Here is a 144179-nt window from a genome sequence, read left to right on the forward strand (position 1 = left end):
CCAGTTTACCTTCTTCTTCAGGAGCTTTAAGTGAACTGACGTACGCGTGCTGCTCCAAACCTCACCTGCTCTCACTTGGCAGCAAACCTTTGCTTGCCGTGCGGGGGCCTTGACATGCAGAGCACAAGCACAACGTGCTTCCTTATGTAGATGGTGCTATCGATCGACAATCTTGGTCCGCACAGCTCTTTTGCAGAGACCGGCTAGATTGTTCTGAAAAAAAATTGTAAAGTTGGTTGGTATTAAGCCTACTTAATACTGGATCTAGGCAGAAGTTGGCAGTATGAAGGTAGCAGAGAATTTGGTGTTACTCTTTTTTTCATGGTCCTCAGTTCTCAACCCACGGTATCAGTCTTTGACAAGGAGTCGGTGCTCTGGAGATGCCCCAAGCACTTCGCAGCCATTTCCTGAAATAGTTGTTGCCTTCTGCACTGTAAATATACCAGTGGCCCTTTGTGGGATTTATCTAAGTTTTGTGACAGTAGATACCCATTATGATGGTTTGCCATCTGGTTTACAAAATTTTAGAACTAAAGTATACCCCATTCATTTGGGACCTGTCCCCTACTCTAACTACATCTCCTCTTGAACTAGTCCACTATTATTATGCCCACTTTATATCTTTGCAAGCTACTGGTGTACCTCAAGTATCACTTCTGTGAAATAATCTAGATCTTTTGTCACTCATCTGTCGTCTTTTCACCAGCATACGTCTTTTTACTGAAATATGTCACAGTCGCACCCTGCATAACAACCACAATATCTATCCATCGTGCATCTCCACTCTTTCTCCCAAAAATGTGGTAATCATGCAAAGCTCAATGCCCACATATAATCAGTCATTTATTACCGAAACCTCATAGGACAGGAACAATCTCTCAAGATCAGTCGTGTTGATAGGTCGGACAAACAAATGGAACGCACTCAGACTCACTCAAAAAATATGTCTCTCACTTTGGACTCACTCAGACTTTCTGAAATGTTTTATGAGCCCAACTCGAGAAAATTTTTTTTAAAAGGACTCACTCGGACACAAACTCATCCAAATCATCAGGGCTCACTCAAACTCAAACTCTCGGCTCAATCTTAGTCTGAGTGAGTTGACTCCTGAGTGACCCTGCCGACCTATGGTCACGCCCATTGTGCACGACTTTTACACAATGGGCGTTTACTTTTACACAATGTGACGTTTTACACTTGGTGCACTTGAGTACAACTAATGCAAGAAGTAACTGTTATGAATATTCTTTTTTTTAAAACAACAGACTGGGTGAATGTGAATGCCTAAAATTTGATAAAAAGTGCTTAACAATGTTTGAAAAATGTTTGAATATGTTATGAGTCTATGTTTCTATATTTCATGGGTTCACTTGCACTATTTGTGCAACTCTTCTCGTATGTTTGAGTAATGCTTGTAATCATTATGAACTTGTATGTGCTAAAATGCTTTTACATTTTCTATGTATACCCAACCTACTAAGATGTGGTACCATATATATAAAGAAATAAAAAGATAAATATACACAAACAATATAATGATAAATTATGTGACACTGCATTTTTTCACAAACTGTGCGATTATTCTTCGTTTAGTTCACACTTGCACTGTTATCGCGGTCTGACGTGTGAGGGTGTTCGCATCGAAAACCTATACCACTTATGAGAACAGAAAACTGTACCTTTAGACTGTTGTATCAAAATATCGTGTAAATAAGTATTGGCGGCGTACTGAACTGCAATACTGCAAGGACAGATGGCGTTGGTTCTAGTTCACTATAATGCTGGTGTTGCTTTGAGAGCTATGGTTCTACAGGTTCTTTTCTACGCTCGCATGCCAGGACAAAATTATTAGATGCAAGAAACTGAAGGCGACGACACTATCTGACAGTCATCGCGTTTTTATAAGAGAATTGTGCCAGACGACCGAACAGGGCCTCAACTGCCGAAGGTACACGCAACAACGTGGTAAGTGAAATAATTTTATTGCCTCGTAAACAAATAGACACAAATAAATAATTTATCTCAAACTATACTGCAAAAGAGCATACAAGCAATAAAATAGATCTAAGCATAAAATAGCACTGAATTATGTGCGCTAACACCTTATTTATTCATAATTTGCCTTCAGCTTACGGTTGGGTCAGCTTTTTGGAAAAACAAAATTAAAGAGAAGCACATTATTCGCCTACAACGGAATTGTTGTAGGCGAAACGAGGCCCATATGCTTGAATTTAGGTGCACGTTGAGGAACCCCAGGTGCTCGATATTCGCAGAGACCTCCACTACAGGGTCTCTCATGCGTATCGTGGTTTGTAAAACGTTAAATGCAAACCGTTTATTATTACGAAATTGATGAAACACCCAATGTGCATCAATACATACCAACTGCGACACGGTAAAGCTTATCGAGACACACCAGCATAGTCATGATTGCACTGATCGTGATTGGTTCCTTGTACATGTTGCGAAATAAGCCAATCACGATATAAAAAAAATTACTATCGAAAGTGACCGGTGTAATACTGGCTGCAGTTCTGCTGAGCAAGGAATCGAAATTTGAGCTGTTTTACATTTGCTGCAGTATATCCTGCTCCACAAGCTGACTGAAAACATGCCTTGAGCAAATAAAACTGTGCACACTAGCTGGTGATGGCACTAACCGCAAGCAAGAGGGCGGAGAGGAATCTGGGCATGCATGACGAATCGCCCCACCGCGGTGGTCTAGTGGCTAAGGTACTCGGCTGCTGACCCGCAGGTCGCGGGTTCGATTCCCGGCTGCGGCGGCTGCATTTCCGATGGAGGCGGAAATGTTGTAGGCCCGTGTACTCAGATTTGGGTGCACGTTAAAGAACCCCAGGTGGTCAAAATTTCCGGAGCCCTCCACTACGGCATCTCTCATAATCAAATGGTGGTTTTGGGACGTTAAACCCCACAAATCAATCAATCAATGCATGACGAAAGGGCCCACTTGGTAGTATGGCAAGTGTGGTCACCAATGCATTCCTCTTAGAATTGGTCACGCACTTGTATGCAGTTGTGTATTTTTCTTATAATGATAGCACATTTGTACAAAAACACAAGTTCAAAAGATACACTGCGATAACAGTTTGAAAAATACACTATGCATTTGCAGCTGATTGCCATTTGAACAGTACAGCAACTATACACAGGCAGAATTCTGCACAATAAAAAAGAGACAAAGCACTATACAGGTAGTTTACAACAACAATGAAAATATCACTTGGTTCACTTATTGCTGGTATTTCAGGGTTTCTGAACTTGTTGCTAAGTTTTTTCTTGCTTTGAAAACTTATATTGTAATGGTCAATTTATACTAGTGTTGAAACTCTGTAATGACGAAACTAGATTACGTTAATAACTTTGAAGTAAGTGTTGAATGAGAAGGTCATGATGAGGTCATAATTTGAAAAAGACAGCATGACTGATCGGCAAAGTATTAGTCGGAGAAAGCTCCCAGAGAAGCAGAAGAATGGCACCAGTTTTAACCTACACTTGCAGGAGAATTATGAATAATAATGGCATCAACTAAAGAACACCACGTGTAGTGGAAAAACTGAATAGCAGTTACAAATTGAACTCCAACACTAAGCCATGACAACAAGGTGGTGAAGGAGTTACGAATAGGCAGGGTGCTCGAAGAGTTTAGGGGCTACCCAGAAAACGAATGCAGTAACACCATCATGCAACTAAGAACACTTACTACAGCTCAATATTTAAGGAAGACTTACATGTAAGAACAGGAAGAAAGAAAGTAAATGAGGTGTTACGAAACTAATTATTTATATGTAAGGTTTTACACATCATGAAAACATGGCTTCGATTATTGGGATAGAGAAGGTGAAATCTTGAGAAAAAGTAATTTACGCTATGTAATAAATGCCTTCAGAAAGCATGGTAACAGCAAAGAGGACACGAAAAAGCCTTAGTGAACAAATAAAAAGTGAGATGGACTTGTGTTATTAGGGAACCTCAGCATGATAAAGATCATGGAAGTAGTGTGCATAGGCTAGAGAGCTCAAAGACTGCACTAAACCTGAAGAGAACATGAAAAAAAAAAAACTGGCCACCCTCTATGCAGTCCACATAAGAATAGGGATGCAGGAGCAGCATAAAGAACAAATAAGATACATAAAAAATGACTATGAAAAAAATTAGCAATACAGTCATGCAATGAAAACTTGTTGCTGGCAAGTGTGTTCTTCACGTTGAAGGAGTAGACAATGTGCTAAGCTATATAAAAATAAAAGCATGCAATGCGGACAGGTGCAAATTTTCTGACACTATTGAAGCAGTTTGGAAGTCTATAGCACTAAGGTGAAAAATAGGTAAGCTTTTTCAAACAACTGTAGACAATAATATCAGATTAAAGTATTGTCCCTCAAGAGATTAAGAATGGAAGCACCAAAGCGGGAAGAACCGAAATGCATGCAGCAAAGGGTAAGTAGGGCAATAGGCAGGGCAACTTACTTGAGTTGTAGTAGAGGTAGCGTCTAACTTTTACTAAAATCAAGTCCAAGGCTCTCATGGAAGCCCTAGTCACCTAAGTCGGTGAAACGTCAGCCCTATGAATTGAGGTGGAAGGGTTCAATGCAACGAACGTCCCTCTCCTCCACTTGAAGGAAAACACTGTACATGCCTGAGCAAACGAGGATTAGTTGTAGCTATGGAATGGATACCAAGACTTGGGATATGTTATTGTTATTGTGCATTTTGACCTCCAATCGCTACACTGACCGTGGTCAGGTGGTGTGTCAGTGAATTAAGCTTCAGATTTGCAGCAACTGTACAGGAATCGCACCTGGTTAAGTACAAATAAGCAGTTGTTTGCTCTAAATAACTGCAGTTACTGGTGTCAGTGCATGGGCTGACAGCAGCATTGTTGCAGCACAAAGCAATTGTAAAAAAAAAGCAGCACTCATACTAAGTAGGCTGAACTTTGCAAAGTGAACACTTAAGGTCGATTCTACGAAAGATAGAAAAACATGGTATACTTGACATCTCAGAGTTTTATTTTTTTCTCATATTATGCCCGTATGGCAGAATAACTTGAAATCACATTCAGTTTTCAAATAAAAACTTTTTTATACCAAGGAAAGATAGAGAACCATTGCCAGGTGACAATGGCCATTTTACAAAAAGTGGATTTTCGTGAATTCAAAATTCATGATCATGCCAACAGTAGCACAAGCTGTATATCACAAATATCTTCTTACTCAGTACAATTAGAAGTAATGAAGAAAAAGCTCACGTGATCATTTCAAATTCTGGGCAATCTAAGTATTTTTTAAAAATCTCGAAAACCTTATGTTTATAATCTTGCTTGTTTTTGGGGTGAAATTCGTTTTTGTGAACTTCATAGCTAGATCATGTTTACAGTGCTGATAGTACCTAATCAAGGTAATTTTACTCTGCATTTTATTTGCCTGGCAATTTTCAAAGGAGTGAAAAAAAACCTACTCTCAATTTTGCTAAAACTTTTTAAAACTGCGCTATCATATTCTGGAAATGCATGTTGCATTTTTTTTATCAGAACAAGCTTACAATTTTTTCAAACATAGTGTTTTCTGAACATATAATGTAAATCACATATTTTAAAAAAATAACAGTAACACACTTTTTGCTACGATTTTGCAAAATAACCGTAGAGAGGTGTTTACGACGAGTACAAAGTGCTCCTTGAAAAAGGCTTCCTCTTGAATGAAATGTATTTGAGTAGTTCGCTACTTGGCTGGCGTTCGCTACTACTCAGCTCAAAAGAAGCTCCCCAAGGCATGCCCTTCTTTTCTTCCTGTTGTTCACATAGAACAAAATTTATTTCTTGGTTACTTATAGGTCAGCTTTCCTAATGCATGTAACCTGCCTTTCTAATTGTGCCAAGAAAGAAGATATTTGCAATATATAGCTTGCATCGCTGTTAGCATACACACTTTTCGTAAAATGGCCGTCGTCAGGAACAATGCCTGGCAGTCTCCACTGCAGAATGGCCTTTCGGGGATCTCCAGTGTCAAGAAGTGTGCGAGATACTCGTACAAGGTGCGCAGCAGCACCAATTTGCGTATTGAATAAGGCTTCCAGTTTATGAACAAAAGAGAGCGCTGCCTCAGTTGGCACAGTGATATGTCCTCATGGCTTGCCCTCCATCTCCAAAGAATCGTGTATACCCGACTCTCAGAAGACAGCTCGTAGCTGCTATCCTTCATCAGTACTGTACACTTCTCACACGCATTTTTCTTTAGGAAAGTGTGTACCAAATAGCCTGACACATAACAAACTATATTTGCCTTAAGCACATCAACTGGTTCATCTCCTGACAAAAGGAATGTAATGTCTTCAAGGCTCTTAGTTGCGCTGTGCGAGAGATCTTGTTGCCCAAATCTGGACAGCGCACAATCTGATCAAAATAGCGACAGATTCCTCAGCTCACTTAGAAGAGCTGCTTTGCCCTCCTGACAATTACTGTGGTCTCAAAGTTTGAAAAGTTTGCCCATATTAACATGCTTCAGGCCAGATGCAAACAGGTAAGGGTTAGAAGTTTCAATGTACTCATGCTTCTGGTGAACAACGCGAAACATATTCTCCAAGACGTCCCAATTTAAACAGCGTGTCAACAAGAATTCAAAATTGAGTCGTTCATGGAGGTCTGACCAGAGCATAATTACAGCCTTAATCGTTACTTGTCAGCCCTTTTTAGTTCGTGGTTTGCAAGGTGCATTGAATTGCCATGACTTTATTGAGAAAAGGCCGGACCCGGGAAAATTTATATGCTCAGTTTCTTCACTGATAGAATGCCTTACCTTCCTTTCTTCGTTTAGACACAAGAGCTATATAACAAGTCGAATAGCTGGTCTATTCTTTCGACAAATTCAGCTGTTCTCGTGACTTGTGGTGGAATAACTTTCAAGTCAACAAAAGCTTCGATTGCGAAATAAACGTTGTTGCCTAAAACCTGCACAGCGAAAACACTTTTATATTCCCGAACGGGCATTTGTATACATCTTAATCAGTCAACTTTGGGACACACTTCAGCTTCAAGTGGTGGCTAGACTCGTATAAAGTTCCTATGTGTTTCCAAGATACATTTTCACAGATTTTAAGGTGATGTTTGTGCATGCTTTATCTTGTGTAACATAGCAAAAAAAATTAAAATGGCCTATCAGGACTTAGACCAAGTGTTTTTGCTACAAGACAATTGCCCCCCCCCCCCCTGATCACATAGTATTGCTTTTACAGAGAATTTGCATGAGTTTACGTTGCTGAATACCTGCTCGAGGAACAAAAGAAGGGGTCCTGAATGAAATATGCCATCCCCTGTTAGAAAGTATGCCACTAGGACCCATTTTTTGGCTTTTTCTCGTACCAGGATCAGCACAGTAGTATTCACTACACTGCCCGTCCTCTCTTTTTCATTATGAACGTACCCGTGAATAACATCTTCTGTAGGGTCGTACTGAAAATTTCTTTTCAGTGAAATTTCATTTAATACACAGCAACAAGCTCGTTCTGATTATAGGGCCAGTTTTTGGTTTGTTTATTAGATTGAGAATAGCAGGCAGCAAATCAGATTTAATGGTAACGGCAGATATCAATGTCCTCACCCTTCTCACAGTTGGAAGGCTAAAAAAATTGGAAAGACATTTATATGCCCTCAGCCTTGAAAAGTAGAGATTTAAGGCAAACTTCGTAAATAGCATGAGCCAACGCCTCCCATGTTTTTTCAGGGGTTCAAAGTGAACTTGTACATTTAGTAGCTCTAAGAAGTCCTTGCTGAGGTATTTTCCAGCTTCAGAAATGAGCTGCGCATGCGGGAGAGTACGGTTCACAGGCCTTTTTATTCTGGAGATGACTCGACGATGCCTCATGACTAGGCTGCAGTGGTGCTGTAGCTTCTGCTTTGTACATGGAGATCGCACTTACCGGACTCTGATCTTGGCCTTTTCGGTGTGCCTGGAAAATAGATGGCAAAAGCAATGTAATGCCAATGAAAAAAATTACCATATTAATTGTTGTCAATGTTCTGCCTCTGCACAGAAAGCAGAAACTTACTCTGTATGGGTGTGGTGCCCATGAATTGATGTCCTTTAGGTTCTGTGGAGGCTGTTCCAAATGACGTAGATGCCTCGGATAGCACTACGAAAAGAGAACCAATAGATCATAATTTGCATTCACTCAAGCAAAAGAAGATTCACATGAAACATTATATGAAGACAAGCAAGTATGGTATGAAACTCACGGTCCATGGAAGTAGGAGCCTTTGGGCCTGATGTATGTGGCTCAGGAGAGTCTGGTAATCCTGGAGGCACTGTATGAAGATAGGATGCAAGTCAGAATGCACACCTGCTCAAGCAGCTATAGAATAATGATAGAATCATATCTATAGTTAAGAAAGCAAGGCATGGAACTTACGAGGCGTAGGAATTCTCGAAGTGGAAGACTGGCACAGGTAAACTGATACTCCTGGAAGCACTGCAGGAAGAGAGTAAGCAGGCCATATTGTGTAACTACTCTATGCAGCAACAAAACGATCAGAGAATCTCATCTACACTTCAGCAAGAAAACCACGAAACATGCATCCTAAATTACGAGAATAACCTTTAAGCAACCGTGGCATGCACAAGCTGCTTGCAATCTACTATACACAGCAGGAACAAAAATGGCTGCGCAGGCAAAGCCCCAGCAGGGGCTTTCCAATACCGTGTCTTTTGTTGTTAGACCTATGTACAACCTGTATTCATGTCCAAATGACAGCTGCAGCTGAAAAAAATTTACATGCCGTCAAAGGGAGTTGTAGGACTGTTAACCGCCTAGTCTTACACAAAATGTGTGTCACTATGCTTTTTCAACAGAGCAAACATGTCCTGCACACGGAAGTTTCTTTAAAGGTGGACACAACTGTACTACTATCTGGCATCGTATTTCTGCCTTCAAGACATTATATCACATCACATGTGCCAACCTACTGCATAATGCGACAGCTGTCTCATCAGAATAGAATTTGAGGCCTTTATTGATACCATTACCGTTTTTTAAAGCTGTATGTCATTAGTTCTGCTGATAATAGACCTCTTTTCTCTTCACTACTGCTCAATGCCTGGCTTACAGGAAAGCATGGCTGTATTACTCATGGCCAGTATGCCTCCCACTTTTTAAACACCTGGTGCAGAATGTGAACACGACTTATTTGCATGGTTACTGTTCTTCCTCTCTTCTCAAGTTCTTCTTTTGCTTACCTTGTTCTGTGTGATTGTCTTGCATATTGATACCTAATAAAGCAATACTTTTCTAGTGAAATATGTTTGACTGTGACTCAAAGCAGTAATTTATTCATCATACTGGGTATTTAAATCCAGCGTACCGTTCTGAGGGAAAAGCATTTCTAATCTCGTTCACCACGCGGCTTGGCAGCACCTTCTGATTTCGCCGGACTAGCCACACCCATATCCATCGGACAAACTGTATGTATGCTGTGTACCTGGACCTGCTAAAAATAGAAAAGGGTGAATGAGCAAGTATTTCGTTAATTCCCTAATCTCCCAACGATAAATGTCAGCAGTAGCTATTTGCAGGTGAGATAATGACTGTTTTTATAAACAAACAATAGATAGCTTAACAATTCTTTGCAAAGTCTTTCTTGCAAATTACTACTGCAATTTCACCGAATGTATGTTTGATTGGAATTGACACCTCTGTTCAATCGTGCTTTTAGTCTGTAGCAAGCTCACGGGAAGAAGAACACTGCCAAAGGAATACGTGTATCTTGCTGCTATCACCCGTACTTTCTGACTGTTTTCTGACTGCTGCACATGAAGTGCTTTCTCCGTCTTTCACATATATAAACACCAAAGTGTTTACCTGGTGCAGTTGCTACATGTCACAGAAAACAAGAAAAGGCATGAAATGCACAACAGTAACTGAGATGCTGACTAGAGAAAATGGTTTGTAAGTAAGCACATAATGTGTCTGTCATTGTCCTGTGTCTCATGCTCTTTTTCTTTTTTTATATATAAACATATTTTTAGGGTTAAGCACTATATATATTTACCCTCTACAGTAGCAGTATAGCCTGCAATTTTTTCTATATTGTAGAAAGAGGAGCTGCTCTGAAGTTTTTTTTTTTTTTTAATGAGTGTTCGTACATGCACACCCCCTAGTTACGCAACGCTGTGCAGTCCTACAAGCAGCGATTGTTGCAGAAGAACCGGTACAAACCGTAGAAATTAACAGCTTATGCTGCACGTCGTATTTCACACATGCACAAGGCTGTTTACCTCCTTGTACGTATGTGTGTATATCGGGTGCATCGACAAGAGAAGGCCCGTCTTCCATCAGTGCATAGTAAGCCACCTGCAGGGCGTAGATGTTCAGGCATACGGGCTCAAAACCGGGGTGACTCGTTATGCATTTCGCCCACTCTGGCACATGGGCAGCAACTTTTGGTACCTCGCGGCAGCAAACAGGTTATAGCTTATTACCCATAGGCCGACATCGACCGCACCTGCACCTGCAGTAAATGTACATTTTAATTTAGCTTATACAAACTGATACGTATGTCACAGAGCCATTCAACTACACAAAAACACGATACGTGGGGCGCGCACTGCCACATGCATGTGCGCGTTTTCGGAAGTAGTTGTTTGTCCGCTCGCAACCGGCAAAGTAAATATTTATGTTGCAAGTATTGACAGCGTAAGTACACAATCAGTGCAACAGCGTATAACAATAATATTTGGGAAAGCAGATGCCGAACACCTACAGCGCGACGATGCAAAGAACAAAAATGCAATATATTGCTTCAACGCAAACCGTGGCTGTTATATAAAATGTGCTGAGTTAATATTTATAACACGATTATAACCTAACATTCTAAAACGTGAACCATCGCCACTTACCAGTTAGTATTACCACTTCGTTGGACATGCTGTTGAACCTCATTGTCGGCCTCCGGCACCGCATGGGCCTCCTCTTTTTCATTGCTGGCCAGGGGATCAAAATCAAAATGATTGTCTGGATTTTCAATCAACACGTGTGCCTCGTCCTCCTCGCTGCTTCCAAAAAAAAAAGGTCGATATCCTCATCGTAATCGGACGCGGATGCAGAGGATTCGGAATCTTGGCTACTGCAGCTCGCCATGGTGACTGTCAGTGCGTTTGTTCTGCCGGCGTTTGTTGTGTGGCATGTGTGTGTGAGAGCAGACGAAACTCGGCACGAAGTGCACCAAAGCTGTGTGTGAATACGTCACCAAGCCACCTATGCAACGACGTCACGGCCCAACTCGGCGACGCAAAAACCGAAACCGAAAATGATCCACATAAACATCGCATTATCAAACTATCTAGTGGAAATACACGAATATTGATGCGTGTATCATGCTTCTTGGAGCTGAAAGAAACGCTTACAGCAAAGAACACACATGCCACAATTTTGGTAACACCATCCCTCTAAACATTTCAATCCTCTTTTAGACTGCAGCACTTCTTTGAGCACCTCCCACATGCAGCACCTCCCACACGCATACGTCAAATAACTCACGGCCCTCAGTCCCCAGCAGCTGCGAAGCAACTGACCACGGCGGCGGTCAGATCTGCAACGCAGGAGAGGGTGCTAAGAATCTCTGGATCCGGACAGGCCGCCATTGGAACCTGAACTTGGCAACATTTAACGCTAGAACCTTATCTAGTGAGGGAAGTCTAGCTGTACTATTCGAGGAGCTAGAGGGTGTCAAATGGGATATAATAGCGCTCAGTGAAGTTAAGAGGACAGATGAGGCCTATACGGTGCTACAGAATGGGCACGTCCTTTGCTATTGGGGCTTGGCTGACAGAAGAGAACTGAGAGTGGGGTTCCTAATACACAGAAACATACCTGGCAAAATAGAGGAATACTATAGCATTAATGAAAGGGTGGTAGGTAATGTAATTAAACTGAATAAAAGATACAAGATGAAGGTGGTACAGGCTTACGCGCCTACATCCAGCCATGATGACGCTTCAGTTGAGAGCTTCTATGAAGACGTGGAATCGGCAATGAGTAAAGTAAAAGCAAGGTATACTATACTGATGGCAGACTTTAATGCAGAGGTAGGGAAGAAGCAGGCTGGAGACAAGGCAGTAGGAGACCATGGCATCGGTACTAGAAACGCCAGAGGAGAGCTACTGGTAGTATTCGCAGAACGCAATAATTTACGGATTTTGAATACCTTGTACCGAAAACGAAAAAACCGCAAGTGGACATGGAGGAGCCGTAATGGCGAAAGTAAGAACGAAATAGACTTTATAATGAGTGCACACCCAGGAATCGTGCAGGATGTGGAAGTCGTTGGCAAGGTACGATGCAGTGACCATAGAATGGTACGGTCTCGAATTTGCCTAGACTTGAAGAAGGAACGACAGAAACTGATACGCAAGAAGCCAATCAATGAGCTAGCACTGAGAGGGAGAGTACAGGAATTCAGAGTGTCGCTGCAGAACAGGTACTCGGCTCTTAGTGAGGAAACCAACCTTAGCGTAAATACAATGAATGATAATCTGACGAGTATTATTACGGAGTGTGCAGTGGAAGTTGGAGGAAGGGTAGTTAAGCAGGACACTGGCAAGCTTTCCCAGGAAACGAAGAACCTAATTAAGAAGCGTCAAATCATGAACGTGTCAAGCACAACAGACAAAATAGAACTGACAGAGCTTTCGAAGTTGATTAATAGACGTAAGGTATGCGATGTAAGAAGGTATAACATGGAGAGAATTGAACACGCTCTGAAAAACGGAGGAAGTGTCAAAGCAGTGAAAAGGAAACTTGGGATAGGCAAAAGTCGGATGTATGCAATAAGTGACAAAGAAGGCAAAATAACTACCAATATGGATAGGATAGTTAAAATAGCGGAGGGGTTTTACGGATCTGTACAGTAGCCGAGACAACCACGACCTTAATACTATAAGAACTAGCAGTAACCCAGATGACACCCCACCAGTATTGATAGAAGAAGTCAGAAAAGCTTTGGAGAGCATACAGAGACGCAAAGCTGCTGGTGAGGATCAAGTAACATCAGATCTGCTGAAAGATGGAGGACAGATTGTGTTAGAAATACTAGCCACCCTGTTTACGAGGTGTCTCCTGACAGGAAGAGTACCAGAGTCTTGGAAGAACGCTAACATCATCTTAATACATAAGAAAGGAGATGACGAGGACTTGAAGAATTACAGGCCGATCAGCTTGCTCTCTGTAGTATACAAGCTATTTACAAAGGTAATTGCTAACAGAGTAAAGAAAACATTAGAATTCAATCAACCAAAGGAAGAAGCAGGATTTCGAACAGGCTACTCAACAATTGACCACATTCATACTATCAATCAGGTAATAGAGAAATGCTCAGAGCATAACCAACCACTATACATAGCCTTCATAGATTACGAGAAGGCGTTTGATTCAGTAGAAATATCAGCTGTCATGCAGACACTGCGGAATCAGGGCGTAGATGAAGTATATATAAACATTCTGGAAGAAATCAACAGGGGATCAACTGCTACCATAGTACTTCATAGCGAAAGCAACAGAATACCAATCAAGACGGGTGTAAGGCAGGGGGACACAATCTCCCCAATGCTATTTACCGCGTGTTTACAGGATGTTTTCAGAAGCCTAGAATGGGAACAGTTAGGGATAAGAGTTAATGGAGAATACCTTAGTAACCTGCGCTTCACCGATGACATTGCATTGCTGAGTAACTCAGGGGACGAATTGCAACTCATGATTACAGAGTTAGACAAGTAGAGCAGAAAGGTAGGTCTTAAAATGAATCTGCAGAAAACGAAAGTAATGTACAACAACCTCGGAAAAGAGCAGCGCGTCGGGATAGGTAATAGTGCACTTCAATTTCTACTTAGGGCAGGTAATAACCGCAGAGCCCAACCACGAGATTGAAGTAACTAGAAGAATAAGGTTGGGGTGGAGCACATTCGGCAAGCACTCTCATATTATGGCAGGTAGATTGCCACTATCCCTCAAGAGGAAGGTATATAACAGCTGTATCTTGCCGGTACTTAGCTACGGAGCAGAAACCTGGAGACTTACAAAGAGGGTTCAGCTTAAATTGAGGACGACGCAGCGAGCAATGGAAAGAAAAATGATAGGTGTAACTTTAAGAGACAAGAAGAGAGAAGAGTGGATTAGGGGACAAACGGGTTAAGGATATCATAGTTGAAATGAAAAAGAGGAAATGGACATGGGCCGGGGATGTAGCGCGTAGACAGGATAACCGCTGGTCATTAAGGGTAACTAGCTCGATTCCCAGAGAAGGAAAGCGGTTAGGGGAAGACAGAAGGTTAGGTGGGCAGATGAGATTAAGAAGTTTGCGGGTATAAATTGGCAGCAGCAAGCACAGGACCGGGTTAACTGGCAGAACATGGGAGAGGCCTTTGTCCTGCAGTGGGCGTAGTCAGGCTGATGATGTTGATCATGATGACTTCTTTGAGGATTCCTGTTTATGAGAAATTCATACGTTTCCTTTGTTCCTCTGTTGCAAGAATATGTGCACTATCAGTACGTAAACGAGCTTTTCCTATGTCTAAATTACTACAAACGGCGTACTTTAGCTTTTCTTTTGAACATTGAATCATTTTTACTGTTCTCGCATTAATGCCAACCAATATTTTGGGGGATTCATGAGTTTAAGGGGTTAGCCAAACGAGCTTTATGGTGCAGATTCAGAAAGGGTCATTCCGATGTTGTTTCTTGTGGAAGGTAATACGCTACATACATTGGGGCGCAATCCTAAAATTAAGTATCTACCAATCGAATAGATGTATAGCATTAGAGCAGTGGACTGCGAGCGTATAATACTCCTAATGAAAACAATACTTTTAAAAGTATTCTTTTCATGAGAGTTAAAACAATTTTGGTAAGTATAATAAGAATTCACAGACAATTAGACCAAGAAAAGTATAGGAGATATCATTAGAAGTAATTGTAGATGTGAAAAAAAAAGGATGAAAGGATAACCAGTCGTGGGCAGGGACCCAACCTGCGACCTTCAAATAATGCGTTCGAAGTTCTACCAACTGAGCTACCATGGCGGCCATCGCCTCATCCACTTTGTTGGGCATGTATGTGCGTTGAATGTGGGAGTATCAGTCACATTTAACACACGTCAGTCACGCTCCCACGTTAAATGCCTATAGTACATACCGTGCGTAGGGACGTTTTTCAGACCAGCTTCAAGACCTGGCCGGCATGGCTCTGCAGTGGAATACTTGCCGGTTATTCTCAACGCTCTTGTATATGAATTAGTAAATATGTTCTAGCTGTTACTAGGAGGATATAAATTGTTGAATATAAAAAGGGTTTGATGATATGCGCGATGTGATTTCACGTTTCTTCCATCTTGACCACTAGACATATTCGTTAACTACTCCTGCCCTCCCATACTAATTTTTATCTACGATAATTGAAGGTGGCAATCGCAAGAGCACCCAGATATTCGCAACATAGATAGAAAGAAACGCTCAAAGTGTTTCAGTTTCTAAAATAATGCTTTGAATAGGAGAAAATAGTAGAGCACTTTTTGAACAGGCCACGTTCACCAAGGCTGTAGATGGCGCTGCATGTCCTTTTATTGAAGGTCAATGTGTTGCTTCTGCGAGGTGGCCACGATCTGCCCGGCTTACCCTTCACCTTACTAAAGGGACATATCATTTTTCCCCCTCTTTAGGCACCGTACGTGCACCCAGAGAAAACGCTAAATCTGTTCTTGCGATCTCAAAAGGGGTCAGACACTTGAACATATTCTTAGTCTTCTGCAGGATCTTCTTTTACAATATGTAATCCTGTGTTGCATCGTGTTCGGGGAGAAGGGGGCGCTGGTGAGGCTTGGGTGGGGAGTAAGTGCTCCTTTTACAACCACCCACCGCTGCCCGAAAACATAGTCAATGCGAACAGAGGAGGTCCAACTCCTGCGAAAGGGAGCTCTTCCTGCTTTTATTCATGATGTTAACTACGATGCCGCTATGCTCATTTCCATGTTTCAGTGCAACGTACAGTGTTGGTCGTCAATGCTTTTTGTCTGCGTGCCAGGAACAGCTTTCTCCAGACGCTCACAACACGCAACTATTCTCTGCTGTCGTGCGACCACGTGCATTCGCTTTATACGCGTGAGTAACTATGTAAATTTCGAGGACAGTTTGTGGAAGCAAGATATTCACCCTCAATATAGGGAAATGCGGCGAGTTCTGCAGCCTTGGTGGACGTGGCCTGTTCAAAAAAATTGCCCGCAGCTTCCCTCGGGGGAACACTGAGGAGGATGCGGAGCATATAATTAATTCACGGGGTGTTAAAGTGCGACCTACTTGGGTCGATGGCTAAATTGGTTAACGTGGTTGTGAAATGGGGTGTTAAATTGCGACTTACTTGGGTCGATGGCTAAATTGGTTAACGTGGTTGTAGGAGGGGGTGTTAAATGAGTGAACACGTACACACGTATGCGAAAGGGCGGCGCTGGTCGAAGGGACGTCGATCATTGTGTTTGTAGATTCGTTGGAATTCATTTCACCGCGACCTTGGACATCGACGCGCCGTACAAACCAACCGACGAGCGGCAACTGAGCGAGCGAGCGCCGACCTTGAGTATATATACAGCTCGACGGCGCATGCACTGTCAGCTGTTGAATGTTCTTGAAGCGCGACGCCACATGCGCGTCCACTGGAGAATCAGGAGAATTGTAGATGTCGAACGCGGTGTGTAGAGGAGGAAGGGTGCACAGATGGTGGAGGAGTTAAGCAGGCGCGGTGTGTAGAGGAGGAAGGGATGCACAGATGGTGGAAGAGTGGGCGACGGCGTGATGGCGCATGCGCGCGCGTCAGCTGTCGAATGTTCGAGAAGCGGTGCGGACGGCGCGGACGGCGCACTACAAGGCGCGAGTATAAGATGCTTCCGCATCTAAAAGCCTTCCGCTATTCTCTCCTAGTCCTGTAGTCCCTATCGAATGCGAAGCATTTCTTAGCGAACAGCAAGCGCTTTGAGCATTTCTATTTAACTAGCGAACATCTAGGTGCTCTCGTGATTGCGAACTTGTGCGCTTTCGCGTAAGCTATTGGGAAATATAGTATGCATGCATCTACAACTTACATACACGTGTTTAGGATGTCGGAATGATAAGTAATTCGCTGTCATGGCTATTGAATTAAACAAAGGAGGGAAAGAAACGAAGTGTGTCATCCTCTGGTAAATCTGCTCAATTAAACAACAACAAAGGGCGCCTGGGGTGCTCTGAAAATTGATGGGACCGGCCTGTTGAGCCTATCTCCGCCGAGGCGCCACTCCTTGAAGGTAACATAAAGGGGTGGTGACACATATGCAGAGATGTGGATGGGAGGAGGTGTTAAGCTAATAAGATATTTTGATATTAAAGTCGATTTTCCTATATAGTCAGGTATAACTAGAGACTGGTATTTTAGTTGCGAAAAAATAATGTTTGAGGTGACTATAATAGGCCCTAAACACTTCCATTTAGGCATATATAGGGGTCAAAAGCTATGGTTTGGCCAGAAATATGCACAATTTTCAATTACTTCCGTTAGCATGCTCAGGACAAATATTCAAGGCAAATTATGTGCTTTAGGAAAGCTAAATGTATTTTTGCCATGTAAAGAATGAACAAAAAGCATTAACATTTGAACATATTTAGGTGGTGATTTGACAGTGCGGGAAAACGGTATGAAAATTTTGACAAACTGACATCATCTTTAGGTTTTCCGGATTGACTTGTGCTTGCTTTATATTAGTAATTGCTTTTATGTGAAAAAAAAAAACATTCGACGACCACTGAAGTTAGTAAAGCGTAATTGTGGCCTAGCACTTTAAAGGCTTTAATTGCATCCAGAATATTTGAATCAGCCCCACTTGAAACTTTAGACACTTGCTTTAGCACATACTATGCCGGATTCTTTCCTAGACAGATTTAAGCTTTGAGAGAACCCTGCCAGCAACGGGTTTATTGGGGTCAAGGCAAACCTTTTCTGGATGTCTGAAAAAACTGGGAATCCGCAAGCTTCCCTTAAAGCGTTGAACACAATAGCAATAACCCGACCCTTGTGTGTACTTCAAGCACTCAGTGCATAATTTTGATTGTACGATGTTATTCGAGAAGTTTAAATTCTGGATTACCATACATTGGAAGCTCTAAAGTTGAAAGTGGATTGTGTATGTGAAGCTGTCGCATATGGCTGTATTATGTGTAATGGGTGCATGAGAGGTTCACAGACGCAGATATAATAATAGCAAAATGAATGTGTGCGCCTGTAGAATGACCACAAAATACATGTTGTTTGCACAAGTTCAGGGGTTAGTTAAATAAATTGGCAGTTGCGTAAGCAATGTTGAGAGCTTTATGTCTATGCGTGCTTCAGAGCAGAATCAAATACAATATATTATTGGCCTCCCCTGTTTCCAATATATTATTTGTTCTCCCCTGTTTTCCACATGGAACGTTTCTCGATCTACGGAGTGGCGCTTTGATCCGCCATGGTCCATTGCCTGACAAGAACACTTCACAGCTTCTTTTTCTTCCGCATTGCTCGGCAGACTTCCGAGAGCTGCCGTTATGAGGTACATAGATGCCAACGAAACTTACGTGTATGTTGCAGGCGGCAGCGCGAGCCTTGCTTAGTTCTGGCAGATTGGAGGCGTTCTAGCTACGCTGTACTCTAGCCTCCCAAACGCAACCGTCGAGCTGCACCACTCTCAAATCTAGCAACGGGGACCTTCAAGAGGCACCGGGTAAACTAGCGTTGGCCCCTTTCCGCTTTATTATAGTACATTCTAGCTAAGTTTGCTACTCAGTCTTGCTCACTTAACTGCCATGCTGCAATACTCTTGAACCAAGCGACGGAAATCTTTCAGGGTAACCCACAAGCGCTATTAATGCTAGACTCGCTTTGCCACACTGGGGTACAAGCGCCGCTCACGCAAAAGCGCGTGTTTAGTGCAACGCTATTGGAGCGTTGGCAAACGTCCCAACCGTCAGAGCGCATCGGATGAGTCCAGATATACGTAGGCCGTGGTAGTGCGTCGACTTATGGTCTGTTTTCGCCTGCATGACACAGCGTATGTGCGTGTCGACCCTATGTTGAAGCATAATCGCACCTTACCAACTTCTAATAACCTGGACGAAAAAAAAAAAGAAACTAGCGTGCTATGCACGTGTTTTTGTTAATTTGGCCACACTAAGCACATCTTGTTTTCCTTCATATGAACAGGTCATTTAAACAAAACATTTACTCATCGAATGTGAAAAAGCATTTTTAGGTGCTGAAAAGCTGATATAAGCACGCACCTCACAAAATAGGCACTTATAACCACAATAAATATGTGATCAAAATGTTTTTTATGCCATAGTTGTTGTTTATATGTTAAATAGGCTCCAAACGGACACCAAGAAAAAGTAGGCGTTTTGCCTAAAGTTTCGGTCCTTAGTTATAATATTGTTAGGTACCAAAACATTTAGTACTGCCGTTTTTGCGTCAACACGGTTGGGAGCGGCCGTGCAGCCGTTCCGATATTTTGGGTGAGCACATTACCTTACTATGGCCTCTTAGTACAGAAGGAAATTGAAATTAGCTTTAAAAGCACATTGTAACTAATTTTTCAGTGTGAACCCATTCATATATCAGTGCATTTTCTAGGGCTTTCTTTCTCTGTCTGTTTGCACAACCACTGCATTTACTCTTTACGTCTTATTGTTAATAACATTACAAGTTCGGATATATATGAACTTAAAAATCCACTTCTTCATTTCACAAAATAGTTCGAACATGGCCGTACCCTTTTTACACACGAGTTTCATGTGTGCTTCTCGCCGTTCACAGCACATTTCACATGAAACGTACTGGTTTATCACGCGAAGCAACAGTAGACTTGTTCACACGAAGAGAATGCGCATGGGTTCGTTTACTCTATACCGCTTGCCGACTGTGAAGCTTTGTATGTAGGAAAGGCAAACAACTTCCCCAAGATGCTGCGACAACAACAACAACAAAAAAAAACGACATCCTCAAGCTCAAGTGACGAAGGAGTACAGTCGCAGAGCAAAGTGTGGTGAGGAACCACCTCTTCGAATCTGACAAGTCCCATGTTGTCGACTTACAGGACCATTACAATGTATAACCAGTTGTATTATATTTATGTGCAGTCTTACCCCATTCAAGCAGCAGCTCTTAACTATAATAAGTTAACTTGAACGGCTCTTCCTAATTGACTGAGTCAACTGATAACTCAATTAGCAGAGTATTACCTATTTCGTCCAAGGTTTCAATGCTTTCTACATTCAACAAAGATATCTCACAAAGTCAGTCCTCTACTTGGCGCTTTTCGTGTCAGATATCTCGAAAATCTCAAAACATGAGCCATCAGTAGTTGACTTCCATTAAGAACATTTTTACGCGAAGTCATGACTCGCATGACATGTTCCTTTACCTTCGTTCAAATCAAAATGGCAGGTCGGATTAGGACCCTCCCTTTTTCGAAACTGCTGCATCTGTTTAACTGAGATGACATATGTACACTACAGCACTGATGCGTGATAGTAATGCTTCAGTTTGGTAAATACGACGAGACGCCGGCAAAACATTGTGAGCTAGCTCGGACTCATTCATCTAATATACATCGCCCTTACGGCTCACTTGGATTCACACTCACCAAAGTTTTCCTCAACCAGAGTCACTTGCACACAGACTCACCTAAATGTATCTCCATGGTACTCACTCGGACTCAGACTCAGATAACTTTTTCTCACCTGGACTCAGGGCTTAATCTGAGTCTGGCTGAGTCTGAGTGAGTTGACTGATGAGTGAGTTTGCCAACCTGTGGCTACACGCAGATATAAAAGCAAGTAGGTTTTCTTAGCATGATTATCGCCAATGGGTGATTGCACAAAAGATCGACACGGATCGAACAACGTATATTTTAAACTTGATTTAGTATTTATTATTTTATGCACATATCACCCAGCAGCCCGTAAAGGAAGCGTGTTTTCTTTTTAGGTGGACGATTTACAAGGCAGAAAATATCAAACATATTCAACACCAAGAGACCAATTTCATTGCCTGTCATTCTCAAGATTTCACGACGATGTAACACAAAAGTATTACCATCACAAAGATATCATTTCGTGTATAAAGTGTATGCGCAACAAAGGGTAGAGGAAGATAGTAAAGTGAAGAAAAATTGCTTTTGGAAAATGTCTAAATATGCAACACTTTACTATATTTGCAACATAATAGTTGACGCAAAGTGGCTTATCAAGTTCATTATAGAAACAAATTTTGCTTCTTTATCTTTGCAAAGCAGCTGCCTTTAACTCCTGAGTGAGGGAAGCTGATCTTCAACACTCTCACATACACTCTCTAAATTTTTTGCAGTAATTACACCGGCTAAAGTGCACAAAAAAATGCTTATGCACAGAGATTTCGTTCTGTAACCAGCACATCAAAGGATTTCTTCACTTCTACAAAATTGCTCATAAATAGGTGCAAGCATCCAGTGAGTTCAATCATGCTTTCATTGCAGATAGCGACGGTGATAAGCTCTAAGATTGTGAATAATGGCTCGTTAAAAGAAATGGCTCCACCGTGAACCACATAGCCGGAAGCCACCGCATGCAACTTTATGCAGTCCACTTTAAGTCACTGTAACATTCTAAGGTCCGGCAGAATTGTGTAAATAATTCCCTTCAAATGGTCATTTTGGGTATAATACTTGTTTAGTTAACAAGCTTATTGTGAAACATGAATTTGACATCTAAGCAATTATTACTGTGGTTTCCTGCAGAAGAGGCACATTGACTATATTTTATGGTTGCGAAGCAACGGCAGCGGTAACATGTTACTTTTTTTTTTTTTGCTGACAGTCACGTGTTACTCTTTTTTTTTGTAAGTTACATAGCGTGGTAACGCATTTTCTTTTGCTGATGTATTGATTAATCTTCCTAGTTGCTTTTTTCCCCGGAAACACTTACTACAGAGCTTTGGGTAGATTTTTACAACTGTTGAAAACTATTTCACTCGACCTATTATTGTGATCTCGCAGTACCTTCAACTTTCTTACCCCTGACAAACCTAAACAACGAAATTTTAATGCTCAAGCAATGCAAACATAAAGATTTCTAAGAAATGTTTTTCCTGAGCAAAGTATGTTCTATTGCCTAGCACAGTTGGTGACCTGTCGCATCCGCCGAATGTGAAAATAATCTGCCTGTTCTACATGTTTTTATTGAATGAACTGTATGGAGATAGAGCAGAAGCATCATTACCTGAAGCTTTTTAAAAGGCACTTCGCACCTCATCCATCGCTTGCATAATCATATAGACCCACGCTTTTTTTTAAGAAGCTCTAACAATGATGAGTCACATTCATTTTCTTCAACTTGTATTCTGGTTACAAATGTCACAGCCCAGCCCTCAACATTTAGGGCAAGGCTAGCAAGAACTTTTTCCGTATCAATGGCTTGTAAGTCTTGCCGCTTCACGGCGACCCAATGTGAAGCCACTAGATACACTACATTGCCCATTTTATTACCACCCCCAACATTACTCCTTGTCAACTTGTCATGCATCACCATTACATAACACATCTTCACTACTTTCATCTGAAGGCTACAGTGACTTTACTCCCTAATGCCGCAAACAACCTACATCATAGTTTTAAAATAATTGCTCTTTTCATGCCCGCTTTCAATGTTAAAACACCCTACGGTCTTTGTATAATGAAACCGTACTGAAAATAATGAACGCTATCATTATGACAATAATACGCGTGACATTGCATATTTTCCCAATAATTTTCACGCTATTTATAGTCCGTTGGTTTTGGCATAGAATAATTTGAAAGATCTCCTTAAATTCAGTTCACAGCCAGATTTCTAAGGAAAGAACACCTTTCTAAACATATAGCTCATTTGTAGTTCAGAGTTTGTACGGAAAAAAGAGCTTCCAGCTTGCCTAAAGAATTGTTTCAGAAGTCAATACTGAATGTTGTAAGCATTCATATCTCCCTTCACTGCCATCCATGATGTTCAGACATAATGTAACAAAGGCCCAAAGCTCATGTTGAATTTCAGCGTTATTTGTACTGTAATTGAATAATGCTAGTTGCAAGTTTCGCTTATAATAAGTGGATTTAGGCTCTTTTCCCGCATTGCTTGTAGAATTGCCCAGTTATTGTCAAACTTTTTTTACCATAGTTGACATTGCAAAAATGAGCACAGAAATCAAACCTACATTTGAAGAGTCAAAAACTATAATTGGAAGCTCTTATACAGTACACACATGCTTTCATGCAGTTATGTATACTTTTGCGATGCAAAATAATTAATGTCATTTTTTGCAAGAATATCGTATTTGAGTGGCATATTTATAGCAGTTGAAACTAGTTTGAAGAATGAGAACTTTTACTAGACTTCTGTTTTGTTTTTCCAAATTTCTTTCCTTTTTCTCCTTTGTTTTGTTTTTTATCGTACTTGACACTTAGGTCACTCCCAGATGGGTTCACCTTTTCTTGTCATAGAAACACTACCCAAAAGCTTTCTTTGCTCGTCCGCCTCATGCTTTGTTAGCACGACCACCGGAGGTTGTGATAAGTGCAACTTTGCCGGCCAGATGCAACGGCAGACCGTTTTTGATATTTTTGCAATTTGCGGATAGACAGAGGTGCTGATCTTTCAGAGAAACATACCCAAGTGCAGCAAAGCAGCCTGTGTGGTACCGACAAAAGTCCTTCAAACGTGGAAATAGGGTGAACATGCCCTGCAGCAGAGCGCGCTCGAACAAAAGGAGCTGCTCAAACTATTAGGCCAGCTTAAAGTAAAAAAAAATAATAAAGCTGAAAACTCCTGACTCCTTCTATGTATGTACACATATAGTTTTTGCTTCTTTCGTCATTGTGTACGCCCTCTCCCCGTTTCAAACCCGCGTTTAATACCCCCCCCCCCCTCCCCTTCCAAACTGCAGCGAAACCAGCGACACCCCGGGGACGCGCGAACGCATTTCACACAGCGCCACAGTAGATTTCAGGAGAAACTGGCGGCAGTGCCCTTGGCGGGCGCCCGATCTGTCGATGCCGGGAGGGCCATGGTGGCGCAGCGCAGTAATAGGGAAGACAGCCCACTGCTTTCTTCAAGTACACTGTACTAGAAACCTCACTAACGGCGCCCATGTGATGCATAACGCATGGGTCAGTAGATCCACTCCGCGGGTATTTTAAACCGGAACGCGCCGCGGTTGATTTTTTTCCGTTCCCTATAGGTGATCACTTGAACTTCAGGGTCTCCTCAAGAATTTCTTCAGTAGACAGGGGATACCATTGTGGCGTCGCAGTGGTCAAGAACGTATTGCCGGGGTCAGAGAACATTTGCTGGTCACGCACAATAGCCGTACTTGGACCCGGTGAGGACCATTGTTCGTCCCCCCTCTCGCTCTGTTCTCGGGCTGCTCTCTAGGTGGTTTAGGTTCCTTACGCCAGAAATGGTTTTCTTTTTTCGGAGGGGGACACACGCAAAGTACCCACATAGTTTTACTTACCGCCCATGGTTCTCCAATTTGAAAACAATGCGTTAAAGCGTTAACGAAGCTCTAGCGCACGATGATAGTTATAGCAATATAACAGAACGATGCCAGAGACAAGAAGGAGACGAAGAACACGAGCGCCTTCTTGTCTCTTTTCATCGTTTTGTTCTCGCGCTATCGTCATGTCATACCAACTAGCCCAAGCTGCCACATATGAGCGCACATAGTCTCAGGTGCTGCTATGCTGTGGGGCGCTAGCTTCTTATGCTATTTAGGCGGGTGTTTAACACTAACGCAACATAACTCTGAATTTACGACGCTAGCGTTAGTTATATCATGTGTGAGGCTATTTATGATATAATTTCGGCATTACCAGACCCAAAAGTACAACTTACTGTAAAAAAACTCACAAAACAAGAAACTTTTTGCTGTCAGGGGTCTTTTAACTAAACTGAGCCCAACTTCTTCGTCATTATCTTTACTAGCTCTTTCGCTTGCCTTAATATGAGTTTGTGTGGTAAATGTACCTACAAATCACGCCTTATAATGATTGTTTAAGCAATTTTTTGAGTTACAGGTGCACTTTGTGTTCCACCGAGAGACAGATTGATATATGTGGGGCTTAAAGTCGAAAAATCGCCATATAATTATGAGAGACGCCGTAGTTAACGTGCGCCCAAATCTGAGCACACGGGCTAACAGCATTTTTGCCTCCATCGAAAATGCATCCGCTCTAGTCGGGATTCGATGCGGCGACATGCGGATGAGCAACCGAGTATTTTATCTGCTCGACCACAAAGGCTAGCACGTAAGCACAAAGAATGTGAAGAAGGTGATTTCATTTTTCGCTCACCTCGCAGATCCCCGTCACACACGTTACGCCTATACGCATGCTCCCAAATCTGTAAGGAAGAATTTCCGTAAAACTGTCTGCTTTCCTCATTGTGAGACAGGCATTTGTGACATTCAGCACGCTAAGTTTAATACAACAATATATATTAAACAAAACGCCTTATATGTATCAGGAAGTGCGATAATTGCTGGCGACGTCAGCACGCCTGGAGCAAAAAAAATCATCTCGTGATGATATCACCAAATCACGTCATCGTAGCATGATGGTTCCCCAAATTGACACGACACGAAGCGCTCGTGTCCTTCGTGCCCTTCTTGTCTCTGTGTCGTCGTTTTGTTCTCGCGCTATCCCCAAATCGGTCATGACGTCACTGTCACGTCGCGTGGGGGCGTCATCACAAGACAACAAATCTTAGTCCAAGGTGGACCACTCTACGGAGGAGGCAGTACAAACCAAGGTAAAAGTGAACAGAAATATTTCAGGTACAGAAATATTTCAGAAGGGTTGCCTAAAAAGTGGAGTAGTTTTTTTTTATTATGTATGGTGCCGAACAAAATGAGCACCAAGTGAGATGTGAAAATGAGTTATGGATGAAGTGGTGTCATTTATTGACAACTTGTAAAACAGACTTGCTGTTCCCACAAATATCCGATGAAGGTTCACTCGCACCAGTTAAAGGGCTGCAGTGAGTGCCGTATGTGAGCCCTATTCGGAGTCGTCGAAACGCGTCTTTTTTTTTTTGCATATCGTTAAAGGAGAGAGATATTTTTGTTATGTGACGCTGTCTGTAAAAAAATATTGATTGCGAGGTCCCATTAGCACTAATTACCGCGGAGCAGTGCTGTCATATCCTCGTATGACGCAGTAATTTCGTCAGGCTGATTTTCGGGCGGTTAAATCTGCAAGAGCATCCACTTTCACACCGCAAACTGTTATGAGATCACAACTCTGGTCACGCGCAGTTGCATGTTGTCCGCCGCCGCCACCGCCGGTGTCCGTAACCAGATCGCGCGAAATTAGAAGAAAAAAAACCTCGCACCAATGGCACACAGGAGCTTGAACCTGGGTCCGCGGGGCGCGAGCACAATAATCTACCACTGAGTTACACCGATGCTTGTAACTGGTTGTCAAACTTGCCTTAGGCAGGCATCACCTAGCACTAATGCCACAGTGGGGTTCAAACCCGGGTCCACTGGGTGCCAGCCCAGTATTCTACCACTGAGTTACTCCGGTGCTTATGATTTGTTGTCAAACTTGCCTTATGCAGGCTTGATGTCGGGAAAGCAATCGCGGTAATACGACTTGTAAAGCGTTTTAGAACTGCGAAAGAACAACCAGTCGTCGCACAATGCGATTAGCGTAACTAGTGGACCGTCTAATGCTACAACGCATTACAAAAGCTTGTTCTTGTTTCGCTTTAAACTGTAGCGCATGCCCACTTCAGCCATATTTCCTCATCGTCGTGAGCCACTGCATGGACAATTGGCACAAAATTCCCAGCAAATGTTGTGCGGATACCACGCGTCTCAGAAGAATGACAAAAATAGCATAGCGAATGGCGTCCTACTACCCAAAAGTTTATAATTAAGTGGGTACCAAGCAAGTTTGCTTGCAGTAGTTACCCAATGAATGTTATGAACAGGCTCTGAAAGGCCGCTCTTCTAGCTTTCGCTGTGACGGTGCAGCGCCTATACCGGGCAGGACTGGCGGTTTTTTGTTTCTATGTCCAATATGACGCATGACAACTATATATTTGATAGGCCGCGCGTCATTACTCCCCAAAATTAATAAGGATTTGGTTTTTATGCGGTTCGTCGGTGCGCAAAAAGCAAAGTATATATATATATATATATATATATATATATATATATATATATATATATATATATATATATATATATATATACGATACTGGCGGAATCGGTAAACTGTGCTGACGCCTCAATCTTCTGACTGACATTGTGTTTCATGACAGTTAACATTGCATATGACTCTGCCCAAAAAATGCTATAGTATGTGTATCGATCCTTTGCGATGTGGACGAAATCAGGCGTAATGGCAGGTGCAGATGCAGAGTATCTGACTTTCAATGCGACTGTGCAAATTGTTCACAGCATCAATATTTCTAATGAAGCGATGTAGAAAGCTGTTAACTTCTAGGCAGTGTTAACGTTCATTTATTTATGGCACAATTACATGTCGCATGTTATGGCTATCTTGCCCTAGTGTGGGCCGACTACAAAAAAGGAGGACTTCTTATAAGATATTTATGCCTCAACAGCTGCCGCGGTACAGGTTAGAATAGACAGGTTTTAAAGAGACTGTTGATTTAGATTAAGGTATAATTGTCAAGGACGATCTTCTCAAATGGGTGTGTTAAGAGTGAAAATGACCTGAAGATATGCAGTAGGCTGCACTATTGACGTTATCTGTCCATCGGAGTTTGCCTCAACGTAGAGGATGCTCATCAAATTGCCGCTGAAGGCGCTAGTAGCAGGACGAATACATAGTTTATATGACGGGTGGAGCATCTTAATTACTGTTTTTAAAGCTACCTTTACGTACTATTGGCTCAGAGTCCTGTCGGCTTTTCAGAAGGCAGATAAATAGAAACCTGAGCGACTTAATTATGTCGGTTCCCAATAATGAATGCGACACTTTCGGAAAATTTATTGTTTTGCAGCAGTTCAACTTGAGTACCTCGTTGTTAGGAGTAGAACAAAATCTACTTCGAAAATTATATGAAGAAATTCTTCTTCATTACAAGGAGGAAAAAACAGTGTACAAAGAAAGTGTTGCTGTAAAATGTGTGCCCACCTACTCAAGCTTTCATCGTAAGCGAACGTGCCCAGGTGTTTCTTTCAGAGCAGTAAAGACAAAAGTGAGCACTGCTTCAATATAGCAATGCGGAAAACATTTATTTTGGAGTAGAGTGGGGTGAGAACGGCGAGATTCTTGCTTAGCAATACCACCACTCAGCTGCCGCATCAGTCTGGCCAAGAAGAAAGCGGCAAGCGATTTTCTGGTGTTTGACTAGAGCTCGCACTTACAGCGAGAACCATGGAACGATAAAGGCAAGCATTTCAAAGCTGTAACGTCAAAAAAAAAAAAGCAGATCCCACGTACATTAGGAATCAATAATATGCGAAGCACGAATAAGGGATGTTGTAATGTCACCTTAATCAACACAACGTTACGAGGCGGACGCAAATTATGCCGTGCAAGAGTTCCATGTCATGATTATTATGTTTGAACGTGTCATGTACCTTCGTCGTCTATTCGCCGTCACGTGATACCAAATTTGGTATATGTTCAGCTAGCAAAATGGCAGCTAGCGCGCTATAAGCGTAGCATAAAGTCCTGTTTTACATGACATGCATATCATGATTATCATGTGTACACGTGTCATTTACCTTCGTTCTCCATTCACGTCATCATCATGATCATCATCATCAGCCTGACTACGTCCACTGCAGGACAAAGGCCTCTCCCATGTTCCGCCAGTTAACCCGGTGCTTGCTGCTGCCAATTTATACCCGCAAACTTCTTAATCATCTGCCCACCTAACCTTCTGTCTCCCCCTAACCCACTTGCCTTCTCTGGGAATTCAGTTAGTTACCCTTAACGACCAGTGGTTATCCTGTCTACGCGCTACATGCCCAGCCCATGTCCATTTCTTCTTCTTGGTTTCAGCCATGATATCCTTAACCCCCGTTTGTTCCCTAATCAACTCTGCTCTTTTCTTGTCTCTTGTTATTAATGGAGGACTACCCGGTCTCTTGTAGTAGCGTGGTGTAACCGGGTGGAGGAAACGAACGCTGACAAGAAGAGGATACGAAAACAAACAGGTTTATGACATTATTTACACATATTTACAGCAAAGAGAGGTTGGCGGTTTTACAAACCACGAGCGTGGTGGTTGAACCGTTACACAGTTCAGAGCGACGTCCAGCACTCTGCAGCGTCGTTTTAAGCCCTCTCGGGCTCCTCCTCTCCGAGTGAAACGCCAATCACACACAACAGGTGAGGGGGACGAGCATGCACGGTTCACGTGAACGTCCAATATTGAGTTGTGAACACTGCACCGCAAGGTGGCGCCAGCAGGGCTCTTCCTCGTCGTGTGTGTGCCGCTAGTCGAGAGTTCCCACGATCCTGACAGCATACATCAAAGGGTCCGCCGATTTTTTCACTTAATTAGCGGCGCGATTTGCGGCAGCCGCCACGATCTCTTCCAAGGAAGATGCTGTCTTTGTTGTCCTCTCTGGAACTGTTTACGATGTCGTGGCGACACGACGTCTCATCCTCCGGCTAGCAGGGACAATGCCTGGCGGGCATAGGCAGTCGGCCGGTCGGCTACTTGATTGAGGATTAAGGGCCAAACCACATAAGCGCGAAAATGCACGCGACAGCGACGAGCGACGCTATGAGCGACAAAACAGGGCGTTCGCGCGACGTGTCGCGTGCTCGTTTTCGCGCGATCGCTCGGTTCTCCCGATTTGGAAACCGTCGCTCATCGCCCGGAAGTGCTGGGCTCAAGCAGCCAATAGCCAAAAACCGGAAAAGACAAAGACTACGTAGGTGCACGTGACCCTGCCCAAGTCACGTATGCACAACAAGAAATAACGCAATGTTTATTACGCATGTGCATATAAAAAGTGCTGCAAGGCAATAATAAACACTTTCCGTTTCATTACACAACAATATATCTTATTTTTAAATTGCATACCGCTCGCTACGCAGTTTTCTTGGTGCGAGTAGACGGCCTCATGCCAGCAACAGTGGAATTCGCTCGCCGAAGCCGTCGCGTGAATGAGGTTTGCCTGCCCTAGCGACAGATCGCGCGAAGACGATCTACGTCGCGTCGCTCGTCGCTGTCGCGTGCATTTTCGCGCTTATGTGGTTTGGCCTTAAAAGAGCGCCGCTCCCCCGTCAGCTCTGGCGCCGGTCACGCCAGCTTCCCCGTCGCCCGATGAGTCGTCGATGGCATCAGTCACCGCTTCTGCTCGAAGAGACGACAAAGGGGTCCGCATTTGAAAGACGGGAACTCGCCTTTACTTGCCGCATTGTCAGGGTAATTGTTCAAATCTTCGACAGCGTCTGGCAGACTGGGCGCCGAAGGGATTGAGAGACGAATCTCCAGGCCAAACCTAACACTCTTAAGGTTACACCTACCATTTTTCTTTCCATTGCTCGCTGCGTCGTCCTCAATTTAAGCTGAAACCTCTTTGTAAGTCTCCAGGTTTCTGCTCCGTCTGAGCTAAGTACCGGCAAGATACAGCTGTTATATACCCTTCTTTTGAGGGATAGTGGCAATCTACCTGTCATAATTTGAGAGTGCTTGCCAAATGTCCTCCACCCCATTCTTAGACTTTATAATGAGTGCACACCCAGGCATCGTGCAGGATGTGGAAGTGGTTGGCAAGGCACGATGCAGTGACCATAGAATGGTATGGTCTCGAATTTGCCTAGACTTGAGAAAGGAACGACAGAAACTGATACGCAAGAAGCCAATCAATGAGCTAGCACTGAGAGGGAAAATTCAGGAATTCAGAGTCTCGCTTCAGAACAGGTACTCGGCTCTTAGTAAGGAAACCAACCTTAGCATAGATACAATGAATGATAATCTGACGAGTATCATTACTGAGTGTGCAGTGAAAGTTGGAGGAAGGGTAGTTAGACAGGACACTGGCAAGCTTTCCCAGAAAACGAAGAATATCATTAAGAAGCATCAAATCATGAAAGTCTCAAGTACAACAGACAAAATAGAACTGCCAGAGCTTTCGAAGTTGATTAATAGGCGTAAAGTATCCGACGTAAGTAGGTATAACATGGAGAGAATTGAACACGCTGTGAAAAACGGAGGAAGCGTCAAAGCAGTGAAGAGGAAACTTGGGATAGGCAAAAGTCGGATGTATGCACTAAGGGACAAAGAAGGAAAGATAACTACCAATATGGTTAGGATAGTTAAAATAGCGGAGGAGTTTTACAGAGATCTGTACAGTAGCCGAGACAACCACGACCTTAATACTATAAGAACTAGCAGTAACCCAGATGACACCCCACCAGTAATGATAGAAGTCAGAAAAGCTTTGGAGAGCATGCAAAGAGGAAAAGCTGCTGGTGAGAATCAGGTAACATCAGATCTGCTGAAAGATGGAGGACAGATTGTGTTAGAAAAACTAGCCACCCTGTTTACGAGGTGTCTCCTGGCGGGAAGAGTACCAGAGTCTTGGAAGAACGCTAACATCATCTTAATACATATTTATTTGCAATTTTATTTATTTGCAATACCCTCAGGGCCAAACGGCATTACAGAGGGGAGTGGTTGAGAAAGAAAAGACAAAAATTTTTGCAAAATGCAGCGACGAATCTTACATCGAGCAGAAGATCTTAATTATACAGGTTAGCTAACAGATTTTATGGCAAACGAAAACGCGGGAATGATGAGAATTACATCAAGATAGGAAAAACGACAAGAAAATAAATACTGTACAGGAACAACACAGCATCGGGTAATACAATACTTTGTTGGCTGTAATTACACATAACTAGCTAAGACACTTTTGAAATGAAGGTGATTTACAATGGTTGCCGCTGATGCGGGAAGCCGGTTCCAGTCCTCAGAGGTGCAAGGTATGAAAGACTGAGAAAAGGCGCGAGTCCTGCAGGAAGGCAACCCGACCTTATGGGAATGATCCAGCCGGGGTGAGATATAACTAGGAGGCAAGATAAGACCGTCCCGCAGCGATGTGTGATGAAACAGCTTGTGAAACAAGTGGAGACGAAACATTTTACGACGGGATGAAAGTGAAGGTAAGTTGAGGCTAGATTTCATGGCTGTTATGCTAGCTGTCTTGTTGTAATTAGAAAGTATAAAACGAATTGAGTTATTCTGTACCATTTCAAGAAAGTGTATTAGGTTGGCATGACTAGGATCCCATACTGCAGCGGAATATTCGAGTTTAGGTCGTATTAGTGTAGTGTAAAAAAGAAGTTTCAAGGAAGAAGGGGCCGTTTAAAAGTTGCGGCGGAGGTAACCTAACATTCGGTTAGCATTTTTAAAGACGTAATTACAGTGAACAGTCCAGGTCAGATCAGTTGTTATATGCACCCCAAGGTATTTATAGTTTATCACGGATTGAAGAGGGGTGTTATCATGGTAATAGTTTGGAAGTTGATGGTTCGCTCTCGAAACACGTAAAAATTGGCATTTCTTATTGTTTAGTTCCATGAGCCATGTTTTACACCAAAGAGAAATGGAGTTAAGATCATGTTGAAGAGAGGTAATATCGCCATCACAAGTTATCTCTCGGAATATTACGCAGTCATCCGCAAATAAATGAATATTGGAGGTAATACAGGACGGTAAATCATTAATGTATATAAGGAAGAGCAGTGGGCCCAGTACGGAGCCTTGTGGTACGCCGGAATTAACGGCACTTGGTTCAGAGCTTACATTATTAACTGAAACAAATTGAGAACGATTTTTTAGAAAACATTCGAGCCATGTTAGAAGCCTGAGATCTATATTAAGTTCGTTTATTTGTGCAACAGCAAGTTGTGACAGACTTTATCAAAAGCTTTGGAGAAATCTATGAATATGCAGTCGGCAGTGCTAGTTTGGTCGAGAATAATGTTTAATTTATGTGTAAAGGTCACAAGCTGGGTTTCGCACGAGAATGTTTTCCTAAAGCCATGTTGGTGACGCGTAAAAAACGAGTTAGACTCAAGGAAGGTAAGAAAGGAGATGACAAGGACTTGAATAATTACAGGCCAATTAGCTTGCTCTCTGTAGTATACAAGCTATATACAAAAGTAATTGCGAACAGAGTAAAGAAAACATTAGAATTCAATCAACCAAAGGAACAAGCAGGATTTCGACCAGGCTACTCAACAATCGACCACATTCATACTATCAATCAGGGAATAGAGAAATGCTCAGAATATAACCACCCACTATACATAGCCTTCATAGATTACGAGAAGGCGTTTGATTCAGTAGAAATATCAGCCGTCATGCAGACACTGCGGAATCAGGGCGTCGATGAAGTATATATAAACATCCTGGAAGAAATCTACAGGCGATCAACTGCTACCATAGTGCTCCATAAAGAAAGCAACAGAATACCAATCAAGAAGGGTGTAAGGCAGGGGGACACAATCTCCCCAATGCTATTTACCGCGTGCTTACAGGAGGTTTTCAGAAGCCTATAGAATGAGAACAGTTAGGGATAAGAGTTAATGGAGAGTACCTTAGTAACCTGCGCTTCACCGATGACATTGCATTGCTGAGTAACTCAGGGGACGAATTGCAACTCATGATTACAGAGTTAGACAAGGAGAGCAGAAAGGTAGGTCTTAAAATGAATCTGCAGAAAACGAAAGTAATGTACAACAACCTCGGAAAAGAGCAGCGCTTCGGGATAGGTAATAGTGCGCTTCAAGTTGTAAAAGACTATGTCTACTTAGGGCAGGTAATAACCGCGGAGCCGAACCACGAGATTGAAGTAACTAGAAGAATAAGAATGGGGTGGAGCACATTTGGCAAGCACTCCCATTCACGTCACGTAATACCAAATTTGGTATATGTGAAGCCAGCGAAACGGCTGAGAGCGCATCATGACCGTGGTGTGTTGTCATGTTTTATATGACATGCTTACCAAGATAATCGTGTTTGGGCGTGTCATTTACCTTCGTCGTCCATTCACGCCTCGTAACGCCATATTGGGTATATGTGAAGCTAGCGAAACTACCGCGAGAGCACTATGAGCGTGACGTGTAGTCATGACTTACATGATATGCATGCCATGATTTCTACGTCAGGGCCTCCTATATTATCCGTGCAGTCATGTCATACCATACTAGTTTTGCAACATGTCATGTGAACGAAACCACTGTAAGAGCAGAAAGATTATGTAACGTAAATATTGACATGAAACGTAATATTGACGTGACTGTATGACATGATCGTCATACAGTCACGTAATGCCATACCAATTTTGGTATCGATAGCATTATCGAAACGGCCAGAAAATCTAAATGTCGTAGGCGGATAGATAGATAGATAGATAGATAGATAGATAGATAGATAGATAGATAGATAGATAGATAGATAGATAGATAGATAGATAGATAGATAGATAGATAGATAGATAGATAGATAGATAGATAGATAGATAGATAGATAGATAGATAGATAGATAGATAGATAGATAGATAGATAGATAGATAGATAGATAGATAGATAGATAGATAGATAGATAGATAGATACACTCAAAGTCGCCGAAGTTCGCTAAAAAATGCTTGGCATTTGAAAGAGTTACCTTTCATGAAATCGCAAGCCAGGAACCTGCCCACGTGTCATGCTCACAGATAGACGTACACACAAAAAAAAATCTGTGGGAATCCTTCTCTCTAAGGCTCACCTTACCCACGGAGCAAAAGAATTCATGGTCCCCGTCTTTATTTCTTCCCGTATTCAATGAGGCATAAAAAATGTAGTGCGTCTCCAATAAAGGAGCCGAAAACCAACCCAAGTTCTGACGCCAAACATATTTGTAAGGAAGATGTTCGCTGTAAATCTAATTTACTCCTTTTTTTCAATGTTTCCTTAACACGCAACGTTCTCCTTACTAGTGTGTATGTTGGTCGTAGTCTGTTCGGTTCCGTTAAACGTGGCTTGTTCAGATGCCGATAGACAGACCATGAGATTTATTGCTGTCCAGAGCGCAGACTCGGTTGTTGTTGTGAGACTGATCAAAAAAAAAAAAAGAGAAACGTTATTTACTCAATATTTTCATATCTTGAAAAGATGAACAAAAGGAATAAATATTTGTGCTCAGATGTATTAACGAGAGAACATCAGATGAAGACATCACTTAGATAGCCTTTCTGACGTCCTTCAAGTACAAAGTGCTTGCTAGATTACAGGAGTCACTATACGGTTCAACTTCCATAAACAGTTAGGAGTATATACGCGCAACTTCATAAACGCTTGCCTAAAATGTTCTGTTACTTACCTTTAGAATAACGGGCTCATTCCCCTCGCGTGGCTTTCTCAGTCATATCTACACAGAGATCGATTCAAATTGTCCGAACTGCAATTAAAGTTAGTGTTTCTTAGAGCACGTGCTTTGGCAGTGTCCCGCGCTACCTAACAGAAGCTGACTGGGAACAAGCCCTCCGCAGCTCATCGCTCCATGCACAACTCCAGGCAATTCAGAATGGCTCAAAAAAGAACGGAACATCACGATGTCCCAGCCCCTATTTTCATACTGCCAGCGGTTTCCTCAGGTCACCGATAACGGTTCGCGCGAAAACTTCTAAGGATGAAATAAAGTTATTTGTCTGTCTGTCCGTCCGTCCGGCTGTCTGTCTGCTGACCGTGTTCTAGTAAATAGTCTCTGAAAATGTGGCGCTCATGACACTTTTTTTGCAGAAAGCTTGTATTACGTAGGATTTACTTATTTTTGATGTTGATATCTTAAGGGTAGGAAATCACCCAACTTCACCTAGCGAATGCAACCCAGCAACAATTTTAAGTCCTACAGCCTGTGTGTGTGTGTGTGTGTGTGTGTGTGTGTGTGTGTGTGTGTGTGTGTGTGTGTGTGTGTGTGTGTGTGTGTGTGTGTGTGTGTGTGTGTGTGTGTGTGTGTGTGTGCGTGTGTGTGTGTGTGTGCGTGTGTGTGTTTAACGAGCGAGGTTTTTATAATAATATATACTCGAATATAATCCCATGCAATACTTCCAAACCAAAAGAAAACAGAGGCATGACTTTTATTGAAATTGCAGGCGTCATATTAGTTTATTCAGTCATACATTGCCTGGTATGAACTGCAAGAGACTCTACAGCCGATTTGATTGTTAAAACAACGTCGTAAGAAATGCTACAGCCCATAAGCAGCGTGGCAATTTCGGCTAATGTTTGTATATACAAGATTCAGTAACCTGTCTGTAAAATTGAGCTCGTCGTAGTTGCCCTATTGTGTGCCTACCTTCAGAGACAATAATTTGAAAACTCAGCAGCACTTACTTGTATCCAAGTGCACGCTTTTTCACTCCCGTGGAATATTGAGCAATGTAATTGTTGCCAGTGTAATTCTCTTAAGTGTCCTTTTTCTGCTTTACGCACCACGATAACGCGATCCTGGCGCGTTTCTTGAAAAGAAAAGATTGCGATTTCGGCAGGTGTAGGGATGCTTTTATACCGGACGTTATTGGACAGTGTTTTGCGATAACTAAGTGGTAATTTGTTCAACATGTAATTATCCCCATGAATCAGCATGTAGTAGCTTTTTACGTGCGAAAGAGCAAGAATAATGAGCCTAATGCATAATGAGCAATAAGATTGTGTGCAAATTCCTAAATTTTGTTTTCTCTTAGCTGTGTTCGTTTTATTGCTCACCTCAAGGTCATCACTAACATTTACAACTTAATGTCCTTGACTGAACCTCGAGCTAATGTGCCCGAATGGTCTTGTAGGTCTTGAATTTCTATTCATTATAACCCGGTTACAACTTTTTTAGTCTGGAAGAATCATTGCATTTCTACTGGCAACGATGCCCCGCCGCGGTGGTCTAGTGGCTAAGGTACTCGGCTGCTGACCCGCAGGTCGCGGGCTCGAATCCCGGTTGCGGCGGCTGCATTTCCGATGGAGGCGGAAATGTTGTAGGCCCGTGTGCTCAGATTTGGGTGCACGTTAAAGAACCCCAGGTGGTCGAAATTTCCGGAGCCCTCCACTACGGCGTCTCTCCTAATCATATGGTGGTTTTGGGACGTTAAACCCCACATATCAATCAATCTACTGGCAACGATGAATTAACTTTAGTGAAATTCCTCGAAGTGTGTTTTGCTAGATAGTTATTTTCCTTCCCACCATTTTCCGAGGTCATATTGCCATCAGTTTTCCTTCTATTACGTGAGATATGTATTTATTTTCAACGTGACTTTTTTATCTAATTAATAACGGCCATCATAGGTTTTGCTACTATCAAACTAAAATCATCGGCCTATTGTTATCCGCATTGGCGAGTCCAGTTTATGGTGGTAAAATACATGGTGCACAAGTGATGAATTAGCACTCATTTTACTTAATCATTGACTCTTCTCAGTGTGGTTGAATTATTCAGCCAAGAAAAACAAAAAGAAAGGAAGAAAGAAAAAAGAAAGTAACGAAAAAGAGGGGAAAAAAGACACAGAAAGAAACAGAAGTGGAGAAAGGGATCGAAAAAGATTCGACGAAAGAAATAAGGGCGATGAAAAAAAAAAAGACAGCGAGCATAGCAAGCACAGCATAGCCAATCCCTCGTCTATTTTATCATTTCCATCCAGATGCGCCCGATCAAGCCATTCACCGCCCTCTCCTCTAGCCCTTAACGGCTCTCCCCCATCGCCTGGCATCCGCGTGTGCTTCGCGGTCATTGGGGAGAGAACCCCTCATGCAGCGCCTCACGACGGAAATCTTATGACGTAAATTTTAGTCAGTTTTATACAAATCCGAGGGGCGGCGCCTTGCATTCCTCGTGTTCACAATAACGGCAGGCACACTGGCTCTGTAAAAGATACAGTGTTTTGCGGTCGTGGTTTTGACATAGCGTGCGGGCAACCAATCGTGAAGCGTCACTGCAACGCTACTGCATTAGCTGCGCTGTGATGCAGCGGTGGCATTCCTTCGAGCCACAAAGATGAAGCACGAAAGAACAGATTGGACAGACGTATGATATTGGAGTGGGAAACGCATCGCATCTACGAGGAAAAGCGCTCGGAAGCACGTGTGTCGCAAGCGGCGCTACCCATTATGTTGCGTCGCATCACTACCCCTCCCTGAATCGAGGCGGACTGATGGCTCCCGTTGACAAGCGCGCGTTTGCACTGGTATTGAAAGCAACAAAGGAGGCGTTGGTATATGGCATTTGATTGGAAAAAGAGAAGTTGGGAGGGAGGTAAAAAACCAGCCATGCCAGGGCCAGCTACGCGCGAACCAGCTCTGCTGTGACACAGCGTTCTCAATTTCGGGCAAACTGCGTTATTAGAAGCTTGCACCTTTTGCTGGGGGGTTCTCTCTCGTCGTTGCGCTGGTGTGTAACAGTATGCTAGCGATCATTGCTCTCGCTGGAGGCGCAGACGTGCTCCTCGTTTCAAAAGCGCTCACTAGATGGCGCGCCACCACTCAAGCGACGCTCACTCGCCTGAGCCATAGCCTCCTCTATAACTTTATATATAGGAGGCTATGCTATATAACTTTATTTATAGGAGGCTAAAGTTATATAGGAGGCTATGTCTGAGCACTACGGGAGAGGCCCCATACTGGCTCCACGCAGCGGGCGAGAACCACGATTGGCTGCGCGCCGCTCTGAGGATCGAGCAAGGAGGAGATGCGCGTTCGAAATGCTGGTGGAGGAAGTGGGGTGAACGCCATGGTCACCGTCGCTCCAGGCGTCGAGCGCTGCGCATATAGCTGGTACAGCCCACTATCACATGGCGACGTACAAGACGATGGATGCGTAGGCGAATAGCTGTTCAAAACAGCGGATGATATACTTTTGGGCTGCCATGAAAGCGTGTGGCGTGGCTCTTCAAAAAAAAAAAAAAAAAACATTGTGTATATAACGTGCTTATACAATCACACCACAACGAGTCTCCTGTCACATTTTTCTATGATAACGATTGACAGAGCATTCACGGATTTAACATTTGCGGGAAGTTCCTTCATCATCATTCACTTTTTGGATACGCGTTTTTTTTTTAATTTCCATTTATTACCGCAGGGCTCAGTGGAGGCCCCGGCATTGCTTCCCTTTGCGACCCCTTCAACCTCGCCTGTGCCAATAATTCCGCGGTCACAATGAACTAGGCGAAACGCATGAACGGATGTTTAGGAGCACCGTTGTAAAACGTCGGCGTTATATCCATACAGAATGATAAAGTAGAGCGCTTCTGTGTGAGCTCAAGCTCAAACCACACGAACTGGCGAATGTAGCGGCGGTGCTTTCATGGACGACGGCAATCTTCCTCAAAATTACCATGAGGACAACGAAAGCTGCTCGTGAGGCTCGCTTCGTTCACTGATCTCAACAGAAATTCGACAACATAATGTGAAACCACTTTTGTACACCCTTAATAATTAAGAATTCAGCAGTGGCTTAACGCTTGCAGTAGAAAAATCAAGACTACTTCGCACTAGTACCAATCCTGTATAAAAATACAATTGATCCGATTTACCGATCGTCAGGCGGCGGTACACACTAAAAGCGCGGCACAGGTGGCATGGTGTGTTGACCTAGAACTCGCGCGCAGAGTAGATTCCTCCAGTTTCACAAGGTTCAAAGATGAATCGTCGAGGAGACCTTGTCACCGAAAGTCGGTGGATCGAAAGGAAAGAACACTCGAAAGGCACTCCGGTTCCTCCGGCAATCCGTTCCTTTTGAGGTGCATTCCGGCGACTCCAACAACACACAGGAGACCGGTCTTTCTAGGCAGCCCAGACAGCCAAACAGCCCTTTCCAGGAAATTCTTCAGCCGAGCGGGTCCTGACTCCTGAGGGCTTGAGGCGAGTGGACGGACTTAAAGCATTCACTGCGCTGTCGCTCACTGTACTCTCAGGAAGCGCGCCAATGTCAAATATCTTTCCACGCGTCTAACCGGGGCCAAGACACGGGGGCCGATCACAACAGCTACTATGCCTCCGCCTTATGGTAACGTATTTTGCGTACTTTTTAATGCATCTCGTGACACCAGCTTTATGGGGGCGTAAATTATAAGCTAAAAAACGATCAAGATGCATTTTCTGCATCAAGTAATTACAAGAATGGAATTTAACTGCATGGTCATTCCCGGATTGTGAATGAGCTAAGTATTTCATTCCAAGGAAATAATAAGTATGGAATTTCAGCAAGCCATGAATCAGATAAATGGAACTGCTACACAATGGATGTGCCCATTCGGCCACACTGTCATATATGGGTTCCTTCTGTGACCTCATTCGTCGTCCCCTGTGCCAATGATTCCGCGGTAACAACGGACGAAACGAAACACACGAACACAAGCTATAGGGAGCGGCGTTGTATAACGTCGGCGGGAATCGCGCGCTGGATTTCGTGCCGACTGGTTGAGCCCCGCGATCTCCAACGACAGCGCAGATCTGGCCACCTGGTTCACCCTACGCCATCTCCTAATTCCGACAAGAGCTCTCGCTCAGTGGTGCCCCGACCTCGCACTCCTGCGACCGCGTCCACCTTTCCAATCTTGTTCTTATTTGCGTATGTGGTCTCTCTGTCCCTCCACCCCTCTCTATCTCTATACCTTTATTTCTCCCTATCATTTTAATCCCTCCTTACCCCCATCCCCCGTGAGCTACTGTTGAGGTGTGCTCCCTCAGGGAGACAGTTACGGGCTTACTTTTATCTTCTTTTCACTCATTTAAAAATCACCCCCCCCCCTACTATAACGTCGGCGCTTTATGCTAGCCATACAGAAGCATAAATTGTAACTATCCTGTGTGAGCAAAAACTCAAACCACATGAACTGGCGAATGTAGCAGCGGTGTTTTCACGGACGACGGCAATCCTCCTCAAATTCGCCACGAGGACAACGAAAGCTGCTCATGAGGTTCACTTCGTTCACTGATCTACACAGTTATTTCACATCACATGAAATCACTTTTGTATTCGCCCTAATTCAGGATTAGGCAGTGGCTTGTAAATTAACGCTCGCAGTACAAAAATGAAGGTTGCTTTGCACTAGTATACCAATCCTGTATACAAATGTCATTGATGTGATGAACCCTCAGAAAAAGACATTCAGTCACAAATATCATGATGCGGCTATTTGGTAACGAACAATCAGTTAACCTTTAGCGAAACCACGACGTGCCCACAAGAAGCCTGTGTCGAGTGAAGAAAAAGAAGTGCTGAAGCGACGACGCGAGGTAGAGACTTAAGTGAAATAAAAGGAAGAATAGAACGGCGAAGATGAAGTGCGGCAAAATATTTGTACTTTAGTTATCATTTCCCGTGGATAAGTGATTTGAAAACGGTTATGATACCTCGGAATGCAATTTTCATATCTCGGATAACCCTCCAGAGTAGGTATATGAGCCATATATGAAGGAACATTGTCATCATCATCGTGGCATAGCTGCTATCGGGTCACATGGTGTACTGGATAGTCGAATGAAAACTGGCCTCGTGGTGTTCTGAAGGCGTGGTGGGCTGCGATTGGTCCACGTGTGCGGAGTATGTCATATAAGAAAGCAGCGGACCAGAAGCGAGACAGCGTAGCCTTCCACAGGCCATCGTGAGCCTTACCTGGCGGTACCTCCGACTCGACGGCTTGCGCGAGGTCACAGCTCCCGGAGAAAAGGGAACCATTCGTCGATCGAGTTCTACGGTGGCTCTGCTTCTGGCGACAGCGGAGACGAGGCCCCCGTGGGATGGACAGCTGGGTCAACAGCCAGGCAACGCCGACAGGCGACCGCCAGCTTCATCGCCACCGTTGGCGTCTCGCCCTGCGAGGGAGACCTCGACCATCTCTGCTAGCCAGTACAAGGCCCGCCACAACTTCCTGGCCGAGGCAACGTCAGCTGGTGGTGAGCGCTTTGAATTTTTCGTTATTCTCTTGATTCATTGGACGTGTAGCTCACAGCCCGCCACGGTGGTCTATTGGTTATGGTGCTCGACTGCTGATCCGCCGGTCGCGGGATCGAATATAGCGGCCGTGGCGGCCGCAACTGCGATGGAAGCGAAAATGCTCGAGACTCGTGTACTTCGGTTTAAGTGCACGTTAACTAGCCTCAGGAGGTTTAAACTTTTGTAACCATCGACTACGTTCCCTCTCATAATCATATCATGGTTTTGAAACCGCATCAATTATTATATTATTTCCAGCTCATATAATTTTGTATTGGTTTACGCAGTGATAATGTGAGTTTTTTTTTTTTCGGTCGCTGTCTTCCTTGCTTTCTTCTGCTAATGGTTTATTCGCACATGCCCCTACAAACCTGTATTTAGTCTCACGACAATCGGTTTGTGGTTGAACGACACCAAGTCATCTAATCAGTCGAGCCCATAACTGCACCAAGTTTTACCTACATCTTTACGTATAGCTTGTACTTGCGATTCGTGCATCTCTTGAGCATACGTTGTATTTAAGGGAAGTTTAACCTTTCCAGAATGCGTCTAGCAAAGGAACTGACGAAAGAGCGCAGCTTGTGTGGGTCATATATACTCACCTACTACAAGTTCTAACCGGTTTTGGCCGCGGGTGTTTACAAAAATATGACCTTTAGCAGTGTGTGGATATCTGTGGGGGCGACCTCACGTCAAGTATTAAGAATCATGTATGGATCAACAATTAGTGTAACATTTTTTACTATCTCTCTTTCTCTTTGGTTTTTCTGCACGCATTACAGTAATCAACAAGCAAAGTCGTTCCAGTAGAGTATAATGAATTCTGCTTTCTTTATGGACCAACATATTTAATATTTTCTTTACTGTCACACCTACAACACTGCACATAAATATTTCATGTTACTTAAACCAAGCAAGTGTTATGCCTGAAAGAATGCATGTCTCTGCTTAATCTGTTATCAAAGGTAAATCCACGTAATTGCGAATGTAATCAGATTTGCATTTTTTTTCGAAATTACTAGCTTTTTGGTGTTTTGTTTGTTTCTTTTCATGTCCTACTACCTGTATTTTCGTGGATGTCTTCTTTTGTGTAAATGTTGTCTCGTTATATTATGAGATTCTCGACTTCGCCCATATTTCACACTGGTTCTCTCATTTTTTATTGTTCTGTGGTTTTCACCCTTGCCGACCTCAACTTTAGAGACCCCAAAGTGACCATGCTGATCAGCCTGCTCATGGACGACGACACCCTGTTCGAGCTTGCCTTTGGCACGTTGCTGTGCACCGTCGTTGGCTCAAAAATGTGGCCAGGATTTGCCCATTGCCTGGCCAAGACCAGAGGGACTTTGCGCAACCTGACACTCCAGTCGGCCGGTTTCTACAGCCCACCGGACTGCAAAATGATTGTGTTTCAGGAGCTGGATGTGGTCCCCTCATCAAGGCTTTGTCGTGGAACTTGAAATGATGCATCTACACCCAGTAGTTTCATTACGATTATCTTTCATCTTGAATTTTTTATTTGACATTTTCGTTTATACTGTTTGTATTTTAAACCACGTTTTAATTCGTGTATTTTGTATCCAAGACCAAAGGACCCGTGAAAATTTGGCAGCCTGAAAGAAGGAGACTCGGTCATAATAGACTTTGAAGACATTCCGCCACAGTTTACAGTCTCATACAAGCTGTACGGGTGCAACTGGAAGACTGTGATGCGGCGCTGCACAGGAGAACGCCCGATCTGTGCCAGGGTCTGGTTCGAAGAAAGTGAAAAATTGAGATACAAAATCAAGATCACGAATTTTTTGTTCGATATTTCCATTTGTATAATTAGTATTTTTGTGCTTTTTTATTCAATGTATAATAAAGAGCAATGCTTCGAAGAAGAGCCATGATTATTACATTTTCGCTAGTCAGCGAGACTGGTGTACCTTCTTCAGGAGCCTTAAATGAGTCGATGTGCGCGTGCTGCTCCAAACATCACCTGCTCTCACTTTGCAGCGAATCATTGCTTGCCGCGCGGGGGCCCTGACAGGCAGAACACAAGCTTGTCTTGCTTTCTGGGGTAGATGGTGCCATCATTCGACAACCTTGGTTCGCAATGCTCTTTTGCAGAGGCCGGCTAGATTGCTCCGATAAATAAAATTTATGCGCTAAGTTGATTGGTATTAAACCTATTTATAGCTGGATCTAGGCAGAAGTTGGCTGTATCAAGGTAGTAGCAAGTTTGGTGTTACTCTTTTCCTTGTGGTCCTCGGTTCTCAACCTATGGTATCAGTCTTTGATAAGGAGTCTGTGCTCTGGAGATAACCCAAGAGCTTTACAGCCTTTTCTGGGAATAACTGTTGGCTTCTGCATTGTAAGTGTTTAGGAATTTACCCAATTTTTGTGACAGATAGCGGTTTGATACCCTTCATGATGGGTTAACTGGCGGAACATGGCAGAGGCCTTTGTCCTGCAGTGAACGGAGTCAGACTGATGATGATGATGATGTGCCATTTTTTTACAAAATTTTAATACATAGTGAACTAAAATATATCGCATCCATTTGGTACCTGTTCTCTACTGTAACTACCTCCGCTCTTGAGCTAGTCCAACATTATTCTGCCCGCTTTATCCTTGCAAGCTACCGGTGTACCTTAAGTATCACTTCTATGATAGATTCTAGACGTTTTGTCGCTTGTCTGTTGCCGTCTTTTCTCCCGCATATGTCTTCTTCACAAAATGTCCCAATCGCACCCTGCATAACGACCATAATATCCCTCCATTGTAGGTCTCCATTCTTTCTCCCAGAAAGGTGGGAATCATGCAATGCTCAATGCACACATATCAGCCATTTATTACCCAAACCTCACAGGACAGGAACAATTCTTATAGATCAGTCGCGTTGATAGGTCGGGCAAACAAATAAAACGCATTTCGACTCACTGAAGAGATACTGAAAAGGTCTCTCAATTTGGACTAACTCAGACTCTCTCAAATATTTTGTGAGCCCAACTCACAAAAACTTTCTTCCAAAGGACTCACTTGGACACAAACTCACCCAAATATTACTCACCAGGGCAGACTCAAACTCAAACTTTCCGCTCGATCTTATTCTGAGCGAGTCCGAGTGAGTTGACTCGTGAGTGAGCTAGCCGACCTAGGGTCACGCCCGTTGTGCAGGACTCTCATTTTCATAACGTTTTACACTTGGTGCACTTGAATACAACTAATGCAAGAAGTAACTGTTATGAATATTCTTTTTTTTTTTCAAAACAATAACAGGCTGGGTGAATGTTAATGCCAAAAATCCGATAAAAAGTTCTTAACAATGTTTTGAAAATGTTTGAAATGTTATTAGTCTGTTCCAATATTTCATATGTTTACTTGCACTATTCGAGCAATTCTTCACGTATTTTTGAGTAATGCTTGTAATCAATATAAACTTGTATGAGCTAAAGTGCTTGTACATTTCCTACGTATACCACCCTAATAAGATGTGGTACCATATTGCTGCACCTATAAATGAATAAATGGATGAATATACAACAATATAAATAATAACAATGACAAATGATGTGATAAAGCATTTTTTTGCAAACTGTCTGATTCTTCTGTGTTTAATTGACACTTGCACTGTTATTTGTTTAATTATGAAATTATGATAATTTCGCAAAGTATTGAATTTTTGTTTGTTTAGTTACGACTTAGCTACTATTTTTTAGTTAACATTGCACATACATAATAACGTTTGCATTGCATTTTTTTAATCTACTGCACGCCTACCCTTTCTGAGGTCATGGTGAGTAGAGAGAAGCGTGCTCTGACGTGTTAGGGTGCACGCATCAAAAACCTATACCACTTTAGAGAACAGAAAACTGTACCTTTGGACCGTTGTATCAAAATAATATGTAAATTAGTAATGGCGGCGTACTGAACTGCAATACGCAAGGACAGATGGCATTGGTTCTAGTGCACTATAGCTCTGGAATTGCTTGGAGAGGTATGGTTCTACAGGTTTTTTTCTACGCTCGCACGCCAGCACAAACTTATTAGATGCAAGAAACTGGAGGCGACGACACTATCTGACAGTCATCGCATTTTTATAAGGGAATTGTGCCATACGAATGAACAGGGCCTCAAATAACGAAGGCACACGCAACAACGTGGTAGGTGAAATCATTTTATTGTCCTCGTAAGACAAACAATTTCTCTCAAACTAAACTTCAAAAGAGCATACAAGCGATAAAATAGATCTAAGCATAAAATAACACTCCAATATGCGCGCTAACAGCTTGCTGAATAATAATTTTCCTTCAGCTTACTGTTGAGTCAGCTTGCTGAAAAAAAATTAAAAAGAAGTGAATCATTCGCCTGCAATAGAATTGTTGGTGAAATGAAGCCTATGTGCTTAGATCTAGGTGCACGCTGAGAAACCACAGGTGCTCGATATTTTCTGAGCCCTCCACTACAGGGTTTCTCATGCATATCATAGTTTTGAAACGTTAATTGCAAACCATTTATTATAACGAAAATGACGAAACACCCAATGTGTGTCAATACAACCAGACTGACACACGGTAAAGCTAATGAGAAATACCAGCATAGTCATGATTGTATTCACCCCAATTGGTTCCTTATGCATGTTGTGAAAGAATCCAACGGCGATATTAAAAAAAAATTACAATCGAAACTGACCAGTGTAACACTGGCTGCAGTTTTGGTGAGCAACGAATCGAAATTCGAGCTCTTTTACACTTGCTGCAGCATATCCTGCTCAGCAAGCTGACTGAAAACGTGCCTTGAGCAAATAAAACTGAGCACACTATCTTAGCACCATCTGGAACACAGCAGAGGGTGCTAAGAATCTCTGGATTTGGACAGGCCGCCATTGGAACCTGAACTTGGCCACGCTAGAATCTTATCTAGTGAGGGAAGTCTAGCTGTACTATTTGAGGAGCTAGAGGGTGTTAAATGGGATATAATAGGGCTCAGTGAGGTTAGGAGGACAGATGAGGCCTATACGGTGCTACGAAATGAACACGTCCTTTGCTATAGGGGCTTGGCTGATAGAAGAAAACTGGGAGTGGGGTTCCTAATTCACAGAAACATAGCTGGCAACATAGAGGAATACTATACCATTAACAAAACGATGGTAGGTATCGTAATTAAACTGAAAAAAAGATACAATATGAAGGTGGTACAGGCTTACACACCTACATCTAGCCATGATGACGCTTCAGTTGAAAGCTTCTATGAAGACGTGGAATCGGCAATGAGTAAGGTAAAAACACAGTATACCATAGTGATGGGCGACTTTAATGCAAAGGTAGGGAAGAAGGAGGCTGGAGACCAGGCAGTAGGTGATTATGGCATCGGTACTAGAAACACCAGAGGAGAGCTACTAGTAGAATTCGCAGAACGCAATAATTTACGGATTTTGAATACCTTCTATCGAAAACGAGGAAACTGCAAGTGGACATGGAGGAGCCCTAGTGGCGAAAATAAGAATGAAATAGACTTTATAATGAGTGCACACCCAGGCATCGTGCAGGATGTGGAAGTAGTTGGCAAGGTACGATGCAGTGACCATAGAATGGTACGGTCTCGCATTCGCCTAGACTTGAGAAAGGAACGACAGAAACTGATACACAAGAAGCCAATCAATGAGCTAGCACTGAGAGGGAAAGTACAGGAAATCAGAGTCTCCCTTCAGAACAGGTACTCGGCTCTTAGTGAGGAAACCAACCTTAGCATAGATACAATGAATGATAACCTGACGAGTATCATTACTGAGTGTGCAGTGAAAGTTGGAGGAAGGGTAGTTAGACAGGACACTGGCAAGCTTTCCCAGAAAACGAAGAATCTCATTAAGAAGCATCAAATCATGAAAGTCTCAAGTACAACAGACAAAATAGAACTGCCAGAGCTTTCGAAGTTGATTAATAGGCGTAAAGTATCCGACGTAAGTAGGTATAACATGGAGAGAATTGAACACGCTCTGAAAAACGGAGGAAGCGTCAAAGCAGTGAAGAGGAAACTTGGGATAGGCAAAAGTCGGATGTATGCACTAAGGGACAAAGAAGGCAAAATAACTACCAATATGGATAAGACAGTTAAAATAGCGGAGGAGTTTTACAGAGATTTGTACAGTAGCCGGGACAACCATGACCTTAATACTATAGGAACTAGCAGTAACCTAGATGACACCCCACCAGTAATGATAGAAGTCAGAAAATCTTTGGAGAGCATGCAAAGAGGCAAAGTTGCTGGTGAGGCTCAGGTAACATCTGATCTGCTGAAAGATGGAGGAGAGATTGCATTGGAAAAATTAGCCACCCTATTTACGAGGTGTCTCCTGACGGGAAGAGTACCAGAGTCTTGGACGAACGCAAACATCATCCTAATACTTAAGAAAAAAGATGACAAGAACTTGAAGAAGTACAGGCCGATCAGCTTGCTCTCTGTAGTATACAAGCTATTTACAAAAGTAATTGCTAACAGAGTAAAGAAAACATTAGAATTCAATCAACCAAAGGAATAAGCAGGATTTCGAACAGGCTACTCAACAATCGACCACATTCATACTATCAATCAAGTAATAGAGAAATGCTCAGAATATAACCAACCACTATACATAGCCTTCATAGATTACGAGAAAGCTTTTGATTCAGTAGAAATATCAGCCATCATGCAGACACTGCGGAATCAGGACGTCGATGAAGTATATATTGTTCGTCCTGATCCTGAAAAAAATCGCAGCTGTAGAACAGCTCCTTATGCCGACCGATAAAAAGGCTGTCAGACGCTTTCTCGGCCTCTGTGCAAATTATCGACGTTTTATCGCAGACTTCACACACATATCATCGCCGTTAACTGGCCTCACGAGAGAAGATGTCACCTTTGAGTGGAATAACGAAAAGGAAGCTGCTTTTAACGATCTTCGCCAGCGACTACAAACACCTCCAGTCCTTGCCCACTTTGACGAGAGAGCCCCTACGATGCTTCACACCAATGCTAGCAATGTTGGTCTAGGAGCTGTGCTTGTGCAGCAGCAAGAGGGCAAAGGAAGGGTAATCGCTTACGCAAGCAGAACGTTAACACGCGCTGAGGCTAATTATTCCATGACTGAGAAGGAATGTCTCGCCGTGGTATGGGCGGTTACCAAATTTTGTTCGTATTTATATGGCCGCCCCTTCAAAGTAATTAGCAACCACCACTCACTGTGTTGGTTAGCAAATCTTAAAGACCCTACCGGCCGATTAGCGTGGTGGAGTCTCAGGCTGCAGGAATTCGACATGGCAGTCGTACATAAGTCAGGGAAGCGACATATGGACGCCAACTGTTTTTCCCTTTCACCCATTGAGTCGGCAACCCTACCCGAAGAGGAGAAAACATCCTTTCTCTGTGTCCTCCACACCAACACCATTGCCAAGCAACATCGTGATGACGCTGAGTTGCTTGGCCTAATTAGCTACTTGGATGGCAGATCTCGGAAGGCGCCAAGAGTTGTCGCAAAAGTGTTGTCGTCAATTTGTTTACGGGGCGGAGTACTCTACAAAAGAAATTTTTCGTCAACAGGATCTGCCTATCTACTCGTCATTCCAGCAGCCCTGCGCACTGAAGTACTAAAAGCATGCCACAACGAGGTTACCTCTGGCCACTTGGGTTACACGAGAACGTTGGCCAGGGTACAGCTAAGGTATCACTGGCCAAGACTAACCACAGCCGTGAAGAACCACGTTCATACCTGTCTTGACTGCCAGCGACGCAAGTCACTACCAACTCAACCAGCTGGCGTCCTGCAACCCTTAAAGGTCCCAATGACTCTATTCCACCAGATTGACATGGACATTTTGGGCCCACTCCCTACTTCTACTGCAGGCAACTGATGGGTTATCGTCGCAACGGATTATCTGCCCTGTTATGCCGAGACAAAGGCTATTCAGAGAGGTACAGATGCGGAGGTGGCAAAATTTCTTATCCAGAATATTGTACTGAGGCATGGTGCACCAACCGTTGAAATCACAGACAGAGGAACTGCATTTATGGCAGCTCTTTTGCACCATGTCTTGATGCTGAGCGGAACAATGTATCGCAAGGCCACCGCCTACTACCCGCAAATGACCGGGCTGACAGAGCGTCTAATCAAAACCATTGAAGACATGCTTTCGATGTACATAGACGTTGAACACAAAAATTGGGATCAAATCTTGCCATACATAACATTTGCATACAACACAGCCAAGCAAGAAATGACCCGCATGACACCGTTCAGCCTCGTTCATGGACGGGAAGTATGGACCATGTTAGATGCAATGTTACCGCACGAAGGCGACGACATCGTCCCAAATGCTGACATGTTTACTGAATGCGCGGAAGAAGCTAGGCAACTTGCACGTTTACGGATCAGCTAGAAGCAAGAGTACGATGCAGGCCGCTACAATGCTCACCGCAGAACAGTCGTCTACCAAACTGGTGACAAAGTATGGGTTTGGACGCCGGTACGGAAACGAAGACTTTCCAAAAAGCTCTTAAAAAGATACTTTAGACCATACCTAGTGCTGCGAAGACTGAGTGATGTCACTTACAAAGTTGTTCCTGATAGTTCGTATTGTACCAGGCGTCGCCAGCACCATCCTGAACTCGTTCACATAGTCCGCATGAAGCCTTATGTCAGAGAGTGATTGCGTGAGATTTTACTCTAGAAAAAAAAACTGCATTACAGACTTCACATCGGGCTTTGAGCAAATAGAACTGTCACACTAGCTGGTGATGGCAGTGACTGCAACTAACAGGGCCAAGAGGAATCTGGGCATGCATGCCGAAGGGGCCCGCTTGGCAGTACGGCAAGTGCCTGGTCACGAATTAATTCCCGTTAGAATTGATCCTGCACTTGTATGCAGTTGTGCATTTTTCTTACAATGATAGCGCATTTGTACAAAAGCACAAGTTCAAAAGATACACTGCGATAACAGATTGAAAAATAGAATATGCATCTACAGCTGATTGTCATTTGAACAATACAGCAACAATACTCATGCAGATTTCTGTACTATAAGAAAAAACAGAACACAAAGCACTGTACAGCTAGTTGACAACAACAATGAAAATATCACTTGGTTCACTTATTTTTGGCATTCCAGGGTTCCTGAGCTTGTTGCTAAGTTGTTTCTTGCTTTGAGAACTTATAATGCAATGGTGAAGTTAAACTAGTGTTGAAACTCTCAAATGACGAAACTAGATTAGGGTAATAACTTTGAAGTAAGTGTTGAATGGGAGGGTCTTAATGAGGTTAGAATTAGGGAAAGATGGCCTGACTGATGGGCAAAGTCCGTCAGGGAAATCTCCCAGATAAGCAGAAAAGTAGCTCAGAGTTCTAAGCTACACATGCAGGAAGCTTATGAATATGAATGGTGTCAACGAAACAACACCATGTGTAGTGGAAAAACTGAGTAGCAGTTAAAAATTGAACTCCAACACTAAGCCATGACAACAAAGAGGTGAAAGAGTTATACGAATAGGCATGGTGCTTGAAGGGTTTAAGAGCTACTCAGAAAATGAATGCAGTATCATCATCATGCAACTAAGAACATTTACTACAGCTCAATATTCATGGAAGGCTTAAATGCAAGAATAGAAAGAAAGGAAGTAAATGAAGCATTATGAAACTAATGATTGCTATGTGGGGTTTAATACATTATGAAACTATGGCTTCGAGTGTTGGGATAGAAAACGTGATATCTTGAGGAAAAGTAATTTACACTATGTAATGAACGCCTTCAGAAAGCATGGTAACAGTAAAAAGGACACGAAAAAGCCTTAGTGAACAAATAAAAAGTGAGTTGGACTCGTGTTATGAGGGAACACCGGGATGATAAAGGCCATGGAAGCAGTGTGCACAGTCCAGAGAGCTCAAAGACTGCACTAAACTTGAAGAGAACATGAAAAAAAAAAAAAAAAACGGGCTACCCTCGATGCAGTCCACATAAGAATAGGGATGCAGGAGTGGCATAAAGAACAAAAAATAGGATACATTAAAATATGACCATGAAAAAAATTAGCGAAACAGTCATGCGATGAAAACTTGTTGCTGCCAAGTGTGTTCATCACATTGAAGGAGTAGACAATGTGCTAAGCTATATAAAGATAAAAGCACACAATGCGGACAGGTGCAAATTTTCTGACACCATTGAAGCAGTTTGGAAGTCTATAGCACTAAGGTGAAAAATAGGTAAGCTTTTTCAAACAACTGTAGACAATAATATCAGATTAAAGTATTGTCCCTCAAGAGATTAAGAATGGAAGCACCAAAGTGGGATGAACCAAAATGCATGAAGCAAAGGGTAAGTAGGGCAATAAGCAGGGAAACTTACTTGAGTTGTAGTAGAGGTGGCATCTAACTTTTACTAAAATCAAGTCCAAGGCTCTCATGGAAGCCCTAGTCACCTAAGTCAATGCAACGTCAGCCCTATGCATTGAGGTGGAAGGGTTCAATGCAACGAACGTCCCTCTCCTCCACTTGAAGGGGAACACTGTACATGCCTGAGCAAACAAGGATTAGTTGCAGCTATGGAATGGATACCAAGACATGGGATATGTTATTATTATTGTGCATTTTGACCTCCAATCGCTACACTGACCATGGTCAGGTGGTGTGTCAGTGAAATAAGCTTCAGATTTGCAGCAACTGTGTAGGAATCGCACCTGGTTAAGTACAAATAAGCAGTTGTTTGCTCTAAATAACTGCAGTTACTGGTGTCAGTGCATGGGCTGACAGCAGCATTGTTGCAGCACAAAGCAATTGTAAAAAAAAGCAGCACCCATACCAAGTAGGCTGAACGTTGCAAAGTGAACACTTAAGGTCGATTCTACGGAAGATAGAAAAACATGGTATACTTGACATCTCAGAGTTTTATTTTTTTCTCTTATTATGCCCGTAAGACAGAATAAGTCAAAATCACATTTAGTTTTCAAATAAAAACTTTTTTATACCAAGGAAAGATGGAGAACCATTGCCGGGTGACAATGGCCATTTTACGAAAAGTACATTTTCATGTATTCAAAATTCGTGATCATGCCAACAGTAAGGCAAGCTGTATATCACAAATATCTTCCTACTTAGTACAATTAGAAGTAATGAAGAAAAAGCTCACATGATCATTTCAAATTCTGGGCAATATAAGTATTTTTTAAAAATCTCGAAAACCTTATGTTTATAATCTTGCTTGTTTTTGGGGTGAAATATGTTTTTGTGAACTTCATAGCTAGATCATGTTTACAGTGCTCATAGTACCTAATCAAGGTAATTTTACTCTGCATTTTCGTTTGCCTGGCGTTTTTCAAAGGAGTGAAAAAAAACCTACTCTCAATTTTGCTCAAACTTTTTAAAACTGCGCTATCATACTCTGGAAAAGCATGTTGCATAATTTTGATCAAAACAAAGTTACAAATTTTCAAATGTCAGGTTTTCAGAACGTATGATGTAAATCACATCTTTTTTTTAAAACAAATAACAGTAACGAATTTTTTTTGCTCCGATTTTGCAAAATAACCGTAGAAAGGTATTTATGACAAGTACAAAGTGTTTATTAAAAAAGCTACCTCTAGAATGAAATGCATTTGAGTAGTTCGCGACTTGGCTGGCCTTCCCTACCACTCAGCCCAAAGAAAGTGCCTCCAGAAATGTCCTCCTTTTCTTCCTGTTGTTCAGAGAGAACAAAATTTGTATCTTGGATAATAATCAGTCAGCTTTGCTTATGCGTGCTACCTGCCTTTCTAATAGTGCTAAAAAAGAAGATATTTGCAATATATAGCTTGCATTGCTGTTAACATACGCACTTTTCGTAAAATGGTCGTCGTCAGCCAGCGATGCTTCTCGATTTTTTTCCTTTGTTGGCAAAACTATTTGTTTGAAAACAGAATGGGATTTCGAGCAGTTCGATCAAACGGGCATAATATAAAGAAATACACCAGGAAAATTTAAGATATTAACCATACCACAGTTTTTGATCATTCATGGAATCGACCTTAATTAACTGTGAGTGCATTTATCGATTTCCTGATTGTACGATGCATTGATTATTGTCAAATGTCGAGGTGGCATACGCCTCCTTTTTATGCATTGTTGCAATTGAGGATCTGATTTCACCGAAACATGCTTAGTAAATCCACCACAGTCAGCACAGCAAGTATTAGTCATAAAGCACAATTTAAATGACTAGGGACGAGTGCTCCTTTGGAAAGTATAACTCTACTTGGAAAATGAAAAATTCTTTTCACCATTAAACTATGCACTTTGGGTAACTACTCGTCCTTCCAAAATACAACCTGCCTTTTTGATGGTCACACGACACATGCAGTAATCCCCTTAGAAAGAAAAAATGGGATACATTTTGGTGTGCTCACCCGAACGCCTTCAGATTTTGTAAGCTTTTCATTCTGGCGATCTTGATAGTCTTAGATCATCACACAACACTCCAGCCTCCTACTATAACCTAATAAAATGACAGGGATACAACTCTCTAAAAAGGTCGACTATGCATCAAGCCTATACTGTAATGAACAAGAATGCATTAGAAGCTCACAAAAACAAGGGACAACCCGCTGTGAAGGTAGTGCACCTTTCAACACCGACAGCAAGTGAAACAACATTGTGTGATACTGTAGGTGCATTATATATTGGGAATACTGAGGCACATAAGAACCCGAACGAAATGCCAGCATGACGGAAGATTATATAGCCAAAGAAAAAACCTGCCCAATCTGAAACACAATGAAGCCACCTACTTCAAACACACTAGAATTGGGCAGGACATTTCAGTTTCCCACCAAAGGCTGTCACACTAGTTTTTGAAGTTTTCTTTTCGCAGCTGACTTCAATGCCTTAGCTTTGCTTACCTCCCTCTTCTTGAATTTCAGAAACTAGAGTATCCTGATTCGTTCATATATTCGCAGGAACAATGCATGGTAGTCTCCACTGCAGAATGGCCCTTCGTGGATCTCCAGTGTCGAGAAGTGTGCGAGATACTCCTATGGGGTGTGTAACAGCACCGATTTGCACATTGAATAAGGCTACCAGTTTATGAACAAAAGAGAGCGCTGCCTCAGTTGGCACAGCGATATGTCCTCGTGGCTTGCTCTTTAAGTCCTCAGCATCATGTCTACCCGACTCTCTGAAGACAGCTCTTCGCTGCTATCCTTCAGCAGTACTGTACACTTCTCACAGGCCTTTTTCTTTAAGAAAGTGTGCACCAAATAGCCTGACACATAACAAACTATATTTGCCTCAAGCACATCAACTGGTTGATCTCCAGACAAAAGGGCTGTAATGTCTTTAAGGCTCTGAGTTGCCCTCTACAAGAGATCTTGTTGCACAAATCTGGATAGCGCACAATTTGATAGAGATAGCCACAGATTCCTCAGCTCACTTAGAAGAGCTGTTTTGCCTTTCTGACAATTACTGTGGCTTGAAAGTTTGAAAAGTTTGCCCACTAGCTGAAATCTAGAACAGCCTTCACGGCTATGTTCGCTTCAAGGTGTTTACATAGGTTCTAGTCAAAAAGTGGTGCCAGAGGTAAATGTAAATCTTGTTGTTTACAAGTGAATATTAAAAAGCAGCCACACGATGTAACAGCTCGTGCACTAGCTTCTAATTCTAATAATTTGCTAAACTAGAAAGGCTGACTGAATATTTGGCACAGTTTAGTTATTGTAGCAGCAAAAGGCACTACAGCACACGAGCCCGGCCATACAGATGACCACATTGCACCATTGCCTTTCTGAAAGCATGAGCCTGGCAATAATCAAATGTAGGGCTGTGAAAATAGCAAAATTTAAAGTGTGAACAGAATTCAAATATTGCGGTGCGAGTTTCAGAAAAGCGAAATTTCAGAAAAAGAAAATGTTGCGAGATGATTCCTTAGCATATTCTTATAAAATATAGCAGCATGTAAGCGTTTCTTCTCGCTAGGTTGATGAATTCTGGCAATGCGGTATTTAACTGTTCGTTTATTGAGAATGAAGTATTGCCCTGGCAGAATCGTGTTTAATACATGATTTGATACAACCAAAGTGTTGTAGACAACAATTCACGTGTGAAAGCAAAGATGCTATTTCCTCAGCCTCTCCACCTTTTTCAACTTCTGTGGAAGCGTGATTGATGTGGCAGACAAGGTAGTGCATCCTTCACTTTAGGAGGTCCAAATCTACTTTATAGGAGTCAACATACAAGAACACGTGAAACTTTGGATGCTAAAAAACTTTGGCATCTTATTTTTCGGTCTTCCTGCCTGAATTTCCGGTAGAAAATGGCAATAATAGAGTCCCCACCTCTGGCACTTCCATTATTTTCGTGTTGGAACCAGCGGTTTTTTTTTAGCTAATACACTTGCAACTGTAGCGGAGCCTGAAAGGCAGCTTTGCTGCAACACAAAGATTAACGAGGTGAAGCACACTGAAGATATGAAGGGGTCGCTTCTAATAGGACGTTCACTGCATTTGTCTTCGGGAAGCTCGAATATAAAATTCCAGTGCGAATGAAATCGAAAACACTATTCAAACAATGCTCGAAATTTCGAATACTTGTATGCGCCAAATCAAAAGCATAAGCATAGCCAGAGGAAATTTTCAATTTAACCCATAAAAAAGTAATGAATATAAGAACAAGACCACTCACTATTGATGTTTATGCACTGAATAGCACCACGACTTCAAAGGGATACTGAACAAAATTGAGAAAACTGACAAAACTTCAAAAATAAACTCTGAAGATGCTACTGTTTTGGTAAACAGAGTTTTTTCCCGTATTTTTGAACAGTTGATTGTATTTTTGATAGATTGTGAGCGCGCGACGGCTGCTCACGAGCATGAGCGGTCACGTCACACTCACCGAGGCACATGCAGGATGCAGGTGTTCTTGTCCTCTCTTCCTTTTCTCCAGCTGTCCTTTCACTCTACTCTTTCCCTTCCACAAAGCGCTGGCGCTTAGCCCCAGCCGGAAGCATTGTTCGCACACGTTTCTGTTCATACCGATTCTAGGAAACGAAGTGGAAGATTAGCGACTCGAGAGACACGGGCGATAGATGGCATTGTTGGCTTGCCAGTTTCTGGCGAGTTCGACGTCACCCAACATCACATCCTCTAGTTGGTGGCGCTGCCGCTACAAAGGACACTTTGTGAAAAACACATGAAATTTATTATTTTCCGGTAATTTATGCTTGGAATAAAGGTGGTCTATATCGATTTCAGGATCCATTCTATCAATTTGGCTGAAAATATTGGCGGCAAAAAATTTGTTCATTATCCCTTTAACGAACCTCCATACTGCCTTTTGTACTTTTTCATTATATTTCAAGTATATGTGCACATCGAGTTCCCTATGCAGTTGCTGCAGGATACTCAAATTTTTGTCAGGGGAGGGGGTGGGGTTGACTATACTTTGACTAGGTTCATAGGTGTGTTTCTATTTGTGCATATACAAATGAAAGATTGAAAAATTGAGGGGAGGATGGGCAAAGACTTACGTCCCACTTTTTTTCTGTCGAAGAACGTTTAACATCAGCTAAAACAATTAGCAGAATGGTAACAGGCTGCCACCTCCCCTAAGTACATTTAAGCTCTATAAAAGTTACTTTACCATGGTTTTAAAAAGTAGAAATCAGGCCGTTATGTCTGAACTCTGTACAATTTTTATGAAAGCCACAGAATTTTCGTTCTATTCATAAAAGAGAAAACTGTCAATCACAAAGCCAATTCTTGTTAACTGCTAACTTTGTAGAAACGAAAGTTCACCAACGAGTCAGCATTGTTTTATGTAGATTTTCACAGTAATTTAACTAAAAAATAATTGAAATCAGTCTGCAGAATTGCCACATTTCTCGCTAAATCTAATTGTGCATAATGGTACATGGCAATCATTTTCTAGATAACTTTTGCCCCATCTGAACTTAGGGAGTGTTTTCAGGGACAGCATCAGCACTCTACCATTTCTACAGCTGAAGTGAACATATCGAAATAGACAAAGAATCATTTGTGTGTGTGGTGAAGCAAGCTTTACATGGACAGACCACACCCCTGTGAAGGCTTTTGAAGCGAATCTGCAGCTGCAAAATAAGGTACCCACATTGTTCTTCTGCACATGAGCGCAAGTGCTTCTTTGCATCACTTCTTACGCTCGTTCCCTGGCAAATGCTCGGTAATGTGGTATCACATGATGTTACCTTCACGGGCCATTGTGAATTATATGTATATTCCGCAGTCAGTATTTTACAGGAACTTGTAAAAAAAGTAAGTATAGGCAAATATACGAAAGATCACTTGGAATTGTATATGTTGTGAGCATTCCGAGATGACCTATACAATGCGTCACTGCAATGTGCAGGGCTGCTGGAAAGCCTAGAAATATATAGTAGCCTAGAAACTTACCACTTCTATGCACGGGTAATGTTAATGTGACCGCGTACTGGACAGTGAGCTGTAAGAGCATTGCTCATATATATACTTTCGCTATAACTAGTAGAAAATAGTTGCCTTGCATAACTGCTCTTCTGCACCACTTTTTCCTGAATTCATTCGCAATTCTTGAGGTGGTCTTCTTTTTTTTTTAGGTGAGTTATCTTTTCCCCCCCAACTGAAATAGCTCTTGTCTGAACGTGAACAAGAAAGACAAAAAGGAAGAAAACTCGTTCGTGATTGCTATCCTGACCAATCTATACCCAAAAAGCAGTAAAAAGAGGGTATAGGAAAAAGGGATGAGAGAAGAGCACTTCCTTTTCTCTGTTATGCAGAAGTTGCGACATTACCTTAGCCTAGCTAAGTGTATGTGCCCACGTGTACGGCCACTAATAGTATGCATGCGCATTCTAAGTTACTGGGAGAGGGGAAGAACTGAAGCCTCACCTCTCACTGAGACTTTACCGGTTTCGTGTAAAATTTTTGGCTAGAGGACCACATGTACGAGTGAAACTGCAGTGTACCTTGCAGAAGAAGTTGCTTCTGTAAATCATTCGGCACAACAGCTGAGGAACTTGGGTGGTAGAGATTGTGCACAACTCCACTTCGTCTCCTCTCACCCACGATTTGCATAATATTCTGTATTAATTTTTTTCATTTCTTTTTTTTTACATTTCAACACGAAGAAGCACTGTTAGAAGCAAGCCTGCTAGACTGAAAAATAGTTGTGGGGCAGGAGTACCCAAAACCTCACACGACCGTTTGGGTTGGAGGGAAGGGGCAGTGCGGTGGCACAAGGCCATGCAACTCCCTCTAGATTAGCTAGGTGACGATGTCGCCGGAGCTGACATAAGTACAAGGCTGGGTTGAAAACTTTTGTAGAACTCTGAGACAAAGCGCCACTGGCCTTCCCATCGCCTTACATCTCAAAACGACCTCCTGTTCGTTTTTTCTTTTTTTTATGAAAAAAAAGCGCGAGCTGTATGACAGTCAGCAAAGCGAGCAGCAGTCGTCAAATTCTCTCCACGGCCGAGCTAGATCACACCTGCAAGCGCTTCTTAGAGCCTCCTCACGATATCTGCTTTACACTTGGACGGGTGCTGGCAATGAAGCCGAGCACGCCCCTGTATCTTTCGAAAGCAACACGTCCTGAGCACGAAGTCAAGTCATATGTGCTCACATGAAGGATCAGGGTTTCTGTTGATTGTGGGACGAAGTCCAACAGTGAATAAATGTTGTTGATTAAGGCACCACTTTGAGTGACGAATGCAGGCGTTCCATCAATGAGCAGATCAAAATACTGGTGAAGATACATGGTTTGAGAATCGCCCAATAAAACAGTAGATACTGGACACCACCCACTCAACGGGATAAATGCCTCGATTTACACATACGAGCTGTACAGGATGATATACTTCATGCAAACAAAACACGCTTGCCCTTCCAACAGAATGCGACCTTTAAAGAGGCTCAGGCTATCAAAGCATTGGCTAGCCTCAATGATATAGTAATTAAGCCGGCAGATAAAGATGGTGCAGTAGTAGTAATGAATCCTGACAGTTATATTGATGAAGCCCAGAGACAACTTTATGACACCACATACTACAGGCATCTAAATGGCGACCCAACAGCAAAATTCAAACGTATTGTCAGTGACGTTATTGCAGATCTTGTAAAGGAAAACAATATCGCTCATTCTGTATTACGTACGCTGATTCCACTAAGCCCGTTGGCAGGTAGGTTCTAAACACTACTCAAAATTCACAAAGAAAACAATCCCGGTAGACAAATATTTTCTGGTATAGGTACGATGACAGAAAACTGGTCACGCTATGTTGATACCCTCATTTCTTTCATTCCGGTTTCACTTCCCTCCTATATTGAAGACACAAATCACTTTTTAAATGATATCGTTGATTTAGACATACCTGATGCACCCTTTTTTGTGATACTTGACGTTTGTTTTTTGTACACCAATATTCGCCATTGTGATAATATCCGTGCTGTTGTACAAGCGAATAATGAGTCTGACCTCGACAAAACGATTGACTCCTCTACACTAGCTACGCTTCTCAAATTAATTCTTGAACTAAACAATTTCGAGTTCAACGGACAACACTTCGTTCAAGTTAGCGGCACTTCCGTGGGCACAAGAATAGACTCAAATCACGCAATCTTAATGGGCCTTCTAGAACGCGATTTTCTTGCTAGCCGCAATTTGAACCCTTTTTATTACAAGTGTTTTATCGATGAAATTTTTTAATATGGCATCATGATGAATCCCAGCTTCTTTCTTTTATCGGCGATTATAATAATGCCCACCTGAACATATCATTCTCGCACTCGTACTCAGACACCAGTGTCTACTTTCTTGACATCACAGTGACACTGTGCAATCGAAAATTGACAACCAAGCTATATAGGAAACCAACCGATAGACACCAGTATCTACATTTCCATAGTAGTCATATGAAACACTGCAAAACCAGTATTCAAAATAGTCAGGCCATTCGATATAAACGCATCTGCTCCGATGACAATGAATTCGTTCGCAACTGCGAAGACCTGCGAAGTGCACTTACGAGGCAAGGATACCCGACTGGAATCATAGACAACACCCTCAAGAAGGCTGACAGCATCGATACTAAAGAGTTGCTCACAAACGACGAACGATCTGCGAATGCTTCACGTAACAGTGTTAACCTCATTTACGCACTCAGCTTCGATTCCTAATGTGGCCAATATTCTAAAAACACACCACAACATCTTACAACAAAATGATTGCTTAAAAGACATTTTTACGGAATCATCGAAGGTAGTTTACCGCAGATCACGCAACCTGCATTATACATTAACATCATCAAAATACCTAATAGGTCCAACTACAGTGGTTGCCACCCTTGCAATAAGCCCCACTGCAAGGTTTGCCCGCACCTGTCAAGTGCCCACACCGCAACTAGCACCGCCTCAAACTTTTCCTTAAAAATTAACGGAGACTTCACTTGCGACATCGCTAATGTTATCTACATGCTTGAGTGCTCCACTTGCCGAATGCAATACATAGAGCATACTGAAACATCATTCCGTTTACGTTTCAACAACTACAGAGCCTATGCTTCTAACTTTCCTCATCTTCCACTGTCAAAACATGTCCTGATGCCAGGGCACTCTTTTGAAAATATCAAGTCCACAATATTACAATCTGGGTATAAAACTCGTCATGACCGAGAAGTTTGCGAGTCTTATCCCATTAACAAGTTCAATACTCTGCACTCAGGCATCAACGAAAGCACCAGACGCATTACTTTACTCTCTATGTAGCATTGTCCATCACAAGAATACGTTAAATGCCCCAAAAACCATGTCGACGTTTCTTTTTTCATTTATTTGATTATTTTCTGTGTGCATCCATATATTGTATATGTTCATGCAGTAGTTTGGCCTCAAACTTCACACTTCAGTTACTAGCTAAATTTCGTTTACTGTTCCTCTGGTATATTACAGTGTGCGTGAGTTGCGCTGATGATATTCACTCAGCTTAAAAAGTGCTTTATTACATTAAATATTCGCCCTATGCCAGCTACGCACTCATATCTTGAGTTTTTGACAACGATATTGTTGCTCAGTATTCGTATAAAGTTAAGCTGACAATGTTGTTTGGGACTGCGGTCGTACTCCCTAATCACCATTCTGATCCATTGTACGATTTCACCAGCCCTTAAAAAAGGGGCATATGCTTGTGTACTTTTTATTCTCTGAAATATACATATATAAATATATATATATATATATATATATATATGTATATATATAAAAAGCACAAGCGAGTACACGTACGAAAGAGCAATACTTTTATGTCTTCTTACGTTTCGATGTCAGTAGCGGTGCTGGTGGGGAGTGCTCGAGTGATGGCATACCTAGTCGCGTAGTCTATAACAACGGCGACCCACTTGTTGCCCGATTTCGACTCAGGAAAAGGACTGAGAAGATCTATACCGACACGGTAAAAAGGTTCGGTTGGGATGGAGATCGGTTGAAGAAGTCCAGCCGGGGGCGCAGTAGGTCGCTTCCTACGTTGGCATTTATCGCAGGAGGACTTGTAACGGCGAACCGACCGGGCGAGACCGCGCCAAAAGAAGCGGCGACGCACGCGGTCGTACGTCCGAGATACACCCAGATGACCAGCAGTTGGTTCATCGTGAAGGCAGCACGGTTGAACGCAAATTTTTCGGCACGACGAGATGGAGCTCAGGGCCATCTGGCTGGAGGCTACGACGGTACAGCGTGCCATTCAGGAGGACGTACATGTGAAGTGACGCGTCGTTTAGAGCAGAATCGAGACAGTCAATAAGTTGTCGCAGAGAAGCATCACGACGTTGTTCATCACCAATCTGAAGAAACTGGGACATTGACATGATGCTGAGGCTAGGCTCGATGTCTGGTTCGTCGGGCTGATCAACAGGGTAGCGGGATAAGCAATCGGCGTCAAGATGGAGACGTCCAGACTTATAAGCAACCGAGTAGGAATACTCCTGTAGGCGTAATGCCCAACGACCAAGTCGGCCAGTGGGGTCTTTCAGAGAAGAAAGCCAACACAGCGCGTGATGATCTGTGATGACACGGAAAGGACGGCCATACAAGTAAGGACAGAATTTAGAAACCGCCCAAACAAATGCGAGACATTCCCGTTCTGTTATAGAATAATTGCGTTCAGACTTAGAAAGCAGACGGCTTGCGTACGCGATTACACGGTCGTTGCCCTGCTGAATTTGCGCCAAAACTGCACCCATTCCATGACCACTCGCGTCTGTTCGCACTTCTGTAGGAGCATCGGAGTTGAAATGTGCAAGAATAGGAGGTGTCGTTAGAGCGGTGATTAGCTGAGAGAAGGCGTCAGCTTGAGGAGAGCCCCAAGAAAATGGGACGTCTTGTTTGAGAAGGTCGGTGAGTGGCCGTGCGAGTGCCGCAAAGTTTTTCACGAACCAGCGAAAGTAGGAGGAGAGGCCCACAAAACTGTGAAGATCATGGACAGAACGTGCGACTGGGAAGTTTGTTACAGCGCGTACTTTCACCGGGTCTGGCCGTACGCCGGCAGCGTCAACAAGGTGACCCAATATGGTAATCTGACGAAGACCGAAGTGGCACTTGGAGGAATTGAGCTGCAGGCCGGCCCGTCGAAATATGGATAGAATGGTCGAAAGGCGTTCAAGGTGGGTTGCAAAGGTAGGTGAGAAAATGATCACGTCGTCCAGGTAACATAAACATGTCGACCATTTAAATCCTTGTAGGAGCGTGTCCATCATTCTCTCGAAGGTCGCTGGAGCGTTGCAGAGCCCGATTGGCATGACCTTGAATTGGTTATGACCGTCAGGGGTAACGAAGGCGGTCTTTTTTCGGTCCATGTCATCTACAGCAATTTGCCAGTAGCCAGATCGGAGGTCGAGAGATGAAAAGAAGGTGGCGCCATGGAGGCAATCAAGGGCATCGTTAATGCGTGGTAGAGGATACACGTCTTTTTTGGTAATTTTGTTAAGGTGACGATAATCAACGCAGAAACGCCATGAGCCGTTTCTCTTTTTTATTTATACCACGGTAGATGCCCAAGGGCTCGTTGATGGTTCGATTACGTTTTTCGTAAGCATTTTGGCCAATTCTTTCTGAATCACTTCTCGCTCGGACGCTGACACGTGGTACGGCCGACGGTGAATGGGCGCAGAGTCACCAGTGTTGATTCGGTGAGTGACAATTTTAGTCTGGCCCAAGGGACGATTGTTGGTGTCGAAAATGTCACTGTATAAGGCCAAAACTTGGCAGAGAGCGACAGCCTGGTGAGGCGACAGCTCCGATCCAATCATGTTTCGAAAAATACCATCATCTGAGCTGGGTGACCGTGAGACTGCGCTTAGATCAAGAGCAGATACAGCGACAACACTGACATTGTCCTCTGTTATGGCAATTAGCTGGGCTAGAGACATCTGGCAGGGCAACACTTGAGGGGTGAAACCAAAGTTAAGGAGTGGAAGTAACACACAGTTATCCGCTATGGTCGCGATGATATAGGGCACAGTAACACTGCGCGTCAGCCGAACGTCAGTAATTGGCATAACGATATAATCACCGTCAGGAACGGGAGCGGTCGATGACAAAGACACGTACGTGACGGCTTGAGGTGGCAGGCGAACGAAAGTGGTTGGGCTCAAGCGGCTGGTGGGCTTTGCAGAGTAGTCGGCAAAGATTGGTAGATAAAGGCTGAGGGTACCAGACGAACAATCAATTAAGGCCGAGTGTGCCGAAAGGAAATCAAGGCCAAGTATGAGGTCATGAGGGCAGCAGGCTAGCACGGCAAAAAGGACCACGGCGTGACGACCGGCAATGCTGACACGAGCAATGCACATTACGATTACTGGTACAGTACTGCCATCGGCAACACGTATTGCCTGTGTCGTAGATGGCATCATAATCTTTTGTAAGCGGCAGCGTAGAGAAGCGCTCATAATAGACAGGTGCGCACCTGTGTCAATGAGGGTGGTCACAGGAACATGGTCGACTTGTACTTCAAGCAGGCTATGGTGTGTGGGAAGCGTCAGTAGAGGGTTTTCGGCCGTCATTGGTATTGCAGCTTCATCTCTATAAGCTGCAATATCTAGTTTTTCTGCTGCGGTCGTCCAGAGAAGCTTGGCGAAGAAAAGCGCCGAGGTGGCGGAGAGCGGGATTGGCGACGTAGTGGCGACGGGGAGCGAGAGCTGCGGTGACCGGACGAAGGGGCGTCAGGGTAGCGGCGACCGGGCAAAGGGGCGTCAGTGGAAGGCTCGTAAGATGACGGCGAATAAAAATTGAAGGGTACGGCGACTGAACGTCGAAGGGTCGTCGGATGCATGAGCGCCAAGGTAGAGAAAGTCTGACGTGGTTGGTTTGACCAACGGCGGCGGCAATAGCGAGAAACATGCCCAGGCTGGTGGCAGGAAAAACAAATAGGCTGGACGTCGGGTGTTCGCCATTCCAAAGGGTTACAGAAGGGCATTGTTGGAGGTGAACAGCGAGCGTGTCCACGAGAGTAGGACGGGACTTCAGGGCAAGGCAAGGGACATGCTGATGGAAGGCTGAGGTTCGCAAACTCCTGCCTCACCACAGCTTGTATTAACGCCACTGACGGCTGTTGTTGGTCAGAGGCGAGCGTTGCGAAAACAGGTGGCTGAAGAGGAGCCGGACAGGCAGCTTCGATTTCCCGACGAACAATGCGTGTGACGTTGTCATACGTGGGGCACTGGCGGGCGGCTTCACACGATGAGGTAGCGGCCGTGTTGGGCAGCCGGGTGAATCGCTGAGTAATACGGCGGGTCTTGGCTTCTTTGAACCGCCGACACTCTTTAATGATGGCGTCGACGGTGGCAACGTTGTTGTAAACTAGAAGATTAAATGCGTCGACTGCTATGCCTTTTAGCACATGGGCCACTTTCTCAGACTCACTCATGTGCTCGACAATCTGGCGGCATAAGGCGATGACGTCGTGAATGTACGTGACGTACGACTCCGTCAACGTCTGTGCACGAGCCGCCAGTTGATTCCGCGCTGCGATCTGCCGCCCAACGGTGTCGCCAAAAAGGTCGCGGATCTTCTCTTTAAAGGAGTCCCAGCTCGTAATCTTCGCTTCGTGCGTCTCGAACCAGACTCGCGGTGGGCCATCGAGGTAAAAAAGCACATTGGCAAGCATAAGAGTCGGGTCCCACCTATAGCATGCGCTGACCCATTCGTACCGGTTAATCCATTTGTCGACATCAACGGCATCCTGACCGGAAAATACACCGGGATCACGAGCAGGAGGTAGAATGACATATGTAGAAGTCACGGTAGGGGCAGGTGGCGAAGACGATGGTTGTTCAACCTGTGACATGGTTCGACCTATGATGATGCGGCCGTTGTGATGCTTCGTGATGAAGACAGGGAAGTACCCCGCACCTCCACCACAAAGATGTTACGTAAAAAATGACACGAGGCGTGTCTATTTAAAATCTAGATTCAAGCTGATGAGTATGGCGTCGACAAAGATGGAAGACAGCTCGCACAACCGACAGACCACTTTCTCGTTGTCGTCTTCTGATCGTTGATACAACAGCTACGTAGATATATGATGAAGAATTTCGTCGATTAGCACACGAGCAGTACAGAGAGCGGAACGGCGAGTCATTGTTCCCTTGGGTGTAGCCAGTGTTGGTCCATCATAAGGCTTCGTGATTTTTTGAAGACGAGCGCACAAATCAGCACGAATAACAAAAAATGCAGCCCCAGTGTCCACCAAAGCATCAACGTCCACTTCCTCAACTGTTACTGCAATCATATTGTAAGGGCGCGCTGGAGGAATTGGAGTTCTGTGTTGGAATACAGTTTGTCCTCCAAAAACTGCATCGCTTAATTTTCCGGACGCCGATCAGAAGCGAGAAAAGCAGGCTAAAGAGAAGAGGAGCGACGGTAAGGCGACGGTGAACGGCATCGGGTTGATTGATTACTACTGCCCGGTGCTGGTGGAGATGGATACCTGATGCTGGCGGAGATGGAGACTGACACGGCGGTGAAGAATAACAGCGGCACTGGTGTAAGGCTCCTGCGGTACAGTCCCGTTCGCGTATGTCGTACCCTCGATGCTCGTCTTGCTGGCGCTTACGGCAAAAGCATGAAATGTGATCACGATAGCCACAATAATAGCACATAGAGCGAGTCAATCGATAAGAAGGGTAGTAGCTTGCGCTAACTGCACTGGGAGAGAGAGCAGTGAGAAGGACAGATGACAGCTCAGGTGGTGGTGATGGAAAGCTCGTGGGAAAGCTTGTGGGAGGTGCGGCAGCAACCGCCGCGTACGTTTGTGGCGGGGAAGTCGAGCTGACGGTGCCTGATGGCGCGGCGGCGGCATGTGGGAACGATGGGAGAGTACGAGCGACAGTGGGCTGCAGGTGGGCCATGTGGGTCATGAACGTGAGCTCCTCTCTGATGACATCCCGCAATGACGTTGAAGAAGACTGACTGGGACACACTGAAGGTGGGACACACTGAAGGTGGGACACACTGAAGGACACACCGAAGGATTGAGTCTAAATCTTCGCGTATAATCACCCTTATCGTGTCTCGTAGGTTTGAATCTGCCGTAATACGGACCGCGTCACTGTGCGGTTGCAAGTGCATAAACTCAAGTTCTTCAAGGCGCTGACAGGTTGTCGCAATGTCAGCAACGATAGCTGGATTTTGGATTATAAGGGCATTGAATGCGATAGGTGCAATCGCCTTAAGAAGCTGGCGTACCTTGTCTGACTTTGTCATTGATGTGTCAACCCGGCGGCAAAGTGAAAGAACATCCTCGATGTAGAATGTATACAACTCCCCGATGTGCTGTTTCCGAGTCACGAGAGCTTTCTTTGCGAGAGCCAAAGGAACAGCCGGTGTGCCAAAGACAAGGCGAAGCTGATCTTTGAAGGCTGACCAGAAGGGATTGTCGATGTCAATAAAGTGGTTGAGGAACCACGTATTCGCGACACCCGTGAAGTAGAATGAGACGTGAGCGAGTTTGTAGGTGTTATCTCACTGGTTAGCAGCGCCGACACATTCGAAATCGTCCAGCCATTCCTCCCCATCTTCCCCATGCATACCAGCGAAGGGATGGGGCTCACGCTGGAGGCTGTTGACGTGAAAAGGCGCGGCATGCGGAGGTGGAGTGGGAACGGCTGCAGCACTGACCTCATGTTGGTGCGACATATTACCGGACACCTGGCCCAAGCGGCGACCTGAACGTAGCTCCAGGAGGTAGAGTGGTCAAGAGGATGACGGGTGATCTAACAGCATGCTCCACCACGTATGAAGTCTTGGTTTGGATGACCTTTATTAGGCCCAAGGAACTGGCAGCCGACAGCTACGATGAATGAACCAAGATGATGATGTTACGCGACCGCGATTAGGATGCATGAGCAACACATGATAATGATGATAATATACAGGGGAAGAGGATGAGTATACTAAATGCCCACAATGTGTGTGTATATATATATATATATATATATATATATATATATATATATATATATTATTGCCAAGTCTAAAGTTAACATTGTCAAAAAGTTTTCATTATCTCGAGACATGGGCAGACTTTTGCAATATAGTAGTAATGTCGATGGAAGATGCAGCATCTGATACATTCAAGAAGTTATCATCCCTTTGTTTTCAATCGACAACAAAATAATGCTTCGGACAGAGACAAAAGAGTTGCTGTTAAGTATAATGAAGTGAATATTTAAATCAAAAGTGTGCAACAGCTAATTTTGACCAATGCAGGGGATAAGTTTTCTTCCGGAAGGAGAATTCCGTAATGTATGGCATACATATCACAGGTCCTCATTGATTTTGGACATCGGTCACTATTTTTTGATAAGGCGTTGATTCATGCTTATAAGTGAACAGGTCGGCTCTTGAGAACTAACTTTGCAAACGATAACATTTCACTCCTTGTTTAGACTGCAGTCCTTCTTCGAGGTCTCCCGTTTATGAGAAATTCCCATGTTTCCGTTGTTGTTCTGTTGCAAGAATATGTGCACTATCAGTACGTAAACAAGGGTTTCCTGCGTTTCGAATACTACGAAACATGCACTTTACTTTTTCTTCTGCACATTGAATCCTTTTTACTGTCCTCGCATTATAGCCAACCAATATTTTGGGGCAATTTATGAGTTTAAGGGGTCAGCCAAACGAGCTTTATGGTGCAGATTCAGAAAGGGTCATTCCTATGTTGTTTCCTGTGGGAGTTATTACAATATATTCATGGGGGCACAATACTAAAATTAAATACCTACCAATCGATTAGGTGTATAGCACTAGACCAGTGGACTACGAGCGTATAATACTGCTGTTCAAAACAATACTTTTACAAGTGTTGCTTTAATGAGAATCAAAACAATGAATGGTAAGGTATTAATCAGAATTCATAGACAATTATACCAAAAAAAGTATAGGGATATCATTAAAAGTAATAGTAGATGTGAAGAAATAAAATTGGATGAAAGGATAACCAGCTATGGACAGGAACCCAACCTGCGACTTTCAAATAATGCGTTCGATGTTCTACCAACTGAGCTACCACGGCGGCCACTCCCCCATCTACTTTATTGGGCATGTATGTGCATTAAACGTGGAAGCGTCAGCCACATTTAACACACATCAGTCAAACTTCTACGTTTATAGCACATAGTGCATAAAGTGCATAGGGTCGTTTTTCAAACCAGTTTCAAGACCTGACATAGCTTTGCGGTGGAATACTTGCTGGTTATTCTCAACTCCCTTGTACATAAACTAGTAATTATATTCTCACTGTTACTAGGAGGATATAAATTGTTGAATATAAAAAGTGTTTGATGATGTGTGCGACGTGATTTCACGTTATTCCTGTCTTGACCAGCTAGACATATTCGTCAACTACTCCTGCCCTCCCACACTAATTTTTATCTACAATAAGTGAAGAAGGCAATCGCAAGAGCACCCAGACGTTTGCAACATAGATAGATAGAAACGCTCAAAGTGTTTGCAGTTACCTAAAAAATGCTCTGACTAGGAGAGAATAGAAGAGGACTTTTTGAACAGGCCACATCCACCAAGGCTGTAGATGGCGCCGCATTTCCCCTTATTGAAGGTCAATGTGTTGCTTCTGCAAGGTGGCCACGACCTGCCCGGCTTACCCTTCACCTTACTGACGGGACATATCTTATTTATTTCTTTTTCTTTTTTCCCCCTGTATAGACCCCGTTTGTGTGCCCAGAGAAAATGCTAAATCTGTTCTTGCAATCTCTAAATGGGTCAGACACTTGAACACATTCTTAGTCTTCTGCAGGATCTTCTTTTACAATATGTAATCCCGTGTAGCATCGTTTTGTGGGAGAGGTAGGCGCTGGTGCGGCTTGGGTGGGGAGTAAGTGCTCCTTTTACAACCACCCTCTGCTGCCCGAAAACATAGTCCATGCGAACAGAGGAGGTCCAACTCCTGCGAAAGGGAGCTCTCCCTTCTTTTATTCATGATGTTAACTACGATGCCGCTACGCTCATTTTCATGCTTTAGTGCAACGAACAGGGTTGGTCGTCCGTAATTTTTGTCTGCATGACAGGAACACCTCTCTCCAGATGCATACGCGACGCAAGTATTCTCTGCCGTCATGCGACGACGTGCGTTTGTTTTAAACGGGTGGGTAACTATTTAAACTTTGAGGCTCTTTGTGGAAGCAAGATAATCACCTTCAATAAATGAAAATGCAGAGCCATCTGCAGCCTTGGTGGACGTGGCCTGTTCGAAAAACCCTCCGCTGTTCCCTCCTAGTCCTGTAATCTCTATTGAATGTGAAGCATTTCTTAGCGAACAACAAGCGCTTTGAGAATTTCTATTTATTTAGCGAACATCTGGATGCTCTCATGATCGCCAACTTGTGGGCTTTCGCATAACCTATTGGGAAATATAGTACGTATCCATCTACAACTTACATACAAGCGTTTAGGATGTCAGAATGATATCCAATTCGCTGTTACGGCTATTGAATTAAACAAAGTAGAAAAAAAGCGAAGTGTGTCATCTGCTGCTAAATTTGCTCAATTAAACAACAACAACAAAGGACGTCTAACATGGTCTGAAAAACGATGGGACTGGCCTGTTGAGCCTATCCCCACCGAGGCACCACTCCTTGAAGTTAACATAAAGGGGTGGTGACACATATCCAGAGACGAAGAAGGGAGGAAGTGTTAAGCTAATAAGATATTTTGATATTAAAGTCGTTTTTCTGATATAGTAAATTATAATTAGAGACCGGTACTTTAGGCATAAAAAAATGTTTCAGGTGACTAGAATAGTCCCTAAACACTGCCAATAATGCATAATTAGGCACAATTTATATTTACATCAGTTAGCTTGCTCAGGACAAATATTCAACTTCTAACAAACACAGCAGGCAAATTCTGTGCTTTAGGAAAGCTGAATTTAGTTTTTCTATGAAAAGAATGAAAAAAAAAGATAATCATTTGAACATATTTAGGTGGTAATTTGACATTGCGGAAAAATGGTATTAATTGGCTTGAATTGTGCTTGCTTTTAGTCAGTATTTGTTTTTTATGCAAAAAAGAACACTGGATGGCCACTGAAGTTAGTGAAGTGTACTTGTGGCCTAGCACTTTAAAGGCTCTAATTCAATCCAGAATATTTGAATCAGCCCGACTTGAAACTTTAGACACTTGCTTTAGCACATACTATGCGGGATTCTTTCCTAGACAGATTTAAGCTTTGAGAAAACCCTGCCAGCAACGGGTTTATTGGGGTCAAGGCAAACCTTTCCTGGATGTCCGAAAAAACTGGGAATACGCAAGCTTCCCTGAAAGCGTTGAACACAATAGCAATATCCCGGCCCTTGTGTGTACTTCAAGCACTCAGTGCATAATTTTGATTGCACGATGTTATTCGAGAAGTTTAAATTGTGGATTACCATACATTGGAAGCTATAAAGTTGAAAGTGGATTGTGCAGTGAAGCTGTCGCATATGGCTGTATTATATGTATTGGGTGCATGAGAAGTACACAGACGCAGATATAATAATAGCAAAATGAATGTGTGTGCCTGTAGAATGACCACAAAATACATGTTGTTTGCACGAGTTCAGGGGTTAGTTAAATCAATTGGCAGTTGCGTAAGCAATGTTGAGAGCTTTATGTCTATGCGTGCTTCAGAGTAGAATCAAACACAATATGTTATTGGCCTTTCCAATTTGTTCTCCCCTGTTTTCCACATGGAACGTTTCTCGATATACGGAGTGGCGCTTTGATCCGCCATGGTCCATTGCCTGACAAGAACACTTCACAGCTTTTTTTTATTCCGCATTGCTCGACAGACTTCCGACAGCTGCCGTTATAAGGTACATAAATGCCAACGAAACTTACGTGTATGCTGCAGGCGGCAGTCAGAGCCTTGCTTAGTTTCGGCAGATTCGACACGTTCTAGCTACACTGTACTCTGGCCTCCCAAACGCAACCATCGAGCTGCACCACTTTTGAACCTAGCGATGGGGACCTTCCAGGGAAACGGGGTACACTAGCATTGGCCTCTCCTCGCTTCGTTACAGTAAACTCTGGCTAGTTTGCTTCTCTAGTCTAGCTCACGCAACGGCCAATCTGCACTACTCTCGAACAAAGCGATGAAAGTCTTACAGGAAGGCTCAATAGCACTATAGATGCTAAACTCGCTTTGCCACACTGGGGTACAAGCCCCGCTCACGTAAAGGCGTGTTTACAGCGCAACCTTATTAGAGCGTTGGCAAACGTCACACGCGTTGGAGCACATTGGCCGAAAAAAAAAAAAAAACTAGCACGCTATGCACGTGTTGTCAATAATATGGCCACACTAAGCGCTCTTGTTTTCCTCCATATAAACAGGTAATTTAAGCAAAACCATTACTCGACAAACGTGAAAAGGCATTTTTAGGCGCTGAAAAGCTGATATAGACACGAACCTCAGAATAGGCACTTCTAACCACAAACAATATGTGATCAAAATGTTTCTCATTCATTAGTTGCTGTTTGTATATTAAATAGGCTCCAAACTGACACCTGGAAAAAATAGGCATTTAGCTTAAAGTTTCGGTCTTTAGTTATAATAACATCAGGTACCAAAATATCTAATACCACCTACTGCTTTTGTATCACTATAGTGGGGAGCGGCTGTGCAGCCATCGCGATATTTTGGGTGAGCACATAACCTTGTTGTGGCATCTTAGTACAGTAGGCAACAGAAATTAGCTTTAAAAGCACATTGTAACTAATTTTTCAGGGTGAACCAATGGATATATCATTGCATTTTCTAGGGCTTTCTTTCTCTGCCTGTTTGCACAACCACTGCATTTACTCTTTACGTCTATTGTTAATAACATTACAAGTTCTGATATATATGAACTTAAAAATCCACTTTTTCATTTAATAAAATTATTCGAACATGGCCGTACCCTTGCTATACCCGAGTTTCATGTGTGCTTCTCATCGTTCACAACACATTTCACATGAAACGTGTTGGCTTATCATGCGAAGCAACAGTAGACTTGTTCACACGAAGAGAATGCGCATGGGCTGGTTTACTCTATACCACTTGCCGACTGTGAAGCTTTGTATGTAGGAAAGGCAAACAACTTCCCCAAGAGGCTGCGACAACAACAAAAAAAAACGACATGCGCATGCTCAAGTGATAAAGATGTACAGTCGCTGAGCACAGTGTGGTGAGAAACCACCACTTCGAATCTGACAAGTTCTATGTTGTCGACTTATAGGACCGTTACCATCTATAGGCAGTTTTATTATTTTTATGTGCAGCCTTACCCCATTCAAGCAGTAACTCGTAATATAATAGGTTAACTTCAATGGCCTGCCTGATTGAGTGAGTCAACTCATGAGTCTATTAGCGGACTATCAGCTGTTTTGTCCAAGGCATCAATGCTTTTTACATTTAACAAAGATATCTCACAAAGTCAGTCCTTTACTTGGCGCTTTTCATGTCATATATCTCGAAACATGAGCCATCAGCAGTTGACTTCCATTAAGGACATTTTTATGATATGTTATGACTCGCATGACACGTTTCTTTACCTTCATTCAAATCAAAATGGCAGGTAGGATTAGGACCCTCCCTTTTTCAAAACTGCTGCATCTGTTTAACTGAGATGGCATATGTACACTACAGCACTGATGCGTGATAGTAATGCTTCAGTTTGGTAAATACGACGAGACGCCGGCAAAACATTGTGAGCTCACTCAGACTCATTCATCTAATATACATCGCCCTTATGGCTCACTTGGACTCACACTCACCAAACTTTTCTTCAGCCAGACTCACTTGCACGCAGACCTACTGAAATTTATCTCCATGGTACTCACTCGGACTAAGACTCAGCAATATATTACTCACCTGGACTCACGGCTCAATCTGAGTCTGGCTGAGTTAGCCAACCTGTGGCTAAACTTAGATATAAAAGCAAGTAGGTCTTCTTAGCATGATTATCGCCAATGGGTGATTACACAAAAGATCGACACGAATCGAGCAATGTATATTTTAAACTTGATTGAGTATTTAACATTTTATGCACATATCACCCAGCAGCCCCTAAAAGAACCGTGTTTTTTATTTCGGTGGACGATTTACAAGGCAGAAAACATCAAACATATTCAACACCAAGAGACCAATTTCATTGCCTGTCATTCTCAAGATTTCACGACAATGTAACACAAATGTATTACCATCACAAAGATAGCATTTTGTGTATGAAGTGTATGCGCAACAAGGGGTAAAACAACTATATGAAGTGAAAAAAAAAGTCTTTTGGAAAATGTCTAAATATGCGACACTTTATTATACTTGCAACGTAAGAGTTGGCGCAAAGTGGATAAGGCTTATCAACTTCATTTAAAAACAAATTTTGCTTTTTTCTCTTTGCAATGGCAGCTGTGTTTAACTCCTGAGCGAGGGAAGCTGATCTTGAACACCCTCACATAAACGCTCTAAATTTTATTGCAGTAATTATATCGGCTAAAGTACACAAAAAATGCTTATGCACAGACATTTTGTTTTGTAACTAGCGCATAAAAGGACTTTTTTACTATTATAAAATTGCCCATAAATAAGTGCAAGCATTCTGTGAGTTCAGTCATGCTTTCATTGCAGATACCGAGGATGATAGAACCTAAGATTGTGAATAATGGCCCGTTGAGAAAAATGGCTCCACCGTGAACCAAACAGCCGGATGTCACTACATATAACTTTATACAGGCCACTTTAAGTCACAGTAACATTCTAAGGTCCTGCTTAATTGTGTAAATAATTCCCTTCAAATGATCATTTTGGGTATAATACTTGTTTAGCTAACAAGCTTATAGTGAAACATGAATTTGACATCTAAGCAATCATTACTGTGGTTTCTTGCAGCAGAGACACATTGACTATATTTCATGGTTGCGAAGCAACGGCAGCGGCAACACGTTACTTTTTTTTTCGCTGACGGTGATGGTGAATTTTAATGCACAATCAATGCAAACGCAAAGATTTCTAAGAAATTCCGAGCAAAGTATGTTTCATCGCTTAGCACAATTGTTGCACCTGTCGAATCAGTGGGATGTGGAAATAATCTGCCTGTTCTACATGTTTTTATTGGATGAACATTATGAAGATAGAGCAGAAACATCATTACCTGAAGCTTCTTAAAAGACACTTCACACCTCATCCATTGCTTGCGTAATCATATAGACCCACACTTTCTTTTTAAGAATCTCCAACAATGATAACTCACATTCATTTTCTTGAACTTCAATTCTGTTCTATTCTATTCTGGTGACATATGTCACAGCCCAGCCCTCAACATTTAAGGCAAGGCTAGCAAGAACTTTTACAGTATCAGTGGCTTGTCAGTCTTGCTACTGCAAGGCGACCCAATGTGAAGCCCAATGTGAATACACTACATTGCCCATTTTATTACTGCCCCCCGACATTACTTCTTTTCAACTTCTCACGTATCACGCTTTACATAATGTAGCATCCCGCAGGCTGCGCAAAGGCGTGCCGAGGAACAGAGCTTACACCGGTCAGCAAGAGAGCGGAACGTCACTTTATTGTCAAAGCCAGGCTCGCTTATATTTAGCATGAACGTAAGAGAGGAAGGGAAACGAGGGAGAGGAGCGGCGATAGCTGCCCCCGCAATAGAATGAAAGATGCGCACGTAATCGTGCACGCCGCGCAATGGTGACGTCGGCGCAGAATATGCAGCACTTCTTTCTTCTTAAAAGTGGAAGCGCTCCACTGGTCGGCGTATTTTCGTAGAACGCTTCAGGATTTCTTGGGGGGCTTCTTGCAGTGTTATCCGTGGGGGTTGATCTGGTCATAGGCTGAGGTGGGGAGGCGACGCCGGAGACTCGTATCGGAGAGTTTGCGCACCGAGGTGTGTTGGTCGCCGGATCACCTTCTCTTGCTGTCGTTGGCGGGCTGGATGCCAGGCGTTGCTCGATCACACCGTCAGGCTGCTGCTGGTGCTCCACTGAACTGAGGCGTTGCAAGCGGACTTAATCAACGTGTCGCTGGGCCAGTCCTCCCAAAGCTTCCACGGTAGTCATCCTTGATCCGGACGTAGTCTTGACTCGTCCCGGTATCCGCTTGTCACCGCTACCATAATTCTGAACGTAGACACTGGTCTCGGGTAGCAAGTCCAGCCGTCTTGACCCGGCGATGGCTCTGCAAGTGTAGAAGGCAAACACGAATCCAGCAGGGACCAGATTTGGTAACCGAGAAGGATTTTATGCTGGTGGCTCCCCATTTTTCTGTGGAGTTCTCCAATAGTTGCACAAGAGTAGCACTAGATTGTCCTCCATTTTTCCCCTTTTCTTTTTTCGAAGCCCCTCCTTTATCGTTCGCACTACTCTTTCGGCCGCCACATTTGACTGGGGGTGGTTAGGGGGCGCACCTTAGATGTACTATGTTGTTGTTCTTTACAAATGTCTCGAATTCCTGGCTGGTAAATTGCGGACCATTATCAGAAACTATGGTTTGTGGGACACCAAACCTGCTGAAAATAGCGCCCAGGCAGTTAACCGTGGTTTCACTGGTTGTGTGCACCAGCGATATGGCTTCGATTCATTTTGTATGCGTGTGGACTACCACCAGAATCATTTTTCCTGCGATCAGACCCGCAAAATCTACGTGAACACGAGACCACTTCTCATTCGTCGCTGGCCAGGTGACTGGTGGGGCTGCTGTAGGCATTGGTAGGTTCTGGATGCAGCTTTGACACGAAGCCGATATTTGCACGATATCTCTATCCAGTCCTGGCCATCAAAACAGTGAACGTGCAACAGCTTTCATCGCCGATGGCCCCTGGTGCGTGTCAAGCAGTAGATGCAACACTCGGGTACGAACCTCTTCCGGTACCACAACACGGTTTCCCCAGTAGAGTAGCTCATAAGCCACTGGCAACTCCAACTTCCGGTCGAAGTATGGCAGGACCAAATGGTGGAAGAAGTTTTTCGTTTGAGGCCACCCGTTCAGTGTACAATGTTTAACCTCGGACAGGACAGGGTCAGTGGCAGTCAAAACATTCAGCTCACGTGAGTCAGTGGCAGTCAAAAATCAGTGGCAGTCAAAACCTTCGGCTCAAGGCGTCGGAGTTGAACATCTGCATGCCTGGAGTGTACTGAAGCTTGTATTGGTAGGCCCCGAGGCAAAGTGCCCACCGTTGGATTCGGGCGGCTGCCATCGTTGGTGTCTGGCAGTCCGGTCTCAGCAGGCCCAGAAGTGGTTGGTGGTCGGTCACCAGCGTGAACTCTCGCCCTAGAAGATAGTCACGAAATTTTGCTACTCCAAAAATGAGCACCAGCGTCTGTCGTTCTAGTTGAGAATAGTTGATGGATTGATTGATATGTGGGGTTTAACGTCCCAAAACCACCATATGATTATGAGAGACGCCGTAGTAGAGGGCTCCGGAAATTTCGACCACCTGGGGTTCTTTAACGTGCACCCAAATCTGAGCACACGGGCCTATAACATTTCCGCCTCCATCAGAAATGCAGCCGCCGCAGCCGAGATTCGAACACGCGACCTGCGGGTCAGCAGCCGAGTACCTTAGCCAATAGACCACCGACGCAGAACTAGTCGAGAATAGTTCCGCTCTGCTTGTGTCAATGTTCTGGAATGAAACCCAATGGGTTTATAAACATTGCATACTGTGTGGAACAGAGCTGCTCCGACACCGTGGGGGGATGCGTCACATTCGAACTTCAAGTCTTTGTTTGGATTGAAAAGCACTAGCACTTGTGCATCTTTGAACCTTCACTTCGCAGCTGTAAAAGCAGCTTCGTGCTGTTCCTTCCAGTTCCAGCGTGCATTTTTTTCTAGCAGCTGATATAAAGGGAAAAGCGTAGTTGACATGCTAGGCAGGAACTTCGCGTAAAACGTCTGCATACCAAGAAAGGAGCGCAGCTCGGTAACATTGCAGGGACTTGGTGCCTCAACAATAACGTCCACATTCTTTTCTGTTGGGTGAAGATCATCTCTACGTCACAGACGTTCTGTGCGGTTCGCACTTATCAAATCTGAGCTTTATTCCCCATTTGCTGAAGCGCTGCAGAACGTCTCTTAGTCGCTTGCCATTATCATTTTTTTTTTCTCCGACACAAGTACATTACCTAGATAAGCTTGCATGCCCGGCAGACCTGTCAATACCTCAAGCATCTTTCTTTGAAAGATTGCCGGTTCGGATGCTATTCCGAACGGCAGCCTATTAAAGCAAAAGAGGTCACCGTGCATGTTAATGACAACACTCCTACTGAAACCAGCCGGTCCAGCTCTTGCATTACCTTATCGCGCAAAGCGTAGGGAAGGGGCCGTGCCTTACAGAATTTTGGAATGGCGCCTTCTTTTAGGTGCAGATTGGCGGGGGTTCCCTCGATGAGGCCAAGGTCAGCAGAAAAGACGTCCTGGTAGTCCTCGAAGATGCTGTCGTCGTCTTTTCTTCCGGAAGGACGTCCCGTGCTGCTACCTGATATATTGGAGCTCCTGCGTTGTCGAGTAAACGAAGCAAATCACGGCCGCACAGTCCAACACAGTCAGCAAACAGTCCACAGACACCCCTTCGTAGCTGACGCGTAACTGAAGTTCTCCGGGGACAAGTAGGCTGCCTACGTAGCAAAAAAAGCTTCATACCGGAGGCTCTCACACTTGGCCACTGCCTGCGGTGCTTCTCATAAAGTTCGTGAAAAATGATGCAAATTGTTGACCCGGTGTCTACCTCCATTGGCAATTCAATGCCCCCCCCCAATGTGAATACTCGCGGAATTGGATGTTCCAGAACGTTTTTTCTTTTAGACGCTAGTGTCCAGATATGGGCTGTTTCCATTTCCTCGTTAGATGACCCTTCTGAGACCATCAAAGTGTTGGTTGGCCCCATTCTAGAATCATTATTGCACGACTTTGGCACTTTCGTGCAAGGTGCCCTTTACATTTACACAGATGACACAGTCACCTGGCCCTGGAAAAGTCCTTCTCGTGTTTTCCACTACCGCATCTGCCACAGCTTTCAACATTCGGCTGCTATTGCTATAACTTCTTCTTCTTCAAGTGTTAAGTCCTTTTTTTGGAACAGCTGTTTCTGCAACGCACTATTACGTACGCCCCAAAAAATGCGGTCCCGTAGCATCCAGTCCAGCGCGCCTCCGAAGTTGCAGTTATAAGCTATCCGCCGAATTATTACGAAAAAGGTATGCATAGGCTCCCCTTCAGCTTGGCACCCGTTGAAAAATTTGTAGCTTTCCGAAATTTCGTTCCTTTTTGGGCCATAATACTCGCTGAGCGTGGCCACTGCTTTTTCGTAGGTCAAGAAATTTGGCGCACGCAAGCTACTTTCTTTGCGAAAGTCTCTACCACGTGCGTGCTCAATGCCACCACAAGTAATCCTCTCTTTGTTGCTGAATTCTCAACGGCGTTCACTTCGAAGAAAGCTTCCACCTTGATAAGGTACGGTTTCCACTTTTCTTTGCTTTCGTCGAAATCTGATAGCTTGAGATGGGCCATGTCGTCCCCCGGCATGCTGCGGTCTTCAGGTTCCTTCTTCGCGACTAACACGTCGCCAATCCTCGTCCCCACTGTAGCATCCCGCAGGCCGCGCAAAGGCGCGCCAAAGAACAAAGCTTACGCCGGTCAACAAGAGAGCGAAACGTCGCTTTATTGTCAAAGCCAGGCTCGCTTATATTTAGTATGAACGTAAGAGAGGAAGAGAAACGAGGGAGACGAGCGGCGATAGCTGCGCCGCGAAAGAACGAAAGATGCGCACGTAATCGTGCGCGCCGCGCAATGGTGACGTCAGCGCAGAATATGCAGCACATAACACATCTTCACTACTTTCATCTGAAGGCTACAGTGATTTTACTCCCCAATGCAGCAAACAACCTCTGTCATAGTTTCAAAATTATTGCTCTTTTCATGCCCACTTTCCATGTTATAGCACTCTACGGTCTATGTATAATTAAACCCTACTGAAGATAATGAATGCTGTCAATGTGACATAAATATGCGTGACATTACATATTTTTACAGTAATTCTCACCCTATTTGTAATCTGCTGTTTTTGACGCAAAATAGTTAGAAAGATCTCATTAAGTTCAGTTCACAGCCAGCTTTCTAAAGCAAAGCACACCTTTCTAAAGATGCAGCCTGTTTGCAGTTCAAACAGAGTTCGTTACGGAAAAAAGAGCATCTAGTTTGTCTAAAAAATTGTTTCAGAAGGCATAACTCAATGATGTAAAAATTCATGACTCCCTTCACTGCCATTCATGATGTTCAGACATAATGCGACAAAGGCACAAAGCTCATGTTGAATTTCAGCGTTATTTGTACTGTAATTGAATAATGCCGGTTATAAGTTTCGCTTATATTAAGTATATTTAGGCTCTTTTCCCACATTGCTCAAGAATGGTCCAGTTGATTGTCAAACTTTTTTAGACATAGTTGACATTGCACAGTGGAGCACTGAAATGAAACCTACTATAGAAGAGTCAAAAACTATAATCGGAAACTGTTATACAGTGCACACATGCTTTCATGCAGTTATGTGTACTTTTGTGATGCAAAATAATTAATGTCAATTTTTGTAAGAATATCATATTTGAATGGCATTTTTATAATAGTTGAAACTATTTTGAAGAATGAGAACTTTTACTAGACTTCTGTTTTGTTAGGGCTTCTCTCAAAAGTTCTGCTGCTTTCTTTTTGGGGGGGGGGAGATTCTTATTTGTTCAACAGGTGGCTTATGGCAACTCTGAAAAACACAGCAGGCTGCTAACAGTGACCAGTACCCATAACAAGATACGAGATGCCTGGTAAACCATTGACAAGTACATTATCACGGGCATGACAATAGGGGTGACCTGTTGTAGTAGACGTTCAGATGTTTCACTGTGCTTGCAGAGTGCACTTTCAAGAGCCATTACCCCATCGTTGCAGGACACACCTGAAACCGTGAAAGTTATGTCTTCATTTAGAGGAGTGATGTTAAGCATAAATATAGCGAATGAGTAAACTGCAATTAATGGTACACACACAAAAACACACATGCATGTACACACACAAAAACATGCTGTCAAAGTGTGCCTATTAAATCCTTTTAGCGAACAAAGTTGCTCTTTTTTGGAACCTTTGCCATATACCGAGTGCCTCGCCCATTGTGTTGAGACGTATTCACATGGAATATGAACCTCACTCTCTGACGAGTAGGCCAGGAGGCTGCGGAAGATTGACACTGAAAGAAGAGAAAACGGCAGCTTTGCTTTAAACGCCGGTTGCCTTATTGCACTCAACGAAGTGAACACTCGTACATCTTTTACATCGGTGTTGCATTAAATGCAAAATCGTTTGAACCGACAAGCTTTCCTCTTATGTCTCATATAAAACAATTGTAATATATATAGCCAATACTATATAACCACTACGTCTACAATACTTCGCTCTGGTATTACATTTATGTATGCAGAACCTTGGCTGTGTATCAGCCCACCATTATTATTGCAGTTATCTGGTTCTTAAAGGGTCCCTGAAACGGTTTTTTCACAATACGTTTTTGATTAAACCACTACTGGAGTGAATCATTGCCACCATAATTCAATCGAAACACCCATTATTAACGTAGCTACGAGTAATGAATAGGTACTCTCCTCCTCTGCAACACCTTTCACCGTTAACTTTTCCTTCAAGCACTTGGGGCTAAGCTCTACCTTCACAGGGCCTGTGTCGCGATGTGACGCGAGAGAACGCATGCGTGATGCTGTGTCTTTTACTTCCAGTAAGTCAAAGCCAGAGGAGAGCCACCGGCAGTCAGGCGCTTGACTGCGGCTGGGCCAGCTGGGCTGATCATCTGTTTGTGTGCTCAATGCGGGCAGCCTGTGTTTTGTTTCACGGCGCTTTGAACCACTGTTCACCATGAACCCCGGACTTAAACAGCGTTTGTGCCCAATGAGCGGTGAAATGGTTTTCGAACAATACAGGGACACACTGTTGCGCGATTCAGAGCTTCGTGCCGAAGATGACAGCGGTGATCCGCCGCCACCTGACCCACCACACTTCCATGACGACGTCAACGATCACGGATTAGTGTAAAGATGATTTAAGTAGCCCTTTCTATTTGATACTTGTTCGTCCTCGCGTTCGAGTTTGCTGTGTCGCGCGTGTAACTTGTAAGTTGTGCTGCATAATCACAAGCAAAGAAACAATTTCGTCATTGTCTTCATGTCGCGGTGTTTGTGCGATATCCACGATAACGATAACTTAGGCCAGTTTTCGTGAGTGCAGGTACAACTTTTGGGTTTGTAAAACAATGCCAATGGCCCTTGAAGAAGTCTGCTGTCGCAAGATACCAGAAGTTGTTCGCGAAAGTCCGGACTGCTGCATAACTCGGCAAGAAGAGTTCCGAAGAGTGTGCCTGAACTCCGCGGTGTTGCATGCTGAAGAACGACGTCATGGTTGAAGGAAAAGTGCACAGGGAATATTGTATCAAACAAAAAAAAAACATTTTGAAGTTGCAGTTCAAGCAACGTCGTCTTAAGCCTTCTTCCAGGAAATATCTCTTTCTCGCGAACTGCTTCTTCACGCGATGGATTAGGCAGAGGTTTAGGCTACGCAACACAGTTGTATTACCTGCACGCATAGTCATCGTCATCCGGAAGCAGTTTTCGTCAGCCGACTATGTGGGCTTCCGATATACTTCTGTGGGCACGTGAAAGGTTTTATATCTCAACTTGAAATTAAAGTACAAGCTGCCTGTGCTTTCTTCAACTACACATCAATGATATCCACGCATAAATGATTTCGGCATTGATGTCTTTTTAGGTTGACCTGTTTTGCACAGGTTTGTTTTTTCCAATAGAATTGTTATGCAATCTCTCGCTCCAAAATAGTTGTGCTTCATGCATGATTTTTAAGAGAATAATATGTGGGGCTTGCTTATCGCATCGCTTATGATGATAATCGCAGACTATTTCATTAGTCGACATTTAAAAAGTAGGTGCACAATTGCCAAACAGAAGCACCTACCAAACAGAAGGTTCACCCAAACAAGAAACGAGGGGCATTTCTCAAATACTCCCATCTAGTCAATCTGTCAAACTTGTGATGCCATCTCAAGTAGATCTAGCTCTGTTTGGGCTGCCTCCCATAGCACACAGACGCGAAAATAACATGTAGCTCTCTCGGTTGATTCACACAGTGGCTTCTTGTGTGCTGCTAGCCGTAGCACACATGTAAAAATAACATTTCACGGCACTTCACAAAAAGCAATCATGGCTATATCGTTGCCCAACTGCCAGGAAGGCAGTTTCTTCAGTCATATGTGGCTTTCTCGCTCGATTCACCCAGTGGCCCTGCGTGCTGCCAGCCGTATGACACACACACTAAAATAACATTTGACAGCACTTTCCACAAATAAGTCATGGTTGCATGGTTGCCCAACTGCCTTGAAGGTTTGTTTCATCGCACTTGTGTCACAAGACTTCAGCTGTGTCGTCGCTATGGTTGCATTCTCTCTGCTTCATGTCCTTTTGACGTTGCCCTATTCGCCAATGTGAGAAGCTTGCAGCTGTGTCGTCTCTACGGTTGCATTTTCTCTGTTTCACTGAGCTTTCAACGTTGCTTCAATCCAGTGTACCTCTCTTGCTCGATTCATACAGTGGCTGTCTGTGTGCTGCCAGCCAGAGCACACACACGTGAAAATAAATTTGATACCCGTTTGACGGTTAGCTTTTAATGCTGTGCTAAGTTTTCGTGACTACCTGCCACAGTGGTCTAGTTGTCATGGTACTGAACTCATAACCCGAAGGACGTTGTATCAAATCTCAGCCATGGTGGCTCCATTTTTAGTGGAGGCAAAAATGGTTGACACCTTGTACTTAGATTTAGGTGCATATTGAAAAACATGTGACCGAAATTCTTGGCACCCTTTACTATAGCGTGCCTAATTATTATTGGGTCTAGGTTTTGGGGCATTGAACACTAAACCATCATCGAAATAAATGCATGTCAGTGCTTCGAGGTCGATGGTGTTGGAAAGCGTGTGCACCTCTAAGCAATGAGCTCCTCCTTAGATGGCCATTCATAGGCGAGGAATGTATGCCATGGCTTTGCTGTCTCATTGCTTGTAAAGCTCTCGTTCTATGATTAGAGTTCACGGAGGAGGTCCATGGCATGTGAGTCAGAGTAAGTATCATACCAAGACACATTACAAGATAGACGTAATTACAATATTTACTTGATAGTAGGTCACGGGAGCGGCCGCGTCAGCAGCACGTGTAAGTGAGTTCTGCACATATCTGCCTATAACTTTAGCAATTTTGGTTCTAGGAGGGTCAGAGTGGTGTCTATTTGTTCGTGAAGATACAAGGAGTTGAACCGCTACAAATACTGCTATTACAAACGAAAATTTTAAATTTTAGGAGCGGAAAACAGTGTGAATCCGTGAAAACAACAACAGTCAGACCACGTGTTTTTTACGATCGCTTGTAGCTTCGTTAATATTCTACCGGGAAACTTCTTACTTATAAAGTTGAAAGTCCTTAGGGTAGACCTGACGCTACTGAAGTTTGATCAGCCTAGGTTTAATGGTTCCAGAGTTATTCCGCAATCAAAATTAAGCCTAATCACTAAAAAGATTAAATTGGTAATATCACCTCGCAAACGCATTTAAATTTTGTCTGCTTAATATAATAATAAACTGCACCCCATAGGCTACCAGGAGGCCCAATTCCGTACACTCTAGGCCCTTAAATAAGGTGGTAATCAGCAAAAAGCTCATTTCATTAAAACAAATTTTCAAAAGGAGCTATAAACGCCACCGAAAGATAGCTAATATTGCCACGTGCATAGCTGCATTTAGCGGCGAAATAGCGACGACAACGAAGAACGCGGATTTGCTCGAGAGGCGCAGCGCAGCAGAGTAAAGAAGACGACAATCTTAGCGGCCTTTTCTGAGAGCGTCTCTACAAGTCCCACTGTCCGTGTTTTTAAATAAACCCCCTGTCATTTATAACCCGCGACACTGGTGGAGGAGCTGGGCACTACTATCTCATGATCAGCACCCCTGTGAGAAGCCCCGAGTCCAGCCCTACGAGACAGCCACGCGTGGAGACGCCTGTGCACCGCTCAAGCCGTCGCCTTCAAGGTCTTGAACCAGAATTTGCCTTTTAAAGGGAGCAACACTTCCGACAACCACCCCTACGCAAGAAAACGCAAGGAGTCGTGCACAGGTGACGGTCCAGAATATGTGCATTCCTGAACCATTTCATGGCCGACCGAACGAAGATGCGCAAGATTGGCTTGAGCAGTTCGAACGGGTAGCTAAATCGAACTACTGGAGTCTCGATGGAAAGCTCTTCCACGTATACTTCACCCTTGAAGACGGCGCAAAGAAGTGGTTTATAAACTGGGAGGCAACATTGACGACATGGGAGCAGTTTTGTCGTCGGTTTCTTGACACCTTCGGTAACGCGGACCGACGCGAAAACGCACGACGCCTTCTTGAAGGACGCACCCAACAGCTGCATGAAAGCGTCGCCATGTTTGCCGAGGATATGGTGCGCTTGTGCCACCGCGCGGACCCCAACATGCTCGAGGCTCGAAAGCTAACCCATCCCATGAGGGGCATCAAAGAGCAGCTATTTGTTGGTCTTGTGCGCAATCCGCCGACAACAGTGGACGAGTTCACCAGGGAGGCCACCGCAATAGAGCGTGCGCTACAGCAACGGTACCGACAGTCTGATCGCCCGGCCACCGGCGCAGCTGCAGGCGCCGCCGCACTTACCGCAAACGACGAGTTTGCTCTACGCCACCTGATTAGACAGATCGTGCATGAGGAGATCGCGAAGGAGAAGGCAAAATACACATTGCAGTCACAGGCGCCTCCGCAGCAGGAGTCCACGGTAGCCTCCGTCGCTGAAATCGTTCGCCATGAACTTCGACAAGCGTTTGCCTCTCCTCAGCAATATTCCGCTCCACCGCACCGTCCAAGCTCGTGTACCTATGCAGACGCTGTGCGTCGTCCATTGGCTCCAGAAGTGTCGTACCAGCCGAACGGATACAGCTATGCAGATGCTGTTCGTCGACACACGCCCATGCCAGCGCCGCAGTACCTCGAACCGTATCCTGTGGCAGCCTGGGCTCAGCAGGATTCTGTCAGGCGACCCTATATGCGGAAGACCGACATATGGCACACTGCGGATCGTCGACCACTCTGCTACAACTGTGGAGAGCCAGGGCACATTTGCCGTTTTTGCCCACATCGTTGAGCTGAATACCGCGGTGGTGCACCTACAGCTACGCGCCGACAGTTCGACGAAAGCCGTGCCCCCATCGACGACGACCAGGCTGGCAGGCGGGAAGGCTCTTCTACCTTCCGGACGCGGTCACCATCACCGGCTCGCTTTGGTTCACCAAGCCGCTGTAGTTTTGCTGACGCCGTCAGAGGCCGGTCTCCCAGCCCATGGTGGGGAAACTGAAAGCAGCGACCTCTTGGGGGAAGGTTGCAAGCCGTCGAATTGCCGAAAAACCCCCACTGCTGCCGAAACACGTGAGAGACGACGATGAAGACTTCGCCGAAAAAACTGTGACTGCCGACCTCGCTGTGAAGATTGACGGCGTTGAAGTGACGGCCTTAGTCGATACGGGTGCAGACTTCTCCATAATGAGTGAGCGATTGGCAGACGAACTCAAGAAAGTCAGGATGGAATGGACGGGCCCTTATATCCGAAGTGCTGGAGGCCAGATAATGACTCCCACGGGAAAATGTACAGCAAGACTCACTATCGAGAATGTGGCTTTTGTAGCCACATTTCTGATCCTACCGCAGTGCTGCAAACCTATGATTCTGGAAATGGATTTCTTAAGAGAGTACGGTGCTGTGGTCAACATACGCGACGGTGTGATCACATTCGCCGCTGACAAGTCTGTGACCACTGATCCAGACCAAGAACCCAGGGTGTTACGTGTGGTCGACGACGACGTCTGCGTGCCACCACTGTCATGTAGTCTTGTTTCTGTGTGTTGCGCCGTGCACTGTAATGAAGATGCCATAGTCGAACGCATCACTGACCTTCTTTTTCACCAAGGCATCGCCATCGCTCGCGGTATCGTCAGCTTAGTGGATGGGCGCACAGACGTGCTTCTGACCAACTTCACGAATGAGCGCCGGCACATCGGTAAAGGCACGGCTGTGGCGTACCTCGAAGAGCTCGACTACTCTCACGACTGTCTTCTAATGCAAGGGAAAGCCACAGCTCAATCACCTCCACAAACACCACCAGTTGATATCGGTCCGAGTCTAACACCGACTGAAAGATGCCGTCTTATGGAGCTGCTTGACCAGTTCAAGAACTGCTTCTCATCGACATCACGAGTGGGTCGAACGCCTCTGACTAAGCATTGTATAATTCTGGAAGACACAGCAAGACCGATCCGACAGAACCCATATCGCGTCGCTCAGAAAGAACGTGAGGTAATCCAGCAGCAAGTCAAGAAGATGCTAGAGGATGACGTTATCCAACCATCAAAAAGTCCTTGGGCATCGCCAGTGGTACTCGTGAAAACGAAAGATGGCAGCTTGCGTTTCTGCATCGATTATCGTAAGCTGAACCATGTTACAAAAAAAGACGTTTATCCATTACCACGGATCGATGACTCTTTGGACAGGCTACGGCATGCGCGCTACTTCTCGTCAATGGACCTTAAAAGTGGATACTGGCAAATAGAAGTAGATGAGCGAGACCGAGAAAAGACCGCCTTCGTGACGCCAGACGGGCTTTATGAATTCAAAGTCCTCCCTTTCGGTCTATGCTCAGCCCCAGCCACGTTTCAGAGACTAATGGATACCATTCTGTCCGGCCTGAAATGGAAAACATGCCTTGTGTACCTCGACGACGTGATCGTTTTTTCGGCCACGTTTGAAGAGCATCTAAAGCGGCTACTGTCAGTCCTTCAAGCCATACGGTTCGCTGCACTCACACTCAAACCGGAAAAATGCCACTTTGGCTTCGAAGAACTCCAGTTCCTGGAACACGTGATCAGTCGCGAAGGTGTGAAGCCTGACCCAGATAAAACAGCAGCCGTCGCAAAGTTTGCAAGGCCTGTTGATAAGAAAGCGGTCAGGCGTTTTCTGGGTCTCTGCGCCTATTACCGGCGATTTATAGCAGGCTTTGCACACATCGCCTCTCTGCTCACCCGCCTTACAAGGGAAGACATCGCATTTGTATGGGGTGAAGAGCAAGAAGCTTCATTCAACGAGCTGCGACAGCGTCTACAAACTCCACCTGTCCTCGCTCACTTCGACGAGAATGCACCAACAGCCATCCATACAGACGCCAGCAATGTGGGCCTAGGTGCTGTTCTTGTTCAATGCCAAGATGGTGTGGAGAGAGTGGTTGCCTACGCTAGCAGAGCATTGACACGCGCCGAGTCCAACTACTCAACAACGGAGAAGGAGTGTCTGGCCGTCGTTTGGGCAGGTGCGAAGTTCCACCCGTACTTATATGGCCGCGCTTTCCAAGTCGTAAGCGACCATCACTCTCTTTGTTGGTTGACCAACATGAAAGACCCATCTGGACATTTAGCACGATGGAGCTTACGGCTCCAAGAGTACGACATGGCCGTAGTTTACAAGTCCGGAAGGCAACACTTAGACGCCGACTGTTTGTCAAGGTCACCGATTGAATCACCGGCTATAGAGGATGATGATTTCCCAGGTTTTTTAGGAGTTGTTGATGCAGCTATCATTTCTCGGCAACAACAAGATGATCGGGAGCTCAACTCGCTTATAGAATTCTTGAACGGACGAGCCGCCAATGCACCAAGAGTGTTTTCGAAGAACTTATCGTCATTCTGTTTACGGGACAGAATTCTGTACAAAAATAACTTTTCATCAACAGGTAGAACCTATCTGCTGGTAGTTCCTGGAGCTCTCCGCAGCGAAATTTTACAAGCCTGCCATGACGAAGCCACTGCGGGCCACCTCGGTTTCACAAGAACACTGACACGCATCAAAGAAAAATATTACTGGCCAAGAATCGCAGCAGAGGTTGAACATTACGTCCGAACATGCATTGACTGTCAGCGGCGCAAGGTATCACCTGTCAAACCCGCTGGGCTATTACATCCTGTGCCCGTGCCAGAAACCCCGTTTTCTCAAATCGGAATGGATCTGCTGGGCCCATTCCCAACATCGGACAGCGGCAACAAATGGGTTATAGTGGCGACAGACTACCTCAACCGATACGCAGAGACCAAGGCAATCGCGAGTGGCACTGCAGCTGAAGCGGCCCAGTTCTTCATTGAGAACATTGTTCTGAGACATGGTGCTCCAGATGTCGTCATAACAGACAAAGGCACCGCGTTTACAGCCGAGCTTTTGCGCACTGTGCTTACGCTCAGTGGCACAGCGCATAGGAAGACGACAACTTACCACCCACAAACTAATGGGCTTACAGAAAGACTTATCAAGACAATCGCTGACATGCTTTGCATGTACGTTGACGTAGAACACAAGAATTGGAACCGAATATTGCCGTACATCACATTCGCGTATAATACGGCGCGCCAGGAAACAACAAAAATGACGCCGTTCGCACTAATTCATGGCAGAGAAGTTACGACAATGCTTGACGCCATGCTGCCTTACGATTGCAATGATTCAGAGACAGACGCCGCAGACTTCACTGAGCGCGCCGAAGAAGCAAGGGAGCTTGCCCGTGTCAGAATAATGAACCAGCAGCAACTTGACGCCCAATGGTACAACCTTCGCCATCGATTCGTCATTTATCAACCAGGAGATAGAGTCTGGGTTTGGTTTCCTGTACGACGACGAGGCCTCTCAGAGAAACTTCTACGCCGATACTTCGGACCCTACAAGGTTCTGCGTCGTCTTAGCGACGTGACGTACGAAGTCGTGCCCGACGCCTTCTCCTGTTCAAAACGTCGCCAGCATCTGCCTGAGACAGTGCACGTGGTCCGCATGAAACTTTACCACTCTGAGTGATGTAAACACTCAATGGCCGCAGCTCTACCTGTTGAGCGTCGGGACGACGCTCACTTTGGCGGGAGGGTAATGCCACGTGCATAGCTGCATTCAGCGGTGAAATAGCGACGACAACGAAGAACCCGGATTTGCTCGAGAGGCGCAGCGCAGCAGAGTGAAGAAGACGACAATCTTAGCGGCCTTTTCTGAGAGCGTCTCTACAAGTCCCAGTGTCCAGGTTTTTAAATAAACTCCCTGTCATTCATAACCCGCGACAATATCTTCTTTTAGAACACAACAGTCCGCTTTCTTCCGTGTAAAAATAATTTTGATAGCTTAAGGTAACCGGAAGATACAGAGTTAGAAAGAATATAACGAAAACCGCTAATAAACGTGAGGCGCTCGCGTCTTCCCTCGCTCAGAGGAGGAGGGTGGCTCACTGCTCGGGAGAAAGGTACGCCCGTCAGATCAAAGTCTTGAACCACGTGTTTTTTCCCTTACGATCGCTTTTAACTTTGCTAATAACCTACCGGGAAACTTCTAACTCATACAGTGCAAAGCCCTAACTGTAGACCTGTCGCCGCTCAGGTTTTATCAGGACAGGAGTAATAGTACCGGGACTATTTCGAGACCAAATTTAATTCTAATCACTAAAAAAGATTAATTTGGTAACATCGCCTCACAAACTAATTTAAATTTTGTCCACTTAATATATCAATAAACAGCACCCCATAGGCTAATCGGAGGCCCAACTCCGTACGCTCTAGACCCTTAATTAAGGGGGTAATCAGTAGAAATCTCATTTCATTAAAACATTTTTATAAAAACAACCACAAACTTGACTGATACACCGCTGAAACCTACATTTAGAACATAACAATCCGGGTGTGGCGATGGCATAGTGGTTAGAGAATCTGCCTCGCATGCAAGAGGTCCGTGGTTCAAATCCCGGTGCCGCGCAGTTCCCAACCGGGGAAAAAAAAAAAATCCGCGTGTTGATGGAACTGCATTAAGAGGCCTGAGGTGCGGCCTCACCGGTAACCAACGCCGGGAAAGCACTCCCTCACCAGAGAAGGATTGGCCACCCTGGTGCAGTATCTGGCCACTACCTCCCACATGCATACGTCAAATAACTCACGGCCCTCAGTTCCGAGCAGGTGCGAAGCAACTGACCACGGCGGCGGTAAGAGCTGCAACGCAGCAGAGGGTGCTAAGAATCTCTGGACTACAGGCCGCCTTTAGAACCTAAACTTGGCAACGTTTAACGCTAGAACCTTATCTAGTGAGGGAAGTCTAGCTGTACTATTCGAGGAGCTAGAGGGTGTTAAATGGGACATAATAGGGCTCAGTGAGGTTAGGAGGACAGATGAGGCCTATACGGTGCTACATAATGGGCATGTCTCTTGCTATCGGGGCTTGGCTGACAGAAGAGAACTGGGAGTGGGGTTTCTAATTCACAGAAACATAGCTGGCAACATAGAGGAATACTATAGCATTAATGAAAGAGTGGTAGGTATTGTAATTAAACTGAATAAAAGATACAAGATGAAGGTAGTACAGGCTTACGCGTCTACATCCAGCCATGATGACGCTTCAGTTGAAAGCTTCTATGAAGACGTGGAAACGGCAATGAGTAAGGTAAAAACACAGTATACTATAAGTGATGGGCGACTTTAATGCAAAGGTAGGGAAGAAGCAGGCTGGAGACCAGGCGGTAGGAGATTATGGCATCGGCACTAGAAACGCCAGAAGAGAGCCACTAGTAGAATTCGCAGAACGCAATAATTTGCGGATTTTGAATACTTTCTACCGAAAAGGAGAAAACCGCAATTGGACATGGAGGAGACCTAATGGCGAAAATAAGAACGAAATAGACTTTATAATGACTGCACACCCAGGAATCGTGCAGGATGTGGAAGTGGTTGGCAAGGTACGATGCAGTGACCATAGAATGGTACGGTCTCGAATTCGCTTGGACTTGAAGAAGGAACGACAGAAACTGATACGCAAGAAGCTAATCAATGAGCTATCACTGAGAGGGAAAGTACAGGAATTCAGAGTGTTCCTGCAGAACAGGTACTCGGCTCTTAGTGAGAAAACCAACCTTAGCATAGATACAATGAATGATAATCTAACGAGTATCATCAGGGAGTGTGCAGTGGAAGTTGGAGGCAGGGTAGTTAGACAGGACACTGGCAAGCTTTCCCAGTAAACGAAGAACCTAATTAAGAAGCGTCTAAGCATGAAAGTGTCAGCTACAACAGACAAAAAAGAACTCGCAGAGCTTTCAAAGTTGATTAATAGGCGTAAAGTATGCGATGTAAGAAGGTATAACATGGACAGAATTGAACACGCTCTGAAAAACGGAGGAAGCGTCAAAGCAGTGAAAAGGAAACTTGGGATAGGCAAAAGTCGGATGTATGCAATAAGGGACAAAGAAGGCAAAATAACTACCAATATGGATAGGATAGTTAAAATAGCGGAGGAGTTTTACAGAGATCTGTACAGTAGCCGAGACAACCACGACCTTAATAATATAAGAACTAGCAGTAACCCAGATGACACCCCGCCAGTAATGATAGAAGAAGTCAGAAAAGCTTTGGAGAGCATGCAAAGAGGCAAAGCTGCTGGTGAGGATCAGGTAACATCAGATCTGCTGAAATATGGAGGACAGATTGTGTTAGAAAAACCTGCCACCCTGTTTACGAGGTGTCTCCTGACAGGAAGGGTACCAGAGTCTTGGAAGAACGCTAACATCATCTTATTACATAAGAAAGGAGATGACAAGGACTTGAAGAATTACAGGCCGATCAGCTTGCTCTCAGTAGTATACAAGCTATTTACAAAGGTAATTGCTAACAGAGTAAAGAAAACATTAGAATTCAATCAACCAAAGGAACAAGCCGGATTTCGAACAGGCTACTCAACAATTGACCACGTTCATACTATCAATCAGGTAATAGAGAAATGCTCAGAGTATAGCCAACCACTATACATAGCCTTCATAGATTACGAGAAGGCGTTTGATTCAGTAGAAATATCAGCCGTCATGCAGACACTGTGGAATCAGGGCGTAGATGAAGTATATATAAATATTCTGGAAGAAATCTACAGGGGATCAACTGCTACCATAGTGCTTCATAAAGAAAGCAAGAGAATACCAATCAAGAAGGGTGTAAGGCAGGGGGACACAATCTCCCCAATGCTATTTACTGCGTGCTTACAGGAGGTTTTCAGAAGCCTAGAATCGAAACAGTTAGGGATAAGAGTTAATAGAGAATACCTTAGTAATCTGCGCTTCGCCGATGACATTGCATTGCTGAGTAACTCAGAGGACGAATTGCAACTCATCATTACGGAGTTAGACAGAGGAACAGAAAGGTGAATCTTAAAATTAATCTGCAGCAAACGAAAGTAATGTACAACAACCTCGAAAAGGAGCAGCGCTTCGAGATAGGTAATAGTGCACTTGAAGTTGTAAAAGACTATGTCTACTTAGGGCAGGTAATAACCGCAGAGACTAACCACGAGATTGAAGTAACTAGAAGAATAAGAATGGGGTGGAGTAGATTCGGCAAGCACTCTCAAATTATGACAGGTAGATTGCCACTATCCCTCAAGAGGAAGGTATATAACAACTGTATCTTGCCGGTACTTAGCTATGGAGCAGAAACCTGGAGACTTACAAAGAGGGTTCAGCTTAAATTGAGGATGACGCAGCGAGCAATGGAAAGAAAGATGGTAGGTGTAACCTTAAGAGACAAGAAGAGAGCAGAGTGGATTAGGGGACAAACGGGGGTTAAGGATATCATAGTTGAAATAAAGAAAAGGAAATGGACATGGGCCGAGCATGTAGCGCGTAGACAGGATAACCGCTGGTCATTAAGGGTAACTAACTGGATTCCCAGAGAAGGGAAGCGGGTTAGGGGGAGACAGATGGTTAGGTGGGCAGACGAGATTAAGAAGTTTGCGGGCATAAATTGGCAGCAGCAAGCACAGGACCGGGTTAACTGGCGGAACATGGGAGAGGCCTTTGTCCTGCAGTGGACGTAGTCAGGCTGATGATGATGATGAGGTCAACCTACCTTATGAACTATATAAATTTACATTTTGGGAGGGGAAGGGGGGGGGGGATAAGTTTGTGTGACTATAAAAAAGTGGTGCATCTGGTGACGACCACTAACATGAGAAGCACATGTGCTGTGGCATGGTTGCAACCTTGTATTTCCCTTTAGGCTCTGCTTTTAGCACATATTTATTGCACGCTTGTTCAGAAGATGTTTTTCTTTTAACTCTTACCTTGCCGTTGCTTGACATCTGAAGCACCACAGTTTGTTAGAAGCACATCTGTTCAATTAACACCCAACACTCCTTACCAAATGTGCACCCCTTTTTAAAGTGTTATTACTAGCTGCACTAGCTGAAAGCTCCTCTGCAGTGGCGACATTACAGAAAGTAGAGGGTCACCTTCAAGCCTCCTTATACGAAATTACGGAAATATAGCTAATACAGAAACCAACGAAGATATAGAGTATGTTAATTGTGCTCTTTTATTGGTATTGTAGTAGTAACTGTGACATAAGTGTTAAATAAAACAAAAAGACAACTTTGTACCTGCAGTAGCCAAACATACAACCCTCACATTACATTCCCAAACATTTAATCTATTAACACTACAATGCCAGGTATCAGATTTTCATGTACAGTACAGGGACTTGCTTTTAATGTCATAACATAACAGAGCTCAGATGACAGAAATTTTGGTGTCAGCTCCGTTTGTTATAATTAACTGTAAAATAGAAAAGTTTTTATGAGAGCATTGTCTCTACTTAAAGTATTTGGGGACACTTGCACTGCTTATAATGTCAAAACATGTATGAGCAGCCATAGCGGTGATGGGGGCTAGTTGTTTCGAGTCACTTGTGTTCATATTCGTAGAAAAAAGAAAAAATCTGATGCAGACATAAGGAACACATACGTAGGACTAGTGCTCGTAGTGTGTATCAGTTGTCTTTGTGCTTGTTTTTTTTTTCTTTTCACTACAAATATGAATTAAATACAAATGTTTCAGCATATGTTCGGTACAAATTTTTCAAAAGTTGCACTAGTCTTAGGGTTTCTTATAAGCTAGTATGTTATTGCTGGTTGTCTTCAATATTGTAATTAGATCATGCATGCAAGAGGAAACTTGCAAGTGCATCTACCATGATTACAAGTTAAAAAGCCAGTTGTTAAGATGTTACTCATGTGTAAATATCAGCCTTCTTAGGCAATTTATCAGAATGGGGGGAATTACTGTACATGTGCCACACTAACTTCATAAACAGTGTACATGCTTACCTTTACCAACGTTCCAAACATCATACCAGTGTGGCATGTTTGGCTTGTGCTTGCGGCAGTATACTTGACACTAGGATGTCGATCTGGGAAAAATTATGCCTAATAAGTCCCTTGGAACTGCTGTCATGGGCACACACAGTGCTTTCTACAAGAGTGATAAAACTCCCATCCCCCCCCCTTGAATCCAACATTTCTTCTTGAAACAGTAAATTAAGGATTGCACATAAAAACATACTTTTATTAACTTGATGTTTCTTAGATTCACTTTGCAAAAACATATGGTACTTGTTGCATTTCACATGAAGATATACTTTTATTACCTTGATGTTTCTTAGATTCACTAGCAAATTTCGCAAAAACATATGGTACTTGTTGCCAACGAGCGTATGTGGATGCCTAGATTCTCCACAGCAGTCAGGCACTTAGCAAGTCCTTGCTTTTCCATGAAGACATTGTAGGGGACTTTGGGTGACTCTGAGCAAAATTGTAGCAAGAGGTCTGTTGTTTGATGTTACGTGGGGTTTAACGTCCCAAAACCACCATACGATTATGAGAGACACAGTAGTGGAGGTCTCCGGAGATTTCGACCACCTGGGGTTCTTTAACGTGCACCCAAATCTTAGCACACGGGCCTACAACATTTCCGCCTCCATCGGAAATGCAGCCGCCGCAGCCGGGATTCGATCCCGCGACCTGCGGGTCAGCAGCCGAGTACCTAAGCCACAAGACCACCGCGGCGGGGTGAGGTCTCTTGTTTGCACTTGAAAAGTAAATAGTAGCACTGCAAGTTTACCTCTCCGACTTGAACCAGCTCAGTGTGTAAAATGCAGCCATTCTGCATGACAAGCACACTGAACTTAAGATACTTGGTGCTGTAGCCAGGAGAGTCACATCCCCCATCACCTGCCAGGTCACTTAGCAAGTCACCAAGTGCATCTACCATGGCTGCTAGTTTTTTGAGGAAGAGTTGGAAAAACAGGTGGCACAATGCACAGGTTCTTTTAGTATTCCACGGTATAATCAGGGGGCAGAAATTCCCTGTACCTCCCATGTATGTGATCTCGACGGCGGAAGCGCCACTTTTACAACTGGCAGTTGCCGGGCATCTTACTAGAAGTAAATCACGAACAGAAAATTTCTTTCATGACGCCACTGGGGAGGTTCCTAAATAGAAGGAAAGGACAAAAAATTGAGAGCAGGAGGCTTGCCGCGGAAGCTCTCCTTTCCCACTTCGCATGCATGCGGAATGCGCTCGTGCCTTCTTGCAGGTCCGCTGGCCGGTTGGGCAATGCGTCCATAAAATTTTGGTAATCTTTTTTTAAAATTTTATTTGTGTTTCGGAAAAGGAAAAAGTTAAGCTGACTGATTTTGCAGTAAGATGAAACTCAATCGACACGAATGAAATGCTTTTTTTATTGCAAGTTTTGTATAAAAAAACAGGTACATACACATAGTGTGAAAGTGTAAATCTCTAAATACAGCTTCAATTTACAACTGACATATCAACATAATGAGCAAACGTTGAAACCAATATCCGAACCAATGTTAAAATTATCAAGTATTGCGGATAGGACATCTATTTGACTCAATCACGTTTGTTATGACGATAGACATAGAAATTGAGTACCAAACTAGACTGAAGTTCAGAGGCACAAAGAGGCTTGAAGTGATCAGAAGTTCTTCGAGAAAGAACGTCGCTGGAAACAGTGGTTCGGCAAGTTTACTTGTCCTCATAAGAAAAACAGCGTTGCCTTGACAAAGAAAAGTTCACTTGTCAAAACGTTGCCTCCATCCACATTCTCTGTAATAATATTTAGAAGCATTTAGTCCTTGACGTGTGTTCGAGTGGCACTATTAGAAGTAAGGACTCACAGAATTTGAAACCACGGCTACAAGAACTTCATAAACAGGAAGTAGCCTATAATTATTTGACATCTTTTTAACTAGTTGCCAAAAGTAAAAGTAGCTAAAACTATGTAGCCGAGTTGGCCTTTCAATAAACCCATTTTTTCTACAGGAGCTTGACAGCTGTCTTCACTAATTAGTCAAGCGACACTGCACTTCTCTCAGTCCAGTTAGGCTTGCGGAGAACTGGATTTGCTGATATGTACTCATGCAAAATCAATACCTGCTGCAATAATTGGTCCAGGTTCTTGTGCTCACCCGTTGCTTTTAGGAAACGCTGAAAAACCTCCGTGGAACTAGAAATCACCGGATTTGCACACCGCAAAGCCGCAAAAAACATGTGTTGCCCGATTAAGCCATCTTCGATGAATGCATGGTTTACTCGTTCGGCGTAGCTCACTGTGGTCCATTCTCTGCCCGCCACAACTTGCCGTCTTTATCTTTCTCGTAGTTGACTAGGCAGCCGACCGAGATAACTGAGCACTACGAACGCAAATCAATTTTTTTAAATACTTCACCTGACTTTAAATTCTCTAAATAAGCCATAAGAAAAAAAAACATATAAACGAAAGAGAAGCTCTTTATGGGGCGTAGAATTTCTTTGTTTATAAAAACTTGTGATGGCCAACAAATGCAAATACAGTCGAGCCCACATATAACGGCCACACTTAAATGGAACTTTGCTTAAAACGAACAATATCCGCGTGACCGTGAAAATATACATTGGGTCAATGGCACAAAATCGCACTTACATTGAATCTCTCCGAGCGGCGCTGATCAGTTACAGCGAACGGAGTCAGCGGTCTGCCAACTTCCTGGGAAACCAATTTATTTATTTATACTTATACCTACAGCGCCCTCTGGGAGCATTGTTGTAGGGGGTTTACAATTTCAAAGTACATTTAAATCAGTGGGGACAAGTTGAATTGCACGGCACTCAAAAAATAAAAACAAATCAAAAATACCTAAATCACAGCATACAATATCATTGTGTGACCACATACTCCTTTAAAAGGGAAGGAAACACTGTGGAAAGGGCGGTCACAATGTTTTTTGAAAGACTGTTCCATTCGTGAATAGCTTTCGAAAAAAAAGTACTTGCATACGTTCATGTTCGGCACATATATTCACACACTTTCAAAGGATGGTCCCGTCGTGATGAGATGTATGTTGGTGGTCTGATTATTTGTTTTTATCGATCCCAGTTTTGTCGTTTATCAGGTTGTACAAAAGACATAGCCTGATATATTTACGCCTTGAGGAGAGTAACGGGCAACCAAGTGAACTAACAATTTCGCTAGACCTTCTGGTGAAGTCGTAATCACCCGTCACAAACCGGGCGGCACGTTTCTGAATGCGCTCCAATACATCAATATTTAACTTTGTGGCCGGGTCCCAGGCAGAGCAAGCATATTCTAAAATCGGGTATACATTTGACACGTAAAGAACTTGTTTAAGAACAGAGGGAGCGGTTCTGAAATTGCGGCGTAGGAAGTTCAGCACGCGACTGTCTTTAACTGATACCATGCGAACATGATCATTTCATGATAGTGTGCTGTTGATGACAACGCCAAGATACTTGTATTCATTTACCATAGATAATGGCATCCTTTCCATGAAGTAATTTGTGATAAAAGGCTGCTTTTTTCTTGGTAAATCTAACGACACAGCACTTTGACACGTTAAGCTGCATTTTCGACGAACTGCACCATGCTATTACTGAGTCAAGGTCTTTCTGCAGTTGTTCAGAATCTTGAGTGCACTTAATTTATCGATATATGCAGCAGTCATCTGCGTACAACTTCGCTTGACTGTCCACGCATTCAGCAAGATCATTGATATAAATCAAAAAGAGAAGCGGCCCCAGGACGGAGCCTTGTGGCACTCCTGAAATGACATCTACATGTGACGACGACGCGCTATCGATGATGGTGCATTGTTTCCTGCATGAGAGATAAGCTTGTAGCCATGCCAGCATGTTAGCAGATATATTGAGACACGATAATTTCAGTAAAAGGAGCGAGTGTGTAACAGTGTCAAAAGCCTTGCTAAAGTCTAAAAATATGCAATCAATTTGGCTACCGGAATTTAACGTTGCGGCGATGTCAAGTGTAAATTCTACGAGTTGCGTATCGCAGGAAAACCCTTTCCGGAAACCGTGCTGTGTTGGACAGAAAAAAATGTTAGTCTGAAGATGCTTTGCCAAGTTCGAGTATATAATATGCTCAAGTGTCTCACAGGACACACACGTTAACGAAATGGGCCGATAGTTGCAAGTACTTGACTTGTCACCACTCTTGAAAATAGGAATTACATTTGCTCGTTTCCAGTCATCAGGTAATGCATCCTGCAATAACGAATTTCTGAATACAGCTGTAAGAAATGGGCTAATTGAAAGGGCACAGTTCTTTAAAATGAAGTTTGAGATTTGATGTGGCCCTGATGCCAAGTTTGCACTAAGGTTTTTTAAAAGAGATGCAACACCTTGTTCTGAAATTTCAAACTCCACCATTTCCGATAACGTTACTCTGTTGCACATTGTAGTTTGAACCACTGAGGAAACCGAAAACACAGACTGAAAGTACCGGTTAAAGCATTCAGCTTTACTTGTACTGTCCGACAAGTATTTAGTACCATCGTTTATATCAGGAATACCACCAGGAACCTTTGTCTTTCTTTTAACATATTTCCAGACGAGTTTTGGGTAAGTTTTCACCTTAATACTCAGATCACTCAAGTATGCTCTCTCTGCTTTCCTACGATCTTTGGTTATCTTCTTACCCAGTAGTTTCATCTGTTTCTATGTTTCAAGGTCTGACGTGTTACAATAATTGCGATAGAGAGGATGTCTTCTGTTTATGAGCACTCGGAGTTCCTTATTTAGCCATGGTTTATCATTTCGTTGTTTGACTGATATGACTCGCGATGGTACAAAAGTTTGAGTTAGAGAAAACAGTTTTGTTTTTAGCTCATTCCACAAGCCATTCACGTCAGAACACGAGCATAGTTCTTGAAACTCAAGTAAATAAGCATCTAGTTTTGTTGAAATAGAAGCGTAGTCTCCTTTTTCATATAAAAACACCTTTCTGGGCCCCGAAGCTCGTTGTTGAGCTACACCTAAACACATTTTAACAAGGACAACTTCGTGATCACTAATACCTGGTACTGTAACAGAGGAAGCAAGCGTTTGATCATTGCAAAAAAACAGGTCTAATACGTTGGCACTAATACTGCCCACCCTCGTGGGGGCTGTCACAATCTGATATAACTGATGGGCATTCACAATTTCTTGAATAGCTTTATGTAGCAGTGACTCACTGTGAATTATCGGTTTGAATGAGGACCATGCAACATCTGGTAGGTTAAAATCACCGGCAACCATTATGTATGTTGTATTTAGGGTTGACAAAATATTGCTTAAAGTAAATAAAGACTCCGGTGCTGTATTACTACGAGCCTGTAGGAGGAACCAACAGCCACAGTTGAGCCACCACTCAGCATAACCTTACACCACACAGATTCACACAAGTCACTAACACCATGAATACGAACGCTACTGATACTGTTATGGATCATTAGAAATACAGCACCTCCATGAGCAGTGCGGTCCCTTCGGTATACTGCATAGGTCGACGGAAAGAATTCATTATCTGCGATGGTGGTATCGAGCCAAGATTCCGTGCCAAAAACTATGTGTGGTTTAGTCACGTCTAATAACGAAAGAAATTCTGTTCTTTTATTTTTCAAACTGCGATCGTTAAGTACGATGCACGTTCATTTTTTCTCAATTCTTTTGTCAGTAAAACGACATTTCGAGGTGATTGCTATCTACGAATAGGCACAACTCTATCTTCAGCACTGTTATACAGAAATATTTGGTCATTCATGAATAACTTATTGATTGATTTGTGGGGTTTAACGTCCCAAAACCACTATATGATTATGAGAGACGCCGTAGTGGAGGGCTCCGGAAATTTAGACCACCTGGGGTTCTTTAACGTGCACCCAAATCTGAGCACACGGGCCTACAACATTTCCGCCTCCATCGAAAATGATGAATAACTTATTGAAACGAAGCTTAAGGGGAAATGCGAGTCGAAAAATCGCGTTTTTAGCGAAATTTCTCGTATTTCTGATTTTTATTGCATTGTAATCTTCAAACCTTTTTCTTTCTTCTGTGAAAATTTCAAAACTAAATTCCAACCACAAAATGCAAAAAAAATGTGTATGAAGGCATCGCGGTGGCTCAAAATTTCGTGAATTTGCGCTGATATTGGCCATCTTTGACTGTGCGCTGCTCCCGGTCGCAGTGCCGCCAGCCATTGCGATTGGTTGGGAAAGTTGCGTCCGGCCTTCTTCTTACAGCTCCGACGACCGCCAGTTTCGTACGTGGGCAAAAAAAAGATGAAAAAATGAGGCCTTTTTATCACGTGGTTTGAGCGGTTTGAAACGCGCGGCACCCTAAGCCGCATCGCCATTGGCTACCGAGTCATTGTCAGCGGTGTTGGTGGCGGCCATCGGCATTTGGTCCGTCTGCTTTTCTGCGCGTCTACGCATATTTCCGCGATGACAAGCCCGAAAAAGTGCAACATGAGACCGCAGAAGTTTCGAACGAAGCACAAGTTCAAGGGAAGGCGGCGTAAAGCGCCCCGAACGACGGCGACGAACGAGATTGCGCCTGCGTGTGCTAGGCCTGACGGCGGCATCGACGAGTGCACGAGCGACAGTGGCTGCGATGAAGGGATTGACGCTGCGCTTTCTTTCGTCAGTGCTTCGGAAAAGAAGCTCGGCTTCTTCGAAAAAGACGAAAGACAGCGCGATGAGGTTTGTGCAACGACAGTTTTGTGCGACACCCTCTTGCTGACGGCACTTGTGGCAGGTGCGGCATGCCCTGCTTGCGGTATTCAAAAACTTGCCGTTCGGGAGCCGGCAGAAAAGCGCAAGGAACTTTCGTCTCTCTTCGAACTTCATTGCAAAAACAGCGAATGCTCAGCGACTGTTTTTCGTGCTCCTATACGTCACTGCGAGTTACGGCGGACGGCAGCAGCCGAGTGAGCCAACGGTACGACAGTGGGAGCTCCCGAGATAGTTTCGCTGTAAATGTGAAGGCGGTGGTGGCTGCACGCGCTGTCGGCATTGGGCATGAGCAATTGTCGAGATTTCGCTCCATTATTGGACTCCCAAAGTCAGTGCACCACCGAGGATTTTTTTCGATAGCAAGAAAGGTGCACACCGCTGCCATGGCAGCTGTGAGTGAAAACTTGCGCTGATCTAGAGAGTTGACGAAAGAAGTACAGGTGAAACTGATGTGGCTGTTATGTTCGACGGCACTTGGCAGAAGAGGGGCCACAAAAGCCACAACGGGATCAGCGCAGTTATCTCCTTAGATACTGGCCTCTGCTTAGACTTCGAGGTCATATCAAATTACTGCCTGACATGCAGTAGGCACAAGGATATGGGCCCAGACGAGGAAGTGTGGCAGGCATTCCATGGCCCAGTCTGTGAAAAAAATGCAGACTGTTCCTCCCATGCCATGGAAACGGAGGCTGCAATGCGCATTTGGCAGAGAACATTGACTTATGACACCCCACTGCATTTCATGACATTCTTGAGTGACGGTGACAGCAAAGCATATAGTGCAGTTGCAGAGTCAAAAGTCTATGGTGCTGTCAATATAGAAAAAGAAGACTGCACTAATCATGTGGCCAAGAGACTTGGCACCGCGCTACGGAAGCTGTATGTGTCATTACCACGAGGGCAGAAAATGAAAGAGCCAGCCATTCAGAAGCTCCAAACATACTATCAGATTGCCATAACAAGCAACAGGGGGAGTGTACGGGATATGTACACTGCAGTATGGGCTTCGTACTTCCACTTATGCTCTATTGACAATCCTGGCATCCACAAGTTTTGCCCTGCAGGAACAGAGTCGTGGTGCAAACATCATGGCGCTGAAGCACTTGGTGAACCTGCACCACGCCACACACCTCTCCTGACAAAAGCACAGGGATTGGCTGTTTTGCCCATTTATAAGCGGCTAACGGATGAGAAGCTCCTTGCTCGATGCATCAAAGGGAAAATCCAGAACGCATCGGAATCCCTGAACAGCAAAATTTGGCTACTTTGCCCCAAGACTAAGTTTGTCTCCCGAACGGTTGTCGAGACTGCCTCAGCTATGGCAATCCTGTGGTTCAACAAGGGTCATGCTACTTTCGAGCACATCCTGGAAGAGCTCAACATACTGCCATCTAGAGATCTAGTTACTTTCAGTGATTCCCGCGATGCGAGGCGCATCAAGAGATAGTCCGAGCGTCTGACAGCAGAAGCAAGGGCCCACCGTCGTCGTGGAGTGAAAAGAGCATGGCTAGAAGAAAGTGCTCGCAAGGACCGTGAGGGCACAACCTACGTTGCAGGACAGTTCTAGTAACTTGCAGTGCTTTTCAAAGTTCTGTTGAACATTATGGCCAAAGATTATGCATTTCTAACAACTCTGTGATAAAAAAAAAAAGGTTTCAAACTTTCAAATGCGTTTTTCTCCTTTTGCAGTTTTGTGTGATCTGTGCTTCTTATACACGCTAGTTCGTATACTTAGAATTGGCATACCTCTATGAAATTTTGCACATAGCATGATGAAGGCCCATAGAGTGCAAGTATCTATTCAGATTGTCAAACTGCTTGATTATGTTTTTCAAAAATTACATAACATTGAAAGCCCTTGGCAACTAGAGCCATAGTAAATTTTTCTATTTTATTATTGTATTTCACCTTTTTACACACAAAATTTATATAGTTTTTTGCACTCTACAGTTCCAGAGGATCATAGTCAGCTATATCTGCATGCTTTATCTCAAACTTTTATAGGTCACAATTGTTGCATAACAATGGCCATATTTTGCAGTATCTGACCTGCAGAAAGAAAACCAAGCAATCTACATGAAAATAAATGACATATTTGAAAAGAGGAGAAAAAACTCTATTAGCATGCCAATTTGTGTAAAATTCAGACTCTTATTAAGGAAAATCGTTTTTCGAGTAGCATGTCCCCTTAATTATGGCGGATGAAGATGCCGACACTGCGGAACTGTGCACGGATTGGGGCATTGTTAATGAAGTACGTGGCGAGATCCATTTGGAGAAATTGTATTGCAAGAACGACCAAACTTTAAAGCCAGTGCCTCATGCAGCTTATGTTACGGGCCTCGGTGAACGAGCACAGTGCTGTTTTAAATGAACTCGAGACCGCCCTTATCGCTTCTGCTCTTCAAAACACGTGCATCACAGACTTTTTGGGGCAAAAAAAGTTTGTGTTGTCACTCGCAACTTTTTTAAAAGCTGTGTTTCATTTACTACGAACTTTGAGATACAGCGAACGAATGCCGCATCACGCTCAGGTTCGTTATAAGCGAGCTCGACTGTATTCACATCAACCTCACTCCTTCAACCGGATCTTAGTGTGCCCACCAACCGCTACGAGCGTGCATGTTCTTTGAAACTGAAAGTAGCGCCGAGTTTTCAGGGCCTTGTATAATAGCAATGATGTTTCATGCCGACATGCCCACGAGTATTCCACCACTGCTACATTTTTACCACTGTACAAGTTCATCAACTCAAACTCGGTTCTATCATGAGTATTCGTATTACACAATAAGATAAATAAGGAGGTATGCTAAAACTGTTTGCAAAACTATGATTTTTCCAGATAATTGATTTCTACATTTATATATTAGCATGCAAAAATATCAAGCTTCTCTTTCACATTGCAACCATAAAACCAGATGGGCTAGTTTTATACAGAATGATTTCAAGTTCTGAATTGAGATAACAATGACAAAAATGTACAGAAGGAAGCAAATGCTTTGCAATGTGTAAATCTATGGCAAAATTATGTTTAAAAAATAAGATTCACTTGTAATGCAAGAGAAGTATAAGCATTTGTGTTCATGCTGCCTAATATGTCTACAAGTCTTACTATAGTTATATTTAGATGTTGATCAATAAGTGCACCTGTTTTACTGCTGGGAGCAATTAGGCCCTCTGGTAGTTGTAGAAGGCGCACTCCATGATGACTTGAGCACCAAGGCATCAGATGGTTGCAGCCACCACGCAACCCTAGAAGAGCACGCCAGCGGCCAGGAGGAAGTTGCTGGCTCCAGCGCCGCTCCCTCGAACAAGCGGCTGGCTTCTCCACCGGGAGCTTTTCCAGTTGCTTGCACACCCCCTCTACAACGACCAGAGTTCCCATGACGCTGAAGTTCAGGTTGCCAACTGCTTGGCCACATATGGAGCAGTTAGTGAGCAGTACATGAAGGAAGCTCTCTAACACAATGAACTTTCGTTCCCTGGGAAGAGGCTCTTCCATTGTTAGAACTCCAGATCTGTTGTCTTGATAGATACTGCACATGAATGACCCCTCAAAATATGTTAGTGCTAGTGTGTTACTCAGTATTGCACAATGAACAAGTCACATGGCTTGGTTGAAAGAAGAAAGTGAAAATTTTTAGGCTTAATTTTTCTTTGATAGACATGATATTTATGAGAACTAACTTATCATAATGCCATAAAAAAGTACTAGACTAATTATAGTCTAGTATAGAGAAGAAATTAAGGTGGACGAAAAAATTGCTTGCCAGGAGCTGAAACTGAGCCTGCGACCGTCCCATACCACGCCCGATGCTCTACCAAATAAGCTAACACGACAGCTATTCGCTCATCCTTTTTATCCAGTATATATGTGCATTCACAAGTGGCAGCAGGAGTCAGCACAACTAGCAACCATGACGGCGAGTGTGAAACACTTTTTCTGCCTGTTGGTGTCGCATAGCACGTGGTGGGGCTGATTGACGCACTCTCATTTAAGTGCACATATGTCCCCCAAAAAGCGGACGAGGGAATGGCCGCCATGATCGCTCAGTTAGTAGAGTATGTGTTATTCGAAGTTCACAACTTCACTCCCAGCTCACGGAAAGCAATCGTTTCATACACCTTTATTTTTTCACATTTACATTACATTTACAACTAATAACATCTATACTCTCTTTGGCACTATTGTTGGTTAGTTCTCATTAATACCGCTTGATTAGATTAGTGTAAGTGACAGACAATGATGCCAAAAAGTATAGGAGATGTTATTAAAGTAATTGTAATGTAACTGTGAAGAAAAGTGGACAAAAAGATAACTTGCCATCGGCAGGGACCAAACATGCGACCTTTGATTAACGCGTCCGACACTCTACCAACTGAACTACCATGTCGGCCATCCTCCCCGTCTACTTTATGGGATAAGTATGTGCATTTAAATGTGGTAGTGTCAGTCAGCGCTGCCTGTTGCCATTGCAGTGAGTGTGGGACACTCATTTTTTGCCTATAGGCATCATACAACAGGTGATGTTCTTACGGCTGGCAGCTGACTAATATTCTTTGGCATACTACACAATGGCATTAGGTCTGTCAGAATGAGACCCTCGCGATGAATGAAAAAAATAAGGGTAAACTTAAGGGCTTGTTTTCTTTGTTAGACAATAATAATGAGAACTGACTGACAATTATGCCAAGGAACGTATTGGGGATGTTATTAAAGTAATTATAATATAATTGAGAAGAGGTTTGAGTCGCAATCATTATGTTGCCTGTAGCATGTGTTGTATTGCTTAGCATGTGGGAGCATTGCACAGTGTGACAGAAAGTATATTAAAAAAAGCCAGACCCACCAATGCAAGGCTTCCTTTGACCCCTATCTTCTCAATACGAGATAGCCTCCTATTTCTTTTTTTTTAGATTGACTCGAATAAAGTGAGACTTTCCAGTGTCCTTGAACCACATGGTCTGCCCTTCTTGCATTTCACCTTGCAACAAATCTAAAGATCAGTGCTAACTCCAGGCAACCTTCCAGAGGAGTTGCCGAGGTCAATAAGTAAAGTGAGCACTAGAATATCAAATAGGTGTCAGCATCCACTCATCTGAAGCCATTACTTCACCTCCAAAGATACTACTACCATCACTCATCTGAAGCCATTACTTCACCTCCAAAGATACTACTACAATTTTTTATTGCTTATGGTCTCGATTACCTTAATTTCTCTAAACACTTCTTAGTGTTTATTGAATATAGGTGCACTGGAGGAAATTTAGGTAGCCGATAAAGGTAATGTTGTTGTAGTGAAAGATTCAAGTATATTGCTGACAAATAGCTACAGCTTAATCATGCACTAGTGACAGTTGCATTCTAAATAGGATCAGGAGCAAAAGCACTGCTAGAAAGCTTGTAGCTTTTAGCAGTCATGTTGCAAGGTGAATACCTCAATTTACGGTGCTTATTATTACATTGTGCTGTAGCAGAAATGCTAATGCAGCTTCAGTTGACCATCGCAAGAACCCTTTAGGTGCATCTCTTCGTAACCAAGAAAACGTAATTGGTGCACTCCATTTTAATAATAGCCGGAAACGCAGCAGAAGTATGCTATGACAAAACAGTCACTCCATGAGCTAAGTCTAGCATTGTTTGTAAGTCTTATATAAAGTAACTGGCAATGTCTTATACAAAATAAATTGATGTATTAACACACAAATAATGTGTAAATAGTCTCACATGAAATCATTTTACTGTTTCTTTGTGTCCACTGTGATACTGATTTTGGTAGGTGGCAGTCGGTTGTAGATGCTGTGCAGAATGTAGTTGTACACGTGTCAGTGTACCCCTTCTTATTTGGCGAACATCTGAAAACACGTGCTTGTAATAAGAGAAAGTGTTCATGAACGACCCTGTGCTTTTATGTGAAATAGGTCTTACTGCTTTCGGCAGGGCTGCCCCGCCTCGGTGGTCTAGCAACTAAGGTACTCGGCTGCTGACCCGCAGGTCGCGGGTTTGAATCCCGGCTGCGGCAGCTGCATTTCCAATGGAGGCAGAAATGTTGTAGGCCCGTGTGCTCAGATTTGGGTGCACGTTAAAGAACCCCAGGTGGTCGAAATTTTCGGAGCCCTCCACCACAGCGTCTCTCATAATCATATGGTGGTTTTGGGACGTTAAACACCATATATCAATCAATCAATTGGCAGGGCTGTGTTCTAGCCAGGCATAGGTATCAGCATAATTGCTGTACTAGTCTTACCGCTTGACCTAAGCGTACTCACAGCAGGGGAACGTGGTCTCCTGTGCTCTTTGTTACCTCGTTAGAGGTTGTGGCAACATCTAAAAACACTGCTGTATTATAGAGTATCATGAATTGCAACTGTGTACCAACATTCTTCGTTGCTGTTGTCATAGAAATCCTCTTTTCTAGCTAATGTTAATAAAGAGGCTTTCTAAATGCTGCTTATATAGTTGAACTCCTACATAAGATACACTCATATACGAGACAAAGCGGCATAAGAGAAAACAGTGTGCCTACTTTGAAATAAGGGTGATGAGAAAATCCACATGATTCTTCAATTGCTCCCCAGTGCATGTCTCTTATACAGGTCCTCAATGAGGCCCATGGCCAGAATTAAGGGTGCGCTAGGGACCTGCCCTATCCTCCTCGAAATTAGGATGGAGGGGGTGTGTTCTACCGAACATGAATAATGAAAATACGGGTTTTTAAAGGCCCTCAACAAGTGGGCCACTACTGAAAAATTTCTAGCCAACAGCCTCTGCATTCAATTGTACAAGTTCTTCTTGACATCATTATAAAATCTGCAGGTTGCCCGGTAATGCATGAAAGTGTCTCCGCAGGCGTTTCACAGGAATACAACTGCCTCTTCACATTCGTATAGTTTTAAAACAGACAGGTGGGGAAAATGAGCATGCACTGCAGAATGGACCAATTGAGTTCTAGCTAATATACGTGAACTGTCATGAACTACTCTAGAGCGAATTAGCTCAGGCTGACCTCTCTGTCTTCTAATAAATTGGCACTACTACTCTGAGGTGAAAAGTTTCAGGGAACTAAGGGGTTTAACTTCCTTTGTTGCAAACTTGAAAGGGCAGACACGACCCCAGAGAATAACAGTCTCAAGTGGTGGTTTCAGTATGCGAAGTAGTTGGTGACAACACGCCTATCACAAGTTAAAGATCACTGAATTGCTAAGCATCTGACATTGTTAAAAAGTTAAACCTTATTGTTATTCCACCAAAGACTAATGCTTGAATACCTGCAGAAACTCTCGCTGAATGAGGGCAAGTATGTGACGTCAACTTCAGCAGCTGGCTTTTTTTCCTCAGCAGGAAAAGATCTGTTCATTTGGACAGATGTTTCAGCAGCTGGCTTTTCTTTAGTGGGAGAAGATTCATCCATTCGTACAGGTGTTGAGCAGCCGAGAGGCCTGAAACCTGCTAAAAGCTGTGGCACTGAAGCAACATCCGCTGAAGCTGCTACTACTGCTCATGTGATGAAGCACCGCACTGTGCCTGCACTGCAGATTCTGTGGTGAAGGCAGCTGCTGTCTGTGTATTGGCCGAAACGAGCCCCTTCAGGGTCATGTTCACCTGCATAGCTGAGATGGTTATGAAACACTCAAATAAACAAAACTTCTTTGATTGGTGTCATGCCCAATTGTTCATCATCATGCATTATTTCCTGCTAGTTTTCTTTATTTAGGAGCTTAGGTGTGAATCCTGTAACTGAACAGCTACTGTATATTTTATGCCTCATACGTGCATTTTTCAATCTTCAGGTCAACTTACCAACAGACCGGCATTCCACTGTCTTTCGAGTTGCTGCTGTACTCATGGTTGCCTTGCGCACAGTTTTTTGTGTGGTTGTCTGGATATGGGGTGGTGAGAATTAACATATTATGTTACATCTGTGGAAAACATATTATGATACAGCTGCGGAAATCGAGCTGCCTTACCTGGCATCAGCTAGTTGCACAGTGTGTAGCTGCATAAGAAATGTGTCACTCAGTTATTTTCCATAACATGCAGCAATGATATGCAACACATATACATTCCACTTTTGTGCAGTGCCAATGTACAGAAACAGAGCAGGACTAACCTGGCTAGCAGAACGTTCCAAGACTGTGCCACACTCTCCGACACTTTTCTGGAGCAGTGTGTGATGCTGAAAAAAGCAGCAATTTCTTTTACCACAAACACAATGGATGACAATGGTTTTAAGTGTTGTCTTTGCATTTCCATTCACACATTTTATGTGCAATAATTCCGTATACATAGCATAAATTGTTTTATGTGTGTGTACTAAAAACATGCTGCAAAAAAATCTTGTATAGTACTCACAGAGGCTGGAGAGTTTATTGTATTGGTATTAAAACTATCTTCGGCTTTTTCGTTGTTGTTTTTTCACATCTCATATGGAATAAGCACATTAACTCTGCATGAAGTTTTACTAATTAGCAGTTCTTTTTTTTTTTTGATGAGCTGCCAAGTTCTTGCTAGATGTGAAGCCATGGTTTCGTTGCACTGCTGTGATTTGGTGATCATGCATTATGACGTAAACAAATGGAGTATTGCAGTTATACAATTAATTTAATAATTAATAGACACTGTGGGGCAAATATTTCTCGGCTTCTTCGTTTTCCCGCATGATATGCCACAACGTAAAGCTGCATGCTTGTAATTTTCCCTGTAAGCAGCCATAATCTTTTTGAATGAATTTCCCCAAGCACAGTCGACGAATTAAACCACTCATCAATCGGCACGCTTTATCTTGCAAGGCTGCCTTTACACATACACAAAAGTGCATTCACACCGGCAAATGAACAAATAAAGCATATGCGCTACAGTTGAAGCATAAGCTTCAACGCACTTCGCACGCCGGCACTGCGAGACGATTTTCTAGCACGCCATGCTATTGCTATTCGGCATGAATACAACACGAGCAAACGGGCCGTAGCCTATCAACGCCGTCGAACACGTGTTGCACTATTGCGGGGCTTTCTCTGAGCTCATCATGTATAACATGCATGCCGTAAATTTGAACCTGCATTTTACCACTGGCCCTACGCCTTATACAATAGTGCAAAGAGGCAGCCAGTCATTTTATAATCGGTTCTGCAAATCCCGAACCGGCGAAAGTTTTTCAGCGTGTATATAATTATTGCGAAGCGGACCACATTACATTGAAGAGACACAGTCGTTATAGTAATAATTAACGAGGTTACGTAGAATTTTCGGGTTGCACACGTGCGAACCGCGTTTTCGGTGCGTGTCGCACGATCCCGATCGACCGTGAACTTACCTTTTCACCAGGAGGGAATAAAGACGACAGTGCGTAGGATTTGAGCGGATGCCTCTTCACAACGCCGAACAAGCACGGAATCGCGTTCGTAGTCTTCCAGCTTAAAGTGGCGACTGCATACTCGTAAATCCCGCCGCTGATCTGATACGCGCAATCCGATGCGCTGCAGCCACTCGGTGCGCCGGCTGCCTTTCCCAGGCGCACGGTGTCGCATCGTCACTTGTCGCTAATCAACGGACTTGCAGCTCACAACGAGGCCAGGGTGATTCATGAAGTCACCAGTGTATAGGTGTTCTGTGGTGTTACAACAACCGCGTGACGCTCACTCGTTGCGCAGCTCACGTCAACATGGAGCGTGTGGGTGGTGGTGGTAGTGGTTACAATGAAGAGGAAAAAGGCACCTAATTTCTGTCTGCCTTCAGGCGACACGGCGCAGTGCCTTATAGGGGTGGGGGGAAGGAGGGATAAAAAGAATAGAAGGAAAGTAGAAGCAGAAGAAGACAGCCAACGAGAGGAAAAAGAAGGAGATAGGAAAGTGGGGATCCGGTCGAAGCAGTCCAAGGGCGGGGTGCCACAATGCGAGAGCTACACGGCATCAGGAGACCGCGGAGGGCGAACCAGTCGGCGGGAGCTACGCTGAAGTCGGAGATCGCGAGGGCACAACCGTCCAGCTTGAAATCCTGCGAGCGAATCTGGAGCGTGTGGGATCGTCACCCCCGGAAGCTTTTCGCGGGGGTGACGGTGGGATCCAAGCAGACAACGTTCGCCGTGTGCCGGAAGTCCCAAAGCTTAATTGTAAAGTGCAATCGTCTTCTCCTTGTTTGCAAAAAAAATTTTAAGCAAACAAATTGTAAGGTGTTTTACAAATTACGAATTTTGTTCTCTGTTCATTAGAAAAAAAATACCTGTGCTGCATGTTCCAAAACTACGACCTACTGTACTTCTGACCTGCCCAGCTAGCGGCGGTCTACGGAGCTGCCTGCGCCGGGTCGGATTTTCAACTTCGCCGCCTAGGGGGGCTCGAGTTACCCAGCAAGCTTGAAGCAGTCATGAGGCAAGCGAGCGCAAAACTCAAAACTACAGCTGATAGACGAAACCTCGTGATAATTTCAGGCGGTTTAAACAATGTCTTAAATGAAGATACAGCAGGACTAGCAGCGACACTGGCGAAAGGTGTCGATGACATGCGCGCCACTTCTCATAAGGTACAGGTAGTGATATGCACGATACCGGAGGTACCGGTGCGTGATAGCAACCTGCAAAGAGCGGTTGTCAACGCAAACCAAGAGATATGGCGGATGAGTCGAGAGAAAGCCTTTGAGGTGGTAGAAATAAACAGAGAGGTGCATAGGTGGGGTAATTTTCAACGAGACAGAATTAACTTCAATGGCCGGCTAGATCATGAGGTGGGTTGGCTACTTTCAGGACGCGCAGTAACTTTTTTGGGGGGCGAGCGAGCCCTTCGGGGTGCAGGATAGCTAGTAACGAGGAAAACAACCAGAGAGACTCTTTGACAGGTGGTATGGACACATACGATTTCAAAGTGGCACCAATATGTAAGATAGGTAGAGTCCGGGGCATAAATAGACGTAGCCACGAGCGCCGAGCCATTTCAGACATAGGGTATATTAACATGCAGGGTGGTAGGAACAGGCTGAAGTGGGAAGAGATAGAAGAACAGCTAAGGGAAGAGAGGCCGATGGTATAAGGTTTTGTAGAAACACATCTCAGGGACATGGAACAACCTCCGAACAATCCGGACTACGCGTGGGAATATTGTAATAGAAGGCAGCAGAAAGGGGGATGGTATTGGGGCATTCATTCATAAAAGTAAAGACTGGCAAAGGGTCAAGCAGGAGTGCAAGGAACATTTATGGCTAAAAGGGAAAGTGGTAGGTCAAATGACACTCCTTGGTTTCGTGTACTTGTGGGCGGGAGCAAAGGCCAGAGAGGCAAACCAGGCAATGGTGGAGTGTATATCAAAGGACATTGAGGAATTAGGAGGAGAGTGAGAGATAATTATACTAGGAGACATGAATGCGCACATAGAAGATATAGATGGGTATACCGACCCGACAGGCAAAATGATCATGGATATGTGTGAAAGGCTTGATTTGATCATTTGCAACAGTACCGAGAAGTGTGAAGGGCAAATAACATGGGAGGTAGGAAGGTTGCAGTCGACGATAGATTATGCACTGATGTCACATAGGATGTATGATAAGCTCAGGGGAATGCACATAGATGAAGGTGGCTCCAGAAGTCTGGGTAGTGATCACACACGTATCAAGCTAAGTTTTAGAAGAGCAGTGAAAGTGGGAAGGAGACCAGATGAGCAACTACAGAAAAATTTTTATCCAGAAAGGCAAATTGAAATAGCCACTAAACAAATTGAGAAAGTAATCACGGAGGATAATAAGACACTGTGGACATACACGAATATAATTAGACTCTTTGAGCTGGAGCTTGCTAAGACGCGTGACAAGTCACCCCGGAAAAGAAGACACAAACCCAAAAGTTGGTGGGATGAGGAAGTTAAGAGAGCCATAGCAAAACGTCAGGAAGCCTCTGGAACAAAGACATGCTAAGCAGCGGGGTGAACCGACAGATGTTGAAAGAAAATGGGAAAACTTTCTAAGCTGTAGAAGGGATGCATCCTTTCTTATCAATGAAAAGATTAGAAGAAAGGGAGCTTAGTGGGTGGCAGAAGTACATAAAAAGATAAAAAGGCAGCTGCGAAATTTCGGAACCATCTAAACTCCCTAAGAAATGAGACGAGCCTAGAGCAGAGTTTTCTAACTACAGCCCAAGGTGCTAGACTAGAAGGGGACTAAGCTATTGAATATATAAGAACAAGGGTGACAGAAAAATTTCAACAAAGTACTTTATGCACCACAATAGACAAGGACGAATCAAGTGGTGCAACTGATGGCTCCATTTTCACAACGAGAATGGGAAAGGGCTGAGAAAAGGGTTCCTAGTAGTACATCAACAGGCCCAGATGGCATTCCAATCAGGCTGATAAAGACATTAGATCCGAAGTCTGAGCAGGCTTTGAGAGAGGCAGTGAGCAAAATAATAATCGATGGTGAAGTTACCGATACATGGAAACTTAGCAGGATGAGCATGATCTATGAAGGAAAGGTGGACAAAGCTGGCATAAACAACTACCGTCCTATAACAGTGACATCAGTGGTCTACAGGCTGGCGATGCAGATTATAAAGGAAAGACTGAGGGCATGGATAGAGGATGAGGGGGTGCTGAGGGAACTGCAGAATGGGTTTCGGAAACACAGGAGGTTGGAAGACAATGTTCTCACTGGCGCAGTGCATCGAAATAGCAGAAAAGGAACACAGGCCCCTGTGGCTAGCATTTTTGGATATCAAGGGAGCGTACGATAGCGTGGTTCAAGAGGAAATGTGGGGAATACTGGACACACTAGGCGTGGAACATGTAGTCACTAATCTTTTAAAGGGTATCTATAAAGGTAACAAGGTAGTTATAAAGTGGGAAAAACAGGTATCCAAGCCTGCAGAGGTAAAACGGGGGCTTAGGCAGGGGTGCCCCCTGTCACCATTATTATTCATGATGTACCTACAAGGATTAGAGGCAAAATTAGAGTGAAGTGGACTGGGCTTCAACCTCTCTTTAGTCAAACAAGGAAAACTTATTGATCAGGCACTACCAGCATTAATGTACGCAGATGATATAGTGCTAATGGCCAACAACAAGGACGATTTGCCGAGATTGATGGACATCTGCGGTAATGGTGGAGATTGGTTAGATTTTAGATTCAGTAAGAAAAAATCAGCAGTCATGATTTTCAATGACAACGATGGTAGTGAGCTTAGAATACAGGAGGTCACGCTAGACATAACAGATAAATACAAATATCTGGGCGTATGGATAAGCAAAGGGACCGAGTACCTGAGGGAACACGAAATATACGTGACGACTAAAGGTAACGGGAATGCAGCTGTGATGAGAAATAGGGCACTGTGGAATAACAATAGGTATGATGTTGTGAGAGGAATATGGAAAGGGGTCATGGTTCTTGGGCTGACGTTTGGCAATGCGGTCTTGTGCATGAGATCAGAAGTTCAAGCAAGATTAGAAATAAGCAACGTGGAATAGGTAGGCTTGCTTTAGGAGCTCACGGGAATACACCAAATCAGGGAGTAAAGGTGATATGGGATGGACATCATTTGAGGGCAGGGAAGCTAGCAGCAAGATAAAATTTGAGAAGCGATTGAGAGAAATGGGGGAGGAGCGTTGGGCTAGGAAGGTTTTCAGCTACTTGTACATGAAGAATGTCGATAAAAAATGGAGGAAGCGAACTAGGAAGTTGACTGATAAATACTTAGAAAACAGCAGGTGGCCAAACCAAAAAGAACTATCGGTTAAGAACAAAGTGAAGGAAACGGAGACTGACATGTGGAGAATGGGCATGATTAAGAAGTCCGCACTAGAGATCTATCGAACTTTTAAGGAGGAAATTGCCAAGGAAAGGATCTATAATAATACTCGGGGTAGTTCTCTACTGTTTAAGGCCAGGACGGGAGTTCTGCGAACCAAGACATATCGGGCCAAATACGAAGGGGTAGACACAGTATGCAGTGCGTGTGGAGAGGAAGAAGAAACTGCCGAACACTTGATCAAGTTCTGTAAAGGGCTTCACCCTATAGTTCAGGATGATGGCATAGAGTTTTTCAAAGCACTGGGGTTTAGGGACCGGGAGGGCAAAATAGACTTTAAGCGGGTAGACTTAACTAGAAGGAGGTTATCTGATTGGTGGTTAAAGTCAAGGCACAAGTGAAAATTAAACTCTTCACTGCAAAGTACGAATCCTCAAACTCACTTTTTAAGGAAAAAAACTAAATATAGTTTTCGGTTCATTATATTACGGCTTGGTGGCGCTAGCCACCGCCCAATCTAAAGGGTTTAGCCATATCCATTCATCCATCCATCCATCCTGAATTACCCCTGTTTGGCAGGGGTAATTCGTGCTGTCATCCCCAGCGCAATTCCGGCAGCATTTTGCCCCCCAAAAGAAGCGTTTTCATGATATATGTGTAAATGGGGCTATCGTAACTAACAAAGAAACTATCGCAGAATCATTTAACACGTTTTTTTTTTGTTCAGTGTTTACTGATGACGGTGAGAGAAGGCCATGTTCAAAAAAGCTTCATGATATCCCACCAATAAGTGACCTTGCAATATATGAGGAAGGAATCTTGTCTCTGCTTCTTAACATAGATCCCCAAAAGACGCCTGGTATTGATAGCATACCTAACGCGTTCCTTGTGAGGTATGCTGAATGGTGCTCGAAGTTTTTGTGCATCATTTTTCAGAAGCCACTGTTACAGCGCACGCTTCCAGATGGCTAAAAATTCGAAAAAAATTATCTCTGTACCCAAATAGATTCTAGATAGGCAAGGCCAGATTGACATGATTTTCCTAGACTTCGAAGAATCATTTGATCGCGTGTCGCATCAAAAACTTCTCGCGAAACTTAAACCTATACTAAAGAACCGTACATTAAGTCATAGGTTGAGGCCTACCTTTCTTATCGAAATCAAATAGTTTCTATAGATAACGTCCAGTCTGATTCACGACCGGTGAAATCGGGAATCCCTCAGGGCTCAGTGCTTGGGCCACTTCTTTGTTTTAATTTTTATAGATGACATTGCCAATGATACCCCGGTTTCTATCAAGTTATTTGCAGATGATTGCATTTTTTATCAGAAAATACATAGTGCAAACGACCAGGTTCTTTTAAACGCAGCGTTAACAAAAATATCTTCTTGGTGTGCAGTGTTGCAAATGAAGATTAATGAAAAGAAAACGGTAGCTATGACCGGTACGCGCAAGCGGCTTCCTTTGAAACACTCATATTCGATCAATGGTGAAAAACTATCGTTTGTTAAAACCTATAAATATTTGGGGGTTGTATTAAGTGCAGATTTTAAGTGGAATGAGCATGTTGCCTACATTGAAAAGAAAGCTTTACCGAAACTAGCATTTCTAAGACGTTCCTTGCGCAAATCTACCCCGAAATTGAAATTATTGCGTATAAAACTTTTATTCGTCCGATCCTGGAGTACTCATCTGTGGTTTGGGACCCTCATAGCCAAATAAATATTAAAACACTTGAAATGATTCAAAGAAAATAAATCCGGTTTGTGTATAATCGCTACAGTGCTCTTACGTCACCCAGTGAACTGTTAAAAAAGCTGACCTGGATACATTGCAGGCAAGACGGCAACACGATCAATTGAAGTACATGTTTCTACTTTACCCTGACAAGCTACGCATAGAAAAGCACGCGTGCATAAAAATGAATCACCACCGATCAACTCGTTCCAAGCATAAAAAAAAACTGAAGGAATATTCCTGTAAAACAAAATCCTTTGAAAAAATTTTTCCGCGCACTGTCACTAATTGGAATGCTCTTTCGGCCAATCTAGTGATCTGCGAAACCGTTCACTCGTTCATGGGAAATCTTAAAACACCAGCAACCCACTTGACTTTGATCTTTCTTTGCGCTTCGCCCTTTATTATTCCACCGTGCGTCCTGAACAGGCTTCCATTTAAGTTGCACTTTCTATCACTTTTTTCCTATCAATGCGTTGTATTTTTGAAATGTTGCTGATTCTTGAAGCGTTATATGATGTTTCTTTTTTAGTTGTGTATGAACAGATATTTGTTGTCATAGGTTTTTTTTACGTTTTCTTCTTTCTGTACGTGTACGCGTAAACCACTACAATTGTGTAAGTACTGGCGTTTTACTTTGATGCACCAGTTCTTGATGGTGTAGCTCTGCGTGACGTGTTTCCTTTTCTGTTGTATCTTCATATCTGTTTCCTTTTTTGTATCACCTACCCCTGCCTAAGGCCTCATGTGTGAGGCTGGCAGTACTTCTGAAATAAATAAACCTGGAGACTTACAAAGAGGGTTCAGCTCAAATTGAGGACGAAGCAGTGAGCGATAGAAAGGAAAATGATAGGTGTAACTTTAAGAGACAAGAAGAAAGCAGAGTGGACCAGGGAGCGATTCGGGGTAAAGGACATCATAGTTAAAATGAAGAAGAGGAGATGTACATGGGACGGGCATGTAGCCCATTGGAAGAACAGCTGGTCATTAAAAGTAACTGACTGGATTCCCAGAGAACTTGAGAATGTATCTCGTCGCCGAGCCAACTTAAAGCACTCGTAGCCGAGATTTTTGCCAAAAATTCTCACAAAATTTTAAGCCGCGAGAAACACCACATGTTTTTTCGTGTGCAGACATTGTATATTGTAAAAGTGCCCAGCAATGATATCGTGATAGCAGTAGCGCTTAGTTTTTAAACCATGTCAGCACGAATCGACGACATGATTGTCTAAAGAGTCCGAGGACGGGACACAACTTGTCGAAGGAGTCGAAGGACGAGGCACCATTCAGCGAGAGCTTAACAGCGTCCGGACATGGAGGTTGAGCTGGTCGGCCAGAGCTGGGCTCTCGTCGGAGAGCGCGGGGGCGCAACCGGTGGGCGTAGAATCCAGCGAGTGAGCAGAGACAGACAGCCACAACGCCTTGCAGGAAAGGGGAAAGGCGCGCACCGATCGTCAGGCGGAAGTACACACAAAAAGCACGGCACAGCTGGCACGGGGTGTTGACCTTGAACTAGCGCGCAGAGTAGATTGCTCCGGTTTGACAAGGTTCAAGGATGACTCGTCGAGGCGGCCTTGTCACCGGAAAGTTCATGGTGCGAAGGGAAAGAACACTCGAAAGGCACTCCGGTTACTCCGTCACTCCGTGCCTTGTCAGGTGCATTCCGACGACTCCAACAGTGTACAAGAGAACGATCTTTCTAGGCAGCCCAGACCGCAAAACATGCCTTTCCAGGTAATGCGTCGGCCGAGCGGGTCCAGAAGGCTCGAGGTGAGCCGACGGACCTAAAGCATTCGCTGCGCTGTCGCTTACTGGACCCTCATGAAGCCCGCCAAAGTTAAATGTCCTTCCTCGCGTCAAAGTGGGGCCAAGAAACGGGGGCCGTTCACAAAAGCTATATCCTTTGGCCTTATGAGAACGTATTTTGCGTACATTTCAATGCAACTCGTGACACGAGCTTTATGGGTGCGTAAATTATAAGCTAAAAAAACCATCAAGATGCATTTACTGCTGCGAGTAATTACAAGAATGGATTAGAACTGCATGGTCATTCCCGTACGTAAATGAGCTAAGTATTTCATACCCAGGAAATAAGAGGAATTGAATTTCAGCAAGCCCTAAATCAGCGAAATGGAATATCAACATAATAGAAGGAAACCATATAGGACATTGTTGCCCATACGGCAACAATGTCCTATATGGTTTCCTTCTGTGACCCCATTCGTCCTCCCCTGTGCCAATGATCCCGTGGTAACAACGAACGAAACGAAACGCATGAACACAAGGAGAGGCACTGTATAATGTCGGCGGGACTCGCTCATTGGATTTCGTGCCAACCGGCAGTGCCCCCGCGATCTCCGAGGACAGCGCAGCTCTGGCCGACTGGTTCGCCCTACGCCATCTCCTGACGCGAAAGAGAGCTCTCGCTGAGTGGTGCCTCGTCCTCGCACTCCTGCGACCGCGTCCACCTTTCCTATCTTGTTCTTATTTGCGTATGTGGTCTCTCTGTCCCTCCGCCCCTCTCTATCTCTATACCTTTATTTCTCTTTATCATTTTAATCCCTCATGACCCCCATCCCTCGTGAGCTACTGATGAGGTGTCCTCCCCCGGAGAGACAGTTACGGGCTCACTTTTATCTTCTTTTCACTCATTTAAAAATCACCCCCCCCCCCTACTATAACGTCGGCGCTTTATGCTAGCCATACAGAAGCATAAATTGTAACTATCCTGTGTGAGCAAAAACTCAAACCACATGAACTGGCGAATGTAGCAGCGGTGTTTTCACGGACGACGGCAATCCTCCTCAAATTCGCCACGAGGACAACGAAAGCTGCTCATGAGGTTCACTTCGTTCACTGATATATACTGTAATTTAACATCACACGAAACCACTTTTGTACTCGTCAAAATTCAGAATTAAGCAGTGGCTTGTATATTAACGCTTGCAGTACAAAAATGAAGGCTGCTTTGCTCTAGTAATAACATTGATGTGATGTACCCACAGAAAAAAGCAATAAGTCACAGATATCATGAGGCCACTATTTGGTAACGAACAATCAAAGTTAGCTTTAGCGAAACCGCGACGTGCCCACGAGGAGCCTGTGCCAAGTGAAAAAAAAAAGAAGTGCTGAAGCGACGACGTGAGGTAGAGACTTAAGTGAAATAAAAAAAAAAGAATAGAACGGCGAAGATGAAGTGCGGCAAAATATTTGTACTTTAATTATCATTTTCCTTGGATAAGTGATTTGAAAACTTTGTTATGATACCTCGGAATGATATTTTCATACCTCGGCTAACCCTCCAGAGTAGGTATATGAGCCATATATGAAGGAACATTGTCATCATCATCGTGGCATAGCTGCTATCGGGTCACATGGTGTACTGGATAGTCGAATGAAAACTGGCCTCGTGGTGTTCTGAAGGCGTGGTGGGCTGCGATTGGACCACGTGTGCGGAGTATGCCATATAAGAAATCAGCGGACCAGAAGCGAGACAGCGTAGCCTTACACAGGCTTGCCTGGCGGTACCCCCGACTCGACGGCTTGCGCGAGGTCACAGCTCCCGGAGAAGAGGGAACCATTCGTCGATCCAGTTCTACGGTGGCTTCCGGCGGCAGCGGAGACGAGGCCCCCGCGGGATGGACAGCTGGGACAACGGCCAGCCAACGCCGATAGGCGACCGCCAGCTTCATCGCCGCCGTTGGCGTCTCGCCCTGCGAGGGAGACCTCGACCATCTCTGCTAGCCAGTACAAGGCCTGCCACAACTTCCTGGTCGAGGCAACGTCTGCTGGTGGTGAGAGCGTTGAATTTTTCTTTATTCTCTTGACTCATTGGACGTGCAGCTCACAGCCCCCCACGGTGGTCTATTGGTTATGGTGCTATTGCTGACCCGCCGGTCGCGGGATCGAGTACCGCGGCCGTGGTTGCCGCAACCATGATGGAGGCGAAAATGCTCGAGACTCGTGTACTTCGGTTAATGTGCACCTTAAACAGCCTCACAAGGTTTAATTTTCCGTAATAATCGACTACATCCCCTCTCAGAATCATATCGTGATTTTGAAATCCCATCAGTTATATTACTACTTAATTGCAGCTCATAGAAGTTTGTATTGGTTTACGTGGTGATAATGTGCGTATTTTCTCGGTCGCTCTCTTCCTTGCTTTCTTCTTCTGATTGTTTATTCGTGCAGGCCCCTAGAAACCTGTATTTATACACTCGACGTTTGGACGCCGCGTATATGGTTGAACGAGACCATGCAAAACTAATCAGTCGAGCCCATAACTGCACCAAGTTTTGCCTAAATCTTTACGTATCGCTTGTACTTGCGATTCGTGCATCTCGTGAGCATGCGTCGTATTTGAGGGAAGAATAACGTTTCCAGAATGCGCATAGCAAAGAGCTGCCCCAACGAAAGTGAGCAGGTAATTTGGGTCATATTTACTCACCTACTACAAGTTCTCACCAGTGTTGATTGCGAGCGTTTACAATATGACCTTTAGCAGTGTGTAAATTTTTGTGGGGAAGACGTTACGTCAAGTATTATGAATAACGTATGGATCAACAATTAGTGTAACATTATTTGCTATCTATCTTTCTCTTTGAATTTGTGCTCGCATTAGTGTAATCTACAAGCAAAGCCATTCGAGTAGAGTTTAACGAATCCCACTTTATTTATGGACCAATGTATTTATTATGTCACAGCTACAACACTTAGCACAGACATTTCATGCTACTTAAACAAAGCTAGTGTTATGCATGAACGGCTCCATGTATCTGCCTAACCTGTTGCCAAAGCTAAATCCAGGTATTTGCGGATGTTATCAGAATTGCGTTTTTTTCGAAATTACTAGCTTTTTGGTGTTTTGTTTGTTTGTTTTCACATCCTACTACCCATTTTTGAGGGTGTCTTTATTTGCGTATAATATGTGTCTTTATATTAAAAGATTCGACTTCACCCATATATCACACTGGTTCTCTTATTCTTTTATTATTGTTCTGTGGTTTCAACCCTTGCCGACCTGAACTTTAGAGAACCCAAAGTGACCATGCTGATCAGCCTGCTCATGGACGACGACACCCTGACCAAGCTCGCCATTGGCACATCGCTGTGCACCATCGCTGGCTCAGACGTCACCAGGAATTTCCTCTTACCTGGCCAATACCAAGGGCATTTTGCGCAGCCTGACACTCGGGTTGGCCGGTTTCTACAGCGCACTGGACTGTGAAATGATTGTGTTTCAGAAACTGAACGTGGTCCCCTTATTAAGGATGTGTTGTGTAACTTTTGAATGCGAATATCATTCATCCTAAATTTTTTATTTGACGTTTTTGTTCATACTATATTTATTTAAGACCACGCTTCACTTTGTGTATTTGGTATCCAAGACTTTCATTTCTTTTATATAAAGTGTAATCAGATGCTTGTAATAAACAATTTCGTTCGTTGTCTAATAAAGAGTGCTGTTTCGAGGAAGAGCCATGAGTATTACTCTTTCGTCAGTCGGCGAGACCAGTTTACCTTCTTCAGGAGCTTTAAGTGAACTGACGTACGCGTGCTGCTCCAAACCTCACCTGCTCTCCCTTGGCAGCAAACCATTGCTTGTCGTGTGGGGGGCCCTGACATGCAGAGAACAAGCACGACATGCTTCCTGAGGTAGATGGTGCTATCATTCGACAATCTTGGTCCGCAATGCTCTTCTTTTGTAGAGACTGGCTAGATTGTTCTGAAAAAAAAAATTATAAAGAACACGTCTGTAGGCTTGAGCAAAGTTGGTTGGTATTAAGCCTATTTATTACTGGATCTAGGCAGAAGTTGGCTGTATGAAGGTAGTAGAGAATTTGGTGTTACTCTTTTCCTCATGGCCCTCAGTTCTCCACCCACGGTATCAGTCTTTGACAAGGAGTCGGTGCTCTGGAGATGGCCCAAGGGCTTCACAGCCATTCCCTGAAATAGTTGTTGCCTTCTGCACTGTAAATATACCAGTGGCTCTTTGTGGTATTTGCCCAAGTTTTGTGACAGTAGATACCCATTATGATGGTTTGCCATCTGGTTTACAAAATTTTAATACGATGTGAACTAAAGTATTCCCCATTCATTTGGGACATGTCCCCTACTCTAACTACATCTGCTCTTGAACTAGTCCAACATTATTCTGCCCGCTTTATCTTTGCAAGCTACTGGTGTACCTCAAGTATTACTTCTGTGAAATAATCTAGATCTTTTGTCACTCATCTGTCGTCTTTTCACCTGCATACGTATTTTTCCCAAAATATGTCACAGTCGCACCCTGCATAACAACCACAATATCTCTCCATCGTGCATCTCCACTCTTTCTCCCAAAAATGTGGGAATCAAGCAATGCTCAATGCACACATATAATCAGTCAATTATTACCCAAACTTCACAGGACAAGAACAATCTCTCAAGATTAGTCGTGTTGATAGGTCGAGCAAACAAATGGAACGCACTCAGACTCACTCAAGAGATATGTCTCTCACTTTGGACTCACTCAGACTTTCTGAAATGTTTTACGAGCCCAACTCAAGAAAATTTTCTTTAAAAGGACTCACTCGGACACAAACTCATCCAAATATTACTCACCGGGGCTCACTCAAACTCGCTCTCGGCTCGACCTTAGTCTGAGTGAGTTGACTCGCGAGTGACCCTGCCGACCTATGGTCACGCCCATTGGGCACGACTCTCATTTTCATAACGTTTTACACTTGAATACAACTAATGCAAGAAGTAACTGTTATGAATATTCTTTTTTTTTTCCATAACAACATAATGCCTAAAATTTGATAAAAAGTGCTTAACAATGTTTGAAAAATGTTTGAATATGTTATGAGTCTATGTTTCTATATTTCATGGGTTCACTTGCACTATTTGTGCAACTCTTCTCGTATGTTTGAGTAATGCTTGTAATCATTATGAACTTGTATGTGCTAAAATGCTTTTACATTTTCTATGTATACCCAACCTACTAAGATGTGGTACCATATATATAAAGAAATAAAAAGATAAATATACACAAACAATATAATGATAAATTATGTGACACTGCATTTTTTCACAAACTGTGCGATTATTCTTCGTTTAGTTCACACTTGCACTGTTATCGCGGTCTGACGTGTGAGCGTGCTCGCATCGAAAACCTATACCACTTTTGAGAACGGAAAACTGTACCTTTAGACTGTTGTATCAAAATAACATGTGAATAAGTAATGGCGGCGTACTGAACTGCAATACTGCAAGGACAGATGGCGTTGGTTCTAGTTCACTATAATGCTGGTGTTGCTTTGAGAGCTATGGTTCTACAGGTTCTTTTCTACGCTCGCATGCCAGGACAAAATTATTAGATGCAAGAAACTGGAGGCAATGACACTATCTGACCTCGTTATCGCGTTCTTGTAAGGAAATTGCATCAGAAGACCCAATAGGGCCTCAACTGGCGAAGGCACACGCAACAACATGGTATGAGAAATTATTTTATTGTTCTCGTAAACAAGTGGACACAAATAAATAATTTATCTAAACTATACTGCAAAAGAGCATACAAGCAATAAAATAGATCTAAGCATACAATACTGCTGAAATATGTGCGCTAACAGCTTACTTATTCATAATTTGCCTTCAGCTTACTGTTGGGTCAGCTTTTTGGAAAAACAAAACTAAAGAGAAGCACATTATTCGCCTACAACAGAATTGTTGTAGGCAAAACGAGGCCCATGTGCTTGAATTTAGGTGCACGTTGAGGAACCCCAGGTGCTCGATATTCGCAGAGACCTTCACTACAGGGTCTCTCATGCGTATCGTGGTTTGTAAAACGTTAAATGCAAACCGTTTTTTATAACGAAAATGGCGAAACACCCAATGTGCATCAATACGATCCAACTGCGACACGGTAAAGCTTATTGAGACACACCAGCATAGTCATGATTGCACCGATCGTGATTGGTTCCTTGCACATGTTGCGAAATAAGCCAATCACAATATAAAAAAATTACTATCGAAAGTGACCGGTGTAATACTGGCTGCAGTTCTGCTGAGCAAGGAATCGAAATTTGACCTGTTTTACATTTGCTGCAGTATATCCTGCTCCGCAAGCTGACTGAAAACACGTCTTGAGCACATAAAATTGTGCACACTAGCTGGTGGTGGCACTAACCGCAACCAAGAGGGCAGAGAGGAATCTGGGCATGCATGATGAAAGGGCCCGCTTGGCAGTATGGTAAGTGCCTGGTCACCAATGCATTCCCGTTAGAATTGGTCCCGCACTTTTATGCAGTTGTGTATTTTTTTATAATGATAGCACATTTGTACAAAAACACAAGTTCAAAAGATACACTGCGATAACAGTTTGAAAAATACACTATGCATTTGCAGCTGATTGCCATTTGAACAGTACAGCAACTATACTCAGGCAGATTTCCGCACAATAAGAAAAAGAAGACAAAGCACTATACAGGTAGTTTACAACAACAATGAAAATATCACTTGGTTCACTGGTATTCCAGGGTTTCGGAACTTGATGCTACGTTGTTTCTTGCTTTGAAAACTTATATTGTAATGGTCAATTTATACTAGTGTTGAAACTCTCTAATGACAAAACTAGATTACGGTAATAACGTTGAAGTAAGTGTTCAATAGGAAGGTCATGATGAGGTCATAATTAGGAAAAGACAGCATGACTGATCGGCAAAGTATTAGTCGGAGAAAGCTCCCAGAGAAGCAGAAGAATGGCACTGAATTCTAACCTACACTTGCGGAAGAATTATGAATATTAATGGTATCAACGAAAGAACACCACGTGTAGTGGAAAAACTGAATAGCAGGTACAAATTGAACTCCAACACTAAGCCATGGCAACAAGGTGGTGAAGGAGTTATGAATAGGCATGGTGCTCGAAGAGTTTGAGAGCTACTCAGAAAACGAATGCAGTAACACCATCATGAAACTAAGAACATTTACTACAGCTCAATATTCACGGAAGACTTACACGTAAGAATAGGAAGAAAGGAAGTAAATGAAGTGTTATGAAACTAACGATTTATAAGTAGGGTTTTACAGATCATGAAAATATAGCTTCGATTGTTGGGATAGGGAAGGTGAAATCTTGAGAAAAAGTAATTTACGCTATGTAATAAATGCCTTCAGCAAGCATGGTAACAGCAAAGAGGACACGAAAAAGCCTTAGTGAACAAATAAAAAGTGAGATGGACTTGTGTTATGAGGGAACCCCAGCATGATAAAGACCATGGAAGTAGTGTGCATAGGCTAGAGAGTTCAAAGACTGCTCTAAACCTGAAGAGAACATGAAAAAAAAAAAAACGGCCCACCCTCTATGCAGTCCACATAAGAATAGGGATGCAGGAGCAACATAAAGAACAAATAATATACATAAAAATGACTATGAAAAAATTTAGCAATACAGTCATGCAATGAAAACTTGTTGCTGGCAAGTGTGTTCATCACATGGAAGGAGTAGACAATGTGCTAAGCTATATAAAGATAAAAGCACGCAATGCGGACAGGTGCAAATTTTCTGACACTATTGAATCAGTTTGGAAGTCTATAGCACCAAGATGAAAAATAGGTAAGCTTTTTCAAACAACTGTAGACAATAATATCAGATTAAAGTATTGTCCCTCAAGAGATTAAGAATGGAAGCACCAAAGCGGGATGAGCCAAAATGCATGCTGCAAAGGGTAAGTAGGGCAATAGGCAGGGCAACTTACTTGAGTTGTAGTAGAGGCAGCGTCTAAATTTTACTAAAATCAAGTCCAAGGCTCCCATTGAAGCCCTAGTCACCTAAGTCGGTGCAACGTCAGCCCTATGCATTGAGGTGGAAGGGGTCAATGCAACGAGCGTCCCTCTTCTCCACTTGAAGGGGAACACTGTACATGCCTGAGCAAACGAGGATTAGTTGTAGCTATGGAATGGATACCAAGACATGGGATATGTTATTATTATTGTGCATTTTGACCTCCAATCGCTACACTGACCATGGTCAGGTGCTGTGTCAGTGAAATAAGCTTCAGATTTGCAGCAACTGTGTAGGAATCGCACGTGGTTAAGTACAAATAAGCAGTTGTTTGCTCTAAATAACTGCAGTTACTGGTGTCAGTGCTTGGGCTGCCAGCAGCATTGTTGCAGCACAAAGCAATTGTAAAAAAAGGCAGCACCCATACCAAGTAGGCTGAACTTTGCAAAGTGAACACTTAAGGTCGATTCTACGGAAGATAGAAAAACATGGTATACTTGACATCTCAGAGTTTTATTTTTTTTCTCGTATTTTGCCCGTATGACAGAATAACTCAAAATCACATTTAGTTTTGAAATAAAAACTTTTTTATACCAAGGAAAGATAGAGAACCATCGCCGGGTGACAATGGCCATTTTACGAAAAGTGAATTTTCATGTATTCAAAATTCATGATCATGCCAACAGTAACGCAAGCTGTATATCACAAATATCGTCTTACTTAGTACAATTAGAAGTAATGAAGAAAAAGCTCACATGATCATTTCAAATTCTAGGCAATCTAAGTATTTTTTTTTAAATTTCGAAAGCCTTATGTTTATAATCTTGCTTGTTTTTGGGGTGAAATTTGTTTTTGTGAACTTCATAGCTAGGTCATGTTTATAGTGCTGATAGTACCTAATGAAGGTAATTTCACTCTGCATTTTCATTTTCCTGGCGATTTTCAAAGGAGTGAAAAAAAACCTACTCTCAATTTTGCTCAAACTTTTTAAAACTGCGCTATGATATTCTAGAAATGCATGTTGCATTTTTTTGATCAGAACAAGCTTACAACTTTTTGATACATAGTGTTTTCCGAACATATAATGTCAATCACATCTTTCAAAAAAATAACAGTAACGCACTTTTTGCTACGATTTTGCAAAATAACTGTGGAGAGGTTTTTACGACGAGTACAAAGTGCGCCTTAAAAAAGGCTTCCTCTTGAATGAAATGTATTTGAGTAGTTCGCGACTTGGCTGGCGTTCGCTACCACTCAGCTCAAGAGAAGCTCCCCAAGGCATGCCGTCCTTTTCTTCCTGTTGTTCAGATAGAAAAAAAAAACCTATTTCGTGGTTACTTATAGGTCAGCTTTCCTAATGCATGCAACCTGCCTTTCTAATTGTGCTAAGAAAGAAAATATTTGCAATATATAGCTTGCATCGCTGTTAGCATACACACTTTTCGTAAAATGGCCGTCGTCAGGAACAATGCCTGGCAGTCTCCACTGCGGAATGGCTCTTCGGGGATCTCCAGTGTCAAGAAGTGAGTGAGATACTCCTACAAGTGCAACAGCACCACTTTGCGCATTGAATAAGGCTTCCAGTTTATGAACAAAAGAGAGCACTGCCTCAGTTGGCACAGTGATATGTCCTCATGGCTTGCCCTTCATCTCCGCAGAATCGTTTATACCCGACTCTCAGAAGACAGCTCGTAGCTGCTATCCTTCATCAGTACTGTACGCTTCTCACACGCCTTTTTCTTTAGGAAAGTGTGTACCAAATAGCCTGACACATAACAAACTATAAACTTTATTTGCCTTAAGCACATCAACTGGTTCATTTCCAGACAAAAGGAATGTAATGTCTTCAAGGCTCTTAGTTGTGCTGTGCGAGAGATCTTGTTGCCCAAATCTGGACAGCGCACAATCTGATCGAAATAGCGACAGATTCCTCAGCTCACTTAGAAGAGCTGCTTTGCCCTCCTGACAATTACGGTGGTCTCAAAGTTTGAAAAGTTTGCCCATAATATTATGCTTCAGGCCAGATGCAAACAGGTAAGGGTTAGAAGTTTCAATGCACTCAGGCTTCTGGTGAACAATGCCGAACATATTCTCCAAGACGTCCTAATTTAAACAGCGTGTCAACAAGAGTTCTAAATTGAGTCGTTCATAGAGGTCTGACCAGAGCATAATTACAGCCTTAATCGTTACTTGCCAGCCCTTTATAGTTCGTGGTTGGCAAGGTGCATTGAATTGCCATGACTTTATCGAGAAAAGGCTGGACCCGGGAAAATTTATGTGCTCAGTTTGTTCACTGATAGAATGCCTTACCTTCCTTTCTTCGTTTGGACACAAGAGCTATATAACAAGTCGAATAGCTTGTCTATTTTTTCGACAAATTCAGCTGTTCTCGTGGCTTCTGGCGGAATAACTTTAAAGTCAACTAAAGCTTCGATTGCAAAATAAATGCTGTTGCTTAAAACCTGCACAGCGAACAACACTTTTATATTCCCGAACGGGCTTTTGTATACATGTTTATCATTCAACTTTGGGACACACTTCAGCTTCAAGTGGTAGCTAGACTCGTATAAAGTTCCTATGTGTTTCCAAAATACATTTTCAACGATTTTAAGGTGATATTTGCGCATGCTTTATCTTGTGTAACATAGCAAAAAAAATTAAAATGGCCTATCAGGACTTAGACCAAGTGTTTTTGCTACAAGACAATTGCCCCCCCCCCCCTGATCACATAGTATTGCTTTTACAGAGAATTTGCATGAGTTTACGTTGCTGAATACCTGCTCGAGGAACAAAAGAAGAGGTCCTGAATGAAATATGCCATCCCCTGTTAGAAAGTATGCCACTAGGACCCATTTTTTGGCTTTTTCTCGTACCAGGATCAGCACAGTAGTATTCACTACACTGCCCGTCCTCTCTTTTTCATTATCAACGTACCCGTGAATAACATCTTCTGTAGGGTCGTACTGAAAATTTCTTTTCAGTGAAATTTCATCGAATACAAAGCAACAAGCTCGTTCCGATTATAGGGCCAGTTTTTGGTTTGTTTATTAGATTGAGAATTGCAGGCAGCAAATCAGATTTAATGGTAACGGCAGATATCAATGTCCTCACCCTTCTCCCAGTTGGAAGGCTAAAAAAATTGGAAAGATATTTATATGCCTTTAGACTTGAAAAGTAGAGATTTAAGGCAAACTTCCTAAATAGCATGAGTCAACGCCTCCCATGTTTTTTCAGGGGTTCAAAGTGAACTTGTAAATTTAGTAGCTCTAAGAAAACCTTGCTGAGGTATTTTCTAGCTTAAGAATGAGCTGTGCATGCGGGAGAGTACGGTTCACAGGTCTTTTTATTCTGGAGATGACTCGACGAAGCCTCATGACTATGCTGCAGTAGTGCTGTAGCTTCTGTTTTGTACATGGGGACCGCATTTACCGGACTCTGATCTTGGCCTTTTTCGGTGTGCCTAGAACATAGATGGCAAAAGCAATGTAATGCCAATGGAAAAATTAAATATTTATTGTTGTCACTGTTCTGCCTCTGCACAGAAAGCGGAAACTTAATCTGTATGGGTGTGGTGCCCATGAATTGATGTCCTTTAGGTTCTGTGGAGGCTGTTCCAAATGACGTAGATGCCTCAGATAGCACTACAAAAAGAGAACCAATAGATCAGAATTTGCATTCACTCAAGCAAGAGAAGATTCACATGAAACATTATATGAAGACAAGCAAGTATGGTATGAAACTCATGGTCCATGGAAGCAGGAGCCTTTGGGCCTGATGCATGTGGCTCAGGAGAATCTGGTAGTCCTGGAGGCACTGTATGAAGAGAGGATGCAAGTCAGATTGCGCACCTGCTCAAGCAGCTATAGAATAATGATAGAATCATATCTATAGTTAGGCAAACAAGGCGTGGAACTTACGAGGCGTAGGAATTTTCGAAGTGGAACCCTGGCACAGGCAAACTGATACTCCTGGAAGCACTGGAGGAAGAGAGTAGGCAGGCCATATTGTGTAATTACTCGATGCAGCAACAAAATGATGAGAGAATCTTACCTACAGTTCAGCGAGAAAACCACAAAACATGCATCCTAAATTACGAGAATAACCTTTAAGCAACTGTGGTATGCACAAGCTGCTTCCAATCTACTATACACAGCAGGAACAAAAACGGCTGCGCAGGCAAATGCCAGCAGGGGCTCTAAAATACAGTTTCTTTTGTTGTTAGACCTGTGTACAAGTTGTATTTATGTTTAAATGACAGCTGCAGCTGAAAAAAATTTACATGCCGTCAAAGGAAGTTGTAGGACTGTTAACCGCCTAGTCTTACACAAAATGTGTGTCACTATGCTTTTTCAACAGAGCAAACTTGTTCTGCACACCGAAGATTTCTTTAAAAGTGGACACAACTATACTACTATTTGGCATCGTATTTCTGCCTTCAAGACATTATATCACTACACGTGAGCCAACCTACAGCATAATGCGACGGATGTCTCATCAGAATAAAATTTCAGGCCTTCAGTGATAAAATTACCGTTTTTTAAAAGCTGTATGTCATTAGTTCTGCTGATAACCCACCTCTTCTTTCTTCACTACTGCTCAATGCCTGGCTTACAGATAAGCATGGCTGTATTACTCATGGTCAGTATGCCTTCCACTTTCTAAACACCTGGTGCAGAATGTGAACACGACTTATTTGCATGGTTACTGTTCTTCCTCTCTTCTCAAGTTCTTCTTTTGCTTACCTTGTTCTGTGTGATTGTCTTGCATATTGATACTTAATAAAGCAATACTTTTCTAGTGAAATATGTTTGACTGTGACTCAAAGCAGTAATTTATTCATCATACTGGGTATTTAAATCCAGCGTACCGTTCTGAGGGGAAAAGCTTTTCTAATCTCGTTCACCTTGCAGCTTGGCAGCACCTTTCGTTTTCGCCAGCCTAGCCACACCCATATCCATCGGACAAACTGTCTGTATGGTGAGTACCTGTACCTGCTGAAAATAGAAAAGTGTGAATGAGCAAGTATTTCGTTAATTGCCTAATCTCCCAAAAATAAATGTCAACAGCAGCTATTTGCAGGTGAGATAATGACTGTTTTTATAAACAAACAATAGATAGCCTAACATTTCTCTGCAAAGTCTTTCTTGCAAATGCCTACTGCAATTTCACCGAATGTATGCTTGATTAGAATTGACATATCTGTTCAGTTGTGCCTTTAGTCTGTAGCAAGCTCAAGGGAAGAAGTACACTGCAAAAGGAATACGTGTATCTTGCCCCTATCACCCGCACTTTCTGACTGTTTTCTGACTGCTGCACATGAAGTGCTTTCTCTGTCTTTCACATATATAAACACCAAAGTGTTTACCTGGCGCAGTTGCTACATATCACAGAAAACAAGAAAAGGCATGAAATGCACCACAGTAAAAGAGATGCTGACTGGAGAAAATGGTTTGTTAGTAAGCACATTGTTTGCTTGTCATTGGCCTGTGTCTGATGCTCCCTTTCTTTTTTTTTCATTATGTAAACACATTTTTGGGGTTAAGCACTATATGTATTTACCCTATACAATAGCAGTATAGCCTGCAATTTTTTCCATTGTGTAGAGAGAGGAGTGGCTCTGAAGTTTGTTTTTTTAAATGAGTGTTCGTACATGCACACCACCCTAGTTACGCAACGCTGTGTAGTCCTACAAGCAGCGATTGTTGCAGAAGAACTGGTACAAACCGTAGGAATGAACAGCTTATGCTGCACGTTGTATTTCACACATGCACAGGGCTGTTTACCTCCTTGTACGTATGTGTGAATATCGGGTGCATCGACAAGAGAAGGCCCGTCTTCCATAAGTGCATAGTAAGCCACCTGCAGGGCGTAGATGTTCAGGCATACGGGCTCAGGCTGACTCGTTATGCATTTCGCCCCCTCTGGCACATGGACAGCAACTTTTGGTACCTCGCGGCAGCAAACAGGTTCTAGCTCATTACCCATTGGCCGACATCGGCAGCACATGCACCTGCAGTAAATGTGCATTTCAATTTATCTTATACAAACTGATACGTATGTCACCGAGCCAGTCAACTTCAGAAAAACACGATACGTGGGGCGCGCACTGCCACGTGCATGTGCGCGTGTTCGGAAGTATTTGTTTGGCCGCTCGCGACCGACGAAGTAATTATTTATGTCGCAAGTATTGACAGTGTAAGTACACGATCAGTGCAACAGCGTATAACAATAATATTTGGGAGGGCAGGTGCCGAACGCCTACAGCGCGACGATGCAGAGAACAAAAAATGCAATATATTGCTTCAACGCAAACCCTGGCTGTCATATAAAATGTGCTGAGTTAATATTTTTAACACGATTATAACCTAACATTCTAAAACGTGAACCATCGTCACTTACCAGTTAGTATTACCACTTCATTGGACATGGTGTTGAACCTCATTGTCAGTTGTTGTTGTTGTTGTTGTTGTTGTTGTTGTTTCCCTGTGCAAATGACTCGTACCCAAAGAAGGGGATTGGCCGATTATAAGGTGAATTTGCCCTAAACTTTCAGCAATGCGTCATTCCTACAAATTTTTTGAAACTTAATTTTGATTTGAAATACCGATATAAAGTTTGCAGAAAAAAAAAGAAGAAAAATAGTGAGACAGTAATTTAGCAAGAAAATCGTTTTGTCGCAGTGATGAATTCTTGAACGGCGATCAAAACATCCCTGTGGCTGAAACCCAGTGTAGAGGCTCCGATTTAAAGAAGATCAAGTTGTGATAGTTGCAAGCCCAGTCTTGGAAGAGGTGGTACTAGTATGCTTTGCCTCAATAAATCGAAACGGCGACAATGTAATAAAAAATTACTGATCGTTTCCTCTTGATTACAGTAAATGCACATAGGGGAATTCAATATGCCTGATCTATGCAAGTAAAAATTGAGGGAGGTCACGCGGCAACGAAATTTCGTGATGACAACTTCCATCATCCTTGAATTAGTCAGTTCACTGCGCCAGGGAAATAACAAGTTTTTGTACTCTGGAGAAGCCGTCAGTGCAGGGTCAGATAAATTTTGCCTGATTTTAAGTGTGCGAAATCGCGCCACCGTAATGTATACTGTATGAGGGAAAATAGGAATAATTGGTGTCGAAAGGGATGCCTTCGCAAGAGAATCAGCTGTTTCGTTTAACAACAAACCTTTGTGCCCTGGTGTCCAGATTTAATGAATACTTCGGAGATGACAGGGAATCAATGATTTAAAAAGTTTCACTATAGGTGAGTGACCAGATGCGGACAGAGAAGAGCACACTGATAATGAATCTGTTATGACTGCTACGACTGGAATGGAAATATTTACTTTTCGCAAAGCTAACATTATTGCCATAAATTCAGCCAGAAAGACAGGAAGGAAATTCGGTAAGCGAAGTGAAAATGACCAATCAAGTACGGGGCAATATATTCCAACGCCTGATTTTTCATGTGATTGAGATGCGTCCGTTGCTATAATGACATTTGTTGGCAGAGTACTTAAATGGTCGTGCAATAAACCATTTAAAATGCCTGTAGGTAATAGCTTAGCGTGAGTTGGAAAGATATCATGGTAAACAATTTCTGGAGAATTTTGTTGCTCAGTTAAAGGAACCAGATATCGAACGTGTACATTTAGAGGCTCAAGTAACGATTGAACAAATACTATTTGTGGTTTGTGGAATCTGGGCCACTGGCACGGAGAAGAATAGGTCAGGATTGGAAATAAAAATAATTTGTTCAGGGTTAAACGGTGCTTCATATAGTCGTAAAAAGGTCTGCACAGTAAGAATGTTAAAGCGACATAATAAAGTTGGTATTCGTGCTTCAAGGTATAACACTGCATTTGCAGTATACTTTGGAAGTCCTAAGCAGAGCCGTAAAGCCTCTCTTTCCAACAGAACGAGCGGCCGAAGTTTGTAGGCTGGCGCACCAGAAAAAAGAATGCAGCCAAACTCCAACACAGGTCGGACATACATTTTATATATAATCAAAAGTGTCTTTCTTCTCATACCTGATCTACAATTGCTCAACCTCCGCAATACGCCCATCGCGCGTACTGTTTTTGTCGCGTTGTATTCAATGTGAGGGCGCCAATTTAGATGTTCCTTATACATAACTCCAAGACATTTCAATGATTGTACTTGTGAGATATCTTGAAGCTTGTAATTAATAGATATGTGCACGGGATATTTGATAGGAAAAACAAGAATAGCACATTTACCGGTATTCAGGTTAAACATTTATCCATCCAGCCAATGTTCTATTTCATTAAGATATGCTTGCAATATAGTGTAGAGACAGTGGAAGTCATGTGCCATAGCAAAGAAAGCAATGTCATCGGCATAAACATAGGTTTTCACATCCGGATGAACGGGGATGGTACTAAGCAATATGTTGAATAAAACCGGGGAAAGTACTGACCCCTGAGGTACACCTCGGGTTTGCTTGTGCTTAATGGAAGAGAAACCGCCTTGAAAACAACACAATTCTCTTCTACTTAAAAATTCCGTCACCCATGCTACTATATAAGGTGGAAGTCCATGACTCCATAACTGATTAGTCAAGATAGAATACTCTACACTATCGTATGCTTTACATATGTCTAACGTTACTAAAGGCGCAAAGTGCTTTTGTGACGGGCAATATGAATACGACTTTCCAGATCTACATGTGGATGCCATATGGAATATCCATATCTGAAGCCAATTTGGAAAGAACTCAACAGTTGTTTCTCGTTAATAAACCTAATTATACGACCATGAAGTACCCTTTCAATAAGTTTTACTACATTAGATGTTATTGCTATTGGTCGTATGTTGTCTATATTATAGCCTACCCCCTGTTTCTTAAGCATGGTATAATTTTCGCAATCTTCCATTCAGAAGGGATCCATGCTCTTCTAAGGGAATAATTGACGAGACCTTACTGATGGTTGTTGTGTAAGCCGAATTAGGAAGATGCGTTGAGAAACTGTTTTCTAATTCTTTAGCCAACTGATTCAATGATTCCTGTAGTTCCTGTGAGGTGTGAACTACTGTGTCAACGTTTCCTGGTATAGGGGTCTTCTTCCTACCACGAAGGAAATTGAATAAAGCACGTTTGTTATTTGATTTAGACAGGTACTCGAAATGTTCTTGGTCATATTGCTCTTTCGCTCGCGATACAGTGCGTTTAAATGTTGCCGCAATGAACTGATAATCCTTCCAATTTTTTGGACTCTGATTACATATAAGTCTTTTCCATGCAGCTTTTCTTCTTCTATAATCTCGTGTGCACTCATTATTCCACCATCTACTAGGTTGGGCACTTTTGGATAACAACGAAGCAATTACAAATTCTGAAGTGTTCTTGGAGATTTTTAAAGCAGAACAGAGATTTCTGCCGAGGTCTTCATTTTGACCACTGGACACTGCCCTTATGTTGGAACGCAAGCAGTCTTTAAATTTTTTGTAATTGATAAATGTTTTCTCTGTCCTTTCAATACATTTCACAGCACATGAGATTTCAAATTATACAGGAAGATGGTCACTGTTTGAAGAGAAATCAATTGTTTTCCAAGACTTTATTGAAACACTTGGGTTGCAAAACGTGAGATCTAATACCGATCGTGTCCGTCCACCAATAAATGTAGGCTGTCTATCGTTTAGGCAGGTAAGGTTTTTATTAATCATCCAAACCCACAGAAGAGTACCAGAAGGGTCTGTTCAAAATCCCCATGAAACATGGTGTGAGTTCAAATCACCAGTCAGAAGGAAATCATTCTTGCAATTAGCTAAGGCAGTATCTAATTGTTGAGTATTATGCAAACGCGTAGGAAAATATGCGTTTAGAAGTGAAAAAGGTTGGTGCCCTGGCAGACAGAGGTCTATTGCCAAAATTTCACAGTCTGTGGACATAAGCTGAAAAGCTATGCTCGTTGTGTGGCAAAATTTATTCGAGACTAATATAATTAGACCACCTCCTAGTGATGGACGGTCTAACCGAAATGCTCTAAAATTGTTTAAATGATAATTCTTAACAGGGTTAAGCCAGGTTTTTTGTAATAAGATTATATCTGGATATAACTGATTAAATAAGCAAAGTAAGTCAGTAGAAGCAGAAATCAAAGACCTACGATTCCACTGTAGTACTTTCAAGGTATCTATGTTGACGAGCGAAACGCTTTAGCAGCGGCAGCTTCTAAAATACTCTCCTTAATAAGTGCACTGGCATTTTCGCTGCCCTTTTTGGGTTTTGTGTTTGGGCAAGGAGATTTTAAAGGAGATCCAGTGCGCTCGTGACGCCTGAAATCTTGGCATACGTTCATTTCATTCTGATCCTCCGCGTGGGTCGACGTAGAAGGTACGGACAAAATTGGGGTTTTCTCCTCTCGGGATTGCCGCTGTGGGGCAAAATTCGGTATAACTTCCACTGCACAAGGTGCCGACTTGGCCATCGGTACTGCTACTGCAGAAGCCAGCTGTGTCATCTGTGTGCAAAACACTTGCGAGATGCACTCACTTATGCTCGTAACTATGTGTTCCAGCGCTTTCGACATCGCCTTTTCTACTGCAGCCTCAATAAGATTAAGAATCTTCGTCTCACTTAGTTGTTCGTGCCTCGACGCGACTCCGGCATATCCAAAGGCCCTATCCTTTACAACTGTTATTGCTTCTCGCCGCGAGCAACGACGTCTGTCCATGATTTCTAGAAGTTGCGTTTCATTAGACCTTGCGGTGCAGTTCAGATAATCGGCCGCGTGATTTCCTGCACAGAGAAAGCACTTTTCGGTTTCGGGGTTGCACTCCTTCAATGGGTGTGTATCGCCACAGATGCGGCAACGTGAATTTAATTTACAGCCCCCTCCCCTGTGACCAAAACGCCAACAGTTTTGACATTGGAGAGGACGAGAAGCGAGACGTTCGACTCTGAAAATGAGCGGCCATATTTTCAACTCAAATGGACAGGAAGTGCCGGCAAAGGTAGCAATAACCGACTCAGTGGGGACTTTCTCACCGTTAACTAATTGGTTGCATCGGTACACAGCTATGACCCCAGTATCAGACAGCTTTTCCAGAGTCTCAGCGGGCGTTAATGTAGAGTCGACTCCTCGTACAATTCCCTTAGTGCACGCTAAATGAGGCGGGATAAATGGACTCACCGGGACTTAAGCAAATGTCTTGCATTTTAGTATGTCAGAAACGCACGAAGGATCTGACGATCTGCATACCAAACCACCTCTTCCGAACTGACGAACATCACTTATCAGCTGAAAGTGCGGCATCATGGCCTGCAACTCCACCTGGATCGCCTTCGGGTTGTTAAGCCTAATAAATCCACCACTCGAGGGCACCAGTGCAACAGGGATGCTGCCAACACCACGGCGGAAAAAATATTCCAACGGCAATTCATCTTTAAGCAAGGAGGCTGACCAAGGGCTGTGCCCTTGGCCAGGAGATGAATTAGACATTAGCACTAATTCGATTGCTTAAAGAAGTAATATGCAACGTCAGTTAGTTTCAACAGGTCGAATTCACCCAAAGCTCAGCCAAACCACCGTACGAAACAGTCCGAAAAGACGAGCCCGGCTCCCAATAGCGTCCAAGACCAGTCCAAAGGTGCGCCGATCACCTGCTGGTCACCTCCGGCACCGCATGGGCCTCCTCTTCTTCATCGCTGGCCAGGGGATCAAAAATAAAATGATTGTCTGGATTTTCAATCAAACCGTGTGCCTCGTCCTCCTCGCTGCTTCCAGAAAAAAAAAAGTCGATACCCTCATCGTAATTGGACGCGGATGCAGAGGATTCGGAATCTTGGCTACTGCAGCTGGCCATGGTGACTGTCAGTGCGTTTGTTCTGCCGGCGTTTGTGGGGCATGTGTGTGTGAGAGCAGACGAAACTCGGCACGATGTGCGTCACAGCTTTGTGTAAACACGTCACCAAGCCACCTATGCATCGACGTCACAGCCCAACTCGGCGACGCGAAACCGAAAGCGAAAATGGTCCACATAAACATCGCAATATAATTATCTAGTGGAAATAAACGAATATTGGTGCGTGTATTATGCTTCCTGGAGCTGAAACAAACGCTTACAGCAAAGAACACGCATGCCAAAATTTTGGTAACACCATCCCTTTAAACATTTCAATCCTTGTTTAGACTGCAGCACTTCTTTGAGGTCTCCCGTTTATGAGAAATTCATACGTTTCCTTTGTTCCTCTGTTGCAAGAATATGTGCACTATCAGTACGTAAACAAGGTTTTCCTATGTCTGAATTACTACAAACGACGCACTTTAGCTTTTCTTTTGAACATTGAATCGTTTTTACTGTTCTCGCACTAATTCCAACCAATATTTGGGGGGATTTATGAGTTTAGGGGTTAGCCAAACGAGCTTTATGGTGCATATTCAGAAAGGGTCATTCCGATGTTGTTTCTTGTGGAAGTTAATACACTACATACATTGGGGCGCAATCCTAAAATTAAGTATCTACCAATCGAATAGATGTATAGCACTAGACCGGTGGACTGCGAGCGTATAATACTCCTAATCAAAACAATACTTTTAAAAGTATTGTTTTCATGAGAATTAAAAGAATTTTTGGTAAGTTATAATGAGAATTCACAGACAATTAGACCAAGAAAAGCAGAGGAGATATCATTAGAAGTAATTGTTGATGTGAAGAAAAAAAAGGATCAAGGGATAACTAGTCGTGGGCAGGGACCCAACCTGCGACCTTCAAATAATGCGTTCGAAGTTCTACCAACTGAGCTACCATGGCGGCCATCCCCTCATCCACTTTATTGGGCATGTATGTGCGTTAAATGTGGGAGCATCAGTTACATTTAATGCACGTCAGTCACGCTCCCACGTTAAATGCCTATAGTGTATACCGTGCATAGGGACGTTTTTCAAACCAGCTTCAAGACCTGGCATGGCTCTGCGGTGGAATACCTGCCGGTTATTCTCAACCCTCTTGTACATGAATTAGTAATGTATGTTCTAGCTGTTACTAGGAGGATATAAATTGTTGAATATAAAAAGGATTTGATGATATGCGCGATGTGCTTTCACGTTATTTCTATCTTGACCACTAGACATAATGCTCAACTACTCCTGACCTCCCATACTAATTTTTATCTACGATAAGTGAATGTGGCGATCACAAGAGCACCCAGACATTCGCAACATAGATAGATAGAAACGCTCAAAGTGTTTCAGTTCCCGAAATAATGCTTTGACTACGAAAGAATAGAAGAAGACTTTTTGAACACGCCACATCCACCAAGGCTGTAGATGGGGCTGCATTTCCCCTCATTGAAGGTCAATGTGTTGCTCCTGCAAGGTGGCCACGACCTGCCCGGCTTACCCTTCACCTTATTAAAGGGACCTGTCTTTTTTTTCTTTTTTCCACCTCTTTAGGCACCGTACGTGCGCCCAGAGAAAACGCTAAATCCGTTCTTGCGATCTCAAAAGGGGTCAGACACTTGAACACATTCTTAGTCTTCTGCAGGATCTTGCCTTACAAGATGTAATCCCGTGTTGCATCGCGTTGGGGGAGAGGGAGCCGCAGGTGCGGCTTATGAGGATAATAAGTGCTGCTTTTACAACCCTATGCCGCTGCCCACAAACATAGTCAGTGCGAACATAGGAGGTCCAACTCCTGCGAAAGGGAGCTCTCCCTCCTTTTATTCATGATGTTAACTACGATGTCACTATGCTCATTTCCATGTTTCAGTGCAACTTACTGTGTTGGTCGTCCGTGCTTTTTGTCTGCGTGCCAGGAACAGCTTTCTCCAGACGCTCACAACACGCAACTATTCTCTGCTGTCATGCGACCACGTGCATTCGCTTTATACGCGTGGGTGACTATGTAAATTTCGAGGCCACTTTGTGAAAGCAAGATATTCACCCTCAATATAGGGAAATGCGGTGACATCTGCAGCCTTGGTGGACGTGGCCTGTTCAAAAAGCCTTCCGCTATTCTCTCCTAGTCCTGTAGTCCCTATCAAATGCGAAGCATTTCTTAGCGAACAGCAAGCGCTTTGAGCATTTCTATTTAACTAGCGAACATCTAGGTGCTCTCGTGATTGCGAACTTGTGAAATTTCACATAAGCTATTGGGAAATATAGTATGTATGCATCTACAACTTACATACACGTGTTTAGGATGTCGGAATTATAAGTAATTCGTTGTTACGGCTATTGAATTGAATAAAGGAGGGAAAGAAGCGAAGTGTGTCGTTCACTGGTAAATCTGCTCAATTAAACAACAACAAAGGGCGCCTGGGGTGCTCTAAAAATTGATGGGACCGACCTGTTGAGCCTATCCCCGCCGAGGCGCCCCTCCTTGAAGGTAACATAAAGGGGTGGTGACACATATGCAGAGACGTGGATGGGAGGAAGTGTTAGGCTAATAAGATATTTTGATATTAAAGTAGATTTTCTGATATAGTCAGTTATAACTAGAGAGTGGTATTTTAGTTGCGAAAAAAATGTTTGGGGTGACTATAATAGGCCCTAAACACTTCCATTTAGGCATAAATAGGGGTCAAGAGCTATGGTTTGGGCATAATTATGCACAATTTTTAATTACTTCTGTTAGCATGCTCAGAACAAATATTCAAGAGCAAATTATGTGCTTTAGGAAAGCTAAATTTCTTTTTTCCACGAAAAGAATGAACAAAAAGCATAACCACTTGAATATATTTAAGTGGTGATTTGACAGTGCGGGAAAATGGTATGAAAACATTCACAAACTGACATCATCTTTAGGTTTTCCAGATTAAATTGTGCTTGCTTTATATTAGTATTTGCTCATATGCGAAAAAGAACATTCGACGACCACTGAAGTTAGTAAAGCGTACTTGTGGCCTAGCACTTTAAAGGCTCTGATTCCATCCAGAATATTTGAATCAGCCCCACTTGAAACTTTAGACACTTGCTTTAGCACATACTATGCGGGATTCTTTCCTAGACAGATTTAAGCTTTGAGAGAACCCTGCCAGCAACGGGTTTACTGGAGTCAAGGCAAACCTTTTCTGGATGTCCGAAAAAACTGGGAATCCGCAAGCTTCCCATTGCACACAATAGCAATATCCCGGCCCTTGTGTGTACTTCAAGCACTCACTGCATAATTTTGATTGCACGATGTTATTCGAGAAGTTTAAATTGTGGATTACCATACATTGGAAGCTATAAAGTTGAAAGTGGATTGTGCAGTGAAGCTGTCGCATATGGCTGTATTATGTGTAATGGGTGCATGAGAAGTACACAGACGCAGATATAATAATAGCAAAATGAATGTGTGTGCCTGTAGAATGACCACAAAATACTTGTTGTTTGCACGAGTTCAGGGGTTAGTTAAATCAATTGGCAGTTGCGTAAGCAATGTTGAGAGTTTTATGTCTATGCGTGCTTCAGAGTAGAATCAAACACAATATGTTATTGGCCTTTCCAATTTGTTCTCCCCTGTTTTCCACATGGAACGTTTTTCGATCTACAGAGTGGCGCTTTGATGCGCCATGGTCCATTGCCTGACAAGAACACTTCACAGCTTCTTTTTCTTCCGCATTGCTTGGCAAACTTCCGACAGCTGCCGTTATAAGGTACATAAATGCCAACAAAACTTACGTGTATGCTGCAGGCGGCAGTCAGAGCCTTGCTTAGTTTCGGCAGATTCGACACGTTCTAGCTACACTGTACTCTTGCCTCCCAAACGCAACCATCGAGCTGCACCACTTTTGAACCTAGCGATGGGGACCTTCCAGGAGAACGGGGTACACTAGCATTGGCCTCTCCTCGCTTCGTTACAGTAAACTCTGGCTAGTTTGCTTCGCTAGTCTAGCTCACGCAACGGCCAATCTGCACTACTCTCGAACAAAGCGATGAAAATCTTACAGGAAGGCTCAATAGCACTATAGATGCTAAACTCGCTTTGCCACACTGGGGTACAAGCCCCGCTCACGTAAAGGCGCGTGTATAGTGCAACGCTATCGGAGTGTTGGAAACGTCCCACCCGTCAGAGCGCATCGGATGAGTCTAGATATACGTGGGCCGTGGCCGTGCGTCGACTCTTGGTCTGTTTTCGCCTGCACGACACGGCGTATGTGCGTGTCGACCCTATGTTGAACCATGATCGCACCTTACCAACTTATAATAACTTGACGAAAAAAAAAAGAAACTAGTGTGCTATGCACGTGTTTTTGTTAATTTGGCCACACTAAGCACATCTTGTTTTCCTTCATATGAACAGGTCATTTAAGCAAAACAATTACTCATCGAATGTGAAAAAGCATTTTTAGGTGCTGAAAAGCTG

The 144179-nt window shown here is 43.4% G+C and overlaps 2 protein-coding genes across 9 annotated transcripts; one reads left to right on the forward strand and one right to left on the reverse strand.

The window, feature by feature from the left end:
* Positions 1-7831: 7831 nt before the first annotated feature.
* On the reverse strand, positions 7832-112694 carry LOC142775806 (uncharacterized). Of its 8 annotated transcripts, none has more exons than XM_075877923.1 (9): positions 111948-112694; positions 110745-110810; positions 110602-110630; positions 110435-110513; positions 105781-105996; positions 8425-8484; positions 8252-8320; positions 8065-8148; positions 7832-7965 (listed from the first exon to the last, which is right to left on the reverse strand). In XM_075877923.1, the coding sequence occupies exons 4-9, from the start codon at positions 110478-110480 to the stop codon at positions 7883-7885; spliced, it is 558 nt and encodes a 185-aa protein (XP_075734038.1). In that variant the 5' UTR covers positions 110481-110513; positions 110602-110630; positions 110745-110810; positions 111948-112694; the 3' UTR covers positions 7832-7882. The 8 variants fall into 8 exon arrangements, 6 of the variants coding, with proteins under 6 accessions (XP_075734038.1, XP_075734040.1, XP_075734037.1 ...); XM_075877925.1 differs by lacking the exons at positions 7832-7965; positions 8065-8148; positions 8252-8320; positions 8425-8484 and adding exons at positions 43524-43790; positions 81416-81498; positions 81695-81786; positions 95872-95954; XM_075877926.1 differs by lacking the exons at positions 7832-7965; positions 8065-8148; positions 8252-8320; positions 8425-8484 and adding exons at positions 74617-76733; positions 81416-81498; positions 81695-81786; positions 95872-95954.
* LOC119186656 (uncharacterized) lies at positions 40857-43925 on the forward strand. Its single transcript, XM_037435134.2, has 2 exons — positions 40857-42000; positions 43242-43925. Exons 1-2 carry the CDS (start codon positions 41845-41847, stop codon positions 43503-43505), a joined length of 420 nt encoding a protein of 139 aa, XP_037291031.2. The 5' UTR covers positions 40857-41844; the 3' UTR covers positions 43506-43925.
* Positions 112695-144179: the final 31485 nt, after the last annotated feature.

This window comes from Rhipicephalus microplus, chromosome X (genome assembly GCF_043290135.1).
Source record: "Rhipicephalus microplus isolate Deutch F79 chromosome X, USDA_Rmic, whole genome shotgun sequence".
In the NCBI taxonomy this organism is placed as follows: Eukaryota; Metazoa; Arthropoda; class Arachnida; order Ixodida; family Ixodidae; genus Rhipicephalus; species Rhipicephalus microplus.

What these genes read in the sequence shown, in the direction of transcription:
- LOC119186656 (XM_037435134.2), top strand. Translation starts at nt 41,845, where the DNA reads ATGGACAGCTGGGTCAACAGCCAGGCAACGCCGACAGGCGACCGCCAG. An exon ending in CGAGGCAACGTCAGCTGGTG is followed by an intron (nt 42,001 to 43,241) that starts GTGAGCGCTTTG and finishes CCTCAACTTTAG; the next exon opens with AGACCCCAAAGTGACCATGC.
- LOC142775806 (XM_075877922.1), bottom strand. Translation starts at nt 110,480, where the DNA reads ATGAGTACAGCAGCAACTCGAAAGACAGTGGAATGCCGGTCTGTTG. An exon ending in AGTGGAATGCCGGTCTGTTG is followed by an intron (nt 105,997 to 110,434) that starts GTAAGTTGACCT and finishes TGGTCGTTGTAG; the next exon opens with AGGGGGTGTGCAAGCAACTG. An exon ending in CTGAACGTCTACTACAACAG is followed by an intron (nt 43,791 to 81,415) that starts GTCACCCCTATT and finishes TCTTCGAACCAG; the next exon opens with ACCCTGGCACAGATCGGGCG.